This window comes from Mesoplodon mirus, assembly GCF_964341445.2.
Source record: "Mesoplodon mirus genome assembly, chromosome: 8".
Taxonomy (NCBI): domain Eukaryota; kingdom Metazoa; phylum Chordata; class Mammalia; order Artiodactyla; family Ziphiidae; genus Mesoplodon; species Mesoplodon mirus.
Genome location: NC_138984.1, coordinates 14536049 through 14656022, shown reverse-complemented (window position 1 = coordinate 14656022; position 119974 = coordinate 14536049). Strand labels below are relative to the sequence as shown.

At 43.3% G+C, this 119974-nt stretch overlaps 1 protein-coding gene and 1 long non-coding RNA gene across 3 annotated transcripts; one reads left to right on the top strand and one right to left on the bottom strand.

Annotated features, from left to right (window-relative positions):
• Positions 1-7586: 7586 nt before the first annotated feature.
• Positions 7587-82820, bottom strand: SERPINE2 (serpin family E member 2). The gene is made up of 9 exons (XM_082631255.1): positions 82586-82820; positions 36811-37091; positions 33219-33446; positions 27202-27399; positions 16361-16559; positions 13839-13939; positions 11749-11835; positions 9294-9377; positions 7587-8344 (listed from the first exon to the last, which is right to left on the bottom strand). Exons 2-9 carry the CDS (start codon positions 37067-37069, stop codon positions 8307-8309), a joined length of 1194 nt encoding a protein of 397 aa, XP_082487381.1. The 5' UTR covers positions 37070-37091; positions 82586-82820; the 3' UTR covers positions 7587-8306.
• A 109-nt stretch (positions 82821-82929) lies between these two features.
• On the top strand, positions 82930-89517 carry LOC309809098. Of its 2 annotated transcripts, none has more exons than XR_014294805.1 (4): positions 82930-83072; positions 84174-84318; positions 85796-86085; positions 86873-89517. It is a non-coding gene; the product is annotated as an uncharacterized lncRNA (long non-coding RNA). The 2 variants fall into 2 exon arrangements; XR_014294806.1 differs by lacking the exon at positions 82930-83072 and adding an exon at positions 83148-83610.
• Positions 89518-119974: the final 30457 nt, after the last annotated feature.

Genomic DNA, 119974 nt, shown 5'->3' with positions numbered 1-119974 from the left:
ACTTAATGTTATATGTAAGAGGGCTCACAGCTATGACAGCTAACACAGAGACTGCTTTTGGGGGGAAGTTTGAGAATGACCTAGTTGGCAGAATTAGTAGGCTAAATGTAAACTATGTCACCTTTCTTTTGAGAGTAACTGCAACTCCTAATAATTCAACACAGGGATAGAGGACCAAATCCAGTAGTAAAATGCTACTCTTATGCATATCATCCATGACAAGTAAACCTGACTTGATAAGCATCTCTTTGACACCATAGGAGGAAAGATTATAGAAAGTTTCTGGGACGCAAAAGATGGTACATGTCCTCCAACCACTTACTCATCCAGCATGTGCAAAATGTCAGATTCTAGCTAGAGCAGTGTTCTAATTTTATTTTAGTTGAATATTTTTTTGAAAAGTCTGGAGAACTCAGTTGCAAACTCAGTAATCCTTCCCCCCCCCCCATAAATTTGTGCTGATATTTCTCCTGTTCAGGGCAGTTTGTAGGACCTTAATCTACAAGGTTGGAGGGGAAGTATCCTCAGGTTTTCAAGCTTCTAAACTTGAATGCTTTTAGATTAACTTGTGGAACAAATCTAGCTCTAGTTCATGAAAACTGCTTTGCAAGAGATCCAAATCCCTTGAAAAAGAATGATTTCAACATAATTATAAAGTCTTAGAACCTAAATAGTTATACCTTTTAAAAGCACCCATTAAAACATGATGAACTAGAACACAGAAAACAAATAATATGCTTTTGCACTTCTGTGTGAAATAGCTTGAAACTTGGAACCAACCTGGACAACTACTTAATTTGCTGTATGAGAATAAATATTGCATACGTTTGATGTGTGGTCAACAGGAACATGTGGGTCTGAGGGTGTTGCCAAAGGGGGTTTGTACCCAAGAGCATTCAGTGACCATTCGGGGAACTCCTGTTTGACTAAAGGCTAATCCAGGTTGAGAAGACAGTCGTTACGACCATAGGAAGTTGGTGGGATATAAAAGCACGGATACTTAGCCTTGGCAGCAGAGAAAGACATTTAAAGTCATTTGCTTTGAAATTCTGACACTCTTTCCCACCCTCCAGTTTCCTAAGCCCAAAATACAATTGCTCCAAAAAGATTCCTTAGCCAAAAATGTTAAGATTGATATCTACAGACTCAATTACACAAGGCTTATTCTTTTTAGTTCATATTATGTTTTTATTATATGCATATGTAAAATAGGCCATATTATTCTCAAAAGTGTTTTATATGGTCATGAGAAAGTATTACTAGAAACTAGTAAACTATTATCCCAAGTAAGAATGGAACAAATGCGGCTTTTTGTGTTCGGCATGTGTTAGATTTTGGCCACAAGGTGGTGCCCTAACCCTACTTGCAGTGAAGTAATATATAAAATGCTATTATGGGGAACACCATTTTCTCCCTATACAGGAAAGATTGATTACATTTGATTACAGTGAAACATGACTTTTCTAGGCCCCTTACAGCTATAATATTTTATGACTATTTCTGCAGAAGCTAGTTTACCTCTTCCCTCAGGACGTAAAGTTAAGAGTTTCATGTATGAACAATTCATTTCTGATGCCAAGGTATGGATGTTTGAGCTCTTTTATCTTTACTGGAAAGAGGGAGAATTGCAGGGCTGCCGTGGATAAAACTTTGAAAAGACTTTTTTTTTCCTCTTCTCTTTTTATGATGGCAGAAAATGCACTGCAGAGGCAAGGGAATCTCGCTGTCCATCTTGACACTTCATAAAACCAGATGTGGATATTCTTCTCATGGGGGGGGTGGTCCAGCTCACAACATTCCCCAGCTGAGGGTGGCCCCATGCTGCCCACGTCTGCATCCTTAAGCCCACTTTTACTCTTCCCCTCAGCAGACCCCCGAGTCTTCTCTCAGTTGCTAAAGCCCTCCACCATTGTTGCTAGGCCCTAGAGCTGTGGTTCGCAACTTTGGGTGACAGAGCACTTGAAAGCTACAGTTCTCTCTGTAGGATACCAGGACTGATGGCTAGATTGAATCGCATCTTGCAAACAGAGAACAATTTTTCCAGGAGAAAATTCATGCAGTCACAAGTCATAATCACAAGCACACACGCTCCCGAAAAAAGAAAGCTGTCTCGGCATCAGTAGTGTCTGCTTTCCACTCAACGCTCATTTGCTCCTGTTCAGTTATCTGGCTGCCTGTTAGTGCTCACCGATAACAGAAAACTAAGGGTTTTAAGAAAATTTTCGGAGAGAAAAATGATTGAGAAAATTAAATACATTAGCTTATTCCCCCTTCAACTGAGGAAGAACCCCATTAATTTGATTATTCACAGAACACCGTTTTACCATATCTGTTGTACATTAAAATTGCACAGTGAACTAGTGAGTTTGTTTTAATGAGTTTTGCAGGAGAGATGAGTAATGAGGTCATTGTCAGCTAGAGAAGGACATTTCTAGTCAGAGGAGGAAGGGTTTACCTGACTTTCTGATAACACTTCCTCTACATAAATTATTGATATCAGCGCCTCCACAGCAAGAAAACATGTCAGCAAGGGCCAGGAGATACTTACCAGCAGATGTTACAGTTAACAAGACACATACAATTAATCATTAGAGAAATGCAAATCAAAGCTACAATGAGATATCATCTCACACCAGTCAGAATGGCCATCATCAAAAAATCTAGAAACAGTGAATGCTGGAGAGGGTGTGGAGAAAAGGGAACACTCTTGCACTGTTGGTGGGAATGTAAATTGATAGAGCCACTATGGAGAACAGTATGGAGTTTCCTTAAAAAACTACAAATAGAACTACCATATGACCCAGCAATCCCACTGCTGGGCATATACCCTGAGAAAACCATAATTCAAAAAGAGTCATGTACCAAAATGTTCATTGCAGCTCTATTTACAATAGCCCAGAGATGGAAACAACCTAAGCGTCCATCGTCCGATGAATGGATAAAGAAGATGTGGCACATATATACAATGGAATATTACTCAGCCATAAAAAGAAATGAAATTGAGCTATTTGTAATGAGGTGGATAGACCTAGAGTCTGTCATACAGAGTGAAGTAAGTCAGAAAGAGAAAGACAAATACCGTATGCTAACACATATCTATGGAATTTAAGAAAAAAAAATGTCATGAAGAACCTAGGGGTAAAACAGGAAAAAAGACACCGACCTACTTGAGAATGGACTTGAGGATATGGGGAGGGGGAAGGGTAAGCTGTGACAAAGCGAGAGAGAGGCATGGACATATATACACTACCAAATGTAGGGTAGATAGATAGTGGGAAACAGCCGCATACCAAAGGGAGATCAGCTCTGTGCTTTGTGACCGACTGGAGGGGTGGGATAGGGAGGGTGGGAGGGAGGGAGACGCAAGAGGGAAGGGATAAGGGAACAGATGTATATGTATGACTGATTCACTTTGTTATAAAGCAGAAACTAATACACCATTGTGAAGCAATTATACTCCAATAAAGTTGTAAAAAAAAAAAAAGACACATACAGTCAAAAATTAGCTGACCATCCACAGATGAACTTGGTAACTTGTTCCAGATGAACTTGGTAACCATTAGTTAGGCCCCAGACAACCTGCCCCTAGGACTCAGGTTTTGGTCCTGGGATTGTTTTTTGTCTAGAAAGGACAAGCACAAAAGTCTGCCACCCTTCTCTTTACCTTTGGTAGCTGGGATTTTAAACTGCAGACAAAGGAGGTATAACATTAAGGGATTAAAAAACTCCTTTCCATTTTACTACCTCATATACAACAATTTAATCTGCGAACAACATACCTGATATCGTGTAGAGCAGTGGTTTCTCATTTAGCAAATTTCTCCTTTAAATCACAACATCTGCATCCTTTTTTCTTCAAGGTTCGGAAGAGGGTCAAAGGGGCAGTTTGGGGAATCTTGAAAGAAACAGGGCTTTGGAGCCAGTGGTGTTGTCCACTCTTTGGCCGCCCGAAGTGGACTCTTGGTAGGACACAGTGTCTTTCAGCATTCACGGGAGGTCAAGGACACAGAGGTCGTCCAGCAGCTCACCCAAACCTCACCTCTACCGGGCAGTCACCGCCGACCCCAGTTACTCTGCCGGCTCTGAGCAAATCCCTGCCCTTCCGCCTTCAGTTTCTTAGGTCCCTTAATGTGGAGCACATGTGTCCTTCAGTTTTTTATTTTCAGGAAAACAAAGAGCTGCGGGTACAGAAGCCACTCCCTTGTGTCTTTCCGTAAAGATCTCTTATGATTGGCATTTTTTTCAGGTCACCTGTCATCATTTCCTTTTTAAAACAAAGACTCGAAGGCCAACAAGACATAGCGCTTTCAACTTATTTGGGTCACTGCCTACTCTTTGTTTTCATTGTGTCTCAGGCAGAATTGAAAGGCCCAGCACTTCCCTGGTGGTCCAGTGGGTAAGACTCTGCACTCCCGATGCAGGGGTTTCCTGGTCGGGAAACTAGATCCCGAATGCATGCCGCAACTAAAAGTTCACATGCTGCAACTTAAGAAGCCTGTGTGCCACAACTAAGACCTGGTGCAGCCAAAATAAGTAAATAAACAAAAATAAATTTAAAAAAAAGAATTGAAAGTCCCCATCTCATTAAGTGTCAAAGGAGTGAGTTTACTGGCTGTTGTCCTCAGCTTTTCCAGAAGTCTACCATATTGTTACTTTAGGGAAATTGCAGCCTGTCTCCTGTCCGAACTCAGTATGACATCTAATCCATGTGTAGATTGTTTGCTCAAATATCTACATAGCAAATAAAGATTCTGACACCCAATTCCAGTGTGTGTGTGTTTTCCCTACACCAGCTGGGTGTCCTACAATTCAATTCAATTCCGACACTATCTACCCGGAGAGAGTATCATCAGATTCCATAGGTTAAGGGCTCAGACCGGTAGGACTGCCTCCCACCTCAGATGCCAATTGCAAGCCCAGGTGGTTACCTGTGCTTCTGACCCACTGGCTATAAATCAGAGGTTTCCATGACCCCCTCCTTGGGTTCGATGAATTGGCTAGAGCAGCTCATACAATGCAGAGGAACATCTTATTTACTAGATTACTGGTTTCTTACAAAAGGATATAACTCAGGAACAGCCAAATGGAAGAGACAAATAGGGCAAGGTCTGGGGGAAGGTCAAGGGCAATGAGCATGCCGCTTTCCCTGTATCTCCATGTGTTCAGTTCACCAACCCAGAAGCTCTGCAAACCGTCATTTTGGATTTTCTCAGAGGCTTCATTTCATAAATACGACTGATTAGATCATTGGCCATCGGTGTGAACCCCTAGCCCCTCCCCCTGTCCCAGGAGGTCAGTGGGGGTGGGACTAAAAGTTCCACCCCCTCCAATCACGTGGTTGGGTCTCCTGGCGACCAACCCCCATCCTTGGGAGCAGGAAAAGTTACCTCATTAACATAACAAAAGACCCCTTTTTTGTGTTCCTCGCTTAAGAAATTCCAGAGGTTTTGGGAGTTCTGTGCCAGAAATGGGGATGAAGACCAAATATATATTTCTTATTATAAATCGCAGCAGCACAGCAAACATGATCTTTTACCCCAGTTATGTCATTTCTGTGGCAGTCTCCATATTTTAAATTTATTCGTTTCCCTCAAGTAAAGGAGTTTTCATAAACTTTATCATTTTGAAGACAAGGCCGACAGACCCACTAAGTATATCAAAAGATAAAAGTTGAATTTTAGAAAAATAATAATTTGAGAGGAAGTTTTTCCCTAAGTCCAGAGATTATAAACAGGGTCTAAGAGTCAGCCAGGGTCAGAATCTGGGTGTTGACTGGTAAGTGTAAAAAGTTAATAAACAGAAACTGCAATAGAGTCTGGAGACCAGAAGGGAGAGCTCTCACGCCCTGTGAAGACAGTTGAGTCCAACAGGGAAAAGACAGACCGCTCTTCTTTCTCCTCAAGGACTCAGCCAATGGGAAGCCATGAACCCTTTGTTTATCACAGCCGCTCAACTTTCTTTTCTCCTCTCTAAAAGCATTTCCTTCTCGCCATGGGGGTGGACTGTATGAGGCTCCCGAACGTTGCAGACCCCGAATTGTAATTCTCTGCTGATCTCAAATAAACCCATCTTTGCTGGAGAAACACCTGGCATTCTACATGTTTTAGGTCAACATGAGGAAAGGCTAAAGATGAGTAGGTTGGGAGGATCAAATGAAAAATAGGAGATATATATATATATATATATAGTCTGAGAACCTTGATATTATGAATTTTCCATGAGATGTTTCCAAGTTTTGTATATCATAAATTTGAAATGCTATAATCTATTGAAGAGGCGGTCAGAAATGGGACCAGATACTTCAAAATTTAATGTGCCCAGTAAAATTTGACTAATTATTTTACTGGGGAACCGACTGCCTGTATCATGTAACAGGGCCACTATATTGAAAGGCAAACTCTTCCAGTCCTTTCTGGAATGAGCAGTGCTGGAGTCAAGAGCCCAGGGATCTAGTCTTGACCCTGCAGCCACTTTTATATCCTCTCTCCTGGACTAATGACCACTTGATCCTACTTCCACATCTTGTAAATACACTTGCAATAGTCAGATACTTTGCTGGGCTAGGATTCTCTCTTTCCCTTCCAAAATCAAGTCACTTTAGGAAAGGACATATTTGTCTTTGTACTGCCTGGTACTTGGTACCCCATAGGTATATAAACGAAGGAATGAATGAAGTGTGTAATTCTCGAATTACTGCTAACACTACTCCTTTTTTAAACTATTCAAAATAATATAAGTGAATGGGATCAGAAAGCTGGGAAACCAGTAAAACTACTTTAGAGGCGTTAAGAACTATACTACCATGTTTGCTAGAATGCAAGTGGCCTCAGGTAACCCTTCAAAATAAGTTTTTGGCATTTACTCTTAAATCAGTAAAACAATTGCCCCCTTTCTCCATTCTCTCTTGGTTAACCAAGGTACCCACACTTAAAAGCTTCAAACAGCAAAACTCAGTCCACTTGACGAATAAAAATTACAAATGGCAAACTGGTGGAGAGTTGAACGTGAGGTTTAAATGTATAAAGAGAGACGAACAGAGCTCAAAGGTTAAAAAAAAAAGTTCAAAGTTTTGATAAGAAATATTTTTAAAAGCATTTTGATTTAGATAAGACTACCCAAATCTTTAGGAAATTAGTAAAAAAACAAACAAAAAAACAGGCAAATAAAAAATGGTTCCATTATAATTGTGATGAGTTCTCCAAAAACGCAAAAGACCAAAAGCTTGTCATTTCGAAAAACAAAAGCTCCAGCCTATCATCAAAAATGAAACGGTCACTCTTCACTAGGTAACTTCTTTCTGCTCTTGCTGCAAAATTCCTACCTTTGCTGAGAAGCCTCAGCCCTCACCTGAGGAACCACAGCTGACATCAGAGATGGATTTACTGTGACAGTGGCTCTACTGAGTGATCTGTAAACTGGCAAGTGCTGGGGCAGGGAACAGTGTCTGATTGCTAGGTTTAGAGGGAAGGGAAGGCAAGGCCAGGGGTTTCTTGCTGTTTGCCTAAGTGCAAAGGTTTTCTAGAAGAGACTGAGGTATTCTTAAAAGGCTATTCTTTTGTTGTATTTTCAAATAGCAGAGAAATGGCTTTTTTTTTCTTCTACTACTCATAACACTTTATTTTTACTTTGTACAAAATACAAAAATGCAAATCCAAAGAGTACAGAACAGTAGTGACAGGCACACTGCACAACAGCAAACCTTGTCTAGCAAGACATTAGTTTTTTAAACTTTATTTTAGTGAATACATGCATTATATAAAACAACAACAACGAAAACACACAAAGAGCCTAGAGATTTTGCTATTTCTATCCCCAAAGTAATTCTTACTATCAAGACTTTGGATGAGACAAAAAAAAAAAAATTTAAAAGGCCAATAATATTTTTTTCATATAAAAGTAAGAGCTACCGTAAAATGTCCTTTTTTCCCTCCCATCACACTGATTAATTTTTTTTTTCTGAAAAGCCACACATATAAACAAAACAAAACAAAGATCCTGAACTGGACAGTAAATACTCAAGAGGGTTGTTGACCTAGGTAACCGCTCAGTAGTTTAAAGAATCTTTTAGACATTTTGAAGCCTTCTATTCACTTCTCAGTACAGTGTTCCAGCCATCTTGCCCTTTTTTCCCTTAACGCCTCCCAGAACAGGAATGCTGCATCATTGAGTCTCTGTTCCTAAGAACTAGTTTTGAAAAAGAAAGTAATGTACAAAAATATTTAACAGAACTATGAAAGATGTAGGAAAGGAGTCTTTTCTTCATAGCAAAGTAGTCTTTGCTTTGCATGGTTCCTTTTATATACTCTTCAAGGTTTGTTTATCTGCCCCATGAATAAAACAGCACCTAGAGAATTAAAAGGAAACAACACATAATTCTATAAAAAACAATCCTTAAAATAAGATGGAAGGTATATTTAAGGGGAGGTTTCTGGGCTGTGTTTAACCCACTGCTCTTAAGTGGTGCTGTCCAATAGAACTTTCTGCAATGATGGGAATGTGTGTATCTTCATTGTCCAGTATGGTAGCCATTGGTCACATGTGCCTATTGAGCCCTTGAAATGTGGCTAGTGTGATTAAGACACTGAATTTTTAATTACATTTCATTTTAACTAATTAAAGTTAAAAAGCTAAGTATCCACATGTGGCTAGAAGCTCCCATATTGGACTGTTTGGCTCGGGAGCACACTAATTATAACAATGAAGATGCAATGAGATAAAAGGATAAGGAACTAGCTTATGTTATTGATTAAAAGCAGAGTAAAAGCTAGACTATGTTAGTTTCTACTCTGTACCAACATGATGACAACGTCTCCACAAAGACAGTCTTAATTATTCTTCATAGCTGTATTAAGAGGTAGGAATTATTGTTATTCTAATTTTAAAGATGAAGCTAAAGGACGGAGCCAACTTTGAACCCATGACTCGTGGAGCTAAGATAGACTGAATGAACAATTCTCAGGTCATAACTGCAGGGTGCCCTTACAAAGGTTGAAGACAGGTAGCTTCCTGCAAAATTTACCTACTGCATTTATTAAAAAAAAAATCAGTAGACGTCAAAATGCCCCTAAGGGCTGCAGAGCTCTTGAGATGTTAACAAAACAAAACAAAACCTAAAATCCTGTGTTTGAAAAATGCTATCACACTCTGTAAAAACAGCCTGATTTTCCTCTCTCTGCGAGGGGCGTGGTACATTACTGAAAGCATTGGCACTTGTTGACACATGGGACAAGGATGAAAAGCAGCGTTGCTGGAGTTAACTAACAGCTAGCGAAAAACGGAGGAGAATCACTTACCTGTAGGATTATGTCGGATGAAAAATAGAAAAGGTCGGTCTACTATAAACCAGGGAGGCGATGACCTTGCAATCAGAATCGCAGCTGCGGGAGGAAAAGGAAAATGTATTGTACGCCCAGCATGAGACCAGCAAGGCAGCACATAATTCAAGGCAGGACATGATTCCTGCCCCACAGGCTAGCCATGTACTAACAGGCCCAGTGGTCACCACTGACTGCACACCTGCCACGGGCCAGGCCCTTTCCATCCTTCCTCCTTTAGTCCACACAAGCCCCATCTCCTTTAATAAACATACATACTCCTTGTAGGGTTTTTATTAGGATTAAATGAAACATATTACAGCTCTTAGAACGGTGTTTGCCACTTAATAAACACCCAACGCATATTCACCGTTATTATGAGCTGTTTTCCATTCATACCATCTTCCTAGCTGATGCCTGGTCCCTGGGCCTTTTAGCTTATCCAAATCCTGTATCAAGGACCCACTCACTTCTCATCCATTTTGTCTGTGCCCTCTTGGAGCACATCATTTAGATTGTCCTCTCACTGGCAATGTAGACTACTCATCTGGGACCTATTACCTTATACTGCTGTTCAACTCACCTGGTGTAGACATTGGACTTAGAAAGCAAACTTATTTAGGCTTATGATCTTACACATGTTTACTCTGTTGTTTACCAATGGTAGGTTTGATGTATAAGCCAGTGATAAGGCCTTGCAGGAGGGTAGATGCCTGGCATAACTGCCCCACGCTTGCTGCAGTGACCCAGTCTTCTTCCTCAATCCCCTGGGAAGCATTAATGACTTGGACTTGATGTTATAAGGGAAACATCAGCAGCTATGCTTGGGTAAACCGCTCAACCCAGGGTTATTAAAATTAAATCAACAGTTAGCAAGTGTTATGGACTGAATTGTACCCCCTCAAAACCTGTATACTGAATCCCTAACCCCAAATGTGACTGTATTTTGAGACAGGGCCTTTAAGGAAGTCTTTAAGCTTAAATGAGGCCATGAAGGTAGGGTCCTAATCCAATAGGACTGGTGTCCTTATAAGAAGAGAGGGAGATGCCAGGGATGTGAGCACACAGAGAGAAGGCCATGTGAGGACACAGTGAGAAGGTGGCCGTCTGCAAGCCAAGGAGAGAGGCCTCAGGAGAAAGGAACCCTGCCAACACCTTGATCTTGGAATTCTATTCTCCAGAACTGTGAGAAATAAATTTCTGTTGCTTAAGCCTTCTAGTCTGTGATACCTTGCTATGGCAGCCCTAGCAGACTAATACAGCAGGGCTGGCCTCAAGCGCATGTGACCTGGGCAGTCACAAAAGCCCCACACTCACAATGGCCCTGCACTTGGTTTAGTGCTCTGCTATTGCTGTCTTGAAATTCTTAATAAGTTTTGAACAAAGGGCTCCATATTTTCATGTTGCATAGGGCCCTGCATCTTAAGTAGTCAGTCCCAATAGTTATACCAATTGGCAAAAGTGCTCAATAACTTTGTCAAAATTTAGATGTCACTTTCTAGGTCTTTGTTTTAAACCCTATTTTAAAGGAATAAAAATTAAATGTTTATTCTAGGAAGGCAATAAAATGTCTATTTTGAGTATAAATGATACCTTTTAATGACCAGAAATATTTGACCTAGTTACAGATATAGCTAAGATATTCACTTTATGAATTCACAGAGTTTGGCCAGATCTACTCATCCAATCTCATGTGGATAATTAGGGGGTACAAAAACCAACCTAAAATTGTTCTATTTTCTCTAGCTTAATTATATAAGCTATTGAGGAGAAAGCAAATGTGGATGTTCTAATTATCAAGGAAGGCTGCATAGCAATCTTGCTGTAATTCAATAGTTGCTTGTTAATTCTTCACTTTGTCCTTCGTCCAGACCCAATTGGCTATTTTCCTATTAGTAGTTGCTATTATTTTAAGTTTTAATGTGAAGATGGGTCTTTTCTGTCAATAAGAATCCACAATATGTTTCATCCTTCTGAGAGCGGGGTCAGTAAACTACCATCCTTAGGCCAAGTCTGAGGGGCCCTGCTTTTATGAAGAAAGATTTATTGGAATACAGCCATGCCCATTTGCATGTATAGTCTATGCTGCTTTCACATTGCAAGGGTAGAGTTGAGAAGTTGTGAGCAACCCTGTATAGCTCACAAAGCAGAAACTATATACTATCTAGCTCTTTATAGAAAAAGTTTGCCAACTCCTGTCCTAGAGGAATTTCTACTGAAGTGCTTTCCTTAATGTAACAGACTCTGAGCTTCGTGAATGCAGATCCTCCTAAACTCACCACTGTCTCCCGAGGGTCAATCCACAGTGCCTGGCTAGAAATAGGGCTCAGGACACATTAGTTAAGTTGATGAATGGACCAGCATACACTTGCTCCCTTCACCAGGACCAGTCCTGCCCAGGGCTTACTTACTTGCTGACCCAGGGCTTACTTACTTGTTGCTGCTGAAGCTTTGGTTCCATCTTCACTGACTTCAATTTTTGCTTTTTGCAAGATGTGAGAAACATGAAGGTTTTCGGACCCTGTTTCCAGAAAATAAAACAAAACCAGCATTTATTTGATATGCAGGCCATCGGGTTAGTGGGGGAAGTAACCTCAAAGCCATGGCAAGCTCCAATTCTTAAAAGGTGTCAGAGGAAGTGACCTCTTACAGTCCTGGTGACCCACATGCCGCAGAGCTGCTGGGTCCGTGAGCCATGGCCGCTGAGCCTGCGCGTCGGGAGCCTGTGCTCCGCAACGGGAGAGGCCACAACAGTGAGAGGCCCGAGTACCGCAAAAAAAAAAAAAAAAAGAAAAGAAAAAAAAGATTCGGAGCAGAGTTTAGGCGCTCCGGAGGGCCAGGCTCAGAAATGCAGCTGTGCCTCTGGGACCTTCTAGTGAATTCACTTTCCTTCTCAGCAAATCTTACCATTCCAGCAACGCCCACTGGGGTTAGCATTCAAGGAGAATGCAAACAGAAGTTAATGGTGACCTTGATGGGACACAGTTCTGATGCAAATGGAGAAAGTGCTTTTTGGGTCATCTGTACTGATGCTCGGCTCTAATGTGACCAATCATGAATGAGAGGCACGTTTGCAGGGACTACGTCACCTGCACGGTGAAACAGAGCCTCTCAGGAGAATTTCTAGCACCTCGTCCTCCCTCTGAACACCTGTGAACGCCCTGCGACTGCTATCTAGTATTTAAGCTACAAAGCTAATCCTGAAGGGGAAAGGGCAGGTTAAAACAGTGCTTCTCAGGGCTTCCCTGGTGGTGCAGTGGTGAGGAATCCGCCTGCCAGTGCAGGGGACATGGGCTCGAGCCCTGGTCTGGGAAGATCCCACATGCCGCGGAGCAACTGAGTCCGTGCGCCACAACCACTGAGCCTGCGCTCTAGAGCCTGTGAGCCACAACTACTGAGCCCGAGTGCCACAACTACTGAAGCCCGAGCGCCTCGAGCCTGTGCTCCGCAACAAGAGAAGCTGGTGCACTGAAAGGAAGAGTAGCCCCCGCTCGCCACAACTAGAGAAAGCCCACACGTAGCAGTGAAGACCGAATGCAGCCATAAATAAATAAATAAATTTATATTAAAAAAAACCCCAAAACAGTGCTTCTCAAACTTCATTGGGATGAGGAATCTTGTTAAAGCAAAGACGCTGATTCAGTAGGTCTGGGTTAGACCCAAAATTGTGAATTTCAAACAAGGTGATGCTAATGCCACTGGATGGGGGAAGAGAGTTTGGTTCAAAAGGGATGAGAGTATCAGAACATCCATGGAGCTTCAGTTTCACCAGGGAAGTCGCCTTAATCCCCAGGACAGGTACTCAGGTGTTCACTAGTAGGCAGCTGAGGTTGGTAATGAACTGTTTCCTTATCACTCAGGAGAAAAACAACATGGAGCACAAATCATGTTTCAGCCATGCCTTTGGCAGGAGGTGGCTATGCTCTAACTTAAAAAGACAAAGGACCGACCATTCAAATATGACTCTAGGAAAAAATTACATGTACTGGCAACTGAAGGGATACTATACCAGCTGTGTCCTAGATGGTTTGGCAAAGGAAAGCTCTAATCAGACTCCTTTGAATTTATATTATTTCAGATTAACGGGTGATGAGATGCCAAAATACCTATCTGAATATAGTGGTACCTGCTGTTGTTTGGGGGAAGTAAGCATTTGAGAGCTCAAAAATCTTGAGTTTGAAAATTTGAAAATACAGGGGAAATGTTTGCATTTGGAAAATGAGAGACATATCTAACGAAGAGCCAAATTTTTAGGTAACAGAGACAACACATGAAATGCTACTTTAAATGTGTGGGATCATGTGCGCTTCACATGAAATGTACATGTGAAATGTAGGGATGGATGACTTATGCTGATTTAAGTGATGAAGGCTCAACAGCATCATTTGGTGATATATCAGATTAAACCTTGGAGAGTTTTATGGCAGCATATTCCTAATTTTGACCTTTTCTTTCTGAACAAATCAGAGACTCAATTTGTAACATATTCCACAAGTTTAAGAGCAAGTTTTAAACTGAACATACTTGTTATTTTTGCAAAATTTGCCTTTGATGGATCAAACATATCGGTGATGCCAAGGACCTTCAGCGGCTCCTTCAAATCTGTTTGTGCTACAGCTGTGAACCTAGCACGAAAGCAGAAAATAGGGGGAAAATCAATACACTACAAATGATATAAAATGATATAATCAGTGCCAGTGGAAAAAAGGTTTACAAACATATCCTTTTTAAAGTACACTCTGAACACCTATATCTTTAATTTTAATCCCAAGATTTAAGTACCAGTTAAGTAGAGAACAACTCATCTCTCAAACACATACCTGGCAAAATAGCATGGTATCAGCAAGTAGGGGTGTCCTTACCCTCATGGGCAACAGGCTCCCCATTCCAGTCCTAGGAAGATCTACAGAAGCACTTTTTCTTATGCTGATGGGGAGATGCAGGGTTGCAATAGGGAAGAGCCTTTGTGTGCTATTACAAGTTAATCATTAAAGGGATGTTGCCTATAAGCTTAAATTACACATAAATGGCCCATCTCTGGGAACCCTGCCTCCCAGGTAATGAGCATTAAGCTAAAATACTTTTGTTTAGCTCACAGTAACTATCCTGACCAGGCCCACCTGTGAATGACTGCAGGAAGGAAGAAATGAACACATCTGCTCTGGAGGCTGATGGGAACCAGGAAATGTTTGACTTTACTCCCTCCCCTTTTAGTATAAAAGAAGCCTGGACTCTAACTCAGGCAGGATGGTTCTTTGGGACACTAGTCCACCATCTTCTCAGTCTGTTGGTTTTCTGAATGAAGTTGCTATTCCTTGATATTGCTTGATTTACTGGTCTGTCATGCAGCGAGAAATACAAGCTTGGACTCGGTAACAGGGTGTTGATGAGTGTCTGGTATTCTGGAATATCTACAGTTCTTCCCCATACTCAACCACAGAGCCATGATCTTGGTTGCTATAAGAGCCACCATACTTACTGGGATCAGGGATGGTCAAAAGAGAGGAAATACATTCCTGCTAGTTCGTGTTGGGATTCTGGAAGCATTTTACCATCATAACAAGGGAAAACATTAGGAATGGTATTCACTTGGGTTTGATATGGATTTCTTGGATATTTGTGGACTATCTGGCATTATAGCTATAGATATGTAAATGTCAGTTATTAAATCTATCATCAGAGAATGTTTTACCAGATTTTATCACATCCTGTGGGAAAGCAGCAAGGCTAAGTGAGCAGATTCTCATCACAGATGGGCTATTATGGTAATTTATATGGTAATTTACCATTATAACTATAATTTATGTACATCACCAGCTTCTTCATCTATGGCAAGCACTGCCTATGTGAAGGCTTATTTTACAACAAAAAGAAATACTCGGGCTTCCCTGGTGGCGCAGTGATTGAGAATCTGCCTGCTAATGCAGGGGACACGGGTTCGAGCCCTGGTCTGGGAAGATCCCACATGCCGCGGAGCAACTAAGCCCGTGAGCCACAACTACTGAGCCTGCGCATCTGGAGCCTGTGCTCCGCAACAAGAGAGTCCACGATAGTGAGAGGCCCGCATACCGCAATGAAGAGTGGCCCCAGCTTGCCACCACTAGAGAAAGGCCTCGCACAGAAATGAAGACCCAACACAGCCAAAAATAAATTAAAAAAAAAAAAAAAAAAAAGAAACACTCTTGGGAGAATTACTAATACTCATAAGAATTACTAATACTTATTATGAACATACTCTTCTGATTACTTAACTCAGTGGCTAGAGAATTAAAAGCTATTAGAACTGGAAGGTGTTGCCACCACCACTGAGGCCTGGGTGGTTTAAAGCCCTGGGTACTGACAAAACAGTAATGTTGAAAAGTTTATAAAAAGGGGACATTCACTGCCTGCTTCACAGATCTGGGCAAAGTATCCTCTGACCTGTTAAGAAATTTAGGAATCAGACAGAACTTGGGATTCCTTTCCCCTTGGTTTCAAGTCCTAACAGTTCAGGTTTCATTTGTATTATACTTTTAGGGTATAATAGAAAAACTGCCCTAGATACTAATGTAAGAACTCTGCCTGGGTGGCTTCAGAATATTTGCTTATTACCTACCTTTTGGACCTTGACCTTTAGCAACTTCCAGCTAAAGCTTAAGTACCTAAGATGAAACTCCTGATCAAAACTCACGGAGCACTACTAAACTTCACTGTATTTTCAGCATACTATCAGATGATGATATGCATCTGCTTCTCAGTCTTTTGAACAGTGACCTATATTAAAAGCCCTTGTAGTGGCACAAGAGCTGTAGTCTTGGGGAGGCTTAGAGACCAGGCTGCCTTCTTTCCTTCCCCAATGTCACTACCCTTCCATGTAAGAGGCACAGGGATTGAAAACCAACTTTTACAAAAGCACAGCCTTGTAGTCCCACCATCCTATTTCTGCAAAATAAGGCAGGTTTCATGATATGTCTATTTCAGCATTCAGTTGTCCAGTATCTGACACAATCACTCCCAGGGATCGAGTAGTCCTGTTGTTTTCTCTTTTAGGGAAAGGGGTTACTTACTTGGGCAGGATGACCTGCACCCTCTTGGGCACCATGGTGCTCATCCAGCTGTCTATGGTCTTGGTGCTGATGTGCGGGATGATGGCCGAGAGTGGGGTGGAGCTCTCTGTCGGCAGCGCAATCAGCATGCTGATGCTTTCCCCATGGTAGGGCAGCTCGATAAAGTTGTACCATAGGTCACTGGGGGTGCTTGTAGACCCTAAAGAAATCAGAGGCAGGTTCAGTGCATCCTTGGTGACTTCCAGAAGGGGCATGAATGGTTGCTGATCTCCAGGGTAGCTTCAGAGGGAAGAGAGCAATTCAGGTTGAGAACTTCCCTATTCTAAAAATAGCTTGCTTAAAAAATCCTCAACAAAATACTAGCAAACAGAATCCAACAACACATTAAAAGGATCATACACCATGATCAAGTGGGATTTATCCCAGGGATGCAAGGATTCTTCAATATACACAAATCAATCAATGTGATAAACCACACTAACAAACTGAAGAATAAAAACCATAGGATCATCTCAATAGATGCAGAAAAAGCTTTTGACAAAATTCAACACCCATTTATGATAAAAACTCTCCAGAAAGTGGGCATAGAGGGAAATTACCTCAACATAATAAAGGCCATACATGACAAACTCACAGCAAGCATTGTTCTTAATGGTGAAAAACTGAAAGCATTTCCTCTAAGATCAGGAAAAAGACAAGGATGTCCACTCTCACCACTATTATTTGACATAATTTTGGAAGTCCTAGCCAAGGCAATCAGAGAAGAAAAAGAAATAAAAGGAATACAAATTGGAAAAGAAGAAGTAAAACTGTCACTGTTTGCAGATGGTATGATACTATACATAGAGAATCCTAAAGATGCCACCAGAAAGCCACGAGAGCTAATCAGTGAATCTGGTAAAGTTGCAGGATACAAAATTAATGCACAGAAATCTCTTGCATTCCTATACAGTAACAATGAAAGATCAGAAAGAGAAATTAAGGAAACACTCCCATTTAGCATTGCAACAAAAGGAATAAAATACCTAGGAATAAACCTACTTAGGGAGACAAAAGACCTGTATGCAGAACACTATAAGACACTGATGAAAGAAATTAAAGATGATACAAACAGATGGAGAGATACACCACGTTCTTGGGTTGGAAGAATCAATACTGTGAAAATGCTACCCAAAGCAATCTACAGATTCCATGCAATCTCTATCAAATTACCAATGGCATTTTTTAAAGAACTAGAACAAAAAATCTTAAAATTTGTATGGAGACACAAAAGACCCCAAATAGCCAACACAATCTTGAGGGAAAAAAACGGAGCTGGAGGAATCAGACTCCCTGACTTCAGACTATACTACAAAGCTACAGTCATCAAGACAATATGGTACTGGCACAAAAACAGAAATATAGATCAATGGAACAGGATAGAAAGCCCAGAGATAAACCCACACACCTATGGTCAACTAGTCTATGACAAAGGAGGCAAGGATATACAATGCAGAAAAGACAGTCTCTTCAATAAGTGGTGGTGGGAAAAATGGACAGTTACATGTAAAAGAATGAAGTTAGAGCACTCCTTAACACCATACACAAAAACAAACTCAAAATGGATTAAAAACCTAATGTAAGACTGGACACTATAAAACTCTTAGAGGAAAACATAGGAAGAACAAACACTCTTTGACATAAATCACAGCAAGATCTTTTTTGATCCACCTCCTAGAGTAATGGAAATGAAAACAAAAATAAACAAATGGGACCTAATGAAACTTAAAAGCTTTTGCACAGCAAAAGCAAGACAAAAAAGACAACCCTCAGAATGGGAGAAAATATCTGCAAATGAATCAACGGACAAAGGATTAATCTCCAAAATATATAAACAGCTCATGCAGCTCAATATTAAAAAAACAAACAACCCAATCCAAAAATGGGCAGAAGACCTAAAGAGACATTTCTCCAAAGAAGACATCTAGATGGCCAAGAAGTACATGAAAATCTGCTCAACATCATTAATTATTAGAGAAATACAAATCAAAACTACAATGAGGTATCACCTCACACCAGTCAGAATGCGCATCATCAGAAAATGTACAAACAACAAATGCTGGAGAGGGTGTGTAGAAAAGGGAACCCTCTTGCACTGTTGGTGGGAATGTAAATTGATACAGCCACTATGGAGAACAGTATGGATGTTCCTTAAAAAACTAAAAATAGAATTAACATATGACCCAGCAATCCCATCACTGGGCATATATCCAGAGAAAACCATAATTCAAAAAGACACATGCACCCCAATGTTCATTGCAGCACTATTTACAATAGCCAGGTCATGGAAGCAACCTAAATGCCCATCGACAGATGAATGGATAAAGAAGATGTGGTACATCTATACAATGGAATATTACTTAGCAATAAAAAGGAACGAAATTGGGTCATTTATAGAGACGTGGATGAATCTAGAGACTGTCATACAGAGTGAAGTAAGTCAGAAAGAGAAAAACAAATATCATATATTAACGCATATATGTGGAACCTAGAAAAATGGTACAGATGAACTGGTTTGCAGGGCAGAAATAAAGACATAGATGTAGAGAACAAACGTATGGACAGTAAGGGGGGAAAGCAGCAGGGGGTGGGGGTGGGGGTGAGATGAATTGGGTGATTGAGATTGACAGGTATACACTGATGTGTATAAAATGGGTGACTAATAAGAACCTGCATTATAAAAAAAAATAAAACAAAATTCAAAGAAAATAAATAAAAATAAAAATAGCTTGCTTACAAAGTCAAAAATAAGGGCAATTATTTCTTCCTTCCCTGGTAAAGAATTCTTTAGTCTAGACACGTCTTAACAGAATGTCTTTGGCGGTCACTAAAGTCATACAAATTCTGTTGAGTAGAATTTAACTAGATCACAAGGCACTTAGAATACAGTGCTTTGCAAGTTGACCCTTATCATATGGATGAAGGAATGAATCTGAGCTGCCTAAGAATGATTCTTTGGGTGGCGTCTCCGAAGGCATGTGAAGAGGAGGGAGGAAGGGTGGGGGTAAACAGCTTCCACTGTTTAGGGTCCACTCTGTTCCAGGCCCACACCAACAACCCCAATGCAATTAGCCTCTACAGTGCCCCACGAGGTAGGTATATGCAGTCCTATTTTACAGCTGGGGAGGCTACAATTAGAGAAGTTAAGTAACTTACCAAGGGACACATGGCTAAAAGGTGGACCAGGACTCAGTACGGACTCAGTACGTCTAATGCCAAAGATGATCCTCCTTCACTGCCTGACTTCCTACTCACTCTTCATTCATTCCAGTAACTACCATTACGGCTTTTTGATACTTTACGGTACTTGTGCTTACTGATGAAAACACAAGAAGGATTTAAACCAGCATTTCTCAGAATGTCATCTAGAGAACACACATCCTGCAAGATGTCCGGTAGACAAAACAGATTCCACATCCCAGGAAGTTGAGGAAGCACCAGACACTCGATTCTTCCTGCAGATTCATAATATACACCAATGCTAGAAAGGCTCTGAGATATCCCGAAGAAAACTGTTTAATTCTAGTTATTCTCAGGTTTCCAAAACTAATTTGATCTTAGAACCCTTTTATCCCCATGTAAAATGTTCAAAACATTTAGCAACTGAGCAGCACAGCTGAGCACTGACCATCCGAGTGGACGCAAGTGCAGACATGATAGGAGCTGGAGAGAAGCCCAGGGCATGAGCATGGGGCCCAGAGGGGCCATGAACTCCCAGGAGAAAAAGCCTTCCACAGAGCATGCCTTAGGAGCCCACGGAACCTTTACATTAGACATGCGAAGGGAGAGTTGTAAGAATTAACCAGGTGAATGGAAAACCAGCATTTCTAGATGACGGTGGATGTCTGAAGTGTTTTCTGAAACACTTCCAACTTTTGAAGAAGACCTCGGTGATCTTGCTGAGGTTACTTAACTTCTGTGTGCCTCCTGGTTTGGAGAATGGAGAGACCAGGGATATTGAACTGTGTAGCTCACAGGATTGTTGTGATGATGAGATTAGAATACATATGCGTATAAGGTACTCAGCAGGGCCTGGCCCATGGTGGGTGCCCAGTGAACACTGGCTCCCTCTCCCTCCTCCTCTGAATGACCCAGAAGGGCAACATATTTAAGAACGAGAGAAAAGAGAAAGTGAGTTTCTCTCATGATTGTCACTTGTCTTTTCTTTGGGGATGACTTTGCTAATCACTGCAACTGAGACAAGGAACTTCAGTAAGCCAGTTGTCCATAGACAGGGGTTGGGAGGGAGGCACTGATGGAGATAGAGAGAGAGAGAGAGACAGCGTACTGTGTCTTCGTTATGTAACAAACACTTTTAGCTGTAAAATATGATAAGAATGGTGAAGCTCTTAGAATACGTGACACTACAGGATGACACAACAGCTTCTCCTTGAGGAAGAAATATGCGGGCAATTCATGGGGGTGCTCGGTGTCTCAGGTCCCCATGTGCCGTCCTCGCCTGCAGGGCTGCTCAGGTACCCAGAGTGCCTGGCCTCAGCTCCGGACACACGTGGACTCTCCTTCTCGCCCGGGTCCCATCTTGGGGCTGCCTGAGAGTCCAAGATGGGAGTCTTCACTTTTACTTTTACCGGGCATGATAAAATGGTCTCAGCAGAAACTGAAAAATTGATGGGAAAGTGAGAAAAAAACCCACTTCCTAATAAGCCCTTTAATCCTCAAAGGAAACGTTAGGTTCCTACACTGGTAGAGCTCATTTTTAGAAACTGCGAAAAAGGGACTTCCTTGGTGGCGCAATGGTTAAGAATCCACCTGCCGGGCTTCCCTGGTGGCGCAGTGGTTGAGAATCTGCCTGCTAATGCAGGGCACACGGGTTCGAGCCCTGGTCTGGGAGGATCCCACATGCCACGGAGCAGCTAGGCCCGTGAGCCATAGCTACTGAGCCTGCGCGTCTGGAGCCTGTGCTGCGCAACAAGAGAGGCCGCGATAGTGAGAGGCACACCGCGATGAAGAGTGGCCCCCGCTTGCCGCAACTAGAGAAAGCCCTCGCACAGAAACGAAGACCCAACACAGCAAAAATAAATTAATTAATTAAGAATCCACCTGCCAATGCAGGGCGCACAGGTTCGAGCCCTGGTCCAGGAAGATCCCACATGCCACGGAGCAGCTAAGCCCGTGCGCCACAACCACTGAGCCCGCGCTCTAGAGCTCGCGTTCCGCAACAAGAGAAGCCACCGCAATGAGAAACCCGTGCACTGCAACGAAGACCCAATGCAGCCAAAATAAATTAATTCATTTAAAAAAAAAGAGAGAAAAAAAAAAAAAGAAACTGCGAAATGTGGGAAGTTGTTAATAAATGACTGCTCCGGGGCATGAAATAAGGACCTGGAAGCATTCATTAGCCACTTCTAGAAATGTTTACTGTTCTGAAAGGTCAGGATCATGAAAAATGAAAAGTTAGAAGCTGGGGTGTGTTCGAGGTGGGGCGAGAGCTGCTCCTTCTACCAGGGAATCCAGCCTCGACAGGACCCATCATTAACGGATCAGTAAGGTGAATAACTGCTAACCATTTTGCATCTCGTCACTCACATCTGCCTGACGGTCCATTTCTCCCTGGCTCCAGGTCTGCATCTGATCATGGGAGCTGATGACAAATGCTGGCTCAGCTGACTCCATACACACGCCTCTTCCATGCTTATCTTTACAAAACAACCCCTTTCCTGTCCGTCCACCCAATCACAGAGGTGCTGCTTTCATAGCATGGTTTTAGAGGACAAAGGTTAAAGACACAAGATCTGGAGTTACAGGACCTGGATTTAAATCCTGGCTCAGAAACACGCTAGCTCTGGGACTTCGGCAAGTTCCTGAACTCCAAGTCTTAGTTTCTCTATCTGTAAAATGGGACGTTAGTACCTACCTTACAGAGCTGTTGTGAAAATTAAATGAGATAATACACGCCCAGAGCTCAGCTCTGTGGCTGCACACAGCAAAAACCCTTCATCTATGGGCGTGAGCAGCTTTGTAAGATACTTTGCTTCTTGAGTGTCAGAATCGATCCACCAAGAGAAACCACACCCGCTGCATTGGGGCACAGCTCCCGGGCGGAATGAACCAGGCAGGGAAGGGGTACTTGGGAACCCTGTGTCAGAGCAGGAAGCCTGTCATCATCCCAGACCTCTTCCAGCCCCAGGCCCTCCATCCTTTAACATCTGGGAAGCAGACTGAGTGTTCTTTAATGAAAATAATTCCTGGAATATATAGAGATGTGAATGGAGCAGGCCCATTCATTCTAAAAAGAAGGGAAGAGGTGAAAGGGGAAAATCGGTCTTTTCTCTTAGATGAATCATGATCAACAAAAACCTTTAATGAGACATAACAGGCAAAGAATCAAGTATTGAAAATATGGAGAAGATTTAAAACTTTCTGTAGGTGGTGCTTTGGGGATGGTCCAGTTTTTCTGGAAAGCCCCCTAAAGTACTCTGATTCTTATTTTAAGTCCTACAAGGGAGGATGTATTGACAGCTAGGTTTGCTGAAGTGCAAAGAACTCTTCTCAGCCTGTAAAATCAGAGACAATATTTTAAATATTCAGTATCAGGAAAGCCTTAGAGATGAAAGTCCCTTTAATTACCTTCTACTACAAGGAGCTTTCTGGATTTCCGAGTCTTAAGAAACTGTTCAGGCTATACTTAAGTAGAAATTGAAATATACATTTGAAAAAAAGAACCACAACAAGGAGACCCACTGTATATAGTAGTCTATATTCAGGCTTCAGTGGAAAGGGAGTTTGGGGAGAGTTGATGGGGAAGGAGGAGTGATTTAAGCAACTGGGTGAGTGTGGGAGCCATTTGCTGGGTAAAGGAACACTGTGGGGAGAACTAGATGCCAAGGGCAGGAGTATATTTATCTGTGGAACCAGAACTTAATAGACAACTAATTAGCGACATAATATGGGTATGTAGGTATGAGTTGGAAGATCAGAGAAGAGTGGAAGCTAGAAACATACTGTATATTCATAGACACACATGTATATACACATACATATGTATGTTTGGAATTCTTTGTGGTCTTTTTCAAAGCAGAAAAGTCTCTTAAATCTAAATCCATTACCATAAAAACAGAAAATTTGTAACAAGGTTGATTCAGCAATTCCTATCCAAGGACATTACCTTTAGAAGTTCTGACACAAATATCTAAAGATTTATGTACAAGAATGCTCACTGTAGTGTTGTTATAGGAAAAAATGTAAATGGCCATCCCTAAGGTATTATGATACATTTATAACATTATGGAGTGTTATGCAGCTGATAAAAGGATCAAGTAGTTCCACGAGAATTGACAATAAAAGGTTTTCCAAGATAGACTGTCTGATGAACAAACAGATTACAGAATAGAAATTATAGTGTAGGGCTTCCCTGGTGGCGCAGTGGTTGAGAGTCCGCCTTCCGATGCAGGGGACACGGGTTCGTGCCCCGGTCTGGGAGGATCCCACATGCCACGGAGCGGCTGGGCCCATGAGCCACAAACTACTGAGCCTGAGCATCCGGAGCCTGTGCTCCGCAACGGGAGAGGCCACAACAGTGAGAGGCCCGCGTACCACACACAAAAAAAGAAATTATAGTGTAATCCTATGTATGCAAAAAAGTTGGACAGACAGATTTTACATATCCATAGAAAAAGCCTCAAATGATATCCATAGAAAAAGCCTCAAAAAGCCTAGCACTTAATAGGGGTTTTTATGCTGGGAAATGGGAATATAGAGTAACATTTACTTTCTGCCTTATATACTGTTGTATTTGAGGACTTTGCAATGAATATGAAATACATTTCTACTAATTTTTAAGGCTTTTTTTTTTAATGGAAAAGTCTCTGCCCTCAAAGTGCTTACACTTTATGGGGCTTAAGTCAGAAGAGTTTTCCCCTCCTATTTTCTACCCTCTCCCTTAATGTTATTAAGGAAATCCTCTCAGAGACCTTGATGATATCCTGGAGGAAAAGTCAGGAAGGCTGAAAAATAGGTAAATGGAAAGACAGTGTTTCAGCAAAGTGACCAAAGATGGCGAGGCTTGGCTGAGGTCTCACGAGGCGCTGGGCAGGTGGCACCAGAGGCTGAGTGAGTGAGTTCAGGCAGCCTGGCCTGGCTCAGCTATCAGGACCACCTGCCTCCCATCCCTGGCTGGTCGAGTGGGCCAGACTGCGATGAGACAGGACGAAAATGGGTGACCAGCTGTGTGGTCTATGGTCATGAAAACAAATGACTTCTTGGGGCCACCACAGACTGCTGAACTTTCTCCACAAGAAAAACCTGCCTCGTCTTTCCATGACAAACTGCTCTGCCGGCCAAAGAGGGAAACCTGGGAGCAGATGACACCACTGGACTCTGTCTCCTGGGCCACAAAGGAGCTGGGTTCCAGTCCCAAGTTACTCAGTAAAAACCCATGACACCATAGAAAGGGGTGGGCAGGAAGGATGGTCCCAGACCACTTACAGTGTTTACTTGGCAGGGAATGAGAGCAAGGGGACTTTCACGTTCTGTTCTGAATTCAGTGCAGATCAATCAAGGTCTGACAGCTAACAGACAGGACACCAGACTGGGTCAATTCAGCAGAGTTTAATGAAGGGACCACTTATAAGGCAAGGATAGGGTACAGAGGAGCCATTAAGGATGGTACCCTGGGCTACAAACAGTGGGGCACCATTACCAGCCTTAGCCTGGGCGGGCCAAGAGTAGGGGCTGGTGGCCCAGAGAAAAAGGGCCCTTGGGCAGGTCCTGATGGCCGGAGACCTTGGTGGAGGGATGCTGCGGCCCTGGCGATGCAAGGAAGGGGCTGGGAAGCCAATGTCCAAGCCTGCTCTCCTCCCTTACCCCATCACCTGCTGGTTCACCCCACTAGCCAACCAACAGGAAGCCGGGGAAAAGGGAGCCCACTGATGCAGTCTACTGCGGGTGCAGAAGAGGGTGGAGAAGGGAGGGCATGAATCAGGGAAGGCGGGGGAAGAGATCTCCCACACTGTGCAGCTGTGGAGTTTGAATCTTGGACCATAAGAATGTATTTGTGTCTTACTTTCCATAAGGCACGCCACAAATTCTTAGACAAATCAGTTCTTAATTGAAAAGCCACCTGGATATGTAACTCCCTCTCTGGGAACATCCTATATACTCAAGAAAAGCATCTTCCATTCCTACAAATACAAACATTTTAATCTTTCATGGGAATACCTATAGAAGCCTTGCTGATTTATTCTTTACTGACTTATTCATTATTTTTCAGCAACAGAAACATACAGTAAATGAGGCCTTCTCGTGTTTTGTTTTATTAGATTGTGTACAAAGATTGACCTAAAATAAAATAACTGTGCTTCGGATAGGACCTGGTGGCCATGATAAAATTCCATGACGTCTTCCTGGGCAACGTAATCTGAGAATGAGTTCTGGACAAAAATAGCCTTTCATTGGTCTCAGTTACTTAGCATGCTACCTTTCTACAGGACTTTTTTTTTTTTAATATTTATTTATTTATTTGGCTGCACCGGGTCTTAGTTGCGGCATGCGGGATCTAGTTCCCTGACCAGGGATCAAACCGGGGCCCCCTGCAACAGGAGCGCAGAGTCTTAATCACTGGACTATCAGGGAAGTCCCTCTGCAGGGCTTTTAAATACATATTATCTTGAAAAAATTTATTAAGTGAATGACAAAACTCTACCTGGAAGTTTGATGAAAGACATGGGAGAAGGAAAATGACTTTACTGTGTCCCTAGTATGAGTCATTTCTTATTTTAAAGAATTAGGCAGCTGGAGAAATGTTGAGCAATGCTTTATCTAACATATACTGGATATGCAAAGGGAATACTTGGGACCCACACGTCCACATATAGATTGGAGACATAAAGGCTAACTTATAGAAGAAAAAGAAGTTTAACTTAAACTGGACCACTGATACTTCAACGAAAGTAGGTTTAAAAAACAGTCACCAGCCTTAGTTACCTATGTGTGGTAATGACTACAGAGATGGGTCATTTTCTTTTTCCCCCAACTGTAAAACTGACACATGTTCCTTAAAAAAAATTTCAAACTCAAACAAAGAAAAATAATCATTTGAAATACTACCACTTATTTTATTGAACATCCTCCAAGACATGTCTGTATGAATATATAGAAAGTATTTTACATAAATGAGATGAAACAGCATCTGCTGTTCTGTAACTTGTTTTCTGAAATCAACCACATATTATATAACTTTCTACTTATATAAATCTAATTATCATGTGTGTTCCACTACATGTACATATATGGCTTCTATTTATTTGCTAGTGTATGATTATCTTCATATTATAAATTCCTTGGCGTGAGACTGCTGAGGCGGGGCTTCTAGGAAGTCCTCCAGGCCATGGCTCCCCACCACCAACAGCACCCAAGGGTGCCACGTGCCCCCCATACCAGAGCCACGACTGGGCTTTGTCAATCTTCGTAATTTTTGCTAATCTGATCAGTGGAAAAGAAATCTAATTTTTACTTTTATTTTTGATTTGGTAATGTAAGATTGCTAATGATGACTTGATAATGCATGCAATACGTTTCATGTCCATTTATACTTCTCATTTTGTGAACTGTCCTGTCATCTTTAAATTTCAACCTAAAAGCGTTACATGTGTTATACATTAATACATAACCTTTGTAAATAATGCAAAGACCTACCATGAGCTTTTAAAAAATCCTGCCCTCTCCTCCCCTGCCCTTTATAAAATATAAAAAGGCAGATTTGCTCTTGAACTAAGTGACAGCACCCGAGGGCCTTTCTGCGGCTGGCACATTCTAGGACAGAGCCTCACTGGGTGTGAACTTACCGCACCGGAACACGGAGAGTTGGGCCAGCATCGGCACTTGGTAGGATTTCCCATCAGCTGCCACAAACGTGCGCTTCTTTGTGTTCTCAGGCTGAAACCGTGATTTCCATAAACCCTTAAAATACACTGCATTGACCAGGACCAGTCTGGTGAGGACACCGTCGAGAAGATCCGGGGACAGCAGATTGTCGATCATACCTGTGCAGAGAACAGACACAGAGGACACTCAGGACTGGCAGTCCATTTGGGGGCAAAAGGCAGCTGCAGGATCGGGGGGAATGAAAAATCTGAGACATTTTAAGATTCAAAGATTTGTAAAATTTAAAACTTCGAAGATTTTTAAAATTTAAAATTTCAAAGATTTTTAAAAGAACGTTTACAATATCCTCTTGTCCCTTCTACTTTTTTTCCTCACTAAAAATTAAAAGCTGAAAACAAGTTAAAAATCAAAGAACCAGAAAAGACTTCAGAGACCCTCTATTTAGGGTTACCAAACTTTTCATCAAGAAATTCTTTTATAACTGATTTCCCATAAACCCCATATTTTAAGAACATTTTGCTCATCCGCATAAGCTATACTTAATTCATGATTAATTTCTCTGTTTTTGATAATAACTGACATGTATGACTGCCAGTGAGGGCTTTTGGTCAGCACAAGATAAACAGTTGTCGTGTTGCTTTGTTGTAACCACTGGGCTGATTTAATCCCAGTTAAAAATAAAGGAACACTTCAGCCTGTGTAATGTTATCAAAGGCAAATGCTTACTTTCTCTTAAGATTTTAGGAATGTTGAGCATTAGTTTGGAATCCCTGATTATTACACAGCTACTTAAAGAAGAGTTGAGACTAAAATTGGTATCTATATTTATGGGTCAGGGATCCATTTAGGCTCATATTATAGAGATAAAAAGAAATGGGGTCTCTCCTAGAATAATTAATTGTTAAGGAAGATGCTCTTCACAAGATATCAGTATGGTCCAGCTTGTTTGTGCAGGAATTAGGCACACACAACTGTTGCAATTTCAGGATGGTCTTGTGAAGTCACAAAGATCCTTCTAAAGTGCTACCTGTGCTTGAAGCTTTGAATTTTCATTTAGGTTCCTTTTGCTTGGTTTTTGAAGATTCAACTGTGTGTGTGTGTTTGTGTGTGTGTGTGTGCGTGTGCGTATGGGTTTAAGAGAGATCACTAACATTAAAGCTATTAAAAATTAGTTCAGTGTAGCTTTTAGTCCAACTTTTTAAAAATGTTCATAATATAAATGCAAGTTACAATACATTAAACGATGAGAATAAAACCAACAGCTTCTGAAGAAGCAAGAATATCTGATTCAGCAGAGAGAGCTTTAAGTTCTTTGAAATGAAGCTCAAGAAGATTTGGAGGTACAATAAACAGATGTTTACATCAGTCATGGTAAAGAAGCACACTTGGAGGATTCCCTGACCCACAGGGCGCCCAGCAAGTCAGTGTCATCATTGCTCATTACTTACACAAGGGGGCACCAACGCCACCTTACATCAGGATCTGGAAGGAAAATACATACGATATAAATAGCCATCGCTCAAAGCAAAGCGACTTCTGTGAACAGACTCTGTCCTGTGGGAAGGAAGTGAGAACTCTGTGCTCCAGTGATAGCAAGCTCTTGAGAGTTGGTTTCCCAATAGCGAAGGCTGTGTTTTGCCTTTCTTGGGACCATTACCCAGTCCAATTCCTACTTGCCTTTGAGACATAGCTCAGTGGCCCCCTCTTCTTATATCTCTTCTCTGTCACTCCTCCCTATCTCCTAGAGTTTCCATAAAGCCCAATGCTCAGCACCACCGTTACACTGCGGTATTTTATTCTAGCCAAATGTAGCATCTGTCTCCCTCAACTAAACTGTGAGCTGCACAAGAGCAAGAACCCTGTCACTCATCTTTTAAAAATCACACCAAGATTCTAGGTTCACTATTCTGTTGTTGCACACCGAGAGTCTGAAGGAATCTCTTCTGCCCTTTTTTCCTAAGGTAAATAAAGCCTCTTGTCGCCACTGGTAGGACTAAGATATAATAAGGGGGCACAAAGAAATAAACAGAAAGGATAAAAGAGAAGTGTAAGAAATGCATGGTTTAGAGGCAAGGAGGCACATGGGGGACCTGCCATCAATAACTGCCATAAACATGCATCCATCACCCATCCACCCATCCATCCACACACCTACTCATCCATCCATCCATGTATCCAGTCTTTGATGTCTACCTGAGAAAACAAAACAAAATAAAAATAAAACCCGCCCTTCCAAAAGCTATAGATTAGAGAGAAGTGGAGGCTGATATAAGTGACTTGGAAATGCAATTGTAATAAATATCTTCAAGTGAAAGTACTTAAGGATGTGAGGGCAAATAAGAGGGGGATCTGGTCTGGTGGATGAGGTCAGGGATGGATGGATTCCTTGAGGAAGTATTACTTGAGCCAAAAGCTATAAAAATAGCTCACATTCGTTGAACATTTGCAAAGTGCCAACCACCTTGCTAAATGACTTATGCTTATTATTTATAGTCCCATAACAACCTTAATGTTATTCTAACAATTCTAGTAGGTACCACTACTATATCTCCATTTTACAGAGGAGGATGCTGACGCACAGGGAGGTTAAGTAACCTGCCTAATGGTACACAGCCAGCAGGTGGCAGAACTGAGGTTCAAACTGGGCACTCCTGCTTGTAACTATTACGCCATTCATGAGATAGTGTGAAATGAATAGGCAAAGGGCGACGGGGAAGGAAAGCATTCCAGATAGCAGGATGCACCGGGGCGGGGGAGGGGGCGGGGGTGTGTGTTCTGTGACTGGAGAGAGGATGGCGAGTATGAGAGTTGGGAGGAAGCCCGCATGGTTGGGGCTGAGGCCGCAGAGCGGTGGCAGGACAGCCCCAGCCAGGCCATCACCACATCCCTAGCACACTGGAAAGGCTCCCCCACTCTCCGCAGGGCAGGATCTGTCATCATGCAGCAGCCTTCCACACGTGGACAGTTTGATCACCAGGGTCCTTCTGACACCTCGCATATACACAAGCGCCTCTGAGCGGGCAGTTTGGAAATTTGTGGGAGTGTTTCTCGTTGCAAAGACAGTGGCCAGAGATGCTACACGTCCTGCAGTGTTCAAAACAGCCCAAACAATGAACTGTCCTGCTTTCAAATGCCCTGCTGCATAGTCACGTCCGTGAGAAACCTGCTGCTTGTCATCTGAGCCCAGAACCTTATTCTTTTTCCGGTGTAAACACAAAGTATCTTTTATTTTGCATACTTTTAATGTATGCTGAATTTGTCAGGAATGTGACTACCACGCAAACCAAGTGGAGCCTGTACTTGTTTTGCTCGGAAATTTACCAAGAGTTTTGCAGCGTTTTAGAAAAAAACTGCCTCAACGATGGTAACACAGCCTGTGGTTTTTGTGTCGCCTGTGCAGTGTGCCTGTCTCGGTCTGCTTTTGTGGCTGTCAATTCACAGTCAATGTGAATGTCAATTCTTATTCTAAGAATTTGACTGTTGCGTATTCAGGAGTGGCTGTACCCAAGGGTTTACCTACTGAACTACATCTATAAATAACTTTTGTTTTTCCTGGTATTACAGTTTGGCATTATATTAATTTTTTAAAAATTTGTGTACATGTGCATAGGTTATATGAGCTATGAATTTCATTTCAAGAGAGTAAACAGAGTGAAAATCTTTGTTTAACAGCGGGAGTTAGGTCTGCAGGGTTGAAAATCACTTTTCTAGCCTCATCGTTTTCCCTTCCCCGGTTGCTGTGAGAAATGCATTGAGTCAGTGTGTGTTCAAGTGGTTTGAAACGGTCGGGCGGCATCCTGAGGGACTTACTACTCCCAGGACACAGCAAAGAAGAAGGCTGGGTGGGCGCTGACACGTCACATCATGCAGCTACCAGCATCTGAGGGCCATCAGCTTCCTACCTCTGTTCTTAGCCCTACAGGCTCAGAAAAACACACTGACCCCCTCCCATTTGCTGGTCTCCTGCATTTCTGTTGTGAAAGGCCTGGACCCACTGACTGCTCCGCCCTTTCTCTCTCAGAGCCCCACGGCTCAGTCCACCTGATCATTTCGTGGTTTCAGGAAGGGAGCCCAGGTTGCTCCGTGCAGGATCCTGTTGAAAAGGGACGTCACAGGTTTACCAAAACCACATGCTGGCTCTCCTCCACCTTCCAGAGCATTCTCCATCCGGCTCTTCTCTAGCCCCTCACATGGTTTGCAAATATTCACATCTACAAGTCTGGAGGGAGACTGGGGGAGGACTTGCTTCAGTGCAGAATGCTAGGTCCCTGCCTCAGAGATTTTGCCTCAGTAGATTGGGGTCCAGAGATCTGCATTCTTTTTTTTTTTTTTTTTTGCTTGGGATCTTAGTTCCCTGACCAGGGATTGAATGCGGGCCCTCAGCAGTGAAAGTGCTTAGACCTAACCACTGGACAACCAAGGAATTCCCCAGAGATCTGCATTCTAAACACACCCCCCAGGAACCACGTTTGAGAGACATGACCCGAAAAGCCAGAGTTTCCCCAAGTTTTGTCTTTGGGCTTACTCTCCTTATTGAGTCCCTTTTGCTTCCACTCTTGTGACTTTAACTCTCCCCTTCGGTGAAAAATGGATCCCAAATCTCTATTTCTAGCCTTAAATTTCCTCCGATGTTCTGGACCTACCTCTCCCTCTGAATGTTTCCACCTGAACCTGAAGTTTACAAATCAACAGGCTAAAAACACTGATGTTAGACATTTCTTCACTTTCGTGGAGGGAGAGATGCACGTACACAAGTAATCACACAGTGTGGATGTGCTCTAACGAAGGGTGCAGTATGGATAAGTATATGCACATCATAACCGGAGGGGGCACCTACTTCCTGGGACGACAGAAGCAAGAAGCGAGGAAGGGGAGGGGAGAGGGAAGGGGGAGGGGCATCATAGGGGCAGGGGGTTAAGAGGAACAAACTATTATATATAAAACATGCTACAAGGGCTTCCCTGGTGGCGCAGTCTGCCTGCTGATGCAAGGGACACGGGTTCGCGCCCCGGTCTGGGAAGATCCCACATGCCGCGGAGCGGCTGGGCCCGTGAGCCATGGTCGCTAAGCCTGCACGTCTGGAGCCTGTGCTCTGCAATAGGAGAGGCCACAACAGTGAGAGGCCCGCGTACCGCAAAAAAAAAAAAACAAGCTACAAGAATGTATTGTAGGGCTTCCCTAGTGGTGCAGTGGTTGAGAGTCCGCCTGCCGATGCAGGGGACACGGGTTCGTGCCCTGGTCTGGGAAGATCCCACATGCCGCGGAGCGGCTGGACCTGCGAGCCATGGTCACTGAGCCTGCGCGTCCGGAGCGGAGAGGCCACAACAGTGAGAGGCCCGCATACTGCAAAAAAAAAAAAAAAAAAAAAAAAAAAAAAAAAGAATGTATTGTATAACACAGGGAATATAGCCAGTATTCTCTAATAACTATAAATGGAGTATAACCTTTAAAAACTGTGAATCACTGCATTGTACACCTGTACCTTACATAATATTGTACATAAATTATACTTCAATGTACAAAGAAAGTGGCAAGGAAGGTGTGGGGAGAGCTCAATCCCAAATCTTAAAGGCTGAGAAGCACATTCTGGGCAAAGGGAATGTGGATTCAGAGTAGGAAGGAATGAGCACTAAAACCTTTGAAACAAACAAGGGCCTGTGGGCAGGGACTCCGGAGATGAGATGCTGCGAAGAAAGAAGAGAGTCTGCAGAGCGGTATTCCGCCCTGCTGCCCGAGAGCCACAGGGAGACAAGTCCCCAGGGGCCACAGGTGATGGCGGCAGGAAAAGGGTAGGAAGGCGGACTGAGCCCTGGGGCTCTGAGAGAGAAAGGGAGGAGCAGTCAGTGGGTCCAGGCTTTTCACAACAGAAGGGCCACTGGACATGCAGGCCCCGGTGAGGGTCTCAGAGCCGAACTCGGCTTTCATTCACAAGGTGGAAAATGACGCCCGCTCATTCCCGGGAACCGTGGCCACTCACCCCTGGTCTCGTTCCTAACCCACACGTTGATGGAGTCACAGGCGGAGGCGGGGTCTTCGAAGTTCGCGTTCCGGACCTCACACTGAAACACGTCTTTGTTCCTCGTGACGAAAGGCACTTCCATCTTAAAGCCATTCTTCACAAACACGGCATTGGCCACCGTCACAATATCTTTATTCTTCTTGGAGACGATGGCCTTGTTGATCTTCTTTAACACTTTACCGACTCCTGAAGGAGAAAGGAGAAAATGCAGCAATATTTCCGCAAGAATCTAGGAAGGTTATTATTTTTTTTAATATCTTCTATATTATGACAAATAAGAACAGTATAAACAAAACTAGTATGAGTAGCAAGAGACGAAATCATCTGCTTTCTCAGTGGCCTTCTGTTAAGAAAAGGGAGGGCGTAGAATGAAGTATAACTATTAATAGCCCCTAAAGATCAATTGCACTTCCAGCCTCAAAGCAGGCAACTTCCAGGCCTTCTCCACAACTTCCCCAAGTAGACCTGGCTCTCCTGGAAGGCTTTCCTGGCACCAGGTCAATAGGGAAACCGGAAAGCTCTTCAGTTACGTAGCCACGGGGGAATAAACCAAAGGACTTTTCCTAATGCGTCTCTCTTTCTTAACAATCTTCAGCGCTATTTCCTTTCTTGCCAAAGATTCCACAACACGATTTTTCTCTATTTTGGGGAAAAAAAGGTATAAAGTTGAGCATCCGAAAGACTATAAAAAATGGCCATGTGCCACCATCCAAGAACAAGGTGATTTTTACTTGATATGAAGCTCACAAAGTAAGGGAATTCGGTTAATGGCAATGTAAGCTTTATTTTACGCAGGCTATTCATACATGCTCCATTTAGTTTCAGAGCATGGAAAAGAGGGAAATAAGTTGTAAAGGATGAAATGCGTTCTTACAGAGAGCTCAAATTACAGATCTGTCTTACTTGCTTGGGGTCCTTTCAAAATGACACTGTCCTAAAACAACCGGCAGAGTCACCTTGACAATCCCCTGGAGAGCTGACCTGTCATTCTTTTTTTTTTTTCCATCTTTATTGGAGTATAATTGCGTTACAGTGGTGTGTTAGTTTCTGCTTTATAACAAAGTGAATCAATTATACATATACATATGTTCCCATATCTCTTCCCTCTTGCGTCTCCCTCCCTCCCACCCTCCCTATCCCACCCCTCTAGGTGGTCACAAAGCACCGAGTTGATCTCCCTGTGCTATGCGGCTGCTTCCCACTAGCTATCTATTTTATGTTTGGTAGTGTATATATGTCCATGCCACTCTCTCACTTTGTCCCAGCCTACCCTTCCCCCTCCCCATATCCTCAACTCCATTCTCTAGTAGGTCTGTGTCTTTATTTCTGTCGTTCTTAAATAATGGCAGGTAAGAGCCCCAAAGGTTTGGCCCTTTGTGAGGCCTCTGGAGACTACACCCCTCACGGGTTCTGTGGGGCAGGCCCAGTAGGAGGGGGCAGGCACGTTGCACAACGAAGGGACCAGCAGACTTCAGAGCCCAATCCCGGCACTTTGTCCCTTTCACCTCCTCCACGGTCCCCAGTCTCCTGCCCAGAAAAGATCAGGGCAGACCCTCCTCCTGTGCCCCAGACTGTCCTGCCTCTGCCCTCAACCAGAGTGCTGCTTTCTTGAGTTCTCAGAGGCCGAGCCCAAACCAGGACCTGAAAACCCACCCGGGCTCCCCCGAAGAGTCTGTCATGTGAACTGAAGTCATTCCACAACTCGACTGCTAGTGATTTTGGAGGAAGAAGAGGTGGGGTTTGGGGGAAGTTGCCAACAGACCAATATTGTCAAAACTTTAGAAACACTGGTTAAAATGAATGTGGCTCAGCGGGAAGATACACAACGACAATCCAGTTGCTCTTTTGGAACGGTGCTGGCCGACAGGGCCTGGAGGGCGCTGGGAGAGGCCAGGAGCCCGTGGGTGATTCACTATGAAGTTATAAATCACCAAGGGTTCTGTGGGCTTCCAAGCAAGGGCATAACGGTGTGTTCTAAATATTTAGTCCCCCAGTGCTTCCAACAGGTGAACAAACTGCAAACTCATGCAAAAGTTTAATGCCCTGTAAACAGAGCGGGGCGGGTGGGCATCTCGTGCTGGCAGCCCCCGTGGGCTACACTGAGAAGGATCAAACTGGGGTGCCAAGGGGAGCCCTGAAGTACACAAACCCCCATCTCTCCTCCTCTCCCAGCAAAGGAGTCAACGTGGTCAAGATTCCTAGAACTTTATGGCCAGTGGGAATGGAGGAATGTGGGTGGGAAAACATCCTCCCTCCCAATAAAGCAACTCAAACCTGGACGTCAGATGTAACTTGTCAAGGTCACGGCGCAGGCTGGTGCCAACGAAGGGCTCCAAGGCTAGCACTGGCCCATGCCCAGCACTGTGGAAGGGGACTCGGGTGAGAAACCTGAGCTAAAGCTGAGTGACAGCACTAGGAGATGTAAGCTCTTAAGCTTAAACAGGTAATTAAAACGGGGCTTTCTTTCAAGAAAACGAAACCATTCCTATTGGACCTTACTTTTTAAAAAAATTTTATTTATTTAATTTATTTATTATTTTTGGCTCCGTCGGGGCTTCCTTGCTGCACGCAGGTTTTCTCTAGTTGCGGCAAGCGGGGGCTTCTCTTGTTGCGGAGCGCAGGCTCCAGGCGCGTGGGCTTCAGTACTTGTGGCACACGGGCTCAGTAGTTGTGGCTCACGGGCTCTAGAGCACAGGCTCAGTAGTTGTGGTGCACGGGCTTAGTTGCTCTGCGGCATGTGAGATCTTCCCGGACCAGGGCTGGAACCCGTGTCCCCTACATTGGCAGGAGGATTCTTAACCACTGAGCCACCAGGGAAGCCCTGGGCCTTACTTTTAAACAAACTTCCTTTATAGCTTTTTATTTTGAAATAATGATAGAATCACGGGAAGTTGCAAAACAATATACAAGGTGGTCCCGTATATTTCCACTTTTCACCCAGTTTCCCCAATGGTAGTATCTTGCATGATGGTAGTACAGATCCACAACGAGAAAATTGCCACTGGTGCAGTCCCCAGAGCTCATTCACTTGTTTTACATATGTATGCGTGTGCGTGTGCATGTGTGTGTGTGTGTCTCTATGCAATTTTACCCCCCATGGAGATTCATGTGTCCGCCACCTCAACTGAGATGCAGAGCGGTTCCATCAGCATAAGGCTGCCCCGGGCTGCCCTCCATGGTCACACCCACCCACCTCCCCAGATTATGGATTTAAAAGTACATTCACAGCTATGATGCATTCTGAGCCCTGTACAACGTAGAGGGGGGGCAGATGGGAAGTTTTCTTGTTAGAGATGAGAAAACAGGGGCATTCAAGGGGTCAAGTGACTGCCCAAAGCCCCACAGCTGCCGAACGGAGACCAGAACCCAGCTCTCCTAACTCCTAGCATTGCCACTGTGCCTTAGAGGAGACTGGCCCTCAAGCCCAGGGGGCACCAGCAAGACCCCTCCCAGCTGCTCTGCACCTCGGTGTGGTAAGCAAAGACCAAGCCTGGGGCCCTCCAGACTGGAACTCCTGCAAGGCCCGCCAGCCAGGCCCAGGCACACGCACCATTCACGCCGTATCTCATCACCGTGGTGAGCTGCTTCTTGGTCCTGCCGTCGGCTCCCAGCTGAAGCATCCCCAGGACGGACGCAATCCCGTGGGGGGAAACGATGATGTTGTCATGAGGCCGGGACTTGACAATCTGATTGAACACCTGGATTCCTGTGTCCGAACCTAGTTCCTCCAGAGACAGGGGGTTGAACTGGGAGCACACAGAGGGCAATGTCACGGTGGCCACGAGGAAAAAGGGAAAATGCCAATTCATGGTTCCTTCTGGCAAGGACAACCTGAAAAATGAAATCAAGAAAATATTTACATTCTACGTTTAATGAATACTTTTTTTGGAGGCTACTTTGTACTCAGCTAGATATGATTTACTCTACGCAGTGTAACTGAATGTCTTTAATATATGCAAGACACAACAGTGTAGATTAGATTGTTTTCCTTTATATATATTTTGTTAGGGGGATCGGGAGCGAGAGGAAGGAAGCTTCCACTTGCTGGTCCCAACTCTGTGCCAGACACAATTCTAATCATTATTTCATCTTTGTTACTACCCTTCATCCAATCGCACCAATATTTACTGAGAGCCTACTGTGTGCCAGGCACTTGTCTAAGTGCTGAGCATAGAAATGTAGGTAAGATGGCCAAGACCCCTGCCCTCCTGGAGTTTATATTCTAGAGGGGAGACAGAAAATAAACCAGGAGGCAATAAAGTCATTTCAGAGAGGGATCAGGCCACAACAATAAGACACGGTGATGTGAGTGAATGGAGTGGGAGAGCATGGGACAGGACAGGCAGGGAGGCCACCTCTGCAGAGGGACACGCGTGCCGAGAGCTGAGTGACAAGAAAGGGGGGAAGGATGTGCCAGGCAGAAGGACGGCAGGGCGGAGCCCCTGAGGTGGGAACCAAGGTGGATTGTTGGAGGTTGGTGTGCCAGCGATGTAAGGGACGTGAAGGGGAGAGGTTGGGGAGGAGGTGAAGAAAAAGGGGCCAGATCCTGAAGGGCCTGTCACACCAGGTATGGCTGTTGCATTTCATTCTAGGGGTCATGAGAAACCACTGGAGGGAGCTCCCCGCCGGTGCAGTGGTTAAGACTCCGCGCTCCCGATGCAGGGGGCCCGGGTTCGATCCCTGGTCAGGGAACTAGATCCCAGATGCATGCCCCAACTAAGAGTTCGCATGCCACAACTCAGGAGGCTGCGTGCCGCAACTAAGGAGCTGGTAAGCCACAACTAAGGAGCCCACGAATCAAAACTAAGGAGTCCACGTGCTGCAACTGAGGAGCTGGTGAGCTGCAACTAAGACCCAGTGCGATCAAATAAATTAAGAAAAAAAAAAGAAAGAAGGCACTGGAGAGTTAGAAATGAGGGAGTGAATCCCTTGGGTTGCTGTGATTATCTTATAACTACACGCTTTCTTTTTTTTACCATATATATAACTTTCTTAATTAATGAATTGTTAATGAAAATAAACTTAAGTGACACCCTTAAATCTACAAGAGGGCAGAATAATTGGCAAATTTGTCAACTGTGAAGATGGCGTTGTTTACACTGATATTCTCAATTACAGTGATTTTTTTTGAAATAGGCTTTCTTCCTTGATTACCACTTACTGAGCTTTCTTTGGCTGTGACAAGCAAGAGGTAGGAAATTTACATGTGTTTATGGAAAAGCAAATACTTTCATTAAATAAGAACTTAGAAGCAGCAGCTGGTAAAACAAAAGCAGAATTTGAGATGTGGCTAATTTGGTTCCCCCCTTATAGACCCGAGGTTCTGATCAGCACAAGTTTCCCCGGGAAACAATTTGTCCTCCTGTTATGTGCATTTACATGGGGGAAGTTGGGGGTGTCTGCAGAAAACAAGAAAGAGGGGAGCCTTTTAGAGAGGAGGCCTGGAGCGAGGGGAAACAACGTCCATGTGCTCCAGGGAAAGAAAGGGCACCAGGACAGCATTGGGCAAAACGGCACGTGTGTTCCCTTGCCTTCCTCTCTACGTACTTGTCCTCTTCCCACCCAAGTAGATGTTCAGTAAATATGTGTGGGATTAAGCCTGATGGCTGATACACTTTCTATTTTTGTTCATTCTTTTTCATTGCATCAAAATAATGTTTACTGAGTGTGACTAATTTAGTCCTGAGCCTCGCTCACTCTTAGCTCCAAACACTTCTCAAGCAGAGTGACATTCACTGGGGTGGGAAGAGGGCTGTCATCAGAGGCAGAGCTCCCCGCCGGCGCCCTACCAAACACTCAGGGCCCCAAGGTGAACCATTAAGGCCATCGTTCAAGGTGATGGTGCAATTTTCTTATATGTTGGGAAAAAAGCACATTACAAAAAAGTTAGAACATTCAGAACTTATCCAGCGCTTAATTGTAAAATGATTGTATAAACGCAGCCTGTCTAAATGCAAAACATGTAAGTGACCTACATACACTCCCACTTGGGGCTTTCCTATGGCCAGAGTGGCCTGTTTTGACTTTGGCACCTTGGACTGTCTCTAATACCATGACAATCCCCTGAGTTACTTTCAGCCTGTTGGATAATGGAGCGCTTCCAAATCCTGAATGGAAGTTCTACTCATTTGGTCTAAAAATTAGACATTGTGTCCGCTCCCCCGCTTCTTTCTTTCTGGAAATAAACTTCCTCTTTAACATTTAATATACCACAAAACCATCATAAGTATAAAACAATTTGTACCTTCTTTGTCACAAATGGCCAAATTCGGTGACTGGCACCAACTTCTTCAATCTGAACTGTTGACCCTTGCATTACCATGGCTTCTGGAATCTGCCTTCAGTATGCCATAAGCTATTCTCCCCAAGCTTCCCAAAGAAATCCTCCTGGATCAGCAAATATTTGAATAAATGTTTCAATCTGCATACTCAATAAATGTTTGAATCTCCATACTCATTGCTTTTGCCTCTAATAGCTTAAAGTTGATTCACCCACATACTATAGACTTATGTAGAGATTGTAAAACGGGTAGAAAACAACGGTAACGAGAGAAAGCTAAGTTCCAAGGTCTTGGAATCAGCAAAGACAGTCTCCCAAATAAATACACACCTTATTTAGCAGAATTTTTCTTGGTTGTGAATTTTTTGCTAAAAGAACAGTTTCATTATAAAGTGCGGGAAGGCTGCCAGGGGTGTTTTGCTTAGCTCCTTGGATTTGGGAAGTTTTTGTGAGATGTCTGTGTGTAGTTTCATAACAGTGCATTGGGACAGTGTCACGGGCTGTGCAGAACTCGAAATCAGAGCAGTTTTTCTTTCTTTAAATTCTTTTGAATTTTATTTATTTATTTATTTATTTATTTATACAGCAGGTTCTTATTAGTTGTCTATTTTATACATATTAGTGTATACATGTCAATCCCAATCTCCCAGTTCATCCCCACCCCCACCCCCACCCCCGTGGCTTTCCCCCCTTGGTGTCCATATGTTTGTTCTCTACATCTGTGTCTCAACTTCTGCCCTGCAAAACGGTTCATCTGTACCATTTTTCTAAACTCCACATATATGTGTTAATATACGATATTTGTTTTTTTCTTTCTGAATTACGTCACTCTGTATAACAGTCTCTAGGTCCATCCACGTCTCTGCAAATGACCTAATTTTGTTCTTTTTATGACAGAGTAATATTCCATTGTATATATGTACCACATCTTCTTTATCCATTCATCTATCAATGGGCATTTATGTTGCTTCCATGACCTGGCTATTGTAAACAGTGCTGCAATGAACATTGGGGTGCATGTGTCTTTTTGAATTATGGCTTTCTCTGGGTATATGACCAGTAGTGGGATTGCTGGCTCATATGGTAATTCTATTTTTATCTTATTTACTTTTTAAAATTATTTATTTATTTATTTTATTTTTGGCTCCATTGGGTCTTCATTGCTGCACATGGGCTTTCTCTAGTTGTGGTGAGCAGGGGCTACTCCTCGTTGCGGTGCATGGGCTTCTTATTGCAGTAGCTTCTCTTGTTGCAGAGCAAGGGCCCTAGGCACACGGGCTTCAGTAGTTGTGGCACGTGGGCTCAGTAGTTGTGGCTCGTGGGCTCTAGAGTGCAGGCTCAGTAGTTCTGGCGCACGGGCATAATTGCTCCGCGGCATATGGGATCTTCTCAGACCAGGGCTCAAACCCGTGTCCCCTGCATTGGCAGGAGGATTCTTAACCACTGCATCACCAGGGAAGTCTGGTAATTCTATTTTTAGTTTTTTAAGGAACCTCCATACTGTTCTCCATAGTGGCTGTATCAATTTACATTCCCACCAACAGTGGAAGAGGGTTTCTTTTTCTCCACACCCTCCCCAGTATTTATTGTTTGTACATTTTCTGATGATGCCCATTCTGATCAGTGTGAGGTGATTCCTCATAGTTTTGATTTGCATTTCTCTAATAATTAGTGATGTTGAGCAGCTTTTCATGTGCCTCTTGGCCATCTGTATGTCTTCTTGGGAGAAATATCTATTTAGGTCTTCTGCCCATATTTTGATTGGGTTGTTTTTTTTTTTTTAACACTGAGCTGCATGAGCTGTTTATATATTTTGGAGATTAATCCTTTGTACTTGATTTCTTTGCAAATATTTTCTGAGGGTTGTCTTTTCATCTTGTTTATAGTTTCCTTTGTTTGTCATGTATAACCTTTATTATGTTAAGGTAGGTTCCCTCTATGCCCACTTTCTGGAGAGTTTTTATCATAAATGGGTGTTGAATTTTGTCCAAAGCTTTTTCTGCATCTATTGAGATGATCATATGGTTTTTATTCTTCAGTTTGTTCATATGGTGCATCACATTGATTGATTTGCATATATTGAAGAATCCTCACATCGCTGGGATAAATCCCACTTGATCATGGCGTATGATCCTTTTAATGTGTTGTTGGATTCTGTTTGCTAGTATTTTGTTGAGGAATTTTGCAACTATATTCATCATTGATAATGGTCTATAATTTTCTTTTTTGGCAGTGTCTTTTTCTGGTTTTGGTATCAGGGTGATGGTGGCCTTGTAGAATGTGTTTGGGAGTGTTCCTTCCTCTGCAATTTTTTGGAAGAGTTTGAGAAGGATGGGTGTTAGCTTTTCTCTAAAAGTTTGATAGTATTCACCTGTGAAGCCATCTGGTCCTGGACTTTTGTTTGTAGGAAGATTTTTAATCACAGTATCAATTTCATTACTTGTGATTGGTCTGTTCATGTTTTCTGTTTCTTCCTGGTTCAGTCTTGGAAGGTTATACCTTTCTAATAATTTGTCCATTTCTTTCAGGTTGTCCATTTTATTGGCATAGAGTTGCTTGCTGTAGGTCTCTTAGGATGCTTTGTATTTCTGCAGTGTCTGTTGTAACTTCTCCCTTTTCCTTTATCATTTTACTGATTTGAGTGCTCTCCCTCTTTTTTGTGATGAGTCTGGTTAAAGGTTTATCAATTTTGTTTATCTTCTCAAAGAACCAGCTTTTAGTTATGTTGATCTTTTATTGTTTTCTTTGTTTCTATTTCATTTATTTCTGCTCTGATATTTATGATTTCTTTCCTTCTACTAACTTTGTGTTTTGTTTGTTCTTTCTCTAGTTCCTTTAGGTGTAAGGTTAGATTGTTTATTTGAGATTTTTCTTGTTTCTTGAGGTAGGATTGTATTGCTATAAACTTGCCTCTTAGAACTGCTTTTGCTGCATCCCATAGGTTTTGGATTGTCATGTTTTCATTGTCATTCATCTCCAGGTATTTTTTGATTTCCTGTTTGATTTCTTCAGTGATCTTTTGGTTATTTAGTAATGTATTGTTTAGTCTCCATGTATTTGTGGTTTTTTACATTTTTCCCCTGTAACTTATTTCTAATCTCATAGTATTGTGGTCTGAAAAGATGCTTGATATGATTTCAATTTTCTTAAATTTACCAAGGCTTGATTTGTGACCCAAGATGTGGTCTATCCTGGAGAATGTTCCATGTGCACTTGAGAAGAAAGTGTAATCTGCTGTTTTCAGATGGAATGTCCTATAAATATCAATTAAATCTATCTGGTCTATTGTGTCATTTAAAGCTTGTGTTTCCTTATTAATTTTCTGTCTGAATGATCTGTCCATTAGTGTAAGTGAGGTGTTACAGTCCCCCAGTGTTACTGTCTTACTGTTGATTTCCTCTTTTATAGCTGTTAGCATTTGCCTTATGTATTGAGGTGCTCCTATGTTGGGTGCATATATACATATACATTTATAATTGTTATATCTTCTTCTTGGATTGTTCCCTTGATCATTATGTAGTGTCCTTCCTTCTGTTGTAACGTTCTTTATTTTAAAGTCTGTTTTATTGATATGAGTATTGCTACTCCAGCTTTCTTTTGATTTCTGTTTGCATGGAATATCTTTTTCCATTCCCTCACTTTCAGTCTGTATTTGTCCCTTGGTCTGAAGTGGGTCTCTTGTAGACAGCATATATATGGGTCTTGTTTTTGTATCCATTCAGCGAGCCTGTGTCTTTTGGTTGGAGCATTTAATCCATTCACATTTAAGGTAATTATCGATATGTATGTTCCTATGACCATTTTCTTAATTGTTTTGGGTTTTTTTCTGTAGGTCTTTTTCTTCTCTTGTGTTTCCCACTTAGAGAAGTTCCTTTAGCATTTGTTGTAGAGCTGGTTTGGTGGTACTGAATTCTCTTAGATTCTGCTTGTCTATAAAGCTTTTTATTTCTACGTCAAATCTGAATGAGATCCTTGCTGGGTAGAGTAATCTTGGTTGCAGGTTCTTCCCTTTCATCACTCTAAGTATGTCATGCCACTCCCTTCTGCTGAAAAATCAGCTGTTAACCTTACAGGAGTTCCCTTGTATGTTATTTGTCATTTTTCCTTTACTGCTTTCAATAATTTTTCTTTGTCTTTAATTTTTGTCAATTTGATTACTATGTATCTCAGCATGTTTCTCCTTGGGTTTATCCTGCCTGGGACTGTGCTTCCTGGACTTGGGTGGCTACTTCCTTTCTGATGTTAAGGAAGTTTTTGACTATAATCTCTTCAAATATTTTCTCGGGTCCTTTCTCTCTCTTCTTCTGGGACCCCTATAATGCAAATGGTGGTGCATTTAATGTTGTCCCAGACATCTCTTAGGCTGTCTTCTTTTCATTCTTTTTTCTTTATTCTGTTCCGTGGCAGGGAATTCCACCACTCTGTCTTCCAGGTCACTTATCTGTTCTTCTGCCTCAGTTGCTCTGCTATTGATTCCTTCTCGTTTATTTTTCATTTCAGTTATTGTATGGTTCATCTCTGTTTCTTTGTTCTTTTATTCTTCTAGGTGTTTGTTCTTTAGTTCTTCTAGGTCTTTGTTAAACATTTCTTGCATCTTCTCGATCTTTGCCTCCATTTTTTTTCTGAGGTCCTGGATCATCTTCACTATCATTATTATGAATTCTTTTTCTGGAAGGTTGCCTATCTCCACTTCATTTAGTTGTTTTTCTGGGGTGTTATCTTGTTCCTTTATTTGGTACATAGTCCTCTGCCTTTTTATTTTGTCTATCTTTCTGTAAATGTGGTTTTCGTTCCACAGCCTGAAGGACTGTATTTCTTCTTGCTTCTGCTGTCTGCCCTCTGGTGGATGAGGCTATCTTGTGCAGGCTTCCTGATGGGAGGGAATGGTGGTGGGTAGAGCTGGGTATTGCTCTGGTGGGCAGAGCTCAGTAAAATTTTAATCTGCTTGTCTGCTGATGGGTGGGGCTGAGTTCCCTCCCTGTTGGTTGTTTGGCTTGAGGTAACCCAACACCGGAGGCTACAGGCTCTTTGGTGGGGCTAATGGTGGACTCTGGGAGGGCTCATGCCAAGGAGTACTTCCCAGCACTTCTGCTGCCCATGTCCTTGTCCCTGCGGTGAGCCACAGCTGCCCCCCACCTCTGCAGGAGACCCTCCAACACTGGTAGGTAGGTCTGGTTCAGTCTCCTTTGGGGTCACTGCTCCTTCCCCTGGGTCCTGATGTGCACACTACTTTTAGTGTGCCCTCCAGGAGTGTCTCTGTTTCCCCCAGTCCTATCAAAGTCCTGCAATCAAATCCCGCTAGCCTTCAAGTCTGGTTCTCTGGGACTTCCTCCTCCTGTTGCCGGACCCCCAGGTGGGGCTCAGAATCTTCACTCCAGTGGGTGGACTTCTGTGGTATAATTGTTCTCCAGTTTGTGAGTCACCCACCCAGCAGTTATGGGATTTGATTTTATTGTGCTTGCTCCCCTCCTACCGTCTCATTGCAGCTTCTCCTTTGTTTTTGGATGTGGGGTATCTTTTTTGCTGAGTTCCAGTGTCTTCCTGTCAATGATCATTCAGAAGTTAGTTGTGATTCTGGTGCTCTCGCAAGAGGGAGTGAGTGCACGTCCTTACACTCCACCATCTTGAACCAATCTCTGAATGAATCATCAGAGGTTTTTTTTTTTTTTTTTTTTGCAGTATGCGGGCCTCTCAATGTTGTGGCCTCTCCCATTGTGGAGCGCAGGCTCAGCGGCCATGGCTTATGGGCCCAGCCACTCCATGGCATGTGGGATCTTCCCGGACCGGGGCACGAACCCGCGTCCCCTGCATCAGCAGGCGGACTCTTAACCACTGCGTCACCAGGGAAGCCCCATCAGAGCTATTTTTGATTTATGTTCTGGGCATAACTTCTTCTTGGTCTCAGTTTCCTAGGCTAAATGTTCAGTGGTCTAAACTCACCTGGCTTGTGTACATGTCCAAGACTAAGCTTTCACTTCTCTCCAAAGTTCAGTAGCCAGGAAAGTGGGTATTAATCCATACATTATTATAGGCTGATAACATTCCTAATATTAACACATATTCATGTCCAAATAGATAGTCTTTTACATGAAATAACTGTTGGAGTTATCAGGCTTTGAAATGCTTATTCTCTAGAATGAAGAGATTCTCACTATGGAAAGAACATAATAACATCCTGTTTTATTTTTTAAGAGAAATTACACTTTAAACTTTCAAATAAGGGAAGGAATAAAGACGTTGCTCAAATGTATTACATAGCATTAATATGGACAATCATAATTTATATAATATTTCAATTTCTTGAATAATCTTTTCTTAACAGTGAAAAAGTCTCTACTTTAGGCCATCCTTGGAGGGAGATCATATACCTATAAATAAAGCCATTACCACAGGCATATCCTTCCATATGTGGGCTTCTCTTTCCCCATGGACTTCTAGTTTCTCTTACTCCAAACCTTTCCTTTCCAGTGTGGGGAATGTTTTTGAAGTATTTGGGTGCTGCTTTGAGCTTTGAGTAAGATTTAGTGTTATAAACAATGGGTTGGTAGTTTTGAAATGCCAGACTCAGAGAGCATCCCTACCACCTATATAAATGTACCACCTGCCAATGGCAGGCATTAAAGAAACACACTCTCTACAGGCCCCATGACTTCAACCATCACTCCTAGACAGATGATATTCTGATCTGCTGCTCAGATCCTCAGCTGAGTTTCAGTGCCATGCTTTCCACTGTTTGCTGCCTATTTTCACCTGATTGTACAGAACACAATCTTGTCTTGAAACATCCTTCATGGGTGGGCTATGGAGGGCCACTGACTCTCCTCCTAAAGGGTTGGTTTCCTGTTGCTGGGCCTTGCTCTTGCCCATGTCCATGACATTACTTCTCTCCCTGGCTCTCCACCTAGAATACCAGGGCTTCCCCCAACTCCTTCTGTGGCCTGTGGGAAGCTTTCCCTAATTTCTCCAGATGGGGTTAGCCACCCCCTTCTCTGAATTCCCATAGCATTTCCTATCTACACCTCTCATTTTGTTTTTCAAGTATGTTTTTTTTTTTCCTCCCAATTAGACTGGAAGCTCATAGAAAGCAGGGCCAGGGCACTTTAGAATCCTGGTGTCCACAGGCTCTCATTTAGGGCCCAGCCACTGGGCAGACGCTAAATCAGAGGTCTAATCCAGCTGTGCAAGTGTTTGGTTTGGAAGACAAGGCATTGTAGAAATATTTTAAGCAACTAAAAGTTAGACAATGTCACATACAATCTAGATTTAGAGTTCTTCTCAGGAAAAAGGAAAATGAATGGGTGTTCTGGTAACACAGGGCCCTCATTCCCACGGCAGACATCCTGCATAGCAACTGCCCCAGGAGCTGAGCGCCTGCTTTCCTACATGTCCCCTCTGCTCCCCACCAGTTGCCATCACTCACATTACCTCCCCAGGCTGTGAAAAGCACTTGTGGCCAGACTCCTGCACTGAACAAACACTCATCGATTAAACAATTGGAGCCTAGTATAGTTGGTCACAAAAGATGAAGCTTATTTTCAACCTTATAAATTCTTTTTTTACAAAACAAAATGTCTGTTACATATAACACATGAGCAAATGATAAATAATATGATATCTGTCAGCTCAAATGATAAATAATATGATATCTGTCGAGTCTATTTAGAATAACAAATAAGATGTATAAAAACAGTTTTTGGGAAAAAAACACTGGAAAGACTCTTCTGGCGCCAACTCTTAGCCAGATAATCCCCACCAGTTTTAGGAGGATCCAGGAGTGCCTAACAGAAAACACTCCATCCCTTCTTCTTCTCTAAAAAATGTTTAAAGTGATATATTTTGTAAAATGTATATATTTAAAATTGTTTATGTCATAAATGTTTTCAAATATATGCAAGATAAACCCTCAATACCCAACATCCAGAAAAAATAATTATCAACTTGTGCCTTATTTTATTTCTTTCAGAATCAAAGATTATTTTGAAGCAAATTCTAGATAGCATATAATTCAAAATATTTTCAGTATATACTCTAAACCTAAGGAATACACACACACATAATATCATTATCCCATTCAAAAATTAATAACTCTTTATTATGTTAAATATCTAGTCAGTGTCCAAATTTTCCTGATTGCCTTCTATTTTACAGTTTATTTGAATCAGGATTTAAATAAGCTCCAAACATTGCAACTGGTTAATATGTCTCTTGTCTTTTAAAAAATCTTCCCCTAGTTGCTTTATTTTTAACTTTTTCCTTGGAACATTTTTACTGAAGAAACCAGCTTATTTGTCCTATAGAGTTTCCCAGTCTAGATTTTGCTAATTGCTCTCATGAGATGCTGTTTAACAAGCTCATCTGTCTTCCTTACTTCCTGTAAACTGGTAGTTAGACCTAGAACAGCAGTCTGCAAACTCCTGGGCCAGATCTGGCCACACTTTTTGTTTTGTCTCTGGCTGCATTCAGGCTCCTACAGCGAGTTGAACAGACAGCTGCCCAGTTGGACTGCAAAGCCAGGAAACATTTACTACCTGGCCCTTCGCAGGAAGTTTGCCAACTTCTGCTCTAGAGGCTGATCAGATTCAAATTTCTTTTTTGCAAGAGTATTTCACCGAGGTACTGCCCAGGGGTCTGGAATCAGGAAACAGTGGCTGTCTGTCTCTTTTTTGTGATGTTAGCAGTTACTCATGATCATTGTCTAAGTGTATTGTTTTATTATGGCTTGCCAAATGGTGCTTTTGTAATTCTTTCTTTCTCCATTTATTGGTTGGAATATTTCTATAAAAAGAAATTTCCCATAACCAACGATTTGGTTGTCTTGAGGTTCAGTTTGTATAGCAAAGGTAAGATCCATTCCCTGTATCATTCTCCAAATAATGACTTGGTTACCCAGAATTCTTAGTGTTGACCAGAGGGGGTTTCTTTGTTTGTTTGCTTAGTATAATTATGAACTCATGTTTTTCAACATATTTTAAGGATTTTGATCTACTAATACGTTACTACTTTTATTGATGCTCAGAACGAGCCTCTTCAGGTTGGCTCCTGAACCTTTTATGTGACCCTGTAGTCTCAATAGCTTCCTTGTTTCTGGTTTGGCAAGATGTTCCAGGCTCATTTTGCATACCCAGTTGGAATCAGACACTTCTCTAGGGAACTCTGGTTCCTTTCAGTGGGAGACAGTATTTAGAGACCACAATCTGAGTATCTTGACCAAATAAACCCTAAGTTAACTGTGGGGATACTGGGCAACAGACATGTAGAAAAATCCAAAATCCACTTACATCCCTCTCTGGACTATAGCTGGATACTGAAATTCAAGTTATGGAAGATAGACTGCTACCCTGTGAATTGGTTTGCCTCCCAGGGCTGTATGGCACAGGGGAGGCACACTAGATAATGAAAATATGGGGGAGTGAGCTGGGCATTAAAAGTTGGGCTAGGATAATCAAAATGAATCACCCTCGTGTGAAGGCACTGAGTCTCCTGGATCAACCCCATCCTGAGTGAGGTCCTAACAATGCAAGCTCCTGGAATGAACTGGCCCACAGCATGACAAGGACAGACCCCCAGTTTATCTTGGTGGGGGGCAAGGTGTGACAACCAGTTCCCTCCCATCAATGAAAGCTGATATGTTCTCAGGCACTGGGAAACTGTTGATATCCTTCTGGTCTCTGTGTTCCTAGGATCCTGGTTCTTGGAAACTAAGATCCTTTATTAATCTACCTCTGGATTAACCAGTTCTTCTGGGGACGGGGGGCTACAGGAGGAGGAGAAAAAATAGCACATCAGATTATATTAGAATCATGACCTCTCCCAACAGCTTTTTTGACAGAGCTTCCCAAAGAAGTAAATGTGAAGGAAAGGCTGCCAAACTGAGACTTCTAAGTGGCCTTAAGTAGGACTGTGCTGCCCAGAAGTCAGGCCAAGTGCTTCTCACCAACACTCTGCCAACAGGCAAAGGCCTAACTGTTAAGGGTGTTTAGAAATAGGCATTCTGGGGACCTTCAGGAGTTGACCTATGGAAGTGAAGGCTGTATCTGCAAAGTGACTGCAGTTGCTAATGAACAAATAACTGTGGTTAAGCCTCAGGTCTGGTCCTATAATGGAGAGAGGAGGACTCTAGTCCCTCTAGCCTCTACAAACATCACTGAACTACATCCACCAGAACCTGTCCTCATTTCCAAATATCTACCACATTCTCTGAAGCCAGAAAATGAGATGAACAAGCAAAACTAAAGGGCCTCCTGATACCCTTGGGAAGTGTACAGAGTATTATCTGAATGAGTTAGCATTCTTAAGACTTAAGAGAACAAACAGGAAATGCCAACTGATCAAAGTGACAGTAGCTTGGTGGTTCTAAAATGTCTTCTTTCAGGTTACTGGAGAGAGACTTAGAGACCTCTTTGGATTTTTTCTTACATTTTTATCAGACTTCAAAGCATATGCTTGATCTATGACACTAATTAATTTTGCCGGAAAGGAACCTAAAAATACCCAGGAAAGAAATGTTCAGCTACTGAAATATATGGCAACAATGTCTAAAAGGTTCCTTCAACAAAGAGATATAAGTACACTCTAACTGACATCCAAGTGTCTTTCATCCACATACCATTCATTCTGAAATCTCTTTTTTTTTTTTTTGTGGTACGCGGGTCTCTCACTGTTGTGGCCTCTCCCGTTGCAGAGCACAGGCTCCGGACACGCAGGCTCAGCGGCCATGGCTCACGGGCCCAGCCGCTCCATGGCATGTGGGATCTTCCCGGACCGGGGCACGAACCCATGTACCCTGCATCGGCAGGAGGACTCTCAACCACTGCACCACCAGGGAAACCCTGAAATCTCTTTTGAGGTGAAAGGGGAAGGTTAGGAAGAAGAAGGCAACTGGGGCTTTGTTACTTGTCCATCTTTTTGTTATGGTCTTTTTTAAATTGAGAGTTGTCCATCTTTTAAAATACAAGATTATGGGACATTTATTCTATTTTCCTCTAAGTGTCAGGGGAAATTCATGTAAGGTTCAAATCCCAATTTTACCGTCTACTAACCAAGAGATCCAAGGCAAGTCACGATCTTTATCAACCTCAGCTTTCTCCTTTACTGTATTAGAAATCAAATTTCAAGGGTGGTCATGGGAATTCCATATTCACAACAGAAAGGCAGACAGGAACTAGCACAGTATCTGGCTCAGAGTAGGGGCTCAGTAAATGTTACCCTTGTCTTCCTCAATGCTCAAGACCCGAAACAGTCTCTGATTTTTACTTCAACAGCTATTTAGAAAGCCTCAAGTATCGAGCTAAGAAAACAGGTCAAACAATACTTCCACCTTGATATAGCCCAGTCTGTGTCTTTATAATTTCTTTAGACTATTTAAAACACAGAATAAGACAATGTTGGTGTGTTCCCTTACCCCTATAAGAGAAAGAAGGGGTTCTATTATGGCGGGGGTGGAGGTAGGTAGGTATGTTCCAAAAAACCTTTAATGGTTCTGAGATGTGCTTTTTAGTCTGTTGACTTGGTCATTAAATCTGCTTTATATGTATGGTGCCAAGTCGTATAGACTTTCTTACTGACAAATCTTTAAGACAAAACAGTTTATATGGGTGATTTTCTAATCAATAGTCAAGACATGTCCTAAGACATCATAGTGATATTGACTCGTGGTTCTCAATCTTTAAAACAAGGTAGCACCTTTTTGAGACCTAAAAAAAAGTATTACAGATGCTTCATGGCTAGTTATATTTTTAGTACTGGTGAAAATACATGATAAAATGCTACCATGAATGTATAAACACTAATAAAATGCAAATGCTTTTTATCTATACATAACAGCATCTTGATACATTTCAAAACAATCATATTTTGAGATATCATTTATTCAGTCTCTACTCAAAGCTAGACCAGTAACATGACTTTTCTGATCCCTGAGCACAACTCTGATGTTGTCTACAAGTCTTCAGTTCATAGGTGAGAAATCAATGCTCTCTAGATTGTTGCTAAAAAAGAAAATGAACAGTAAGTGTTGGAAGTGTAAATTGATAAAAATATTTCTGAAAGGCAATTTTTCATATGCATATTCTTTAAAATGTATATACCTATTGGAAAAGTAATACTCCTTCTATCTCTCAATTCTAAGGTAATAATAATAAAAAAGATTTGAGTGTAAAAATGTTCACTGTGGAGTTATTTCTGGCAGCAAAATCACTGCAATATTCTTTGCAATAGATAAATCGCAATATCAATGATCACTGCAACCTAAATTTCCAATGAAGGGACACTGTGGGTGACCTCTTATCAGCTTTGTGCACTTCTCCTCTAGCATCTGTGTGCTTTGTTGCTAATCATTTGCACCTGCTATTTTCAGAGGCTTGCTATTGTGAGTTAGAGCCCACGATCTTAGTGGGTTCTAAGTGGCTGGGAGTTTACATGCAGCATTCTGCCATCCAGGAAGTCACCAGCCACTGACTACTGGTCAGGAGTACAAAAGCCCAGCTTCTTTGCCTCAAGGTGGCACAGACCACCTGAAGGTGCAATAGACTCTCTAGAGCTCCCCGTGGGATTAGGCTGATGTAGGACTTCACCTGATATTGCCCCTTAATAGGCTGCTTCCCTTTCTAATGCCCACTTCTTCCATTCCCTTACTGTTTTATCTGGGAGCACTTCCTCAATGAATCAATTATACTTTATCCTTGACTCAGGGACTACATCTGGGAGGGCATAACTTACGACACCCAACAATAAAGGACAGTTCATGACATCTATCCAACACAGTATCATTCAGAAGCTAGGAAACTATCCTTGAAGAAAACTTAAAGATATGGTAATATATTCCAGATAGCTCAGCTGAGATGTGTACTAAGAGGGAGAAGAGAAGGCTACGGAACACAATTAAATCACAGTGGTTGAATCACAGGATCATAAAAACTTGAATAAAAAATGGTACTTATTGGAAAATGAGAGAGTTGAGAAATATGGTGGGACCCTTTTATCTACACTAAAATGAATGCTACACCCCATTACAACCCATGGACCATTTTATGTTGAGATTTTTCAGTAAGCGATGGCTTTATTTTGATGAACATGATTTGACCCATTTATGTGGCTAAATCTACATATTAGATATTTAATGGCAGGGATTACAGTTAACTTTTTTATTCCCTGAATATAGCATAGTACCTACTATATAGTTGGAACTCCATAATGTTTATGAAATAAGCTGTAATTCTATGGAAATTAACTGTTCCCATTACTATTTTAGGTAGCAGCAGCAACTGCTATTGCTAACTCAAAAAAAATAAATCCAATTTGTTTAAAACCTGTAAAATACATTCTTAAGTGCACACGAATACTAGCCATCATTTATGGAATGCCTACTATATGCCAGACACTGTACCTGGAGCTTTATATATTCAATGTGTAGCTGAATCCTCAAGTTAAGAAGTAGGCATTAGTACTTTTATTTTACAGATAATGAAAACTGAGGCCCAATTAAATGCCCTGCCCAGATCATACAAGGTGAAGAGATGTCTGAAAACCAACACTTTTAGTCAATATATCATGCTGACTCTTGTGCGGGAGTTTAAAGGGTCAACCAAGGAAAAAGTAAAGAAACACTGCCTTGTTTCTACCTCTCTGTCCTGTGCTTAAATCATCAAATACTTGGAGTAAACAAGTGACCACAGCTCTACAGGGCACAGGAATTGAACAGAAAGCTTGTTACTCTACTGCAGTGGTTCCAACTGGAAGGGGGAGTGGCACTGCCCTCCAAGAGGCATTTGGCAACGTCCAGAGGTGTTTTGGGTTGTCACACCTGGGACAGAGTGCTACTGGCTTCTCATGGGTTGAGGCCAGGGATGCTGCCAGACGTCCTACAGTACAGGAGACGGTCACCACCTCAAGGAATTATCCAGCCCCAAACGTTAGTTGTGCTGAGGATAAGGAAGGCTCTTCTAGATCACAAAAAAGCACACATATCCACTCTTCCCCAGTGCGTCACAACGGACTTTCCTTAACTTAGGATCGAGGCTTCAGTCTGAAGTCACAGACCGTTTCTTGTCAAAGCAACAACTGTGTTGACACCGTCACAGTGGTCCTCCCTGGAACTTTTGACCCACGACAGAGGAAGGGATCCAGCCCATCCCTTTCGTGAGTCCCAGAAGGGAAGGTCTGTGGTACCAGTAGTTAAAGCTTTGGCCTGTCAGCCCATCTTATTAAATCAGGCTCTTCTACAGCCCACGGATGCTCTGTGGCTGGAGTGGAGGATGCCTGCGTCCTGCTGAGCCTCCTGCAAGGATCGGCAGGGAAGGCGTTTACAGCAGGCCCAGTTGTTCCTCCACGGTCGGGGGAGGACCAGCCCCGGCCTCCCTCTGCTGTGGCACCTCTGAGCACCGGTGAGACCCCTCCCATAAAGCAGCGGTAGGGAGCCGAGGCTGGCATACCCAGCCGTTACCCTCATCAGCCTCTCCTCCCCACCCACTGCCTGCTCCCCCATGCCCAGCAGCCCCTTTTCCCCCACTAAAGCAAAGCCAGCTCTATCATTCAGGGACCAAAACTGCCAGGTACAGAGAAAACCTAAAATGCTCACATATCCCTAAGTTATTCTTAACGACTACTATACTTACTCCCCGGGAACTTTCTGAACTAATTATATTCAGTTACATGCTTAGCTAAGCAAAACTGAGCCCAAATCTCTCTTTTCCTCCCTTTCCTCATGAAAAGGGAGCAGAGGCCAGAGAGGGAAGGAGACTCAGCAGACGAATGCTGAGTTGCGTCTCCAGCAGAGCCAAACTGCCTGCAAAATGCCACCTGCAGGAGGTTCCCATTCTGCCAACAGGGATTTTCAGAGATCGTGGGAGGCCTCCCAACCCTGTGAGTGATGGAGGTGCCCTGGCAGTTTTAACAGAGGACGTGGGCTTTAATCAGGCAGGAACTTGAAGACTCCCGCAGCTTTATTTCAGGCAGCAGGGGAAGAGGGCACAGAAACTGTATTCAACTATGAAGAGAGGAACTCTAGATTTTGAGGCTCAGATTCACAATGAAACCCACTTGATTCTTTTGAAAGAATCAGGTGGCCTTTCCAAGGTTGCCATGTAAAGGACTGTTCGATAGCAGGTACTGTTCGTCCATTCAGTTATTTCACAAATATTAATGAAGCACTAGTGTGTCAGGCACAGGGCTGGGGAGAGAACACGGACAAATGGGCTTGGCGCCTACTCTCCCAGAGCTGAGAGTCTAGGGCCGTGGTTCTCCACCTGGGCAGTTTGTCCCTCGGGGCACATCTGGCAACACCTGGAGACGTTTTCGGTTGTCACAACTGGGCGTAGGGGGAGGGTGCTACTGGCATACAGTGGATGGAGGCCAAGGATGCTGCTCAACACCCTACGAGGCTCAGGACAGCCATGCACAACAAGGACCTGTCACCTCCAAAATGTCAATAGGGTTGAGATTGAGAAACCTTGGTCTAGAGGGAAACAGACTTTAATGAAATCATCACAAATACTGAATGGATATTTACATTCATTTTGACACATTTGCTTGCAAGTGGTATGACAGCAAGTGGAATTTACAACAAAGGGAGCCATGAGACACACCTGGGGGGATGGCGGCAGGCAGGGGTTGATGAGGTGCTCTGAGGAAGGGCCTGGTAGGCCAGCTTTGGAGGAAGAACTTTATATGACTAAGCAGGAGGGGGCTGGGGGCAGGGGAGAGTGCTCCAGACAGAGGATCTCATGGGCAAAAAGGCCTTGTGTTAGAAGGTACCACGTATGGTTCTGGAAACTGAGATTTGGAAAGTTTTGCTTTCCACCATCATCATCTTACAGTCTTTGTAGGACCAGGTCTACCCTGGGGCCATAATCTTGAGCAACAACTCATCAGGACACACACCGGAGTCCAAACTAGACAGAGGCTGGAAGAACAAGCCTTCACACTCCAGGGTCCATCCTGCCCCTGTGCCTTCTTTCTCATGATCAGACACTGCACATTAGAAGAGGCAGGAATCAAAACCCTACTTTGTCTCAGACTTGATACTAAAGGTCTGATCCCCAAAAAGGAAAAACTGATAAATCAACCTCATCAAAATTAAAAATATTTGCTCTACAAAGGACTCTGCAAAGATGATGAGAAGACAAGCTACAGATTAGGAAAAAATATTTGCAAACCACATATCTGACACAAGGCTAATACACTATCTAGAATATACAAACAATTCTCACAACGTAAAGTAAAAAACACCAAACAAGTCAATCAGAAAATGGGCCAAAGACACAGACTGACATTTCATTGAAGAGAACATACAGAAGGCAAATATGCCCATGAAAAGATGTCCAACATCATTAGCCATTAGGGAAAGTCAAATTAAAACCACAACTGGCTGTCAATACACACCTACTGGAATGGCTAAAATAAAAATTAGTGATAATACCAAATGCTGGAGAAGATGCAGAGAAACTGGATCACTCACACATTGCTGGTGGGAATGTAAAATGGTACAGCCACTCCAGGATACAGTTTGGCAGTCTCTTACATGCATTTAACCATATGATCCAGCAATCTTAAGACATTTATTTCAGAGAAATGGAAACTCATCTTCACACGAAAACCTGCACCAATGTTGGTAGCAGCTTTATTTGTAATAGCTCCAAACTGGAAACAACCCAGATGTCCTTCAACAAGTGACTGGTTAAATAAACCATAGCACATCCATACATGGAACACACTCAGCAAGAAGAAGGGATGAGCTATTGATACATGTATCCGCTGGGATGGGTCTCAAAGGAATTATGCTGAGTGAAAAAGGTCAGTTCCAAAAGATAACATACTGGGGAATTCCCTGGTGTTCCAGTGGTTAGGACTTGGAGATTTCACTGCCGGGGCCCAGGTTCCATCCCTGGTCAGGGAACTAAGATCCCTGCAAGCCTTGCTGCACCACCAAACCAAACCAAACCAAACAAAACACAACAACAAACCCTCCCCCCAAAAAACCAAAAGGTTACATACTGTATGATTCCACTTATAAAATATTTTTTAAATGACAAAATTATAGAGATGGAGAACATATTAGTGGCAACCAGGAATTAGGGGGCCTGAGAGGGAGGTGGATGGATGTGACTATAAAAAGCTTGAATGAGGGGGTCCTGGTGATGAAACTCTTCTGTGTCTTGACCGTGGTGGTGACACAAATCTACAGTATGATAAAATTGCATAGAAATAAGTACACACACAAACACACACACACACACACGAGTACGTGTCAAACTGTTGACATCTGAACGAGGTGTATTATACAAGGTCAATGTCCTAGTTGTGGTATTTATTGCTAGTTGTGCAAGATGATACCTTTGGGGGAACTAGGTGAAGGGTTATATGGGATCTCCCTCTACCGTTTTTTATTACTGCATATCAATCTACAACTACCTTCCCACTAGCCATCCATTTTACATTTGGTAGTGTATATGTCAGTGTTACTCTTTCACTTCATCCCAGCTTCCCCTTTTCCCCCTGTGCCCTCAAGTCTGTTCTCTACGTCTGCGTCTTTATTCCTGTCCTGGCCCTAGGCTCATCAGAACCTTTTTTTTTTTTTTTTTTAGGTTCTGTATATATGTGTTAGCATACGGTATTTGTTTTCCTCTTTCTGACTTACTTCACTTTGTATGACAGACTCTAGGTCCATCCACCTCACTATAAATAACTCAATTCCATTTCTTTTTATGGCTGAGTAATATTCCATTGTATATATGTGCCACATCTTCTTTATCCATTCATCTGTTGTGGACACTTAGGTTGCTTCCATGTCCTGGCTATTGTGAATAGTGCTGCAATGAACATTGTGGTACATGTATCTTTTTGAATTATAGTTTTCTCAGGGTATATGCCAAGGAGTGGGATTGCTGCATCATATGCATAGCACAAGGAGATCAACTCGATGCTTTTTGATGACCTAGAAGGATGGGATAGGTAGGATAGGAGGGAGGGGATATGGGGATCTATGTATACATATAGCTGATTCACTTTGTTGTACAGCAGAAACTAACACAACACTGTAAAGCATTTATACTCCAATAAAGATGTGGGGAAAAAATCTACAACTACCTTCAAATAAAAAGTAAAAAATAAAAACCCTTATTTAAAACTTTTGGTCAGCAAACAAATACACCTTAAGACAAATCTTTTTATTATTTACTTTCTTTTCCCAATTACTGCAGGCACATTAAAAATGTCAATATTCTAAAAAAGATACCAAAAATATGTTTTTGCATAATTGTGCCTTTTAATAACTCTTTGAGAGAGCACCAATTCTTAGGCATCTTGGCCTCTGTAGGCTCCTGAGACAAACCACTCAAGTTCAGACGAGGTCCCCCACCAATTCACTGCATGACTTTTGACAAGCACTACACTTCACTGTGCCCACTGTACAACAGGTAAAACAGTAGTCCCTGCCTTATGGGCTGATGGGAGCAATAAAAATGGGTGATACATCTCAGGTTCTTTGGACAGCTCTTGAACACCAAGGGCTCAACCAAGCTGGCTCTGCCATGACTGCCGTTATCACAGAGGGTCAAGGAGTCCTGGGGTCTCTCTCCTCAGCCTCTGAAGGTGGACTCACCAGCCCAACCTAACAGTTTCCTCAGAGGCAAAATTTCCCCAAATTCCAATTTCTGAAAGTCAAAGGGAATTTTTAAGCTGCCTTTTCTATTTACTCGTGGTCTTTTTTCAACTGTGGGCCATTTCCTTCATGTTTCTGCTGCAGGTGGGCTTCAAGGGTCTACCATGTGACTATATCAGAGTTTCACCTCTGGTCACAAGTCTTCAGGGAAGGTGACCTGAGTGGCCTTGTCCTCCCGAGGCAGCAGCTGGGCCCCATGAAGCCTCCTTGAATGGCCCTGGTGTTGGCATCAGGAAAGGACCAATGGTCACTGAGGGATCCAGGAAACGAGCATCATGCTCTGATGATTTCCTGGTGCTTCTTCCGAGACTGCTAGGCTCATGAATAAGGAAAAGTGTTTCCTACCAGCTGAAAATGAAACAGGGCAGGATAAGACTATAACAATTTTTAAAAAGTTTTAGTGTGGCAAAGCCAGACAAGCTGTGTCTCAGAAGCCTGGATGGTGAGCAGAGTCTCATTACTGTTTAATTTGCTTAGATGGAGAGAATATCTCACACAGAAAATGCTTGATGATTGCCCAAGGAAGCCATTTAGAAATAACTCTGAGCTACATTGGAAAGCCTATTATGATGGGAACTGGAGAGAAGAGGTAATCCAGGAGAAATATCTTAGATTTTAGCTAACAGAGCTGACTCTAAAGCCCAATGCTTCTTTTCAAAAGAAACATTGTGTAGAAAGATATGGAGAAGTGCCCTTATTGGTTTTCATAGAAAGTCTGTAATGGGAGGAAAGATTATTCCTCCTCCCTAAACTTGCTGTTCCTCCAGGATCTACATCTCCATAAGTGCGGCTCCCCACCCACTCAAGAATCTAAGTGGAAAGTCTGGGAGTCGTCCTCCAGCCTCTCCTGACCCCACTGAACCATCAACAAGCTCTGTCTCTCCACCTCTGAGACAGTTCCTGAATGGTTTACTCTCTCTGCCTTCTTTGTGCTAAGCAAGCCACCAACATTCCTGGAAGAAGACATCAGTCTCCCACACTGAACTCACCGTCTGCACTGCCCAGTGACCTTGCTGATAGGGAAGGCTGACCTTGCCTTTTGGCACCAAGACCTGCATCAAACCTGCAGTGGCTTCCCTGAACTCTTACCCTCCCACAGCCTACGACCTGGCCAGCCTGCTCAGATTTGGCTTCCTTTGAAAGATACACTCTCCCCCTGGCAGTCTGTAGAAGCTGCCAGGTTCTTTCCCACCTCAAGCCTTCATAATCCTGCTCTTTCTGACTGTGGGTGGGGCGGGACATATTCTGTCCTGTTCACCAAGCTTCCCCAGTGTCCAGAGCGGCACAAGGGATACGAAGGGACTCTCTATGTAACCAGGGCATCGATGAAGGAGCCAGCCCTTTGGCGAGCACCTGAATTCACCTCATGTACTAATGTTGGTTGCAGAAGCCACCATCTTACAAGCAGTTTGGGATTGAAAAGTCTTTGGGGAAGGTATTTCTTTTTTTCTAGAGCAAGCTTTCACAGCTTGGCACTATTGACATTTGGGACTGGATAGTTCTGTGTTGTAGCAGCTGCCCTGTGTATTGTGAGATGCTTAGCTCTATCTCTGGCCTCCCCATTAGATGCCAGTAGCACCGCTCACCCAGTTGTGACAACCAAATGTCTGCAGGCATTGACAAATGTTCCTGGAAGAGAGGGGGATAGGCTCTGGCTAAGAACTGTTGATCCAGGGAAAAATTAAAAATTGGTGGTTAGGATTTTAATTCTGCACACAGAATGCCTAATTAACCCATACTTTGATTGAATCACAGGAGCAAGAATGCATTTTTTTTTTTTTTTTTTTTGCGGTACGCGGGCCTCCCACTGTTGTGGCCTCTCCCGTTGCGGAGCACAGGCTCCAGACGTGCAGGCCCAGTGGCCACGGCTCACGGGCCCAGCCACTCCGTGGCATGTGGGATCCTCCCAGACTGGGGCACGAACCCATGTCCCCTGCATCGGCAGGTGGACTCTCAACCACTGCCTCACAAGGGAAGCCCAAGAATGCATTTTAATACAGCATTACCTAACTACCATTTACAACATCCTTTCAGCAGGAACACGTATTCCAAATCCTTAGTAATGTTTATGAACCACCATGGAGGGGCTGGTTGGTCTATCCTGAGAGTCTCAAGCTAGCTTTCTGCCTTGGTGAGCTGGGTGACAGCTGATGTGAAACAGGGGGCAGAAGCATGGTAGGGAAGAAACAGGTAGTTGGCGAAGAATCAGGGGAAGGATGGGGCTCCTCACATATGATCGGACCTTCCATCTGTCTGGTACATGAAAACAGGAGAGAGAGACAAGAGAACACCTTAGTGCTTTGGGTCCTTGCTGAGAACACCCTCTCACAGCATCCTTAGGCCAGGCGGTCTCTTTCTTTCCATGGTGTAGCATAGCCCGGGAATGAAATGGGAAGGATCGAATCTCAACACTGCTCTCACCCACTGTCCACTGCCTGCCCCTTGGATTAACATAAGCCTATTGAGCTTGGAGGAATGCAAAATGACTTCCTACTTTTACCTGCCACACTGCAATAATAGTTTCAATTATTGGTTAAATTGCAAATGCCCCATGAGTCATTTAAATAAATCTCACATGTATGAAATAGTCAGTTGTGTTTTCAGGGCAATTCCCAGCTGTAAAAATAGACCCACACCGAAGGTACTTTTTTCTGTAGCTAATTGAAAATACTGCACATATAATGCATGAGTTAAAGCACCCAGGAGGAATTTCAACGTGCATCCCCTGTTTTACCATGTACAATTAAGCGTTGTCACAAACTGTTCTGCACACTTAAGTCAACATTGCTTGGTGAGCCTCAACCATGCCTAAGTTTTCACACTAGGAATTGAGGTTTTTAATGCTCCAAGTGACTTTTAAAACGATGGATTTAAAAGGAATACAAACACTCCTAGACTTGACCGATTCAAACTTCTGTGGCCCAGAGAATATCTCCCAAAAGGCAGCGAGATGAGTTTGTAAACAAATAAAATCCCAAAGGAATATTTAAGATGACCACTCTATACTTACATGTTTTTGTTGTTGTTGTTTTTGGTTTTTCTTTTCCCAGCAAGCAACCATCTAACCAGCAAAGTTCTGCAAAGCTTAGAAACCACCTGAAGTTATGGGAAGCACAATTCCAAACTTGGCTTTAGTTACTCAAATACCAAGGTTCTTCCTTTAGCCTGACTTGATTTTTCTCACTGAGGTCTCCGCTGGTGCCTTCCGAAGGGATCTGGTAGGGGGAAGGGAGTTGCTCTAAGCTGTGTCCACTTTGAAACGATGGTGGAATAGGATTGTCTAGCCTTAGGCCTGCCTGTGTAGCATAAATCCCTGCTCTGTGTCTCAGCTTCCTGATCTATCAAATCAGTGATTACCCCTCTCCCCCATTCTTTACCTCAGAAGGTACACACATGAAACACTGTCCTGAGAAGCGATATGACAACTCTCAGGTCCCACAGAACTCTTCCTCCTAGGAACGGCCTTTATACAAAGCTCAGGTAGAACAAGGATTTCAGGAATTAAAAATCAATGACTTACAACGTTGTGTTAGTTTTTAGTTTCAGGTGTACAGCACTGTAAATCAACTATACTCTAACAAAATTAAAAGAAAAAAAAGAATCAATACCAGATATACAAAAAAAAAAAATCAATGACAATGAAAGTTCTCACTGTTGCCTAACCTCTGCTATAAGGCACTGCACTGAGAAATCCTTTGTGATAGGAGGCTGAGCTTCTCTTTGTCAGGAAGTCACAGTTTTCAGGGGGAGAACGCCTCCCCCGTTTCTCAGGGCCAGTTATGGAGACAATGTTCCCCGACAGTGGAGCCGGCGAGTCGCTGCACAGGAGACGGGAGGCTGTTTATAAAGCTCTTCCTGTGTGTACAGCCCTGTGAGCACATCGTCTTACTGAATCGCACATGAGCCGTTCGGGATACGGTTGAGGTAACAGAAATGCAGAGAGGTTGAGGCATCTGCCTCACGTCACACAGCAAGAAAGGGGCGAGGACCACGTGGTTATGCCTACCTCGGCGCGACGGATGTTGCCAGAGGCTTCTTCCAGAGAGAGGGCAGAGATGCTCCCATCACGCTGTCAACTGCCTCCCCCTTTGTCCTATCCCTCCGGGTCTTCTTTCACCCATCTCTCCCCCACACCCCACCCCGTCAGAGCTCAGGATTGGCGTTGATCCCATCCCCCATCTTCGCCTCGCCTTCAGCTCCCGGTTGCAGAATGGTGCTCTGAGCACACCTGACGACCCTCTCCCAAGCTGCAAGAGGCGCCTCTTCTTTCATCATGAAAGTTTTTATTTTTAATGTTCTAATATGTGCTTGAATAGATGGTATCTCCCAGATACGACAGCCCTCTTCCCCAACAAGAAGATACCGACACCTCCTCCCCAGCCCACCCGAGTTTTGGTCCACAGGACTAAGTAAACTTTATGACTAATACGTGAAAGCACGTACATTATGTGACTCCAGAAATAGAACCTTTCTTTCCATTTCCACCTTCTGTGAAGCAATTTAGTTCAGCATTTTCCCCAGACATCTTCTACATGCCTGTCATCGCTTTTTGTGTTGTCTCACGATTTCCCCGAGCACGTTATCCACTTTTCTTCCAAGTTGCCTGTGATACCGCACTTTCCAAATCTATGTGTGACACTGCCATGGAAAAATCTATCCTAAGCCATAAGAAGCCCTTCACAGAGCATCAGGGCAGTGGCCCTCATAGGTAAAAAAATATATCTGTGATCCCCCCAGCATATTACTGTGTTCCATTTTAAAGTGACCCTTTATGGTTTTGATAAAATTTCATCTGACAGAATAGCTACTTACTCAGCAAACCCATTTCCTCTTCTTCTGAAAAATGAAATGCAGTCAGCGAAATGGGAGTGGAAGTGATGTATGCTGCCCTCAGGCCTGGCCCACCAAGACCTGCCATGTGCAGTCTGCCATGACCTTTCTGCTTCCACCAGCTTGTTGCTGACAAGCATCATGCCCTGGGAACCCACGTGTTAAATGAAGTGGAGCCACATGATGGAAGGAGGCTGAGTCACTGAATCACCAGGTCCGTACCAGGAAAGTGACACACACATTTGGGGATTTATGCAAATGGAGAATAACTTTCCATCATGTTTGGACCACGGTACACATTTGGGTTTATTTGTTATGGCAACTAGCATGACCTTAACTAATACAACATTCAACATTTGGCGACTGCGAAGTCATGACCTCTGTGGTAATGACTAAGTCTGTATTCGATTTCCTTTTTTTTTTTAATATCTTTATTGGAGTATAATTGCTTTACAATGGTGTGTTAGTTTTTGCTTTATAACAAAGTGAATCAGCTATACATATACACACATCCCCATGTCTCTTTCCTCTTGTGTCTCCCTCCCTCCCACCTTCCCTATTCCACCCCTCGAGGTGGTCACAAAGTACAGTTGATCTCCCTGTGCTATGCAGCTGTTTCCCACTAGCTATCGGTTTTACATTTGGTAGTGTATATATGCACATGACACTCTCTCACTTTGGCCCAGCTTACCCTTCCCCCTCCCTGCGTCCTCAAGTCCATTCTCTAGTAGGTCTGTGTCTTTATTCCCATCCTGCCCCTAGGTTCTTCATGACCTTTTTTTTTTTTTAGATTCCATATATATGTGTTAGCATATGGTGTTTGTTTTTCCCTTTCTGACTTACTTCACTCTGTAGGACAGACTCTAGGTCCATCCACCTCACTATAAATAAGTCAATTTTGTTTCTTTTCATAGCTGAGTAATATTCCATTGTATATATGTGCCACATCTTCTTTATTCATTCATCTGTTGATGGACACATAGGTTGCTTCCATGTCCTGGCTATTGTAAATAGAGCTGCAATGAACATCGTGGTACATGACTCTTTTTGAATTATGGTTTTCTCAGGGTATACGCCCAGGAATGGGAGGCTGGGTCATATGTTAGCTCTATTTTTAGGTTTTTTTGTTTATTTGTTTGTTTGTTTTTAAGAATATGTTGGGGGTAGGAGTTTATTAAATTATATATTTATTTTTGCTGTGTTGGGTCTTCGTTTCTGTGTGAGGGATTTCTCTAGTTGTGGCAAGCAGGGGCCGCTCTTCATCGCGGTGCACAGGCCTCTCACTATCGCGGCCTCTCTTGTTGCAAAGCACAGGCCCTAGACGTGCAGGCTCAGGAGTTGAGGCTCACGGGTCTAGTTGCTCCGCTGCATGTGGGATACTCCAGACCAGGGCTCGAACCCGTGTCCCCTGCATTAGCAGGCAGATTCTCAACCACTGCGCCACCAGGGAAGCCCTATTTTTACCTTTTTAAGGAACCTCCATACTGTGCTCCACAGTGACTGTATCAATTTACATTCCCACCAAAAATGCAAGAGGGTTCCCTTTTATCCACAGCCTCTCCAGCATTTATTGTTTGTAGATTATTTGATGATGGCCATTCTGACTGGTGTGAGGTGATACCTCATTGTAGTTTTGATTTGCATTTCTCTAATGATTAATGATGCTGAGCATTCTTTCAAGTGTTTGTTGGCAATCTGTATATCTTCTTTGGAGAAATGTCTATTTAGGTCTACAGCCCATTTTTGGATTGGGTTGTTTATTTTTTGATATTGAGCTGCACAAGCTGCTTGTAGATTTTGGAGATTAATCCTTTGTCAGTTGCTTGGCTTGCAAATATTTTCTCCATTCTGAGGGTTGTCTTTTTGTCTTGTTTATGGTTTCCTTTGCTGTGCAAAAGCTTTTAAGTTTCATTAGCTCCTATTTGTTTATTTTTGTTTTTATTTCCATTTCTCTAGGAGGTGGGTCAAAAGGATCTTCCTGTGATTTATGTCATAGAATGTGCTGCCTATGTTTTCCTCTAAGAGTTTTATAGCCTCTGGCCTTATATTTAGGTCTTTAATCCATTTTGAGTTTATTTTTGTGTATGCTGTTAGGGAGTGTTCTAATTTCATTCTTTTACATATAGCTATCCAGTTTTCCCAGCACCACTTATTGAAGAGGCTGTCTTTTCTCCATTGTATATTCTTGCCTCCTTTATCAAAAATAAGGTGACCATATGTGTGTGGGTTTATCTCTGGGCTTTCTATCCTGCTCCATTGATCTATACTTCTGTTTTTGTGCCAGTACCATACTGTCTTGATGACTGTAGCTTTGTAGTATGGTCTGAAGTCAGGGAGCCTGATTCCTCCAGCTCTGTTTTTCTTTCTCAAAATTGCTTTGGATATTCGGGGTCTTTTGTGTTTCCATACAAATTGTGAAATTTTTTGCTCTAGTACTGAGATGATCATATGGTTTTTATTCTTCAATTTGTTAATATGGTGTATTACATTGATTGATTTGTGTATATTTAAGAATCCTTGCATTCCTGGGATAAACCCCACTTGATCATGGTGTATAATCCTTTTAATGTGCTGCTGGATTCTGTTTGCTAGTATTTTGTTGAGGATTTTTGCACCTATGTTTATCAGTGATATTGGCCTGTAGTTTTCTTTCTTTGTGACATCTTTGTCTGGTTTTGGTATCAGGGTTATGGTGGCCTCGTAGAATGAGTTTGGGATTGTTCTTCCCTCTGCTATATTTTGGAAGAGTTTGAGAAGGATAGGTGTTAGCTCTTTTCTAAATGTTTGATAGAATTCTCCCGTGAAGCCACCTGGTCCTGGGCTTTTGTTTGTTGGAAGATTTTTTATCACAGTTTCAATTTCAGTGCTTGTGATTGGTCTGTTTATATTTTCTATTTTTTCCTGGTTAGTCTCGGAGGGTTGTGCTTTTCTAAGAATATGTCCATTTCTTCCAGGTTGTCCATTTTATTGGCATATAGTTGCTTCTAGTAATCTCTCATGATCCTTCATATTTCTGCAGTGTCAGTTGTTACTTCTTTTTCATTTCTTATTCTACTGATTTGAGTCTTCTCCCTTTTTTTCTTGATGAGTCTGGCTAATAGTTTATCAATTTTATTTATCTTCTCAAAAAAACAGCTTTTAGTTTTATTGATCTTTTCTATTGTTTCCTTCATTCCTTTTTCATTTATTTCTGATCTGATCTTTATGATTTCTTTCATTCTGCTAACTTTGGGGATTTTTGTCCATCTTTCTCTAATTGCTTTGGGTGTAAGGTTAGGTTGTTTATTTGAGATGTTTCTTGTTTCTTAACATAGGATGGTAGTGCTATAAACTTCCCTCTTAGAACTGCTTTTGCTGCATTCCATAGGTTTTGGGTTGCCCTGTTTTCACTGTCATTTGTTTCTAGGTATTTTTAGATTTCCTCTTTGATTTTTTCAGTGATCTCTTGGTTATTAAGTAGTGTATGTTTAGCCTCCATGTGTTTGTATTTTTTACAGTTTTTTTCCTGTAACTGATATCTAGTGTCATACCATTGTGGTCAGAAAAGATACTTGATTCGATTTCAATTTTCTTAAATTTACTAAGGGTTGATTTGTGACCCAAGATATGATCTATCCTGGAGAATGTTCCATGAGCACTTGAGAAGAAAGTGTATTCTGTTTTTGGATGGAATGTCCTATAAATATCAATTAAGTCCATCTTGTATAATGTATCATTTAAAGCTTGTGCTTCCTCATTTATTTTCACTTTGCATGATCTGTCCATTGGTGAAAGTGGGGTGTTAAAGTCCCGTACTATGATTGTGTTACTGTCAATTTCCCCTTTTATGGCTGTTTGCATTTGCCGTATGTACTGAGGTGCTCCTATGTTGGGTGCATAAATATTTACAATTGTTATATCTTCTTCTTGGATTGATCCCTTGATCACTATATAGTGCCCTTCTTTGGCTCCTGTAATAGTCTTTGTTTTAAAGTCTATTTTGCCTGATATGAGTATTGCTACTCCAGCTTTCTTTTGATTTCCATTTGCATGGAATATCTTTTTCCATGCACTCATTTTCAGTCTGTATGTATCCCTAGGTCTGAAGTGGGTCTCTTGTAGACAGCATATATATGGGTTTTGTTTTTGTATCCATTCAGCCAGTCTATGTCTTTTGGTTGGAGCATTTAATCCATTTACATTTAAGGTAATTATCAATATGTATGTTCAAAGTACCATTTTCTTAATTGTTTTGGGTATCGTAGGTCTTTTTCTCCTCTTCTGTTTCCTGCCTAGAGAAGTTCCTTTAGCATTTGTTGTTAAGCTGGTTTGGTGGTGGTGAATTCTCTTAACTTTTGTGTAAAAGTTTTAATTTCTCTGTTGAATCTGAATGAGATCCTTGCTGGGTAGAGTAATCTTGGTTGTAGGTTTTTCCCTTTCATCACTTCAAATACGTCTTGCCACTCCCTTCTAGCTTGCAGAGTTTCTGCTGAAAGATCAGCTGTTAACCTAATGGGAATTCTGTTGTATGTTATTTGTTGTTTCTCCCTTGCTGCTTTTAATATTTTTTCTTTGTATTTAATTTTTGATAGTTTGATTAATATGTGCCTTGGCATGTTTCTCCTTGGATTTATCCTGTATGGGACTCTCTGGACTTAATTAACTATTTCCTTTCCCATATTAGGGAAGTTTGCAACTATAATCTCGTCTAATATTTTCTCAGTCCCTTTTTTTTTCTCTTCTGCTTCTGGGACCCCTATAATTCTAAGGTTGATGCGTTTAATATTGTCCCAGAGGTTTCTGAGACTGTCCTCAATTCTTTTCATTCTTTTTTCTTTATTCTGCTCTATCGTAGTTATTTCCACTATTTTATCTTCCAGGTCACTTATCCATTCTTCTCCCTCTGTTATTCTGCTATTGATTCCTTCTAGAGAATTTTAATTTTATTTATTGTGTTGTTCATCATTGTTTGTTTGCTCTTTAGTTCTTCTAGGTCCTGGTTAAACGTTTCATGTATTTTCTCCATTGTATTTCCAAGATTTTGGATCATCTTTACTATCATTATTCTGAAATATTTTTCAGGTAGACTGCCTATTTCTTCTTCAATTTTTGGTCTGGTTGGTTTTTACCTTGCTCCTTCATATGCTGTGTTTTTGTGTCTTCTCATTTTCCTTAAGTTACTGTGTTTGGGCTCTCCTTTTTGCAGGCTGAAGAGTCGTCGTTCCTGTTGTTTTTGGTGTCTGCCCCAGTGGCTAAGGTTGGTTCAGTGGGTTGTGTAGGCTTCCTGGTGGATGGGACTAGTGCCTGTGTTCTGGTGGATGAGGCTGGATCTTGTCTTTCTGGTGGGCAGGTCTGCGTCTGGTGGTGTGTTTTGGGGTGTCTGTGACCTTATTATGATTTTAGGCAGCCTCTCTGCTAATGGGTGAGGTTGTGTTCCTGTCTTCCTAGTTGTTTGGCATAGGGTGTCCAGCACTGTAGCTTGCTGGTAGTTGAGTGGAGCTGGGTCTTGGCGTTGAGATGGAGATCTCTGGGAGATTTACGCCTTTTGACATTACGTAGAGCTGGGAGGTCTGTGGTCGACCAATGTACTGAACTTGGCTCTTCCACCTCAGAGGCAGAGGCCTGATGCCCGGTCAGAACACCAAGACCCTGTCATCCACATGGCTCAGAATAAAAGGGAGAAAAAGAAAGAAAGAAAGAAAAAATAAAATAAAATAAAGTTATTAAAAGAAAAAATAATTATTAAAAATTTAAAAATAGAAAAAAAGAAAGGAAGAGAGTGACCAAACCAAAAGACAAATCCACCAATAACAAGCGCTAAAAACTATACAAAAACAAAAAAACAACGGACAGACAGAACCCTAGGACAAATGGTAAAAAGCAAAGCTATACAGACAAAATCACACACAGAAGCATACACATACACACTAACAAAAAGAGAAAAAGGGAAAAAAAATATATATGTATATATATATATATTGTTGCTCCCAAAGTCCACCTCTTCAATTTGGGATGACTCGTTGTCTATTCATGTATTCCATAGATGCTGGGTACATCAAGTTGATTGTGGAGATTTAATCCGCTGCTCCTGAGGCTGCTGGGAGAGATTTCCCTTTCTCTTCTTTGTTTGCACAGCTCCCAGTGTTCAGGTTTGGATTTAGCCCCGCCTCTGCGTGTAGGTTGCCTGAGGGCGTCTGTTCTTCGCTGAGATAGGACGAGGTTAAAGGAGCAGCTGACTCAGGGGCTCTGGCTCACTCAGGCCACGAGGAGGGAGGGGTACGGATGGGGGGCGAGCCTGCAGCGGCAGAGGCTGACATGACGTTGCACCAGCCCGAGGTGTGCCGTGCATTCTCCCGGGGAAGTTGTCCCTGGATCCCGGGACCCTGGTGGTGGCGGGCTACACAGGCTCCCGGGAAGGGGGGTGTGGATAGTGACCTGTGCTCACACACAGCCTTCTTGGTGGCGGCAGCAGCAGCCTTAGCGTCTCATGCCCGTCTCTGGGGTCCACGCTTTTAGCTGTGGCTCGCGCCCGTCTCTGGAGCTCCTTTAAGCAGCGCTCTTAATCCCCTCTCCTCGCGCACCAGGAAACAAAGAGGGAAGAAAAAGTCTCTTGTCTCTTCGGCAGGTCCAGACTTTTCCCGGACTCCCTCCCGGCTAGCCGAGGTGCACTAATCCCTTCAGGCTGTGTTCACGCCACCAAGCCCAGTCCTCTCCCTGTGATCCGACCGAAGCCCGAGCCTCAGCTCCCAGCCCCCGCCCACCCCGGCGGCCGAGCAGACAAGCCTCTCGGGCTGGTGAGTGCCGGTCAGCACCGATCCTCTGTGTGGGAATCTCTCTGCTTTGCCCTCCGCACCCCTGTGGCCGTGCTCTCCTCCGTGGCTCCGAAGCTTTCCCCCTCCGCCACCCACAGTCTCCACCCGTGAAGGGGTTCCTAGTGTGTGGGAACCTTTCCTCCTTCACGGCTCCCTCCCACTGGTGCAGGTCCCGTCCCTATCCTTTTGTCTCTGTTTTTCCTTTTTTCTTTTGCCCTACCCAGGTACGTGGGGACTTTCTTGCGTTTTGGGAGGTCTGAGGTCTTCTGCCAGCGTTCAGTAGGTGTTCTGTAGGAGTTGTTCCACGTGTAGATGTATTTCTGATGTATCTGTGGGGAGGAAGGTGATCTCTGCGTCTTACTCTTCCGCCATCTTCTCTGCCTTTTTTTAAAAAACCCTTTTTCATCATACAATCGCTAAAAGCATTCATAATAAGAACTGATACAGGGGATTTCAGGCTACTACGCCTTCCCCATGTGTTCTCATGAGTCTCGTCCATCCAGTGCTTTTGGTGAACTCTGACCAAAAACATATCAGGATCTTTGTAAAATGGAAGATTTTGTAAGGACCCTAATATATAGCAAATCTCTCTTTCTCTGAGGGACAATTTCAGATAAATTTTTCAATTCATATTCATGTACACGGTTTTTAAACTAGGACACTCTCTTTTTCACAGACAAAATTCCACCATTTTAGTGCTTTTTAGTGACTCATTAAGGCATCTCTCAGGCACCAATTCAGTGTGCATGCCTGACTCAGAAGAGAGCGGGCCTTACTGCAGTTCTGGACACTCCAGTGTCTTGTAGTCTTGAGTATTTAATGAAAGTAAAAGTTACATGCAAGTAATGTTTCACACTTTCCAAAGCTGTGCACTAAAACTGTCATAATTTTTATGAGATCTGATTTCTCCCCCATGGAGAAGTTATCTCCACATTTTTAGTCATAGAGAGCACATGAGAGACTAACCGGCCAATTAATTATTATTGATACAAATCAGTAAATAGCAATTCTACACAATTTAGATCAAAATGGTTTTCATGGAGAGTAAAATGAAAGAAAAAGAAAGGACTGCATTACCCCCGAGGGCTGTCTGGACATTTGTTGTTTATTAGCTACGAGCCAACACTTCACATTGTGCACAGACTTACCTCTACACATACATACACACACACACGCACACACACACACACACATCTGCACACGAACATGAACACACGATTAGTAGCGACTGACATTTAAGAAACTCCTATGTGTAAAGGGCTTTAGCATCAGCACAGCTGAGCCTCCCAGGCTCCTAGAAAGTGGGCATCACAGCTCTCATTTCACGTGGGAGGAAATCGAGAACTGGACAACGTCCATCACTTGCCTGCATTCCTTACCCTCACGGAGCCTCCAGGTCCCTCATCCATAGAACGACCTTGGGCCTCCAGCCTTTCAGGGCTGCCAAGTGGATTTAGGGAGGCAGTGCACAGCCATAGCTTTGGGCTGGCACCAGTGGCCGCTCCGGTCACCAGGGCCACACACTGCGCTCCTAGAGTCCCTTCACACCAACAACTCAGCGCACACCGACCAGTCCAGTGGGACGTCCTGAGCATCTCATCCATGGCACTCATTACACAGCAGTGGATACGTGAGCCAGAACAGTACTGAGGGGCAGGGTGATGGTCTGGTCCAGGGGAGGAATAGTTATCACCATGGCTCACAGTGATAATAAAAAGCAAACCAAGCCTGAGGTAACTTCCCTATTACATTTAAATCCTCTACAGACAGTGCCTCCCCCGAATGCCCCTGCTGCCACCCCACTACAGTGTACCGCTGTTCTAGACCATCTTCAATTGCTAAAGTCTCACGGATGTGCCTTTTCTACTACATAGAGAAGATCCTCAAAGGTCAACCTATTTTGTGGCTACTTCTGTGTCTCGCAGAGCACCTATCACCGAGTAAGCGCTCAAAAAGTAGCTCTCACACTGAATGCCACCCACATACAACAGAGCTGCCACATCGTGCTCCTTTGAAGTCCTGTGTGGGGCAGACTCATCAAGAGTAAGCGTTGGGAAATCTTTTTCTCTCGGGGAATAATCCTCTTTGAGAACATGGGTGTGAACAACAAAGAGAAAGGGAGACATGAACCAGCCAGTGGCCCTAAGAAATGAGTGGTAACAGTCCCCAGGTCAGTGGGGTACTCTGGGGGCTAACCAGGGGTGAGTGACAGGTCATGTCGGTCTGTTACCAAACTGTACCTAGACTTGCGTCTGGAGAGGTGACAAATGATAGGAGCAGAGAGGTGAGTCCTCACTCGGCCACAGCCCTGACCTTGCCAAGTGACCTAAGTCACAGCCCTGACCCAGCGACTGACATTTAAGAAACTTCTATGTGTAAAGGGCTTTCGCATCAGCATGGCTGACCCTCTCGGGCTCCTGGCGAGCCAGGCATCAAAGCCCTCAGTTCACATGGGAGGAAACTGAGACCTGGACACAGTCCATCACTTGCCCATGTTCCTGACCCTCATGGAGCCTCCGAGTTCCTCATCTACAGAATGACCTCAGGCTTGTCAAGTGACCTAATTCATCATGCTTCCTATTTCCCTGGGTGTAAGACAGGAGCAATACTATCTCCCTCTGCAAGGCAGGTGCATCCTCATCACCTCCATTCTCTAGCTTTGGAAATGGAGCACACTGGGGTGGGTAGTATTTTGCAGACACAAAACTACTAAGCCTAGAATAGTCATTTAAACCCAGGTCCATCTGACTCCCCAAGTCATTCTCCATCTGGCAATGGTCTGTGGTTCCCTGCACTGTTGCTCCATCACCACAGTTTAGCCTCAGTCATTCCCTGAAAAAAAGGTTTCAGAATCAAAAATCTCCTCTGCAAGACACCCAGCCCTGGAGAGAACATCCCATGGGCGGGAATCTCAGAAGGGTGCTCCACACATCTGCATCTCAGTTTTCTCACCTGTAAACTAGGCCTAATTTCTACCTTACAAGGGCTGTTTAGATTCAACAAGATCATGTATAAAATGTGCCTCACAGCCCTTGACACCCTGATGATCCAATGATCTTGCACTTCATTCTCCCCTTTCAAGTGTCTTTTGGGCTCCTCTGTGTCAGGTACTGTGAAAGGAGCCCAGAGGAATAAGAGAGACCACAAAGTCCTGGCGGTTTCCTAGTGGGGTGGATAAGACACACACATAACTAGAACACACGGTAGAGAGTAAGAGAAAAGCACATTTTTGCCATTGTATACATAAAAAATATATTGTTCTCAAAGAAATTTTACACTAATAAGTGATATACACGCATGGAACAACTCTGTTTTCAGTAATTGCTGAATTAATTCACATTAGTATGATTAGCACTTTGATAGTCATGATTTACCACCTTGCTGCGCAAGAACAGAGAACAGAATTTACTTGATAGACTCATATCATCTCTGGCCAATCCTCCAAGTTGCTAGAAATGAACACAGGTTTGGCAAGAGATGATATGAGTCTATCAAGTAAATTAACTTCAAAGAGAAAATCCACACCTTTAGAAAGAAAACACTCTTTATAATTAAGTCATCACATAGAATCTCCCTGGCATCTCCCATCCCATTGTATGAGCAATAATTCACCTGTGGGCATACATTGAGTGCTGTATAAAGTCCCATACGGATATCTGCCAGTAAAATCCTAAAAAAATCATACTAATGGCAGCAGAAAATTCGTTTCCTATCTAACGATGTTGGCAGTGGTTAATCCAACATTCATAGAACTCTTTTGTATATTGAAGGAATAATTAAACATGTTTTAAATACATCCAGTGTGTGTTTAAAATGGTTATTTCTAGGTATATGGACATCACTGGATACAGTAGAATGACTTTTTCACAATCGGAAAAATGAGAACAAAAAGAGAAGACTCTGGATGCTACATTTGCAAAAACCTAAATAGATTATTTTTCCTACTGCACAGACAATTTATTCATTCTTCATAACTAACAAAAAAACAAAACAAAAAAAGACAGCACCCAGCCTGACAGGGCTAGCCTGCAATGTGCCTCTAGAAAGAACTTCTGGTAACACTGCTGTTTACATTTCCTCATAAGGTGGAGTAAAAGGGAGTTTACTTCATGCATCAGCCATCCTTTGCTCCATGGCCAGTACTGGAGGAGCTGGAAGCCTGTGGAAAGGACAGATGACCAGCTGATCACTGGGAGTGCTGCCCACTGAGAGTTTTACAGAAAAGGGGTCTGGCAACTAGGTATGCAAACACAGAGAGCAAGTCACTCATTCATCAGGTCAAAGGCACAATGAAAACACCAGTCCCAGAAGAGTTAAATGTTTGCCTGGAACCCCACTGCCACCTCGTGCCCTGGAAGTCAGCTCCATTCTAGACCCTGTGCTCAGCACCTAAAGCATACTCTCCACGGCACCCTCACAACACTTAAGATGTGGTTACCTTCATGCCCAACTCACAGATGATGAAACTGAGGCTTGGAGAAGTCTAGGCAATTGGCTATGGCGTCCTGGCCTCCAACTAGTAACCGATATAATCTAGATTCAGGCCAAAGCCCGTCGGTCTCTACATCCTCCATACTCTTAATGACTACACTATACTAAGGAAGAGGGGGAGGAGGAGAGCATGTACCATTCGATGTGACAAACTTTGAAATAAAGTTAAATGTAAAAAAAACTATAGGGGCTTCCCTGGTGGCGCAGTGGTTGAGAGTCCACCTGCCGATGCAGGGGACGCGGGTTCGTGCCCCGGTCCGGGAGGATCCCACATGCCGCGGAGCAGCTGGGCCCATGAGCCATGGCCGCTGAGCCTGCGCATCCGGAGCCTGTGCTCCGCAACGGGAGAGGCCACAACAGTGAGAGGCCCGCGTACCACAAAAATATAAATAAATAAAAATTAAAATTAAAAAAAACTATAAAAAGAAAAGTTAAACCTCTATGTTTTAAGCTAAGTCTCCACACATTTGTGGAGTTCAATTAGACATCTTTTAAAAATCATGTCACACTTGTTCTTCAGTTGAGTTTTATCCAGCTCAGCCTAAGTTATTCCCCTGGACTCTGGGTATATGTACTCTACCTTTTCAATCCAAAGGTCAGTACTAATTTTAGCATCTGAGTCCCAGGAAAAAAACAAGTATCTAAGGAACAACTGGGCCCAGGGGCCAAAAGGCATAAAAACATTACTTCAAACATAACACAAAAATATTAGTCTCTTTCCATCTCTGTTTTGGTTGTCTTACTGAAGCCGAGCATACAGCAAAGTGAGAAGCTGGTCTCTTGAAAGGAGGCCCGTTGTTTGACTGGAATTTCCTTTTGAGAGGTTATAAATATTGACGAGTCATAAATCTCTGACAGCTCATGGTAGCAGCTCACAGCACACACATTTACAGACCTGGGTGCAGGCTCTGGCACTGACACATACAAGTTGTATGAATAACCATGGACACCTGGGCAGCTCCACATTCTTCTTCACAACTGTCCGAGTGGGAATATTAGTATCTGTCCAACAAGCAAACATGAGGCTGGAGGAGGTAACACAGTGCCTCTCTCAACTGCAAACAAATACTAATGACGGTTGAGGTAACTTGCCTGTCCAGCACACTCTCTCAGTACTCCCTCCTCCCCTGACTGCAAGCTTGAACATGTGACTCAGAATCTGGCCAGTCATAGCATCCCATTCCCCTGACCACAGCCATTGGTCCAGGGAAAGACACATGACCCAACCTGAGCCAATCAGAGTGCCTCCATACGATTTTTCCCACTGGAACTGACAGGAAGCTCATCTTTCCTCTTTGATCCTAAGGCTGTAGGGAGATAAGCCTGAAGGTGCCTGCAGTCATGTCATGGTCCAGAGACAAGAGACATGAAGGGAGAGAAAAGAGGCCCAAGGTCCTGAGTCTCTAGTTCCAGTCACCTCCAAGGCCAAAGCACCTCCACCATGGCTCGGGCTCGGCAGCATAAGCCTGTAGTTCCCCCCATGCTCTCCGTGTTTCTGAGTCAGTTATTTTGATTGGGGTTTCTGCCCTTATAACCAAAAGATAAGACAGTAGTTAAAGCGCATATAATCCAATCAGTGACCAAATGCTCAATAAAAATAATTTCTTCCTAAGTGGATTCCTCAGTTAAAAAAAGAAAAAACGGGCTTCCCTGGTGGCGCAGTGGCTGAGAGTCCGCCTGCCGATGCAGGGGACACGGGTTCATGCCCCGGTCCGGGAAGATCCCACATGCCGCTGAGCAGCTGGGCCCGTGAGCCATGACCGCTGAGCCTACGCGTCCGGAGCCTGTGCTCCGCAACGGGAGAGGCCACAACAGTGAGAGGCCCGCGTACCGCAAAAAAAAAAAAAAAAAAAAAAAAAAAAAAAAAAAAAAAGAGAAAACTCTTTAGTAGAGGATGCAAACACTGCCATTTTCTATATAGCATTTTCGCAAAAGAAAGAAAGAAAAATCTATTTTCATTTGCAGTCACCGTATACATTTTCCAGTGGGCTTCGTATTTGGGGTTAAACTCTCCCGCATACCCACAACCACTTTCAAGATCTGGTCTATAAAAGCTTAGGCCAAAAACAAGTAGTTAATTTTTCTATAGCTGTATTAGTTGGCACTAAATGGAGCGGGTAAGGGAAGGGGGAGAAACTACTGATGCTGTTTTTAGTATGTTCTTAGAAATTCCCCAGGTTACCGGACTTCTCACTGCTGCAAGGTGGGGGAAGGCATCACAAAAACAAAACAAAATACATTCACCAAGATTTGCAGTCACTAGAAGAAATCCTTTCTGCATTTTCATAGGAGTTTTCCTGTTTTATATTAAGACCCCCAACTTTATCTTTCTCCCAAGAACTAACTGATAAAAATAGAAAGGCACAGTGGATTCCAATTATCTTTTGAGACAAAGGGCAAAGTCTGAGGTCAGACTGAAGCAGGAGCATGGGGTATTCCTCATCTGATCTTGAATTTGGGTGTCCACCCCAACCTTTGAAGGAATTCAAGGATGAAGTGGAGATGAAATGTTTGTCCACATGCATGAATGGAATTACAAATAGAGGATTGCTTAGGCTCAGTGGCCATCCCCATGCACAAAAAGAGTCGCAGAAGGAACGCCAACTTCTCTGGGCTGGGCTTCCATCCAGACCTAGAAATCTAACAGCCGAATAAGGGGAGAATCATTTACTGTGTAAATTGACTTGGCCCATTGGGTGAAAGGTAGAGTTTCTCAAAAGAGAAATAAAATTGTCCTAGTCTTGCAGTGTTCTTAGACAAACTGTGAACTTATAGATAAGAAATAACCTAAAGATGTAGTTTATTGCATTTCACTCCATTTCATACCTAAGGGTATTCTTTTTTAAACCCAATATTGATTTTTAGATCAGGCGTGCAATCTACTCACAAGGAAAGATGGTTTTGGAAAGAGAAGACGGGCACATTTATGGTTGGAAACAGTGGTTTACAAAGAAGATCCAAGTATATGGGACCCAATTTATTTAACGTTTTTATAAATGCCTCCAAGTGGGAATACAAACTAAATAAATCTTCATGTTGGGCCTCAATGCTATTTCTAAGTCCTGAAGAACCAAACTGAACATATATTTCTTAGGTTTAAAAGAGAGCGAAAATGAGAGAGAAGAATTTCATGTAGATAAACATAAAACAATGCATTTAAGAAAAAAATTAACCTAGGCCTGATATTTATGAGAAAGCTGGATCAGAAAGGAAAATAAGCCAAGAAGTTAAATTGTTTTTTTAAACAAGACAGCTTTGAGATCACTATTTCAACACACCCATTGTATAGGCAAGGAGATTAAGTTCTAGATAGTCAACCATGTAAATCGTTTGTGGCATAGCCCAGACCCTCTCCCAACCCAGGGCTCTTTCCACCAAACCTGGCTTAAGACATTAGCCAAAAAACTGCCCTGGCAAAAATTGAAAAACAAAACAAAATGAAAAACAAGGGTCAGCAAGAGGGCATGTATCACCCTCACCGAGAAGGTTAATGGAAATAAATCAGAAGGTATTCTCCTACCTTGTATAAACTGTGAAATACGAAGTACAGCCAGTGGACTTCAAGGAAGACAGAATGAAGCCAAAGAGGGTTCGGATGAGGGTAACTGAAGTGAACACAGACACAGAAGCACTTCTGTATTAGACTTCTGCTTTTTTCTAAGTAATGTTCTGTCTTAGAAGACATGGTTGATGAAAGATTTTTTTTTTTAGTGTGAAGATACATATTAAATGCAGAAGTACCCGGCACCAGGGGTAGAGGCCTGGGAGGAGAGCTCCTCTTTAAGCCCCAAAGACAAGCTCTCTTTCATAAAGTGTGCAGCCAACTTATGAAAAATATGAATATGGTTTAGTTCAACATCCATTAAATGCCTTTGGGTCACGCACCACTGCTGGTACGAATGAAACCAGAGCACAGGCATGAGTTCACGGCACTAAGAATCTGGTGGGTAGAGTATGTTGCTATGACACAGTAACCGCCATCAGAGAGGCACCCACTTGGTAGGATGTACATGTGTGTGCACATACCACACGTGTGCCACAGAGGACTGGGAGATACTGATCTTCAGGAAAGACTTTTTGGAACAGGTGATACTAGACATGAGTCTTGAAAAAGGGGAAGTTGGCCAGACAATGAATGCAGAAGATGGAGAAAGAGAATTCCAGGCAGAGGGCCCATAGGAGCCAAGGCGGGGAGCAAGGGCACCGACATGGTGTGAGAAGTCTGCAGGGAGTTCAGTTTTGCAAGAAAATAAAGTTTGCAGAAGGGTACAAGGCAGGGAGGTGGGAAAGGGTTGACGAAAGCTTGGACTCTGTCATTACAAATGGCCAGCAGTCTGGGGAGTTGCTAGGGAGGAGAGCAGGGCACTGTGGAAAGTTCCCTGGCTGAGTGCTGAGGACTTCTGGGACAGGACTGCCCAAAGGCAGCTGAGTGACCCTGGGGACATACTGTATGACTCTGGGCACCATGTGAAATGGGCTCCGCCATGTTCCAAGGGCTGAGGTCTTCTGGGGCAGCCCGTGCCTTGGGATGTGGAATCAACCCTGCCCCGTCTCCTTCCAGAGTGGTTATGAGGCAGTGGGAAGGTGGTGAGGTCTGTGGAAATGGTTTATAAACAGAAGAGACTGCATCTCAGTCAAAGTGAGATAACACTGGAATTACATATTAGCGACCCTCCTTATAGAGGTTCAAAAGCATCTTGAGAAATGCAGGTACATCACCTTAAGAAGTCAATAGAAAGCTCACCTTTCTATCTGAGATACCTAGCTTGTGATGCAACACAACTACTCCTTCAGAGTCGGGATCTGTCCCCAAGGCAAGAGGGAGGCACTGAGTTTTTATCAGGAGGGACGGAAGCAGATTCAGATTTGAGGGCCCTGAGGTAAGTGGCCCCAGAAGCAATGTGGCTGATGGTTTGAAAGGGGTGCAAAGCTAGTACAACAGACCAGGCAGGAAACGGTGCAGTCAGCCACTCAGCATTCCCGGGCTGCTGATGGTCCCCCAGCCTATGGTTAGAAGCCCACGGGAGCTAGGAAGCTGCTGTAAATGGGGACCATGGGTGCAAGGGGAAGCGGAAAGCAAGCAGCCTCCAGCATAGCCTGGCACTGGGAGCTCCATGCCAGCCAAGTGCTGCCACGTGGGAACGTAGGCCTCCTGTTCCAGGCCTCCTGATTTTTAAGAGGAGCTATAAATCCAAGTGATATCTTAACATTTCCAAATATTCACACGATTTTTGTATACTTGTGTTCAAGCCAGCAATACATCTGCCAGCTGGAATTGGCACACTGGCCACCATTTTGTCACTTCTGGGCTCTAAAGCAGGGCAGGGCCATGGTGACTAGAGCAGAGGTTTATGGGATTTCACAGCACGAGAAGCAGCAGGACTCGGTGGCTGGATGCGGGCAGCAGGCGGTCGCTGGAGAAGCCCAGCATCCCTGGGAGGGAGGCTCCTGCTTTAGCACCTTGGTAAACAGCCAAGTCACCAGCAAAAAAAAAAAAAAAGGACAAATTTTGGTCAAGGCTGAAGTAGGTATGGAGTGGGTGATGAGAACTAAAATCAGTTTTCGACTTACTGTGGGTTTTTCTGCCTAAAGGGCATAGACTGTAGGTAACTAGCTACAGGTACCAATCTGGGACTCACTTCATACTGGTGAAAGTGGAAGCTGTGGGAATGTGGTATCCCAACCATTCCGCATGAAGCTGAAGAGGGGTAAGAACAGAGCCCTGGGTCACCCCAGGAGGTAGTGGAGGTGCCAGGGTGGCAGAAGGCAAACCAGGAGGAGGTGGCAACTAGGGAAGGAGGAAAGCATCCATCAGAAAAAGAGGAAAGATCCGTATCCGATGCTGCAGAGAGGTCTAGAACACACGCTCACGATCACTCATGCAGGAGTTGTGGGGTCTTCTCCTACTTTGGGGAGTCTCTGGCCAGCTTGCAGAGAGTTAAGAAGAAAGGGAAGCCTGGGGAAGTGTTAACTCATTTAAGAAGCCTGGGAGACAGGTGGTGGCTGTAGGTGAGTTGGGTATGCATGGACAAGGCATTTTAAAAACACTGTTAAAAAAGAAAAGAGTTCACTGGGAGACATGAGGCACTGCCACAGGAAAGTCCTCTCTCTAACCTTCTCTAAGTCCCTGCCCCAACTTGATTTTTCTTCTATTATTCTGCCTTATTCCTATTTTATCAGAGCATAGTTAGGTTTCTTTGTGTCTGTTTGCTGCCACTGTTCCAAGAGAACAGTGACCTGCTATACTTAACATACACCAGGGCCTAGCAAAGTGCCTGGACACAACAGATGCTTAAGAAGATTTCTTGGATGTGGGTAAATCTGGAAAAGTCTGTAGGAAGGAAATGGGGTAGGACGTGGGGAGACTTCAACCCGGTGACCCTTACTTTCTCATTAGAGTGGGCCATGAAAGTCACCTGCCAAACTGGAAGGAGGGAAGGGAACAGATCTCTTGTGTTCGAGAAGAGTTGCCATGGGAGTACCAGTTTGCAACCTGGAAGGAAGGAGCCTGTGGTGCAGAGACACTGAGATGCTGATTTCAGAAGCTGAGCATCTCTGGGTGAGGGCAAGACTTGGATGTAGAGGACCCAGTAGCTGGAGTGGGTGGAGGTCACTGGAGTCGAGATGGTTAAGGAAGCAGGAATCGGACTACATGGACTGTGGGACTAGGGGAGGAGAGAAAGCCCACGGGCCAAAGTCTCCCATGCTGTGGGAGAGTGACTGGCTGGCAGAGAACGGCCACAGAGAAGTGTAGCCGGGACCTGGCTAGGTCACCACTCGTTTCCCACTCTGCCACCTCAAACAATCTCTGACTAGTGTTTAATCACTCGTGTGGAACTGAAAATTACTGTCCTTTGGAGACAATCATTTCTGTGCTTTTCAAATTACACTAATATGTGAAGCTCATGGGAGGCAGAAATTTTCTGCATAGATTCATTTTTTTAAAGAATAAGAGATAGGTGACATCTTGATGACCTTCAGTAATTGCCCTGCACTGTACAATATTTTTGAACATGATTTTAAGAAAGCCTCAAAACTTGGGGTTGAGAGAAGCCTTCGATGGTTTAGGCTAACACCTTCATTTGCATAGCTGAAGAAAATTTTTTGCTGAAATACTGCAAACAGCACATACTTACTGATTTAGATATGCAGTCAGCATTGAAAGTACCTTCAATTTTTGAAGTGTGCTTTAGATATACAAATTAGCAATGCTTACATTTTTCCCCCAGTTATCTGTGTTCAACTTTCCGATATAAAATCTCCGAAGCATAAAATTATCACGTAAATTGTTCCTGAACAGTTCAGAGGAGCAAACTGCTTCCTGGATTGAAAGAGGAAGTCAAACCTTCAAACAGCTTTTTATGTTGATGCTAAATATAAATAATATAAATATAAAAACGTTCCCTGCGAAGTAGTCAAAGCAAGACACAGAAGCATTCGAGATTTCTCAAGAGAGACACACACGAAGACTATTTTTCGCTCATTAAAACACTAAAACCTTCAATAGCATCTTCCATAATACCTGAAGGTGGAGTGCTGTCTTATGTAATAGAAGCCTTCCCTCCGCACTCAGTTTGTAGGCAAATTAAACACCTAATTCCGCCCAGAATTTCTGAGTACCTTCACCTTATCTGTAGGCACTGATCAGCATTGCAATTCCCATTTCTACAGACGATGAAAATGGCAAAGATCAGCTCCATGAGGTTACATCGGTTGCCAGAAGCCAATTTAAAGGTTCTCCCCCAAACCACCGGTTACCCCCAGCCCGCTCAGGCAGCGGTAACAAGTAGGAAGGAGTCCGTTTGTCTTTCGCGAACAGGCGGCGCACACGCAAAGTACGGGGTAGGGGACGCCCGCGAGTACCTGGGTGCCCCAGGTTCAGGGTCACGGGCGCCCGCTAGGATGGACCGGCGGCAGCAGCAGACACGCTGGCCCCAGGACTCCCGGCCGCGCGGACACCTGGCCCGCCAGCGCGGCCCCTCCGCGCCCCGCCCGGGTCCTATTCGGGCTCCCCGCGGGCCGGGCACGGGTGCCGGGCGCGCACTCAGCTTTGACCGAGGCAGCCCGGCTGAGGGAGGCTGAGAAAGTTCCTCCTCCTCGACACCGGCGCCCCCGGCCCCGCTGGCCCCGCAGCCTCCCGGCCCGGCGCAAGATCGCCGCGCGGAGCCGGCGGCGCGCCGAGCCCCGGGACCGTCCCCGGCGCGGCGGGCAGCGCCTGCCGCGCCCCTCCCGCCCCGGGAGCCCGGGATCGGTCGCGGGGCGCGCAGCCTGTACTCACCGCCCCTCGCTCGGGATCCCCAGGTGGCGGCCGCGGAGCGCGGCGCGGCTCGAGCCGGAGCCGGGTGTCGGCGGGGCGGGGGGAGTCGGAGGAGGAAGAGCGGCAGCGGCGGCGGCGGCGGCGGCGGCGGCGGCGAGGAGGGGCAGCGGAGGAAAGAGGCGGCGACGCCTGCACACGCCGCGCAGCCCAAGCAGCCCGGCAGTCCTACAGCGCTAGCGGGCCGGCCCCGGCGGCGGGGGCTTTATCGCGGCGCGCTCGGCCCCCGCCCCTTCCTGCTGCCCCCGCCCCCGGCCCGCCCCGCCCCGCCTTCCCGCCGCCTCCTTTGTGTGCCAGCGGCCGCCGCGTCCCCGCGCCCGCACTCCGGGGCGCCCCCGCTCCCGCCGCCGTCCCGCCGAGGCCGCCCCCCGCGGGTCCCCGTCCCGGGGCTGCGCCCAGAAAGAGCCGGGAGACGCGCCGACCCCGAGTTGCGGCACCAGCCCGGCCTGAGGTGCACGTGGGTCGCCGGGCTCGGAGGCGTGGGGGGGGGCGAGGGGGGAGGTGTGGGAGGGGCAGGGACCCAAGGGCTCGCGGCGCGTCCCTGGGACTCAGGGCTAGTCGGCTGGGCTGCCCCCCTCCCCGGGAGAAACAGGGGGACGCCCCGGGACAGTGCCTACCGGTCCGGGTGATGGGGATAACGGTGCCAGGTCGCGGCCGGGGAGGGATAGATCACCCCTCGAACCGCTTCGCCGGATGCCCCAGAGCCGACTTCTCCCGGCCTCGCGAACAGAGGAGCCGCAGCAGGTCGCCTTAGGCAAAAGGCAGATCAGGGGATCCAGAAAACTGGATTCCTGGTTGCGGTGACAGCGTGAGGTACCCCGCAGAGACCTGGGAATCCGGCCCTTCCCAACCGGTTACTACAGCCGATGGGACCTCGTGCGCCGCAGAGAAGCACAGACCCCAGAGGCTGGCGGCAAATTACCGTCCTACTCCCAGCTGCATGACCCAGATCTCCCGTATGCGGCCCGCCTTTGCATCAGCTTAGTTTTGTAGGTACCCAACTTTAATGGCATAATTTATGTTGCCCTTAGACAGTGCAGACCCCTCACCAGCAGGCCCACGGCCCCGACTGTGAGAAAGAAATATGGTAAATCTCCTAAAACACAGCCTTGAATTAAGCTTGCATCTACTCATTAGAGCAACTTGGAATCTTGGAAGGGTATTCACAGCCTCTCATATAGGGAAACATGCTATGGGAGTTTGGGCCCTAAAATTAAAAGGAAACACAGTCCACAAAAAGAAAACCCATTTCATTGCTTTACACTCATGCCCAGTATTCATAGTCAGTTACAGGCAGGATAAAAATCCTTCTTCCTTGTTGTTCCCTCTGCCTGAAATGCTTTGTTTCTCCCCACCATCTTCCTGATGACTGCTTCCTTTTACTTCAGGTCAACAACTCAAATGTCACCTTCTCTAGAAACCCTTTCCTGGTCACTTGAGCTAAAGTCACCCGCCTTTCTCCAACCCATGATGTTCTTCATAGTCCTCATCATGATTTGATTTTTTTTTTTTACTTGTTTCTTGACTAGTTTTTTCCACACTTCCTCATTAGAATGTATGCTCCCAGAAAGGAAGGAAGAGAAACCAGTTGAATGTGGTTTCTAACTCACCTGGTTCCTAGTGCCTGGAGCCATACTCCACCTATAGTCTTTGCTCAAGAAATATTTGTGGACAAGTGCCAAGTGACTGTTAACATGGTAAGGACTGCTCCAGGGACAGTGTTATCATTTGGTCTCATCTGGGAAGGCAAGCTGGAGCTGGGAAGAATGCGGTGGGGATGGGAGAAGCTACAGAAGAAAGCCCAGAGGTGGGACTGAGCTTGGTGTGTTTGAGAAGCTAGGATCAGTGTCTTCCAGATGGAAGGGAGTCATTCAGGGGACTAGTGGAGAAACAAACTGTTATAGAACCAAGAAGTGGGTGAAGCCAGGTTATGAAAGCCTGCCCGATTCCCTGCATCCACTTCTATCTTTATCACTTTTTAAAATTGAACATTTTTATTGAGATAATTGTAGGTTCACATGCAGGTGTAGGAAATAACACAGAGAGGTCCCTTGTATGCTTTGTCCAGTTTGCCCCAAGGGTAGCATTTTGCAAAACTACTGTGTAATATCACAATCAGTATATCAACATGTATACATTGATTCATGTCTCAAACACTTTGGGTAATTATTTGCCATTTTAAATTTTTAGTAAAGTTACTCTAAAATTTTGAAAGAAATGAACAAATATTATTTTTTATAAATTTATTTATTTTATTTATTTATTTTTGGCTGCATTGGGTCTTTGTTGCTGCGCTCAGGCTTTCTCTAGCTGTGGAGAGCGAGGGCTACTCTTCGTTGCCTTGCACGGCCTTCTTGTTGCAGTGGCTTCTCGTTGTGGAGCACGGGCTCTAGGGCGCATGGGCTTCAGTAGTTGCAGCACGTGGGCTTAGTAGTTGTGGCTCGCGGACTCTAGAGCACAGGCTCAGTAGTTGTGGCACATGGGCTTATTAGTTGCTTTGCGACATGTGGGATCTTCCTGGACCAGGACTCAAACCCATGTTCCCTGCATGGGCAGGCAGATTCTTAACCACTGTGCCACCAGGGAAGCTCAGAAATTAACAAATATTATGTTAAAGAAGTGTTTCGGTCTCTTGTTTTAATGGAACCAACTTTTTCTTTCTTTTTTTTTTTTTTTTTTTGGCTGTATGCGGGCCTCTCACTGTTGTGGCCTCTCCCGTTGTGGAGCACAGGCTCCGGACGCGCAGGCTCAGCGGCCATGGCTTACGGGCCCAGCCGCTCCATGGTATGTGGGATCCTCCTGGACCAGGACACAAACCCGTGTCCCCTGCATGGGCAGGCGGACTCTCAACCACTGCGCCACCAGGGAAGCCCGGAACCAACTTTTTTTTAAATGGGAAGAATGTTTTATTTTCCCAGTTAGAGCATAATGAGGGTCCAGATTCTTCATCTGTAAAAGACAGTCAGAAATATTTGGGACTTACCTCTGACTGTTCACTTCCCTGCCCTACCCAGTACTGTTGAAGGAACATTTTGAGCAATACTGTACATGACTTGTCAATTCTGAAATCAGACAGGATGCAGTGTTAACTAATATGCTAAACTATGCCTAACCACTAATGGGCCTTTCTCTCTCCTTGGACATTGGATGGGACTGCCACTGCGTGTCTCCCAGAGGGAAGTGATTCAAGACAAAGACCCATTCTGCCAGTGGGCTATGCTGGGAATACCAACTATGCTTGTTACAGAATGTGCACGGTGACTGCTGACCGGCCTTCCCTATGCCAGCAAGAGGGTACAAAAGCAATCTCCCAAGCATTCCACGACATTCAAGTGACCAGGCACTTTGACCCCCATCATTAGGGGCTGCCCCAAAGAAGCTGTGTTCCTACCTCACTTGGTGCCCCAAGTGGCAGTTCAGACACCAGAGGGTGTATGACCCTTGTTGAAATGGATTTGTCGTAGGTGTGCGCTTTCAATTGGCGTTTCCCTCCTGTCTTGTTTGAGAAATCCAAATTGTTTAACGCTCCTACCTGCTTCTTTTTTTTACAACTTCACATTCACAGCAGAATTTCATTTTGTCCTTCAATTGTGTGGCTTGCCTTAATCCTCTGATAGAGCTTTAAATGGTTTATTCCTGAATTTTTTTTTTTAAGTGACCTGGAGTTTAGCCAGCTCCAGCCAGTCTCTGAGTTTGGCTTTGTGTCCATAAGCCGCAGTTGGGAGAAACGCAAGAAATGCCCAAACAGAATAAAACAAATGATCTATTTAGTCTCATTTCCTCTCTTGGAAGAGGTCCAGCTTTGAGTGCTTTGGAAGAAGATGAAAATCCCCCCACCCCACCCCCACTGCTCCCTCATACACCCAAACAGTATGACCTTGTATTTAAGTAAAAGCTATCCTTACCTCCCAATGGGTGATGATGTTTTGTCTGGAAGAGCTACTGATGTTTCTATAATAAGATAATAATAGTTGCTCCTCTCCTATCTAACCCCTATTTAAAATGCATTTCACCACAAGACGACTTGTTACACAACTTTATAGATGCAAATGCTGTTTCGTAAGGTTGTTTCAACCAGGGGAAAGGAGACTGGTTATAACAGTTCACTTAGACAATTAGTTTCTGGGACTGTTGCGTTGGTATGATTTTTTTTTTTTTAAGCTTATAATAGGTATTTTTTGTCTTTTTATTTCCCTTTCAAGTTGGCTTTCAAGTAAATCCAGTTTCCTCTTTCTGTAACTTCTGAAACAGATTCAACCAGAGCATCAGTTCACACTTTCCCACTATCATCGCTCCTTTTCACCAAGGGCTTCAGAGAAAAGACGTCAGTAAGTGCTGGGCTGAGGATTATTTTCTACTTATATTTGACCAAAGAAGATGGGAAGCCCTCGGTGCTGAGGATCATTGTGATACTGACCCCTTCAAAGAACAACCCAGCTCTTCCTCCTTTTACCACCAAACATGGATGCCGCCTCCTTTTTTTTTTTTTTTTTGCAGTACGTGGACCTCTCACTGTTGTGGTCTCTCCCATTGCGGAGCACAGGCTCTGGACGCGCAGGCTCAGCGGCCATGGCTCACAGGCCCAGCCGCTCCGCGGCATGTGGGATCCTCCCGGACCGGGGCACGAACCCGTGTCCCCTGCATCGGCAGGCGGACTCTCAACCACTGTGCCACCAGGGAAGCCCGCCTCCCTTTCTTTTATACTCTCTCTGCCCTCGCTTCTTACCTGCGTCACTGTGTCTCCTCCCTCTCTCTCTTCCTCCACCCCACCCGCCCCCTGTCTCTCTCAAAGGTTACCAATAACTTCCAATGCCAACCCCAGTGGTTTTTCATCATTCTTTATCACCCTTGATCTCTTGGCAGCATATAACTCTGGTGTTTTGCCCATTTTTGAAATTCCTTTGCCTGTTTTCTCTCTTCTCCAATTCCTTAGCCAGCCTTTATCTTTCCCTCATCAAATCCTCTGCCTCCCACATGTGGGTGCTGTATTATTGTCTGCCCTCAGCTCTCTCCTCTCCTTCACACACTCCCTCCCAGTGGAGTGACCATTGATTGGTTTGTGGCCACCCAGCATCTATTCTCTGTCTTTTGATTGCCAGGTCTGTTTTCCTTTGGAGAATCACTTCTCCTGCTTTATGTCACCCTGTTGGGAATGGATGACAAGGTGTCTTTACTTCTTCTAGCCAAGGGATGGGCATATGACCAAGCTCACTGGATTCCCTTCCAGGACTTTGAATACTTGAAGGGAATGGGGAAAGTTGCTGGAGCTGACTCATCCTAGCTTGATAAGATTGTTTATGAATTCTTCCCATCTGGATCCCCAGAACCACCCTGCCTCTTCTGAGTAGAAGTCCACGCTGGACTCTTTTCTAGCCAGATTTGGTTTCTGTTGCTTGTAATCAAGAATCTTTAACAGATAATCCTAGATGCATGTAACTCTGCTTAGTTCTGGATGAGTTCCAAGGCTGTATTTACAGATGGCCTTGACCCCTGTTCAAGTTCCTACTCACATATCTCCAAATGCTTGGCAGATACTTCTACGTAATATCCCACTGTCAGGGACTTCCCTCGTGGTCCACTGGGTAAGACTCCATGCTCCCAACGCAGGGGGCCCGGGTTCGATCCCTGGTCAGGGAACTAGATCCCGCATGCATGCCACAACTAAGACGTCAGCATGCAGCAACTAAAAGAACCTGTGTGCGCAACGAAGATCCCGCGCGATAAAACTAAGACCCAGTGCAGCCCAAATAAACAAATAAATGAATGAATAAATAAATAAATATTCCACCATCACCTCCTACCTAACAAGTCTAAAGCAATTTATTATCTCCTTCCTGAAGCAGTTCTTCCTCCTGAACTCCATAAGGATTTTAGAGGGATGAGTGCCGCCTCAGTCACTGAAACCAGAAAGATGGGAATGAGTTCTGACGACTCCTCTTCCCTTTATCCTATATCCAGCCATTGCCTGGTGCTATTAATAGTTCCTTGCCTAAGTCCCTCTTATTCATCCCTTTCCTATTTTTTTTTTTCAGATTAGTTCAGACCCTTATCACTTCATCCCTGGACCACTGCAGTATACCCTAACCATTCTTTCAGCTTCCAGATTCTATCCACCACTGCCAGCTTAATCTTTCTAAGGCACTGCTTCAGTTATGCCACTCCAACGCTTAAAATAATGTCATGTTTATCATTAATGTCTGAATTCATTGGCTTAGGCAGTCTTTTGTAGAGGTTGGGGTCACAGGTTCTGGAGTTAGATTGCCTGTATTCAAGTACCAGCCTCATCACTACATAATTTTTTTTTCAATTAACTAAACCTCTGAGCCTCAGTTTCCTTATCAGTAAAATGGGGGATACTAGTCGTATAACCTACATATAGAGTTATGTAACAATTAGTTAATCTGTGAAAAGGGTTTAGCTGAATGTAAATAGTAGGTGCTCAATAAAAAATTATGACAGTGAAAGCTCTCCACAGTCTAACTCTAACCTACCTTGCTAGCCTTGTCCTCTCATTTTCTCTAATATGTTCATAAAGGCTTTACCAACCAGGATTACTCATCAACATTTCTATTGTATTTTTCTACTATTGTGCCATTGTTTAAACCATTCTGCCCCAAATACCCCTTCTTTCACTCCACCTGTATCAATATCTAGTCTTGTATTATAAACTATCCCAATTTTAATGGCTTAAAGTACCTATTTTATTTGTTCATGATTTTATGGGTTGGCTGGGCAGGGTTCAGCTGGGATGGTTCATCTCTGATTCACCCAATGTTGTCTGACCTGCACAGCTGCAGGATTCAAGATGGCTCCACTCCCATGTGTGAACCCTGAGCAGGCGTGGCTGGAACTCTGTTTTCTCTTTGATCCATTTTTTTCATCTTTATGGGCCTTTTCCCCCCTTGTCATATTTCAAACTGAGAGGCTTCTCTCTGCATTGGTTTTCCAACAATACACAGATTGCCTTTTTGTTTGTTTGTTTTAAAATTTTTGTTGAAGTATAATTTACATAGCCACTGTTTTATTTATTTATTTATATTTCAGCCACACCATGCAGCATACAGGATCTTAGTTCCCCAACTAGGGATCAAACCCATGCCCCCTTCATTGGGAGCACAATGTCTTAACCACTGGACCACCAGGGAAGTCCCTACACAGACTTCTTTACAGGATAGCTCAAGACTCTGAGAGGGTAAAACCAGAACTTGCAAGACCTCTTAAGGACTAGCCTTGGATTTAGTATAATGTCATTTCTGTTGGATTCAAAGCAGGTCACAGAACTATCTCAAATGCGGAAGGAGATGTAGTCTCTACTTCTTGATGAGAGATGTAGTAGTCACCTAGGGCTGCCATAATAAGACACCACAGACTCGGTAGCTTAAACAACAGACATTTATTCTCTCACAGTTCTGAAGGCTAGAAATCTGAGATCAAGGTACCCTTAGGGTTGGTTTCTGGTGAGACCTCCCTTCCGGTCTTGTAAGTGGCTGCCTTCTCACTGTGTCCTCATGCGGTCTCTCCATGTGCACATAGAGAGAGAGAGAGATCTCTGGTGTCGTTTCTTTTCATAAGGACACTGGTCCTTCTGGAGAAGAGCCCCACACATTTGTCCTCATTTAACCTTAATTACCTCCTTGAAAGCCCTATCTTCAAATACAGTCACACTGGGGGTTGGGGCTTCAACATATGAATTTTGGAGGAACACAGTTTAGTCTATAACAAGAGGAGTAGAAAAATCACATTGCAAAAGGGGCTGCAGGAGGGGAGGGGTCATTGCACCAATTTTTGGACTTAATTCACCACCCTGCTCCGCCACTGAAATAATAATTTTCCTGCTTCACAATTTTCCCCTCTCAGCCTCGCTGGTGTTGATATCTCCTCACTCAGCACTCCTGTAGCTCTAAGTATGTGTTGTTTATTTCACATGACCACATCCTTCCTTGGATGTAAGCATTTGGTTTAGGCTCTAACCTCAAGGCAGTAGCCTTTTTTTTTTTTCATATCTTTGAGTTTTCATGTGGTGCCTTGCACAGAGGGGGCCATAATAAATGTTTATTGAATGAAGAAAAATACAATTAATTTTACTGTTCCCTAAAGTGACAGCCACTGACAGATCAACTAGGTTTGGCACCTGGGCAGTTTGCACACTTCACTGCTTCTTCTGGGTCCTCAGTCCTCCACCTTTTCCGATACTCTAGACAACTGCATGTGGAAGAACTAGAAGACCGGACACAGAGAGCCAAAATGCCTAGGTTACTGTCCCATTCTGCCACGTCTTAATTGTGTTTGTGAGCAAGTCATTTGATTTCTCCAAGGCTCAGTCTGATAGAAGAATAATAATACCTTTTTAAGGTTGTCATGAGAAAGGAGTATGATATTTAGGTGAAAGCACTTTGTGAAATCAAAAGAGCTTCACAGATATTATTACTTGCATTAGTCTAGTGGGGCTGTCATTAACAAAGTACCATAGACTGTATGGCTTAAAGAATAGAAATTTATTTTCTCCCAGTTCTGGAGGCTGGAAATCCAAGATCAGGGTGCCATCATGGTCAGTTTCTGGAGAGACTCTCCCCTCCTTTGGTTCTGGATGGCCTCCTTCTCACTGTGTACTCACATGACCTCTTCTTTGTGCATATGAATGGGAGAGAGAAAGAGAGAACTTTGATGTCTCTTCTTATAAGGAAACTAATCCTATTGGATCAGGGCCCCACCTGCATGCATTTAACCTTAATTTCTTCCATAAAGACCCTGTTTCCAAATTTTGTCACATTGGGGGATAGGGCTACAACAGATAAAATTTGCAAGGACAAATATTCATTCCATAACTTTACTGTTGTTAATTCTGAGGGAACATAAACATTCAGCCATAACACTACTATTGTTAATTCTGAAGCACACAACTGATCTTCATTGGTTCCTTGCAGATTCTGCTCTATACCAACCCTTCTGGTGTGTCTTCTGTAGTGCTTGGCACATCATAGAAATCAATAGATAATAGCATTTATTATTGTTTTCCCAGTCCCTATGGACAGATGTTGGGGGAGTGGAAAGTAAAGACAAGTGTTCTGAGATTTCCAGTTCTAAATAGAAGGAATGAATTTGTCTGTTTAGGCTCCCAACTTCATACCAGGTTAGAAAGCTGTCTTCAAATGCTCAGGAAGACCCCTGAATTCTCAAAGGCGGCTCAGATTGCAGAGTGAGAATAACCAGGCTTTGAAATCTCAAGAATGGGTTCTGAGTGAAAAAGAAAAAAATTTTTTTTTAAATCACAGGTTGCTTAATCTTTTTTTTTTTTTTTTTTTGCCACACGGCATGGCGTGCAAGATCCAGGAATTGAACCCATGCCCTCTGTGGTGGAAGTACAGCATCCTAACCACTGGACTGCCAGGGAAGTCCCTGCTTAATCATCTTTGTGGTGGTTACAGGACAGGAGCTGATATGCTCTGCATCTTGCCTCCCCTTAGAACGGTTCTCACTGTTCCAGGCCCCCAACATCTCCACTGTGGGGAAAGACTCTGTGTTCCACCCTCTCTCAGCTTCCCCTTATCACCTCTCCTTACACACAATTTTAGATTTAATGAAGATAACCATGCCCCATCCTTATGAAACCTTGAGAAAAGACTGGTTATTATTAAAGAAAAAGACAAAGCCCAGACATAGAGATCCATTGTCACTTTTTAAGCAATAATTCCATAAAGGGCCACTGGAGAACCCTCTTTAGTCTCTCCAGTCTACACTTTGTACACTTCTACCCTAAACGATCTAGGAAAAAGTGACTGAACCTCGAAGGAATCTGTAAGTGTGAGCTTTGTCTAACTATATCTATTAACACACGCTGTTGATGCCTGTGTCATTTTAACATTGAACATCTCTTCAAAGATTTCTAAAGTGAGGAAGGAACCTTATAGATCAACAGCCCAGCATTTCTTAAAGTGTAGTCCAAAGATGGCCTGCAAGATTATCTTTGAGATTCTTGTTAAAAATGCACCTGGGAATCCATCTCAAGATCTACTCATTCGGCAGCTATTTATTTCTCACAGTTCTGGAGGCTGGAAGTCTGAGATAAGGGTGCCAGCATGGTTAGGCAAGGGCTGTCTTCCAGACTGCAGATGTCTTGCTGTGTCTTCACATGGTGGAAGAGGGTAGGGAGCTCTGTGGGTCCTCTTTCATAAGGGTACGAATCCCATTCATGAAGTTTCTACACTCATGACTTAATCATCTCTAATGCCATCACCTTGGTCATTAGGATTTCAACATACGAATATTTTTTTAAATTTCTATTGAAGTATAGTTGATTTACAATATTGTGTTAGTTTCAGGTGTACAGCAAAGTGATTCAGTTATACATAAACACACACACACAGATATATGTGTGTGTGTTCTTTTCCAGATTCTTTTCCATTATATTATAAGATATTGAGTATAGTTCCCTGTGCTATAGAGTAGGTCCTTGTTGGTTATCTATTTTATATACAGTGGTGTGTATATGTTGATCACAAACTCCTAATTTATCCCTCCTCCACCCCCACCTTTGCCTTTTGGTAATCATAAGTTTGTTTTCTATGTCTGTGAGTCTATTTCTGTTTTGTAAATAGTTCATTTGTATCATTTTTTTTTTAGATTCCACATATAATGTGGAATATCATGTGATATTTGTTTTTCTCTGTCTGGCTTATTTCACTTAGTATGCTAATTTCTAGGTCCATCCATGTTGCTGCAAATGGCATTATTTCATGATTTTTTAATGGCTGAATAATATTCCATTTTATATATATATATATATGTATACATGTGCCACATCCATGGACATTTACATAGCTTCCATGTCTTGGCAATTGTAAATAGTGCTGCTATGAACATTGTGGCAAATGTATCTTTTTGAATTATAGCTTTCTCCACATGTGTGCCTAGAAATGGGATCACGGGATCATACAGTATTTCTATTTTGAGTTTTTTAAGGAACCTCCATACTGTTCTCCATAGAGGCTGCACCAATTTACATTCCCACCAACAGTGTAGGAGGGTTTCTTTTTCTCCACACCCTCTCCAGCATTTATTATTTGTAGAGATTTTGATGTTGGCTACCCTGACTGGTGTGAGGTGATACCTCATTGTAGCTTTGATTTGCATTTCTCTAATAATTAGTAATCAACATATGAATTTTGAGGGACACAAACATTCAGACAACAGCAATACCCCTTAATATGAGTTGATGGAATTATACCGAATCACCATCAGAAAATTTTATAATGGAGAGAGTGAAGGCAGAGTAGCAACACCATTTGCTTCAGCAACCCAGGCAATCCAGTTCTTTGATATTGTTGCCTAATCCAAGCATAGATTTTGGAATAATTGTTCTCAACCTGTTTTTTTTTAATTACACTTTTAAAAAATTAATTTTGAATTTTGGAATAATTGTAGGCTTACAGAAAAGTTGCAGAGATAATATGGAAAGTCCATCTTACATTTGTGGAAACATAGAAATTAACACTGGCACATTATCATTAACTAAACTCCGGACTTTATTTGGATTTCACGCCTCCCGCCACCTCCTCTTTCTGTCCCAGGGTCCCATGCAGGATATCCATTGCATTTAGTTATCATGTTTCCTTAGTCTCTTCTGGTCTGTGACAGATCTCAGTTTTTCCTTACTTTTCATGACTTTGACAGTTTTGAGGAGCCCTGGTCAGGTGCTTTGTAGAATTTACTTCTTCTTCTGTTTATTTGATGTTTTCCTCATGATTAGATTGGAATTATGGGTTTGGAGGAAGAGGACCACATAGGCCAAGTGCCCTTCTCATCACATTAGATCCGGGCTGCATTCTTCAATATCATCAGTGAAGTTAACTTTGTTTATGTTGTTAAGGTGTTATTTGCCTTTTCTCCACTGAAAAGTTACTATTTTCCCCCTTTCTATGTACTATTAGGGTGCAATTCACTAAGTCCAGCTCGCACTCAAGGAGGTCAAAGTCCACCTTCTGGAGGTGGGAATGTCTCCGTATATTAAATGGGATTCTTCTGAAGGGAAGGTTTATCTCTTCTTCCCCAGGTATTTATTTAATTCATTTATTTATTTATATCAAGATGAACTTATGTATGTTTATTTTACATGTTGGATCATAATGCAATACCACACTAGTCGTTTTGTTGCTCCAGATTTAGCTCCTGGGAGCTTTTCCTGTGTCCCTTTGATATGCCTCCATCTTTTTGTTTTTTGATTACTTCTTTGCTTTCTGGAACTACAGGATGCTGTAGGCTCATCTTATATTTTCTCTCCTCAGCCCTAGAATCAGTCATTTCTTGAAGGAGCCCTCATTCCTTTTATTAGGGAACACCATTTATTATAGAAACCAAGATCTGGTTACTGTGTATGTTTGTTGCTACTGAGGCATGGGACACTCCCAGAGCCCCTATGCTGAAGTTTTAGTACATAAGTTATATCCATATGTATGATCAGGCCACCCAGATAGCCGTTCTCTTGCTCAATGTACATCCCCTGCTCAACCAGCCCCTGCTTCACCTACACTCTACTCTCTACTCACTTGACTGACCTTCCCTCTTACTCATAGAGCCTAATCAGTGAATGCTAACATACTTGCCCTTAACCTCAGCTAGTGATTGTTCTAATCTTTAGATCAGAACTATGTCCACCACAATAGTTTATCAAAGGGGCGTGCCTCTCTGTTGGCTTCCCTGGCATCAATTTTCTCTATAACTGGTACCTTCCCTCTCTCCCTTCTCCCACTCCCCAGCAAAGACTACTGCCATGTCCTGCCCACCATTTGCCGCACACAGGTGGAATGTCACTCCGAGACCTTGCTTCCGATGTGTAAGATCCTCCTTATCCATTAAACTGTCGCTGACTCTGGGCTCTTTGTTCGGGCTTGAGGCTGGGCAAGTAGAGCTTGCAGGCCTGTGGGGTGCAGCCCAACACCATAGATATGAAATAATCCACTTGATGCCTCTTTAGACCTATGTCTCCATTGTCCTGGACATTTACTCTGATTTACTCATGAGAAAACACTTTTCATGTGTTCCAGCATACATATCTTTGTAACATTTGACACCTCCTGACTCTTATTCATGTGAAAATATACCCTGTACCGTACCACAGCAATACAATTAATACAATTAATTAACTCAACATAGCATTTTTATCTGACACCTATTAATATATCAAGATAAGTATTCATATAACACATTCTATACTCAGATCAAAATTTGGCAATACATCTGTAAAGTTGCCAACCAATGTGTAGCAGATATGGTTGTTTATCTGTTAATGCCATCCCTCTTTCTTGCTATCAGAATCTGGATTTTGGTCAGTTACCCATCCATCTATCTGATACCTGTTTTAGGAGTAAATCCTCATGAATCTAGACCAGTAATAATAATTTTATTCTCTTTGCCAATGCTTGGTTTAGAGGTAGAAATGATCTGTAAGGAAGTCAGTTGGCAGGGAAGCATCTGAAAAAGGTTGTCTTGATGATAAAAGAAGTTCATACTGAAAGAGGAGATCACTTCTACTTGTTTCCCAGAACTACAGGAGCCACCTTGTGACTATGGGAGGAAATAAGCTACATGCTGAGGGTGGAAGAGACAAGAGATGAAAAGAACCTGGGTCTTTGATGATGTCACTGAGCTGCTGAATTAACCAACCCAGGAAGTCCCCTATCTAGGAAACCCTCATTATATAAGATAGTAAATAGCCCATATTGTCTTGGGAATTTTGAATTGTTATTTCTTTTACTTGCAGCCAAAAGCATCATAATGAATACATCTTTTAGAATACTTTAAAGCAATTAACTTTTTGGGGAATCCAAAGTCTTTTTCAGAATTTACCCATTCATTCATTCATTTTTAATAAATACAATATTATTGAGAAATGGCAGCAAAAAAGAGAGATTGATTAAATAATCACATGCACATAGAAAGACAAACTACAATAAGTAATAAGAAGGAAAGTATAAGAAACTATGTGAGAATAACTGAAGGATACAATTTAGACTGGGAAGGAATGGTATTAAGGTTAAGACTTTACTTAGCAAGTGGTGTGTGTGAACTGAGGTCTGAAAGCAGGTGTAAGAGGAGGAAGGTATGGGGATGGAGTACTGTGTGTGCAAAGCAGCAGCATAATGCCCTGGAGGAAACTGAAGAAGATCTATGGGATGGGGGAGAGAGACTGGGGGAGAAAGTGTCACATCTAAGACCAAAGAGGTCGGCAGGGTCCAGATGACATAGGATAGATCTTGGAGAGCATAATGATTTTTCTCTTTCTCCTAAGAGAAAAAAAGAAAGAAAATAAAGGTCTCTAATCTGGGCATGATGTGATTATATAACCTAACCAGTCCCTTCTGGGCACCCTAAGGCTCAGTATTGCCACAGCACCTCATTTAAATGCAAAACACTGTCAATGAAATGCAACACACTGTCAATGAAATGCAACCAAATGTCCTTCTAGTCATTACTTGTGCCTTTAAGGAGGATCTTTGGCAGAGCATTAGAGGTCATTGGGTATCTATGTGCTCTCCTTCATTTTCCAGCCTGCCTTGCAGCTTGGTTGGGACCATGAGACTGGGTTTGGCAGTAAAGATGGAAGTCATTTTCAGGTCTGGTTTTCAAAAACATTTTGTGTGATCTTTCAGTCCTCGCTTTACCAGCAACAATGATCTTGGAGGTCATCTTTCTGGAATGTAAGATGGAATAGGACTGGAGACCTGCCTCAGAATTTGGGTGAGTGAGAAATCACCCCCTTTTTAAGGCCCTGAGGCTTCAGGGTTTGTTTCTTGCCACGCTGTAATATGACTGTATTAGCTTCCTAGGGCTGCTGTAACAAAGTACCACAAACCCAGGGGCAGCAGGAATTTACACTCTCAGCTCTGGAGGCTAGAAGTATGAAATCAAGGTGTCAGCTGGGCCAGGCTTCCTCTGAAGGGTCTAGGGACAAATTCTCTGTTGCCTCTTCCTAGCTTCTCGTAGCTGTTGGTAATCCTTGGTACTCCTTGGCTTGTACTTCGTCACTCCAAATTCTGCCTCCATCTTCACATGGCCTCTTTCTCTGTGTGTATCTGCATCTTTCTGTGTCTTCAGATGGCCTTCTTATAAGGATACCAGTGCTGTATTAGAGCCCACACTAATCCAGCATAACCTCATCCTAACTAATCACATCTGCCAAGACCCTAGTTCCTAATAAGGTCACATTCTGAGGTTCTGGGTTGACATACATTTTGGGGGGACATTGTTCAACCCACCACAATGACTAATACACAGTGTAATTTATAACACACAGCAGCCCTTCTTAAAACCACCGTGTCTATCCTCCACAATTCCAGAGCAGCTCTGGAACCCCTCATGTCTTCATTCCCCCTTTCCTCTTTCACCCTTACTCTTCCCCAGCTTTCAGCCTACAGGGCCATGGCTTTACCATGACCTCACCCTTTTCTCCTACTCTCTATGTACCATCTCGCCAAATATTCATCTTGATTCAGGATCACAATAATCACAGGAATTGGGCTGGCAAAAGCAGAACACCCATAGAGGGTAGAGCAAAGGGGAAGAAATAAAGCAGCAAAAGCAAAATATTTTAGTGGATGACTGGGAGTGGAAGGATAGAACCCTCTAAGTTAACAGGCTGCCCCCATCAACTCTGCATTTTAAAACATCATTCTGGCCCTAGTTTGAGTCTGATGGTTGAGCATCGGCAAGACCATAGATCAGGAGGCCACTCAGAAGTTATTGCAGCAGTTTTTTGTTTTTTTTTTGGCCATGCCACGTGGCAGGCGTGATCCCCAATCAGGGGTCAAATCCATGCCCCCTGCAGTGGAAGCACAGAGTCTTAACCACTGGACCACCAGGGAAGTCCCTATTGCAGCAGTTCTGATAGCTTGAACTACGGTGATGGAGAAGGAATGCAGGTGCAGGTATAATCCAGGACCAATACTGACAGAACGTAGGAAGGCTGGGTGAGGGGGAGAATCTGATCAAAGCTGTGGACCCTATTTTCAGGAAAATGCACATTCAAAACATTTTATATAAATACAGTTATTCCTGTTGCGGACTCCTGAAACCCACTCTCATTCCTGAGGTTAACAGTCCTGGCTCAAGGGGAAGAGTTACAGACCTTTGGAAAAACTACTTCCTTCATCCGAGCTTCTGATAAGCAACAGCCAAGCTGATGTTATTCTTTGTGAGGTTTGCCTGGAGTGGTTCAATGTTGCCTGACATGAGTGAAGCCATCAGCTTCAATAGCCCGGTGCCTGAAGTACCAGGGCCCCACCTGCGTGGAGACCCTGTCTAAGGGGTCAGCCGCAGAAAGGGCTCTCGTAACTATTTTTTTTTCAGAAACAATACTCATTAAAGAAATGCAATTTCAAAATGGGAAAAGCCAGTGGGTATCTAGGGGACTTCTGGGCAAGGGTAAGAGGAGGCAGGTCCCCAATAATAGAACATCCGGTACAGATGCCGAGAAGTGGGAGGGCACGCAAGAGGGAGTGAGGTCACGCGAGGCCCTGTGACTCCCAGCCCTGCTTTTGTGGATCCAGCTAGCTCACAATGGCCCTTATCCTGGTGACCTGTGCTGCAGGAGAGGGCATCAAACCGGACTTCTGTTTTGCAACCTGTGTTATGATGACATGTTCCAGCTTGGTTCCCAAGTATGTGTGGACCCCATCCATAGGCTGGTAGGGAAGGAGAGTAAGCAGACTCAGACTGGGCTAGAGCTGCAGGGACTGATACAATTGGGAGTGACCATTTGGGAGCTCCTGCCCAAGAACGTAGCCAGCCATCTTAATTACCAGAAAGACTGAGTTTAATCACGCCTGGCACCAGCAGCCAACTGGTCCAGTTTGGGGACTGAGAGTAGAGTAATAAGATCTCTGAGTAGTCGTGGTAACCAGCATCAATGGTTAGTAGTATTTTGAATCCAGGGGGGATGTATTTGGAATGAAACAGTGTTACTGACAAATAGATGCTGGGTTAAGGAACAGGCTTCAGCTCACTGGAGAGAAAAGAGGACAAGAAGGGGCTGAGCAGGTTTTTAGGGTTCTGGTCATCAGGGAATGGATCGGGACCTGGCTGGATACAGTGACTGGGCACACACGGTACTGGCTGTGAGCAGGGCTGCAGGGAGTGCATAGGTTCTGGTTCTGGCTCTGGTCTCTTAGGTGACTGTTTATCCAGGCTCGGGGCCAGACACTGAGCATGGCCCTAATGGTTTGGCAACTGGATATGTTGCCAAGCTCGTCTCTCATTGGCTTGTGAGCTTGGCCTGAACAACACCCATCAGGTAACAAGTCTCTGGTCTTCATCCTGGACTTGCTTGAGGCAGTCAGACATGGACCCTGGCGTATGGATTTTTGCTGAGACTTAACACCAGGCCCGCAACCATTTGACCCTCCTCCCAGCAGGATTTCCCATAGCCTGCCCAGTCCAGAAATCCTCCTCTTGTGGTGCTGGCCTTTCACCTCCTTCCCCCAGAACCCTCAGGCAGCTGCGCACCACAGTGGGCACTCTATCTCCACCTCCAACATTGGGTATCATCCTTATGGGGACAGCCATTTCTAATCTGGGTCCTGGAGCCAGATTACCTGGTCTGAATTCTGGCTCTGGTACTTCCTACAAAGTGTAATCTTGAATATATTTCTCCACCCTCTGAGCCCTAGTTTCTTCATCTGTAGGTGATAAAAATAACCTGAAAGCCAGAGTGGATAAGAGAATTAAATGAGACCATGCATGTAAATCACTTGACCTGAGGTCCAGCACATGTGAATACTACCTGGTATTATTATTATATTTCATGATTGGCTGATTTGGTTGGGGGCTGGTCTTACAGCTGGGGCTGCTTGCTGCCCTTGCCCCAGCTCCTTCTTATTATGGCTTCTGTCCTTTCTCCACCAAACTAGGATGCTGAGATGCTAACGTATCTCAGGCTGAGATGCCTTAATGTGCTCTAGAGAAGCTCTGCCATTGCATTCGTGTGAGAGGATATTCACATGCATATATTTAAAAGGAAGGATGGACATCAAATTCCATCCATTCAGTATGATTCTTCCTTTAAAAAAAATCATTTCCGGGGCTTCCCTCATGGTGCAGTGGATAAGACTCCATGCTGCCAATGCAGGGGGCCCAGGTCTGACCCCTGGTCAGGGAACTAGAGCCCATGTGCATGCTGCAACTAAGAGTTCACATGCCACAACTAAGGAGCCGGTGCAACCAAATAAATAAATATTTTAAAAACAATCATTTCCACTCTGAATGGAGAACAGATAGACCTCTGCCTCTTCTGAGAACCCAGTGAAGGTGACACCCCTTCTTTCAGAAAAGCTTGTTTAGGGCTGAGTACATAGGACTAATGGGAGAATGTCGTTTGATCGTTCGGCTTGGTTCACAGCAGGGTTGGGATTGGTTTAAGAATGGTAAGCATGTGAGGGCATATGAGGAGATGTTTATAGGAAGGGTAGTACCATATTATTCTCTACCATCACTAATAATAGTACAAGATTAAGTTAAATTAATTATAAGAGGAAAAAGTCAGTTTAGGTACAAAGAAGAGAGGACAGAGGTAGTTCTAGGAGGATCAGTTTAGAAAATACAAAACTCATAGTTGTTCTAGGTATCTTTGAAGTCACATTTAAGCAGCAGAATACAGCGATGTTACCACAGGCAAGCACCCATTCTGGGTCTGTTTAGTCTATATGGTCTCATAGGGAAGGAGTAATTATCATGGCATTTTTTTCCCTCATAACGGATTTATTTCCTTCCCCTCCACTTTTTAAAAATTAAATTATTTTTTAAATTTAAGTATAGTTTCTGTACAGTATTATATAAGTTTCAGGTGTACAATATAGTGATTCACAAGTTTTAAAGGTTATACTCCATTTATAGCTATTGCAAAATATTGGCTATCTTCCCTGTGTTGTACAATATATCCTTGTAGCTTATTTTATACCTTATAGTCTGTATCTCTTAATGCCCTACCCCAATGGTAACCCCACTTGTCTCTCTCCACTGGTAGCCACTAGTTTGTTCTCTATATCTATGAGTCTGCTTCTTTTTTGTTATCTCCTTTGCTTTTCATTGTTTATGTGTGTTTTTGCTTCCCCATATTCTCTACTCCCTTTTTCACTTTGCCTTAGTGACTAAAGCAAGATCTTTTTTTATGCCCAATTAAGTTGAAAGCTAATACCCTCTCTCCTTTCAAATTGCCCTTAAAATATTATATCTTCCACCTTCACCCCAGGCTTTGTCTATGGAGTTTTTTTAAACAATATTTTTAAGCCTCTAGATAGAGCTGAAGAGGATAGAGCAATGGGGAGGGATCTTTATGTTTTCTTCGGCTTCCCAAAGTGTTTTAAGCATGGACGTCTGTGTAAACGTCTGTTGTTTGATCTCTCAGCACCCATTTTTTATTCTTCAGATTATGGAAACCCTGATGTTGCTTTGAAGACCTACCTCCTTTCCTTCTACACATACTCTGTCCCATTGGATGCAGTCCTGATGGGACTGTCAATTGACGTGCCCTAGCCCTCCCTTGGGCAAAATTGAGTAGGTGACACAAGTTAGGCCAAGTAGATACTCTCTTCCTGGAAATGAAATCATAAAGAAAATGGCACAAAAAGATGAGAACAGCCAGAGGTTGTTCATCATGACAATGGCAATTTGAACAGGTGACATTAAATAGTGCCTGACCCCTCATACCTGGAGCTTACTCTGTTCCCTGTCCTTTCAGGTGTCTGTGGGGTTTTTCTGTTTGTTTGTTTTAGCTTTACTTTTGATTGTGAGAGTCATCCCATATTCTTCTCAATAAGTTCCTTTTTGCTTAATTTAGTTACAGCTGATTTCTGTGTTCTAAGCAAAGAACTCCCAAAGACACTCCGATACACTGTTCTTTAATAGATTATCAAATATTACAAAACAATTCCCATATGTCCTGTTAAAAAATCATCTTTTCTTGCTGTAAGGCACTAATAAAATGTTGATTATTGGCATGGAGATAGTTGTAACATTTTGGGGAAGTCACCAGATGGTGACATTACATACTATTTTCTAATCCAATTTATCTTGGAATGTGTATTTGTTAAATCTTGAGGAAATGCCTTATCATCATTACTATGTTATAGCTCTGCTTTTTTAAAGAAAAACCAGCTATAGAATATCTCATGGGGATAGAATGTGGATGTGATGGAAGCAGTTCTTTGGCAATATCTCAGAGGTATGTACCCTAACTTCAAAACAATTTATGTCCAAAATGTCTGAAAGCAAACAAATATCCTTAGAAGGGGAATATTTCCTAAGTGGATGCAGCCAATATGTAGATTTTATTACAGCTCTGTCAGGAAACAATGACTTATACATTGCTGTTGCTCACACATAAATCTTTCACAGATTATGATAAATGCTTCTTTGATATGTAGGCACTGCTCTCAGCAAAACCCTCAAGGAGTGGACTCTGACCAGAAGCCATGGGTCTGATAGAAAAAGACCTTTGCTTTGGATTATAAGGAAAATTGCAGATTAAATTGTTATGATCAAGTGGAGGCTAGAGAATATTTTTACATTTGTAATAGGAAGTCCATGGATACTTTTTTTTTTTTTTTTTTGCGGTATGCGGGCCTCTCACTGTTGTGGCCTCCCCCGTTGCGGAGCACAGGCTCCGGACGCGCAGGCCCAGCGGCCATGGCTCACGGGCCCAGCCGCTCCGCGGCATATGGGATCCCCCCAGACCGGGGCACGAACCCGTATCCCCTGCATCGGCAGGCGGACTCTCAACCACTGCGCCACCAGGGAGGCCCGATACTTTTTTTTTTGACCAGAGTTATTTTGGTAGATTGGACCAAAAGAAGAAGAAAATGATAACACTGAAGCCAGTATCGCTGACTGTTAGAAACTCTCACTGATAAATATCAGCTTCTGCCAGAAGGAAACAAAATTTATTTATGAGTATTTTCTATTTCCCTTCTGCTTCCAGCTTTGATTTCCCTCTTTCACTAATGCATCAGTTAGCTATTGCTGTGTAACAAACCACTCGAAAAGGCAGTGGCTTAAAGCAGCAAACATTAATTAGTTCATGAATTTGAGTGTTAGTCGGGTGGCTCTTCTGGTCTTGGCTGGGCTTGCTCGTGCGTAGGTGATGGGTTGGTGGGCTGGCTTCTGGCTGGCTTTGCTGATATTGGCTATACTGTCACATGTTTGGTGGTTGGTTGGCTGTATGTTTGTCTAGGATGTTCTCAGATGGAACAACAAGGTTCTCCTCCAGTCATCTTCCAGAAGGCTAGCCTGTGCTTGTTCACATAGTCATGTCAGGGCTGAGAGAGAGAGAGAGGGGGAGAGAGGGAACGGACAAGGTAATTTTTGAAGTCTAAGCTCAGAATTGGCACACAGTCACTTCTACCTCAACAAGAGGATCTCTACAAAATCACATTGCAACAGGTACAGATATAGAGAGGCATAAAACGTTGTGGCCAGGACTTCCCTGGTGGTCCAGTGGTTAATACTCCATGCTCCCAATGCAGGGGGCCCGGGTTCAATCCCTGGTCAGGGAACTAGATCCCACTTGCCACAACTAAGAGTTTGCATGCTGCAAGTAAAAATCCCACATGCGGCATAAAAGATCCCTCATGCCACAACTAAGACCCAGCGCAGCCAAATAAATAAATAAAATATTTTTTAAAAAAGTTGTGGTGGGCTTCCCTGGTGGCGCAGTGGTTGAGAGTCCGCCTGCCGATGCAGGGGACACGGGTTCGTGCCCCGATCCCGGAAGATCCCACATGCCGCGGAGCGGCTGGGCCCGCGAGCCATGGCCGCGGAGCCTGTGTGTCCGGAGCCTGTGCTCCGCAACGGGAAAGGCCACAGCAGTGAGAGGCCCGCGTACAGCAAAAAAAAAAAAAAAAAAAAAAAAAAAAAGTTGTGGCTATTTTTAATTTCCCACACTTAGGAATGTTGCAACTCTGCTAGTCTGGTTTTTTGTGTGTGTGTTGGGGGGGGTGTCAAATGAGAAGAATGGGTGGAGAGGAATAGTGGACCAGAGAGGCGGGTGGAAGAGAAAGAGAGTTCACGTGGGTTGAATGTTAGAAAGAATTTCAGGATTTGGTAAATGAGAGGCTTCAAAACAGCTTCAGAGTAGAAGAGAAATAGGTGTAAGAGGAAATAGGATTCGGATATGTGTTCCTATGATTTAGGAATTTGATCTCTTTTGATATTCTATAAGAGATGCAAGTAAAGAATGAAATTTCCATTAAGTGATTTTTTTGCCTATTGAGCCATGCATTTTTTAAATGCAACTGTGTAAGATGAAGCTCTGCGGGGTCCCAGGACTTATTTTGTTTAAGCATTTAGACTTCTAAAGGAAGATCTTAAAAAAAAAAAAAAAGGCTCTATCAAACTAGAGGAAAAGTAAAATGTTACTCCCTCTCCCCTCCCCCCGAGAGAAGACAATCAATCATATTTAGATGTTGAATATCTCCTGAGCACTCTTAGGTTCAGCAAGCCAAAATTTTGAGTGAATGTGGTGTTCTCTGAAAACTTTGTGATTTGAGTTTTTTCAAATATCCATGGGAATGTAAAGAAATAATATATTGACTAATTCCTAGGTGTATGATGCTGCCAGTTTGTTTGAACATTTGACAGTCAGCTCCTCTGAGCCCACAACCTTTTGTTCACCCATGTCTATAATAATGGTGTTGGTGCTTATGATCTTTAATACCTACAAAATGAATTGGAGATGCTTTGAAAGTTAGCCCAGCCTGTAATTCAAATCCTGACTAACTACGTGAACTTGGGCACATTTCTTACCTGACTAAGCTTTTCTAAACTCTTAACATGAGGATAACAATCCTTTTGCATAAGTTTGTAGTAAGGATTAAAGATAATGTATAATCAGTGTTAAGCACATACATGTTTATTTTTGACTCCTCAGAAAGAGGCTACAAACCAACTCTTATTGAGACAGTGTCAAGATACTACAGATTTCCCAACTTTGGTCAAATAAACTTGTCTAAAGTCCAGTATCAGGAAGTCACTGAACCAACAAAGACCCCTCTTCTTCTAGTTGCTTATAAGAGAGAGCCAAAGGCATAACTATGAACTTAGGAGTTAGTGTTAAGTGTTATGCCACTGGGACCATTTACAAATAAATCTTCAGGTATAGTTTTTATCTTCCATACAAATGTTCAAGATCTCAAGGCACTTACAATTTACTTGGGAAAAAAAAACACAACAGAAAAGTTTAAAATGCAGTAAGTATATAATGAAATGATAAATTTGGAATTTTGGAAAGATCAATAAAGGCTGAAGAGGATCTTGAAGGTGAGGCGAGCTTCAGGGTATAGACATGGCAAAGGGAGCATCTAAAAGTATGCCTGGAGGAGGATATAGACCAGAAAGGAAGGTAGAAATTAGAGAGATGGGTGGGTGGAGGCTGATCTGGCGGGGAAAAAGTAGATGATGGAAGGTTTTGAAAGCCAGGCAGAAGACCCTTGATGGGGCCAAGGCTAAATTATCACTACAATTACTGAACAAGTGAAAGGAATCGTGAAGATTAGTGCCTGGCAGGGACCTCCAGATTCCTGAGGCAGAGCCTGGAATCAAGTGTCAGTTGGCAGGGAGTCAGGTACATGATGATGGAACCCTGCCTAATGTAGTGGTGGGGCAGAGGAAAGTCACAAGGACTCTTCACTATTGGAGTGTTGGAGAGCTTTGGAGTTTCGGGTTCTTCTGAGCCCCATTTAGTCAACTGACCACCAGTGTGGTCTTGGCTCGAATATCTGCTTTGGGTAAAGATTCAGAAGGCAAAAGCTGCCCCGTTGGGTGCAAGAAAGATGAACTGAGATTCTCGTTCCTTGTTGTCAACTTTGCAGAGCCCAGGGTACCTGCCTATTAGATGTTTCCAAATGATGCCTCATCCTTCAAGTGCTAGACAAATAGGAACGAGAACAGTAGGCCTTAGCCAGCAGCTGGTATAACAGCTACAATTTTAATTCTACCTGAACTCTATAATAAAACAAAGACAATTATCTCACTATCCCCACACAAGGGACAAATAGAAAACTGGAACATGGGATGAAATAATGTGGGTCATCCCCTTAATTACTAGTGTTCATTTTTGTCTTCCCCAGATTGTCAATTACAGATAAATTGGTCCACAGGACACCTCAGGAAAACTCAAGGTCAAACGAGTCCTCTAATTCATGTATCAGTGGAACTTGACTGTCAGACAGAGAAAGACAAATATGGTATGATCTCACTCTTATGCAGTATCTAAAAAACAAAACAAAACAAAACAAAATTAAAAGAGACTCATAGATACAGAGAACAAATGGGTGGTTGCCAGAGAGGAGGGGTATGGGATGAGCAAAATATTAAAGGGGATTAAGGGGTACAAACCTCCAGTTATAAAATAAATAAGCCACAGGGATGTAATACACAGCATAAGGAATACTGTCAAAAATGTTGTAATAACTTTGTATGGGGACAGATGGCTACTAGACTTACTGTGGTGATCATTCCATAACATATGCAAATGTTGAATCACTACATAGTACACCTGAAACTAACATAATATTGTATATCAACTGTATTAAAAAAAAAGAACTTCCATGTTTCTAAGTTGGCATTCAGCATGGAACAAAGAAGGGAAAAGATTCAAGTGATGAAGCCCAAGAATCAAGGTAAATCCCCTTCTTGCTTGAGATATTTTCATATTGAGGGAGTCTGTCATGATGGGTGAAGGGGAGGTGAGAGGGAGTATTATCCTTGAAGGAGAACAATATTAAAATTTAAAACTTAAATTCTTACCTGCAAATCATCTCTATAGAAATCAACAATTTAAAGCAAATTATAAGCTATTAAAATTTATTTATTTAACAAGTAGTTACTAAGGGCCTATCCTGTGCCAGACTCTGTCCCTGGAATGAGAAAAATGTCAGTAAATGAAACAAGTTCCCACTCATATGGGGTGGATGTGCAAGGTGGGGAAGATGGACAATAACCTATAAAAATACTCTCTGTCAGGTTGTCATAAGTACTAAGAAGAAGAATTAGGCTGGGAATGGGGATTGAGAGGGATGGAGTTGATGGTGATGTGCCCTTTTAGACAGAGTGCCAAGAGTGGGCCTCTCTAATGGGGTGATATCTGAGGGAAGTGAGGGACTGAGCCATGTAGATGCCCTGGGAAAGCATGGTCTGTGAAGAGGAATCACCACGTAGGGTAGCCAGATAAAATACAGGGTGCCCAGTTCAAGTGGAACTTCAGATAAAAAAAATATTTTTAGTCTAAGTATATCCCCAATATAGCATGGGACATACTTATATACTAAAAAAGAATTCTAAAATTAAGCTTGAGCTAAGCATGCTCTATTTTATTTGCTAAATCTGGGAAGCCATGTTAGGGCTTGAAGAAAGAGTATGCTTGGTGTGTTCAAGGAAACAGAAGACCAGAGATATGAGCAAGGGGAAGACTGATAGGAGATGAGGTCCTACAGGTGGCAGATGGCTGGGTCACAGGGGGCCTTTGGGCTACTGTAATGACTTTGGCCTTGGCCTTTGAGCGTGATAGGAAGTCAGCAGGAGGCTTTGAGCAGAAGTGTCAAGATTCATTCATTTTTTCCAATTGTTTAATGAATTTCATTCAATAATCATTCAAACAAATTATTGAATATCTATTAGATTTCCTGGGCTAGGACAATGTTAGGATCCTGTCCCTGCTTCCCAAGGAGATAACACTTAACAAGGTGGTAACAATATAGACATTTGGGTTGGCATGGGTGGATCAGCCCAGAGTATCATGGGTGGATGGATTACTTGGGCCAGAAAAGTCTGGGAAGCATTTTGGAGGAGGTAGACTAAATGGTCCAGGAAGGATGGGTGGGAAGGATTATATTTTCTTTTCTTTTTTTTAATTATTATTTTTTAAAATTTTATTTATTTTTGACTGTGTTGGGTCTTCATTGCTGCCCGTGGGCTTTCTCTAGTTGCAGTGAGCAGGGGCCACTCTGCGTTGTGGTGCATGGGCTTCTCATTGCAGGGGCTTCTCTTGTTGCACAGCACAGGCTCTAGGTGCACAGGTTCAGTAGTTGTGGCCCACGGGCTTAGTTGGTCTGCAGCATGTGGGATCTTCCTGGCCCAGGGCTCGAACCCGTGTCCCCTGCATTGACAGGCGGTTTTTTAACCACTGTGCCACAGGGGAAGTCCCAGATCATATTTTCCTGTTTCAAACCTGTAGATGTTCTCTAGAATGTGAAAGGAGCTTTGGGGGGCATTGTAGCCTCTGCATCCAGTGTCCCCTAGGGACAGTTCTCCCCCGCTACATCATGCCAAGACAGCACATTCAGAACAAAATGGATCACAGGAGGAGCATCAATCCCCAACTAACAGGTCAGAGGGCCAGAATTCTGAGCAGAGTCAAAAACGGATCTTTGCCATGTTGACACACCACATGCACAGACTTTGTCTGGAGTGGGAATATGGACTTCAATAAATGTGCAATTTATAAAACAATCATTGCTTTTCCCTAAGGATTCCTATCTCTGTTAGCACCCAGAAAAATTCCTGGTACACCAAAAAAACTTATAAATGTTTGTGGAATAAATATCCAACTTGCGCATCAACTTGCAGAATGCATTTTGAAGTGCTTCTAATAGAGTAATCAGCTTCCTCAATTAGCTTTAATTTAATTTAGCTTTCATTTTTTTCAGACTGCCTAAGTGAGTACAGAAGAGATCTCATGCCCTGTGGCTTCTCTGAGACAGCCAGAGAACCTCAGAGAAGTGTTATGCTTATAGTCTGGAGCCAGGGGACCAGAGGGGACCAGAGGTGAGAACCTCCTGGTTCCCAAGGCCTGGAGCACATCTGCCAATCTGGGGAATGCAGTCAGCATAGGTCCTCCAAGTGAGGGGCTGGTTTGGGCTGGAGGACTGGTCTGCGTTCAAGCCTCTTTCTTCTTTAGTGAAAAGTTAAGTTAAGGCCATGTTTGCTGACATTCTCTGAAGAATGTCAAACACATCCAGAAACAAATTTATGGAACACTCCCTGTTTTCATTTCCTAGGCCTGCTATGACAAATTACTATAAACTGGAAGGCTTAAAACATCAGAGATTGATTCTTTGCAGACTTCTGGAAGCCAGAGGTCCAAAACTAAGGTGTCAGCAGGGCTGTGGCCCCTCCAGTCTTTAGGGGAAAACCCTTCCCTGCCTCTTCCATCTTCTGGTGGCTCCAGGTGTCCCTTGGCTGTGGCAGCATCACTCCAATCTCTGACCCTGTGGTCACACTGCCTCTTCCTCCTCCTCAAAACTCTCTGCCTCTCTTATAAGGACATTTATCATTGAATTTAGGGCCCACCCAGATGATCCATATCTCAAGATCCTTAGCTTACTTACATCAGCAAAGACCCTTTCTCCAAATAAATTCACATTCACAGGTCCCAGAGGTTATGATGTGGACACATATTTTGGGGGGGGGGCACCATACAATCCACTATACTCTCCAAAACACAAAACAGTGAGAGGATCAAGAGAAAATGAAGTGTATGAATAAAGTGAAAATGTGCAAGGAGACTGCTGTTAGTGTATAATATGTGCAAACACAGCTGGCAGCAAATGTTATCATTGCCCTGGCCGCATCCCCACAGCGCTGCCATTCCCACACAACAAATGGCTCCTACCTGAAGGCAGCTCTCAGTCTCTGCCTAAGAGTTTTCTCTCATTGCTGGATTGTGTTTGCCCCAGAGCAGGTGAGGCAGAACTAAAATGATCAAGGAATTAATCCTCTGGGGAAAAGCATTCAACAGACGATGGATAGGATTTGGGGGCAAATACCACAATTTCCTTACCCGTCTTGAGGAGAGCAAGTTCTACCCAATCTTTCAGAGGTCCCTGGCGAGACTGAGTCCTAATTGCCCACATCATTAACTTTCTCATTAACATACCCAGGACCGACTTCCTTCCTTTCTCCATCTCACATCCTTTTCCCCCTGTGAGTGTTTCCTGAGGATCACCTCCCCAGTAAACTACCTGCATTCAAATACTAGGCTCAGGGTCTGCTTCAGGAGGAACCCAGCAGAAGACACACTTAAGTATATTTGCTTTCATTTGAGTGCTTATTATGTGAAACACTGGGCTAAGAACTTTATCATATCTAATTTACACATCAACCATAGCCATTTGAGGGCCTTATTATTATTATCACTTTACAGATGCAGAAACAGAAGCTTAGAGAATGTAAGCCTTTGCTTACACGTTCACAGGTCGTAGTACATGGAAAGCTGGGATTGGAACTAACTCTATGGAACTTCGAAATCCATACTCTCCTTAAACCCAATGTGATACCTTCTTCCTATATTCAAGCTTCTGTCTTAGGTTTCCCAGGAGACAGACTCTGAGTTGGAGACTGGTCTGTAGAAAGTTCATTGGGGAGTGTCACCAATATCAGTTCTTATGGGGGATTGACAAAAGCAGTGTTGGTCAGAGGGAGAAGTTGGATTGTAATACAGTCACAAAGACCTCATCCTGTTTCATGGGGAGCTTAGAAACTGAGGTGGTCCTCCAGGGTCATCTTGCCTTGAGGCAAAGGGGGTGGTTCTCTATACCCTCCCAGAACTGTACAGTCACTGGACATGAACTGCCAGTGAGAAGAAGGCATGGTCTTGTGTGAGGTGGCTTTACCTAATAGAGGGCAACTTCTGGAGGACAACTCATCTGAAAGTCTTCTGCTGTCAACACTGGCAGCAACTGGAAGAAAGGTTACCAGAATCTCGAGAGGGAGGATCTGCATGCTGTGCTAAAACGTGCACTGCTGTTTACCCTTGACACTGCTTGGATCCAGTTTGTTTCATATAAGATATTCTGGGACCAAATCTCCCAGGATTATAAGAAAATGGATAGTGGGATGAACTATGGGACCCATCACTGTAGCTCATCTCAAAGCTGTAAATGATCTACCCATTCGAGATTTCTCTCTCCCTCAGCTGTCACTTCTGCTGGTTCAGGTGGTTTACTCGATGGGATGACCCAGAACCTCAACACTGAGAAGCCTGAACATTGGTCAATCTGCCCTTCTCAGGCTGTGGCTGCTACGTTTATCCATTCAGTATCAAAACTGGGCAGGGGAGTACCAAGAGAGGCTCAAGTGGTTCACCTGGGTACCAAACATAATCTTCCCTCTCCCCACTGTGTAACAGGAGCCTCACCTCCTCTGAGTAACAGAATCAATCACTCCTGCCAGGGTGGACAACTTGCTGTATTACTTTCTTGTTTCTTGGCACCAGAAGACTGAAGTGACTGGGTGCAGCCCAGTAGCTTAAATTTTAATGGGACCCTTGCTTTGTCCCTTGGTGCAAATGTTTCTACCCTGGGAACTAGGACCTTTAAATCCATAGGAACTAGAGTTTTGAAGACCAAGAGTAAGTCACCGGGCATGATGGTGGATGGGACCACTCCTACTTACCCCCATTGGTTATGGATACTTGTGTTCTACCTTCTGTGGGCCAGCACCATGTAATGGTGACTGATTTGGAGTATATGCTGAATCCTAGGAGGTGGGGTGGGGAGGGAAGGCAGCACCCCTTCAGGGTATCGTCTTTAAGACAGTGCCTTAATTGCACCTTCGAAATCCATCCTATTGCTCTATCAGGCCAGCAGCTTCTGAGTGGGACCAGTAGAGCCCATGGTCACGTGACCACTGCAACATCTCTTTGCTCTAAAGTGGGTTCTGGGCTTCCCTGGTGGCACAGTGGTTAAGAATCTGCCTGCCAATGCAGGGGACATGGGTTCGAGCCCTGGTCCGGGAAGATCCCACATGCGGCGGAGAAAATAAGCCCATGCGCCACGACTACTGAGCCTGCGTTCTAGAGCCCGCGAGACACAACTAATGAAGCCCTTGCGCCACAACTACTGAAGCCTGCACGCTTAGAGCCTGTGCTCCGCAACAAGAGAAGCCACTGCAATGAGAAGCCTGAGCACCACAATGAAGAATAGCCCCGGCTCGCCACAACTAGAAAAAACTCGCATGCAGCAGTGAAGACCCAATGCAGCCAAAAATTAAATAAATGAATAAATAAATTTATAAAAAATAAAATAAAATAAAGTGAGTTCTTTGGTCCAGTATGATGTTATGTAGGACCCATGTCATTGGATCAGATGCTCAGACAGCGTTGCTGGCTGAGGTCCTGTGGGAAGAAAGGGCAAACCCAGACCCCATAAAATATGTTTATATGTCTGTCAGAATCAATCTCTGTCTCTTCTATGGTGGAGGATCCAATGTAGTTCTCATCAAGAGATGGTGTCACGTCACGGCATTTGCAACAAAGGCTTCAGTCAATCCCACAGGGAGCTTGGGAAAAGGATGGCCCCTTAGGGTTGTCTTAATTTAAGGCAAGAGGGCTGAAACTTTATACTCAACTCCCCACCAACCAGTCATTGCGTGCTGGCTGTCCCCAGAAAGGTAAAGACTTTGGGACAGACAGCTGCTTTCAGCTGATGCAGATTCCCAAAGAGCAATCCAGCTGAAAGCCTTCAGCCCCCAACCGTGCCAGCAGCTGGAGAAGGATCTGGCAGCAGAGCATCCACTAGGGCTCATTTGTCTTCCAGGAGTGAGACTATGTTTGCCACTGTTTTTCCTCCCTGGAGAAATAGATTGGCTCTGAATGGTCCTTACTCAGAGCAGTTAGCAGATTGTTGGTGGTTTTAGCAGGAATTATTTCAATGGATTGTTGGGAGGAGGAAGGAATCCAGACATTTCAGGAGTAACTGAAAAAAGGAGGCTGAGCTAATGAGTCTAAATATCTCTTGCAAGAAACTTTGTTGAGAAGAAGAGGGAATCTGTAGATTTGGAGAGAGTGAGTTAGAATGTCCTTCCTTCCCCAGTGAGTGCACTTCCAAAATAGGTGGCTGGGATTATGAGGGAAGTTTGGAAGAATTTTTTCTCTGTGTGAAACTAATTAGTCCTCAGGAGAGCCAAATCTGTAGCCCCAGCTTCATTACTTCCATTCCAGCTGAATCAACTGGCTGGAGAGCAACTGGGCTTTGGGCAAGCTGCAGCAGTCAAATCCAAGATTATCTGGGAGGTCAAGTTATTGACTGAGTCAGACAGACAGGGTGGGTTCACATTCTTGTTATCTACAAAACTTTTATATCATAGTGTGTGAGGTCGGACACTAGGGAGTCTAGTGGGGTTTGACTGAAACTTTGAGGAAGTAATCCTACTTATGCCCAAATGGGAGAATAGATTTTTTTAAAAATGAACATAAGTGACTGGGATATTTTAATGGGACAAATTTGAAGAAGGTCAATGGATTCAGATGCAATCAGAAACTTCCATGTTATCAAATGAGCAAGTCCAATGCAACTGTACTTTCTAGGCATCACTTTTGTTACACATCTGTTTAGTGTGTAAAATATGGAAAACCAAGCTCATTATGTGATAAATATAACTGTTGGACTGCACCCTGCAGGCCTGAAAGCCTTGCAGTTGGCCAGCCTCAAGACTGAAGAAAGAGCCTTGAGACAGCGACAGAGACACAAATGATTTAACAGATGGGGATCTTATACAGCTGAGGCAAGTCCGGGAGCAACACCCCACAGTGTGTGCAGCAGACAGCGGGCAGGACGCAGCAGACGTCTTCGCTACCTGGGGAAGAAGGAGGCTACCATTTATAGGGGGAATTGACATCAGATTGGCTCATCAGCTACCAGTGAAATCAGCAGCAGGGGAACGTCCCTCACAGCCCCTCAGGTTAATGACCATCACGATGCCAGATGTTTCCCTTTAACGAACTAGCAGGTAGAGCTATTCTGGTCTAAGGGACAAGGGGCAAACATGTTCATGTGAGTAGGGAGCAGGTGAAGCAGGGACTGGTGGAGCAGGGATGTACAAGGAGCGAGAAAACAGCCATCTCGAGTGGCCTGAGCATACAGTAACTGCTGAGAGCACGTGGGATTCTTATCTGCTCCTGAACTATGTGAATAACTTCCTAAGTCCTATATTTGATTATTTTTGCCCCTGCCAGGAAGATCTGCTCTCAGTCTAATCAGGAGGAAGTCTAGCTTTTTTGAGCAGGGCTAGGAGTAGGAATCTGAGCAACCTCAGCCTCTTTCCTTCAGTTGTTTGTGTCAGATGGTTGGGATGGGGGAGAGGATGGATAAGCGTGTGAGTCTCATTCTAGATAATAAGAGGAGACCCCTTCTTATGAATACAAGAAGCATTGTGTTGAGTTGAATGAAGCGTTGAACCAGGTATGTATGGGGGTCAGGCATGGTTCATCCTTGGACATCATAAATATGTCCTTTATCAGAGAACAGTCTAGACTAGCCTCATGCTCAGCAACATTGAAAGCACCTCTGTATGTCTGGAATCTTCTTCTCATGCCCCGCCAAACTCTTCTCTTGGCTATCTCCTTTTCTTCCTTTAGATGTCTGAGCTTAAATGTCTCTTCTGTCCAAAGGTGGGAGCTATTATTTGGTAGGTAAGTTGATACCTCCCTGTTATTCTCTTTCAGCCCCTTAAGTGTTTTTGTTTAGAGCTTATGTCCTAATTTTGTAATCATCTTATTTATCTGTTCATCTATTTCGACCACTTGAATGTAAGCTCTATGAGGGCAGTGACCAACTCTGCATTATTTCACAGTCAAATCCCAGTGCCTTGTACCTCGTGATCAGCCAATAAACTTACATCGATTGAATAAATCGTAATGAACAGGTTTGGCTTGAAAAGGATCCTAAGGCAAAGGCAGTGCTTCATTTTAGTGCCAAGGTATAGAGTCGGTCTTGGCTCTGCCATTAATCAGCTCCCTGACTTTGGATACAACTTTCAATCTCTCTGGGCCTTGTCTGTAAAATGAAAGGTTAGAAGAGGTTCATTCTGACTCCACAGTGATGTGACTAGAACTGAAACTGATTGGGTACATTTTGGAGTTTTATGAGTGTGTTAGTTTACACTGTAGCTTCAGCTCAGGAGTTTCTCTTTCTAACTGATTTATATACCTTATTTTTCATAGAGCAGCTTGTTTTGACCCAAGGCATATCTACATCCAAAACTGAACAAGCCCTTATTGGAAAAAATGTCCATGTAATTAAATTCCAGTACTCACGATTTCTAAAACCACTTTACAGAGAGAATATGGTCCGTCAGTGTAGAAATTTCCAATACAAATTAAATTAAGCAGTAGGGTCCATTCAAAAAGGTTACAAATAATATACGGGAAACTCAAAGCTTTTGTGGTCTCTTCAAAATATTTCAAATGCTTGAAGCAATGGCAGTATTTACTAAGGTATCAACAACTTGTTCTTTCATGTTAAAAACAAAGGATTTGGAAAGTTAAGAAATCCCCTTGACAGACTTGCTGGTGAGAACAAAGGCATAAAATTACAACTATATTTATACTTTGACCACAGAGAAGTGGTCATCAGGGTTCACGGAAACACATGACCCAGACATGAGTTGCCAGTTGAGCATCAGGTTCAGGTTCCTTTGTACAGATCAATGTCATTTTCATCAGTACCACAAGTAGAAGGAAATCATGTCTGGTTCTCTTGGTGTCTGTGGTATCAACAAGTCTTTTCCGGCATCGAGATGTTTGCTAGGACCCAGCTATTCATTTCATCACCATTAAAACTCTAGTGGTGGGCTTCCCTGGTGGCTCAGTGGTTGAGAGTCCGCCTGCTGATGCAGGGGACACGGGTTCGTGCCCTGGTCCAGGAAGATCCCACGTGCCACGGAGTGTCTGGGCCCGTGAGCCATGGCCGCTGAGCCTGCGCGTCCGGAGCCTGTGCTCCGCAACGGGAGAGGCCACAACAGTGAGAGGCCTGCGTACCGAAAAAAAAAAAACACACACACACACACACAAAAACAGCTCTAGTGTTGGCTTCCAGAAGGAAAAAATGAAAAGCAAGCCCCAACATCTATAATGGTTAGTAGCATTATTTACATTTTCCTCAGTAAGTTGGAATCAAGCATTTAGCTGACTTACTGGCATGAATGTACTCAGAGCACTGAACTGCTGAGTTGGAGAGGTAGGTAACAGGGTGGAAGTGAGCTCAGCTTCAAGGACTCAAAAGACCACATTAGCTGAGAATGGCTGTCTGGAAATGAGATTCCCTACACTAGTGACCAGGCTACTGTGTAAAGCCTTCATCCACGTGAACATGGATGACTTAGTGTCTTTATTAATAGTACACTCTGATAGGGCCTTCAGTTCGGACTCACACCCAGAGAGAGATTCAATATATTTCTGCGTTTGAAGAGGGATTAAATAAAACCTATAAACCAATAGGGTGTGTCCTGGAAGGAGCAGACTTTTTTAGAAACCTGAATTCCATTGATATTGGCTAAACAATTCTTTGAGCCAGTGGTTAAGGATGGATTTATTCAGACTTCAGATTCAGGTCTCCATAAGATCAAAGGAAAAAAAATGTTCCATCATGTAAGTAAATACACTTTAAACTCTGGTTAATCTGCTCCAGGCAAAAATATCTCCTTCCAGCCTTCCTCTTAGAACTCATCAAGATTAAGAGGGCTTTGTCCTCCTCCTCCTCTTTCCCCTTTGTCTTGTGTTTTCACACTTTGCTCACTCCCTTAACCCATAGACTTTTATGAAAATTTCTGCAGATGCTAGACTATTTTCCTTGCTTCTTCTTGAATTTTAGTCAAAAAGAATCTACTTTCAGCCCCAGAACGTTCTAAAAGTGTGAGCTTTAAAGATGCCCTGCCCTTCATATACATGTTGTAGGAAATATGTATATAGATAGGAAATACAGGAAGTCCATTAAGTAAAGAAACATAGATAATATTATGTTATTTCTTTATAAATTGAGGATCTCGTAGAGAACATTTTGCATATTTGCCTTTTTTCCCCCAGACTCTAAGGACACCCCACGGATTTTTTTTAACATGTTTATTGGAGTATAATTGCTTTACATTGTTATGTTAGTTTGTGCTGTATAACAAAGTGAATTAGCTATACATATACTTATATCCCCATATCCCCTCCCTCTTGCATCTCCCTCCCACCCCTCTACATGGTCACAAATCACCAAGCTGATCTCCCTGTGCTATGCAGCTGCTTCCCACTAGCTATCTATTTTACATTTGGTAGTGTATATATGTCAATGTCACTCTCTCACCTCGTCCCAGCTTACCCTTCCTCCTCCCCACATCCTCAAGTCCATTCTCTATGTCTGCGCCTTGATTCCTCTCCTGCCCTTAGGTTCTTCAGAACCATTTTTATTTTTAGATTCCATACGTATGCGTTAGCATACGGTATTTGTTTTTCTCTTTCTGACATACGTCACTCTGTATGACAGATTCTAGGTCCATCCACCTTAATACAAATAACTCAGTTTTGTTTCTTTTAATGGCTGAGTAATATTCCAATATATATGTGCCACATCTTCTTTATCCATTCGTCTGTCGATGGACACTTAGGCTGCTTCCATGTCCTGGCTATTGTAAGTAATGCTGCAATGAACATTGTGGTACATGACTCTTTTTGAATTACGGTTTTCTCAGGGTATATGCCCAGTAGTGGGATTGCTGGGTCATATAATAGTTCTATTTTTAGCTTTTTAAGGAACCTCCATACTGTTCTCCATAGTGGCTGTATCAATTTACATTCCCACAAACAGTGCAAGAGGGTTCCCTTTTATCCACACCCTCTCCAGCATTTATTGCTCATAGATTTCTTGATGATGGCCATTTTGACTCATGTGAGGTGATACCTCATGGTAGTTTTGATTTGTATTTCTTTAATGATTACTGATGTTGAGCATCCTTTCATGTGTTTGTTGGCAATCTGTCTATTTTCTTTGGAGAAATGACTATTTAGATTTTCTGCCCATTTTTGGATTGAGTTGTTGCTTTTTTGATACTGAGGTGCATGAGCTGCTTGTAAATTTTGGAGATTAATCCTTTGTCAGTTGCTTGGTTTGCAAATATTTACTCCCATTCTGAGGGTTGTCTTTTTGTCTTGTTTATGGTCTCCTTTGCTGTGCAAAAGCCTTTAAATTTCATTAGGTCCATTTGTTTATTTTTGCTTTTACTTCCATTTCTCTAGGAGGTGGGTCAAAAAGGATCTTGCTGTGGTTTATGTCATAGAGTGTTCTGCCTATGTTTTCCTTTAAGAGTTTTATAGTGTCTGGCCTTACATTTAGGTCTTTAATCTATTTTAAATTTATTTTTGTGTATGGTGTTAGGGAGGGTTCTAATTTCATTCTTTTACATGTAGCTGTCCAGTTTTCCCAGCACCACTTATTGAAGAGACTTTCTTTTCTTCATTGTGTATTCTTGCCTCCTTTATCAAAAATAAGGTGACCATATGTGTGTGGCTTTATCTCTGGGCTTTCTATCCTGTTCCATTGATCTATACTTCTGTTTTCGTGCCACTACCATACTGTCTTGATGACTGTAGCTTTGTAGTATGGTCTGAAGTCAGGGAGCCTGATTCCTCCAGCTACGTTTTTCTTTCCCAAGATTGCTTTGGCTATTCGGGGACTTTTGTGTCTCCATACAAATTTTAAGATTTTTTTTGTTCTAGTTCTGTGAAAAAAAGCCAGTGATAGGTTGATAGGGATTGAACTGAATCTGTAGATTGCTTTGGGTAGCATAGTCATTTTCACAATGTTGATTCTTGCAATCCAAGAACATGGTATATCTCTCCATCTGTTTGTATCATCTTTAATTTCTTTCATCAGTGTCTTATAGTTTTCTGCATACAGGTCTTTTGTCTCCTTAGGTAGGTTTATTCCTAGGTATTTTATTCTTTCTGTTGCAATGGTAAATGGGAGTGTTTCCTTAATTTCTCTTTCAGATATTTCATCATTAGTGTATATGAAGGCAAGAGATTTCTGTGCATTAACTTTGTACCCTGATAATTTACCAAATTCATTGATGAGCTCTAGTAGTTTTCTGGTGACATCTTTAGGATTCTCTATGTAGAGTATCATGTCACCTGCAAACAGTGACAGCTTTACTTCTTCTTTTCCAATTTGGATTCCTTTTATTTCTTTTTCTTCCCTGATTGCTGTGGCTAGAAATTCCAAAACTATGTTGAATAATAGTGGTGGGAGTGGGCAACCTTGTCTTGTTCCTGATCTTAGTGGAAATGGTTTCAGTTTTTCACCATTGAGGACGATGTTGACTGTGGATTTGTCATATATGGCCTTTATTATGTTGAGATAAGTTCCCTCTATGCCTGCTTCTGGAGGGCTTTTATCATAAATGGGTGTTTAATTTTGTTGAAAGCTTTTTCTGCATATATTAAGATGATCATATGTTTTTTCTCCTTCAGTTTGTTAATATGGTTTATCACATTGATTGATTTGTGTATATTGAAGAATGCTTGCATTCCTGGGATAAACCCCACTTGATCATGGT

Coding starts and splice junctions, on each gene's coding strand:
- SERPINE2 (XM_082631255.1), bottom strand. CDS start 37,069: ATGAATTGGCATTTTCCCTTTTTCCTCGTGGCCACCGTGACATTGCCC. Junction 16,560..27,201: donor ACTCTCCGTGTTCCGGTGCG/GTAAGTTCACAC, acceptor TGATTTCTTTAG/GGTCTACAAGCACCCCCAGT. Junction 11,836..13,838: donor AAATTTTGCAAAAATAACAA/GTATGTTCAGTT, acceptor TTCTGGAAACAG/GGTCCGAAAACCTTCATGTT.